Raw genomic sequence first — 144,179 nt, 5'->3', positions numbered from 1 at the left:
GACTTACCACTGCGCCACCTCGCTCGGTGCCCGTTGGGCATTTTGATCACAATAGCCATACATCAACACGATATCGACCTTTTCCGCAATTGGTAAATGGTCCATTTTAACACGGGTAATGATCTCGATGCAAATACCGTCTGCACTGACGGAATGTTACGTGATACCACGTACTTATAGGTTTGTGACTATTACAGCGCCATCTATCACAAAGCGAAAAAAGTGCTCCAACTAAAGTATTCATATTTATTTACGTACTACACGAACATGTAATAAAAAATGGGAGTTCCTATTTTAAAAAACGTAGTTCATATCTGTTTGACCTATGGCAGCGCCATCTAGCGGGCCAACCATAGCTCTATCTGATTTCCCCCTTCAAGCTAGACGAGTTTCGTTCTTTGTAGTTTTTTCGTTTGATGCTTATTTCGTGAGATATTTGGCCCGGTCACTATCAATGGACCACCATGTATATGGAAAACCAGAGGAGCAAATTAACGAAACGATGTGACTCACTTATTGGATTTGGTAATGCATAACATGTGGTTGGGCCAGTCAGTGCAAAGGGTTCCAAATCACTCTATCTAGGTGGAACGAGAAAAAGGTGAGGGCCTAACAAGCAAATGAACGTAAAAGTGTAACGTCATGACGATTTACTTGCTATGGTCGATGTTACCCATTATTTTTAATACTGTTTTTACTTTTTCTTATCCCTTGTCCATTCATTTTGCCTATGTACTATTGCCTTGTTGCTTAAAACGGCACATACTGTTACATGTTCGAGAGGTATTTAGCACAACGGCCTACCACAGTTCGTTTATATTCGATTATCCTTCTAACTGAAGTATTGTAAGCGTTCAGACCCGTCAGTCCAGATTTTCTATATCTTCGCTGATAATGACATCGGTTCATTTCCTTGTATACCGCAGGCGCCTAAGCCGCAAAGTGCCTCCAGAGCTCCGGGCCGCCCGTCACTCAACCGTCAGCATACAGGACGAGTCAGCTAACGTCGACGTGGCGCTGTGTGACTTTTGTGATGTCACTTCCTGCTATTTCACATTAAGGAGCCATTTCGTCAAGTGAAACATAAAATAAGTTTGCGGTATTTCGGCGACGTGTCACGTGAAGTAGAAGCAATTGGAATCAAGAATGCTCTCTACGACAGATACACGCCTGAGTGTGTGTCTGTCTGCGTCAGCAATGTAGAGTTCGCGGCCAACGACAAATACTTGTCAAAACCCTTTTGTCAGATCTTTGGCAGTGTAGTAGGGAAGCTTTTACCAAAGATTTCTGATAAAAGTTAGAGCGAGGGCCATTGTTTATGTGTCAATTCGCTTACCTTAGTGAATTAAAGCCATAAAACGATGCAGTATATTTGTTGCATCGCTACCACCATGGTGATCATTGCAAAGTATGAAGAATACGAAATTCTTCATAACACAAAGCACACTGACTACAAAAACCCTAATAAGCGGTCTGAATCTTACAAATAAACAGGTGTTTTCGAAATGGCTGCATTGTGGATGACGCTACTCTTACATATAAAAACAAAGGATGTGGAAGGAGATCGATCTGTGAAACGCAAAGTGTATTCAGAGCATACATAAGTGAAATAAATGCATTCATTTGTAACCTAAATAACCTAATTCAACCTTCATAAATTCCTCATTATGTGATCAATATATTGGTTCACGTTTGTGGAATAATACGTAAAATGCTACACTGTGTGATTCGAGTACTATGTTGAAAGTTGGAATAGCTTTCGCCTGGTGCTAAAAATCTTAACTTAGCCATGAGATGATCTTTAGTACAAGTAGCATTCATTATTTAAATAATGAAACGCTGCACCAATTACATATTTTTCACGATTTGCACACTGTTTTGCGAGAATTTATTCTCATCATCAAGCACAAATATTTGCATAGGTGTTTCATGTGATGTTACATAAAATCTGATAAAAGAACTCTGTCCGATTGCAGTAAACCATAAAAACACAACTGCAGCGCAAGAGAGACGGAACAACAGACATACAGACACCATATAAAATACTTACATGAATATTTCCTTTTGATAATGAGAATAAATTCTTGAAAAGCATCATATAAAGCATAGGAGAATACGTAACTAGTGCAATGTTTCATTATTTACAATATAAATGACACAGTTATAGGCTCTCCAAAAACGTCGATTATGATGATGGAATTGAGAGATGGCATTTCTTAAATGAGTAAGACAAATTGAAATGTTTGTTCGCCCATTCTCAAGTAATTTTCGTTGTTCTTTATGTCCTCACACTGTAACTCATGAAGGAAATTCTGATGAACATTTCGAACTTCTCCACAGTTTCACCCTCAATCCTTTCCATTTCTTTTTCTTTTCAAGCAATGCGCTCGCCACCAATGAATGTTGTTGTTAACCGTTTGGCATCCATTCCTGAACGACTATGACGAAAAATTTTGCAATCATGTAGTAGCTCCAGTGGTTTGGTCAAATAAGTTTGAGGATATCTCTGATAAAGCATGCATTTGTGTCTACACTACATTGCTGATGTCACACAGACTTGTGCTTAGGCCTGTATTTATCGTAGGCCATGCAGAAAGCTTGATGTTTGCAGAAAGCAAAATACCATATTGTACTTGTTCAGTGGAGGCTCATATTCGGTGGGTATTATGTCATACCTTGCACTACATGAATATATGCTGTTTCTAAGTCCCAGAACATTGAATGTTACGAGAACGAATTATTGGTTTGGTTTGTTGTGATAAAACTATGGAGAACGTCATAAGTAGTAGGGTAAAGCCGCTATGAGGTCTATTTGTTTTGTGGGCTGCATACATTCAGGGGCAAGTATCATTCATCGAAAAACCCATTTTTATGCTAATTGATTTATGACCCCTGGGAGTTGATTTATGACCCTCTGGGGATAATCCATCCTTCTGAGAAACCCCCCACCCCTCACACTTACCCTACTCCTCACCCACCCCTCTGGGAAATCCCCAACCCTTCCCCTCCCCTTGCCAATACAAGCACACTTTTAATGTCAAATTAATTGACTAATTAATTAAGTCGCCACACAGGGTAGCCACGTGGCCTCAGGTGCGTTGCCACCGTTTGTGTGGCTCCCCCCCATCAGAGGTTCGAGTCCTCCCTCAGGCATGGGTATGTGTGTTGTCCTTAGTGCAAGTTAGTTTCAGTTAGATTAAGTAATGTGTAAGCCTAGGGACTGATGACAGCAGCAATATGGTCGCATAGGAACTTACCGTAGATTTCCAAATTTCCAATTAAATTGATCAACTAATTACCCCCTGCCCTTCTTTGACTCCCCCCTCACCCACCTGGAAATTGGTGAGAAAAACACACAGTATGTGCTGAGCTACTGGAGAAGAGGAATATAGGGCAGTTTATTTTCTTTATTTTGTGCACTACTCTGTTGCCATGAAAAGTTCAGCCCCGCCCTTCCCACTCCCTCACCGCTGATATTAGCCACATTTTAAATTTCACGCGCTTTTGAATGGATTTCTGGTGCTTTTTCGTTGTCAACCCCCTTAACCTATTGTTCTGTTCAATGTCACTGCTTTTGATATCAAATTAATTGATTAATTAATTAAATTGGTCGAAAACTTGGCAGTCAGTACCCAATTGAGGTACTCCCACTCCCCTTAACTTACTGTATCACTTTTGGTATCCTGTCATTGAACACAAGCTGCTTCAGGTCTGGCCTGAGTTATTCAAGTAGCCTCATCCCACTCCATCAGTCTGATAGACTAATTAATTAAATCAATATCCTTTTTGTGTGGGACAGTCGTCCTTAGTGGATACAGGTCCCTTCTGGAGATATTGGTTGATTGGCAGGAAACTGATTACAGTGTGTGGAATATTGTTTATTTAAGCAATTTTTGGGGTACAGTGTGTGAAGTATTTAAACAACTATGACCTTTTTTTATTCTGATCATGAAAGGAATACCGTCGTGGAGTACTTGCTGCACATAATAACAGTCTCAGATAACACTAAATATATATGGTGATTGCCAGGCTGCACCATAAGCCAGTGTCCGAGTCAGCCGAGAGGCTGCACTATGCACTGGCTACTGGAAGCCGCAATGTGCCCAGCCCCATGACACCACACTGCACCCCTAGGGATGCCGGCCATCTGGTGTTTAGAGTATATTTCCTGGTATTAGCATGTTGACCGTACAGAGACCATTGATCAATATAGACACTCAGCATCCAGAGAGCTCCACTGCCTGCAACAGTGGATATGAGTTACATTTTTTGTGACTGTCTGGCAGCCAAGCCACCCACAGCTGTGGTGCCCTTTGTTCATGTGGCGCCCTTTGCTGAGAAATTCCCACTTTAAGTGGCTGCTTCCAGTTGCAGCACCTGCACAATCTGCTCCCAAACACACACCTTCCACACCAGGTCCAGGTCCATGGAAGCAGCTGCTCCATGTGCTCGCCCTGCTGCGCAAATACTGACTGAGTTAGTTTATAGTACCACTGGCATAATATTCTCGCTCCAATCCCCTCCTCCCCTCCCCTCGCCTCTCTGGTTACTTCCCGTCGAACAAGCATCAGGTGGCGACAACTCCTTGACATTGATATCTGGGAATTCCTGTTGAAACACAGTCTCTCTCCCTCTCTCTCAAGTAGTTAATTCCTGCCCAGAAAGCGTCCATTGTGTATCACACTAACACCACTTTTGTCCTGAACAACGTAGTCAATACCTGGCAAATTCCCAGCAGTGGATGTCTTGGAAATATTGCCTCACTCTGTCATATTGAGTGACTAATTAATTGAATTTATACCCTTTGTGTGTGGTCAGTTTTTCCTTGCATCCTGTTGGCGGATACTAGGACTGGTATGTTTGCCGGGATTCAATCCCGCAAAGTACCCCATTTCCAAACCCTACTGGTTGCAAATTCATTATGCTACAGGTAGCTGAAAATTTCTAATTTCAGCTCAGTTGCATGCAATGACCTTCAACAATTTGTGGGAGACAGGGCATGGGGTTGGACTGTTGTGTGTGCTCGCAATATCACTATCGGAAGCAATAAGTTGATCAGTCGGGAATTTTATGTTGCGCTTGGGTTTTTAAAGCATTATATAATCCCTAAGTTGGTTCTCTCAGCTACACCAGAACGAAGAATGAGGAGAAGGAGGAGGCAGAGAAAGAAGAGGATGAGTAGGAGGAAGGGTCTGCCACATGATTGCATACTAACAACAACAAATACCACTCCCACCTTTCCACTGCAAGACAAAATCCTTGAGCTGTATTGAGAAGCAGTAACCTCCACACACTTAAACCATGTCCCATTCCACAGTAGCAGTTTTTACAGTTTGAGATCACTGAAACACTTGTACATCACGTGCACTCATGTCTCATTGTCCACAGGCAGCGCCCTGGCCAGATAATCATGCAGCCCTAGTTGCTGCTGTAGATGCATCTCTCAATGGCTGTGACAGGTCTGCAACTGGACTTGGCCCGCCAGTGAGGAAGGAGCCCAGGATGACTGGAGAGATAGGAATCCGGATGTTATCAATACTTCCAGTGCCAACACTTGTCAGTGATCGATATTGAATGTTCTCATATATTCACATAAAAACTGGAGAATACTCGCAACCCGCATGTTTGCGAAGAATGCCCAACACATACTGAGTATTAGTTTGTTATTCACCCGTCCACAGGGCAACATGGTGAGCTCAGCTGCATAGCCATTACCTGCCTGACGAGTTTGGGAGGCTCATACCTTAAGCTGGAAATGCCCATTCTTTCTGGCTACTGGCTACCTCTGTCACACACCCGGACTCCAGGCGGAGTTGTCCCAGGGAACCAGCCACATATTTATCAGTGTAACTATAGTTAAATATTACGATTGTACCGCCAATCTGGTGACATTCGATGATGAGCGTGGTATCGGAAATAGCTCCTCTTGACGATTGTGGCTCTGGAAATATCAATCTCTTTATGACTGGACATAATTTTCCATGTAAAATCTTTCATCCTCCTCACGGCTACCGATACACTGATATCGCAGTTTTCGGTGTCAAATCTACACCTCCCTTACGACCAGAAATACTCACACCATCGCCATTTTCTTTCGGAACTCTGACGACAGCAACGTTACGTTCCAACAGCATAACATTTCCCACTATCGTTTATATGTGCATATAGCGTCCAAAGGAATTGTGGTTTATCCACACTCATATTAGTGTGGTATCGCTTCGCACTGCCAAGAAGCAAAACCGTCCAGCCACATCGCCATTATCGTATATTTGTCGAGGAATAAAGGGTGTGATAACAACTGAAAGACCCTCACGTCTTTTATTTATGTCACGTATGTTCTTGCACGATAGCTGGCGTTTGCTACAACGGGAAGAACTGATACTTCCAGCCAAGTCACAAACCCCTGCTAATTCTTTCGAGATCCCATCACAAACCCAACAGCTAGGTTCCATAGTTAGAATCCTGTCTAGCCCTCCGTTCGCCACTGACTAGGTAGAGAGCTATCACAACAACAAAAAATAGCACGCTAGCTTACAGGAGGAACTTCTTAACCATGTAGAGTACACATGGACTGCACAAAGAAATGGAACATAACACCTAAAATCCATTGACACTGAATGACAGTCTACAAATATCTTTTTGAGCATATCCTAATCTCCTTTATCGTACTCCTATGATTACAGCGCTACAAATACGACAGTGTAATGGTGTCAGAGTCTCTACTGACAGTGCACTGTTGCCCCTTCTCTTCGTTATTTCTGTAAAATCCAACGGAGTAAAACTACGAGTTATAAAAGCTTCAGTAATGTGACATGGTAGAGAACTCAATAAGATTTTTCTGCATCTCTCACTTCCGATATATCGGAAACAAATATCATCTCCGTGTTGACATCGACCATATGTGCCAATCACATTAATTATACACATATTTGCCTCCTGGAGCACGTGAACAATGATCGAAGTTGCTTCCACAGATCTTTGTAGAGTTTTGTCGCCTGTTCTGGAGGAATACAATATCCTACAGACCATCAGTCACACTAGAGGGTTCTTGTTGTTTCTTAAGCAGTTTGATACATAGTACTTTACTGTAACACATCGAAGCACTGTATGACTACAGCTGTGTGCACATACATAAATTTTGTTTTTCTACCGTTATATTGAGATCTGTGTCATGTAGTAAACCATCATTAACACGTTTCGATCCATCGACTCTCACAGAAAGCTGAACATCACATGGTGTAAACTAAGTTGCTCTCACAACACACAGAATGGAGGAAATAAAAGACAGAGGCGGTGTTTCTTATTGACAAAAATATGGAAGACATCGCAATATATAGAAACTGGCAGATTTTGTGGCATTGTGGAGCGTCTCAAACAGGTATCCGAAGATGATGACCTCTGCATTTAACCTCATCTTTCACAGTGACAGGGTAGTAGATGTCTCAGTATTCTGTTTTCGAAGAAATTCAGAGCATTGATTCCTCATACTGGTGATGCATGTTGCTTCCAGATATGTGATCACTGTGTTGGCGTCCTAGGTGGAAGTCACCCTGACACACAAATTTTTGAACACTCCATCTTTGATTTTTATGACTCATAATACATAACCACATGTGGAACAAGGGGGCATTTTGCAGGACTTAAACCCACAGAGCGCAGATAATGAGCATCATCAATTTTCAATCCCTCAGTGGAGAAATGGAATAATTTTCATACTCCCAGGCGAGTATGTAAGTACACTCACCCCTTCGTATTTTTGTTGTATTTTCATCAGTTTATCGTATTTTCCATGAAAGTTCGTGCTTTCACCAGGTTTTCCATAATTTCAACACATTTTGCTCAATTAATCGAGGCCAAAACCATCACTCTCAATGATTTGTCACGTCAACAAAACGCCTCATCGCGTCAATCTCGTGATGCTATCAGACAGTGACATGGCAGCATGTTCTCAGTTTCTGTACCATTGCTAAACAACCCCCACGATTACTTTGCAAGGTCCATATACATGTGGACATATTGTGAACGCTGTTACACTACCTATATAACTGTTTTGTAGTGAAGGAAATAGCCATCAGCAGAAAGGAGGTGCAAAAACTACATTCCCTACCCAAAACAATTTATTTGGTAAGATTTTATTATTATTTTACATCTCCCCCTTTGTGGATGGGAGTCACAAAGTATTCTCACATTCGAGGATAGTGTTGGAGAGTCAAAGATCTAGCACTCTGCCCTCCATTTAGAAATGAGCTACATCTTCGTTGAACCTATCGACTGAGGCCTCTGAGCAAAAATCTATATGGCCTGTCCACAGACACAAACTCCCTGGAGCCAGAGAGGGCCCAAGGCCCCTCAAAAATTCGTTTGGGGGCCATAACCCCCCAATAATTTAAGAAAATTATTAGTTATAGTATGCTTCGTAAAATCACAAAATTATGTTGGAATTTTTTATTTTCCTTGTTTCCTTGTTACCTTTTAAAATAGATTCAGTAATGAGTTAAAACAAGTAATTACTTGGGTAGTAAACAGGTTAACTGAAAACGAGTAGCGTGAATGATGATAGTATTATGGTGCTGCAGGCACACTTAGAAATTATACCAGTGCGCAAACCTTCGGGTAAAGGCTGGCGCCAGCAGGCCAGTGCTGCAGCCGTGGCGACATCAAAAGGACTGGAGCAGAAGCACCTGGAACCCTCTACCTTATGTTGCCTTGATGTTTTCAGACACTATGACGCCGCAGCTATATAAAGTCCACCCTGCTATCGCAGTCATTCAGTGTGGATAGTTTCGTTCAGTGCATGCTGCAGACATGTTTAGTGTTCCGACTTCAGTGTCGAGTGAACTATTTTATATGACTGTACTTTATTCGTTTATTTTAGTCTCTCAGTGTATTGTGAATTAATTCTGCAATGGATAAACTTGTTACCAAAAAGGCGCGCTTGGGAGCTGATGCTGCAAATCAACCTCCAACAATTATTGTGTTATCAATTGCTTCCTCATCTTCAGGCATAAACCGTTCACAGGTTAATCCGGCAAGGGAAGATCATCTCAGAAGTCTTGGTTGATCAAATACACATGGCTGGAATATGAAGCATCTACCGAAAAAGTTTTTTTCCAAAACCTTCAAAGAGGTCGATGCTAAAAATCTGTTACAATTTTCTTCAAAAAAAGAAGATGCATTTACGTCTGTAGGGTTTTCTAAGTGGAAAAAGGCTTTGGAGAAATTCCGTCTTCATGAAAATACGTTTACACATAAAGACGGTGTTCTGAAACTAAATTCTATTACTAACTGTAGTGTGGCCTCCCAATTGAATGAAAAGTTAGATAGTGATACGAAGAAAGGCCATTCAGGTCTTGAGACAATTTTTACTAACATGCAATTTCTATGCTGACAAAGACTAGCAATTAGAGGGCCGAAGATGTAAACTCAGATTTTTTTCAAATGTTGGAACTCCAAAAGAATGACATACCTGAGTTTAAAGATTGGTTAGGGCGTTTGGGATATAAGTGGACATCCCACGATATTCAAAACGAGATCATTGCTGTACTAGCAAAGTCTGTGTTGAGAAAGGTATTGGCTCCAATCAAGAAGACTGAACATTTTTCTATTATGATTGATAAGACAAGTGATTCTTCAATTCACTACCAATTGTAATTTCGTATTCATATTGTTGATGATTCCTTAATCATCAACAAAGATTTTATTGGCTTTTATGAGACGCCCAACACTGACTCACAGACTCTGTTTAGTATTTTAAAAGACATTTTGTTTGCTCGTCTTGATCTGTCAATGGATAACATAAGAGGACAGTGCTATGATGGTGCCTCGAATATGAGAGGTAAGTTCAGAGGACTAAAAAAGTTAGTTTTGGATATACAAACAAAACCACATTATGTGCACTATACTGCTCACAACTTAGACTTGGCAGTTGTAGACAGTCTCTGTCATCTTACGTCTTTGAGGGATATTATGGCTTTAGCCAAGGACTTAATAAACACCTTAAGGGAATCTAACAAAAGGATAGGACTTTTCAGAAGCATACACTGTGCGAGCACCAACTACCAAGCTGGTCTATGAACCCTTTGCCAAACTCGATGGACTATGTGAGCTTCTAATATCTTGATTTGTATATTGAATGGAAAGCGTGAGGCAGGTTACAAATGTGCAGGGTTTTTTGAGTCATTGTTACAATTCAAGACTTATTTCTTTTTACATCTTTATAGCCATGTAATGGATCAGTAGAGGATGTAACTGAAAAAATTCAATGCCCTCATCTAAGTGTTGCTGATCTGGGAAAAATATATGAGGGCTTGATTTGTATATTGAATGGAATGTGTGATAGTTTTGAACACTTTTGGCAATTGTGTTTAAAAGAAAATCTTTCACGAGTTGATGATCCTTCTCCTCCTCAGAATCGAAATTTACCAAAGAAATATGAAAACAACGAAGCCAGCTCACTGCACACTTTCAAAACCCTAAAGGAATACTACAAGGCTATTTATATTGAAGTTTGTGAAATGATGCAATCTTGCATTACTGAGCAGTTTGCTTCAACTGGACTCACACAGGTCATTCCAGTTGAAGAAGAGTTTTTAGTAAACAGAGGTAAAACAAATTTGGAAAAATTAACCGAGTTTTTCAAAAATGATCTAGACTTTGAGAGATTGCACTTATATTTGAATATGTTAGCCGATATCACTAATAAAAAACAAATGGTCTTAAAAAACATGCATGATGTAAAAAGTACATTACACAAGAGCCTGCAGTTGGAGAAATGTTATGTGAAGTAGTGAAGTACATTAAGCTTCTGCAAGTAGTTCCAAACACGCCAGCAACAGCAGAACCGTCATTTAGCACCCTTAGATGTCTGAAGTCATATCTCCAATATCTCCAATCAACACTGGGACAGAAGCGATTGAATTACTTGGCTGTTCTTCATGCCTAACGAGATATTTTGGATGAACTGGATATCCAACTAGTCATCAACGACTTCATATTCAGTATTCCAGTCAGACGGTTGACATTTGCACTTTTCTAAAGACACTTTAGCCCTAATGATGGCATTTAGAGCAATATTAAAAATCTTTATAAAATAGAGAATTAAATACACACATAATGTTAAATTTTCAGTTTCGAAATATTAGTAATAGTTTAGTACTGTACTACTATATTACTATAGTATTGTATTAGTTATTTTCAAATACTTAAATATTTTTAGGGTGTAAGACCCAGTTAAAACCCACTATTTACATACTTTTTCACAGTTTATTAACTGTATTAAAGCATTAACTTTGAGATATTGTTTTTATTTAATGAACTCTGAGCCTTATTCAAAGTAAGGATAAATTAGCTACTTCACTTATTAATAAAAGTGCTGTTACTGTGGGACAGCAATATTTTAATGATAGTTTAGGATTTATTTAAATATAATTTCAGTCTTTTCAGAGCTATAAATTCATTTCTCTGTAGTAGTCTATAAGCATGATTATTACTGTAAATTAAATTAGCTTTTTACGAAAATACTGTGCATCTTTATGTTTTGTTTCTTTTTTCAAAGCCAAAAAATGTGTCAGGCTTCTCGAGTTTCCCGGTGTGTCGAGTTATCGAAAGTCCAGTTTTTGGGGTTCTAATGTTGATCATATGATTCTAAAATGCTTAAAAAACTTTAAAACGCATTATTTTTCATCTAAAATTTAGAAAACTTCCCAGGCAACACCCCCAGTATGGGCCCCCCAAATAATTTTTTTATAATTTGGCGCCCCTGGGCCTGTCTCTATGCATCTTGTAACTCTTCCTTTGTCTTTAACCAACTCGCCCTGCAACAATGTCTCCAATTTAATTTGGAACTGACCAAAAGCAGGAGGGTACTACACCACTTATGTTCAGCGTCTCTTAAAGGAATAGAATGGCCTGAGTTCCGCATACTCAATATATGTTGATATTTTGCTTTCACAAAGTGTAGAATGGGTTTACCAAACTTGTACTGATCGACGCTAGTGATGTAGACCGATATTCTCATTCCAACACTGTAGCTCCCATTCTATACAGGTCCTACTCACGTCACCCATCCAATTGTACATGACCTCTTTGTGCTGAGGAGTTAAGTAGTCCTTGTTGGTGTATAATAGATACGAACCCGATACATTTGAGAGTACTGTGGTGACATAACAGCCGATTAAGAAGAAGAAGTAGAAGGAGAAGAAGAAGAAGAAGAGATGTATGATTTATACTTAATGGAGCTCCAGAAGCAAGGAGTTTGAAACATTCCCGTAATTTCTTGTGCTATCCATTCTGTAGAATTACTGTACTGTTTATATACCATATCAGGAAGGTACTGCGAAGCGAGAAATGATCATAGAACATAAAAACACACTCCTAAGACTACACAGTTCTGCACTTGATCATGCTATAATGTTGAAGCAGTATGGTTTCTGATATATTAGTTGCATCGAATGAAATGCTGTTAATACTCCAGTGCAGGAAACATGTATCCAACACATGACATATATTCACTCTGGAAGTGACAAAGAAGACCAAGTGAAAGTCCAAGTTCATGTAGGCAATGAACTGCTTGAACAAGTTGATAAATTTACTTATCTGGGCAGTAATATTACCAGGGATGGAAAGAGCAAGGCAGAAGTGAGAAGTAGAATAGCTCAAGCAAAGGCTGCTTTTAACAAGAAGAAAAACATATTAACATCTAAGAGCATCAGCCTTGAAACTAGGAAAAGATTTTTGAAATCATATGTGTGGAGTGTGGCATGCTATGGGTGTGAAACATGGACTCTCGGGACAGAGGAACAGCAGAAGCTAAATTCTTTTGAAATGTGGTGCTATAGACGCATGCTCAAAATAAAATGGATCGACAAGGTCACAAACGAAGTGGTTCTGGAAAGAGCAGGTGAGAAGAGAAGCTTCTGGAGTTTCATTGTTGAAAGAAGAGTGCAATTTACAGGCCATCTATTAAGACATAAAGGACTCCTGAAAACAATCATAGAGGGATATGTCGAGGGAAAAAGACCAAGAGGAAGACCACGACTGACGTACATGGATCAAATCGTGAAAGATGTGGGATGTAACACCTATGAAGAAATGAAGAGAAAAGCTGAAAGACGCACAGAATGGAGACAAGCTGCCATTGTAGCTGTTGCAAACCAATCCTTGGATTGACCACTACAGAAGAAGTAAGTTTTCTATCCCACTCACTGTGTTGAGACATGTTAAGATGATAAAACTACTACCTTCTACACCAAAGGAAAAGAATCATAGATTCTTTGTGATTCACACACCATATAGCTTTCTGGAGGTATATAGCACACCCTGTTCACATTTGATAATGGTTTGGAAATTGTGCGATGCTCTCATCACTTCTATAAAATGATCGTAAGCAACGCAAAATGCATGACATAAATGAGGAAATAAAGAAACGCATGGCAGTGGTGTTTGACATGTGAAATTGCTGCTGCTCTAACTCAGTGAACAGAACACAGTCCCTACTATGCACGCCATCTGTCAAGAAAATGTATACAAAGGGATTGCAGTACCTCACAAACCACTGTCACTAACTTAGAATCTTTGCAGTTATGAAAATGAAGACTAGAGTTATGTCCAAGACGTGGAAGGGGAATGGAGTACTTTGCATACATGTTCATTCACCTACAGACGGTTGCTGGAACAGGTTTTCCATCAGTTTGCTAGACATGATTCATAACATGTACATTGCAAGCCCCTGATGACTGTGTTATAGAGAGACTTGCTGTTAATGATCACAGGTGGATTGCTCTCTAAGTGAGGTGTTTCTTAGTTACTCTATATGACTGTATTTGCTAGAGAGTACAGAGAAGTACATTGCAAATACTGTTTGTTAGAGTCTGAAACATTTAAACAGTCTTGAGTCAGGTCAAACATGTGATAGACTCAGTAATTGTATATTGCAGCGCCAAAGCTGGTAATACAATGCTCTTCGGCTAAGGATACTTTGTAAAAATCTGTAAGGTGGTTGCTGATATATCATGCAATTGTACACGAGTCTCGTGCAGGTTATACCACTCAATTGATACACCCGAGGGAACAACAGGAAAAAATGGTTAAATGTGTGGTAAATCACCTGCCGCATCGTGTCTTCCCCTTAGAATGCATCTTCAGTCGACCATTAGATGATACCTCGTTAAACCCCTCTCAGCCAATTACTCCATTTACTTTCTATCTTCCTTTAACACGGAGTCATGTTGATTTAAAGGAAGATGGTTCACTTTTCCAGGAAATCGTCAAAGACTACAGTCAACTTGTATGTATCCATATTACCTTAATGGACATACAGCAGAATGTCGTTCAAACCCATACAGGAACTGTTCTGTGAGGTATTTGTTAGCTACACTATATGATTGTACTTGGTAGAGAGTACAGAGAAGCACATTGTAAACACTGTTTGTTAGAGTCTGAAACATGTAAACAGTCTTGCATAGGGTCAAACATGCAATACACTCTGTAGTTGTGTATTGCGGTCCCCAAACTGGTAATACAATGCTCTTAGGCTAAGTACACTTGGTAAAAATCTGTAAGGAGGTTGCTGATAAAAGCGGGTTGCACCTAAGCTTGTGATCTAACATATGTGAATTTATTACCCTACATTCGGTGATCATTCACATTAAACAATCTATTCCATTCTTCTTATCACTATCCATAAAAAATGACTGTTTCCCTGGTTCCCATGGCTTCTGTGTCAACTTTTTCCCACATTCCTCTTGTTGTTACACACTCATTCTCATGTACAAGAATTTTCGTGCAGCCAAGCAGACATGTACATACTCCCTCATTCTCTCTCAATTTCCCGGCATTTTGGCGTATTTTCCCTCAATGTATACATGTTTTTCGTAATTTTGTGTCTCTTCTGCTTGTGTAATCATGACATTACTTCTTGTCATGTACTCTAATATTGCTTGTAACTCTAATACAGTTGTCCACACCTCATATGACTGCGCCATTTTTCTGTATGTGTGTATGCCTGTATCAGTTGCAAGTGGGCGGCGGGGGAGGGGGGGGGGGGAAGGCGTCCCATGGTGCAGGATAGGACCAAGATATAGCTCTTAAGTGGATATGCCAAGTTCCTCTAGCTATATGTCTGGGTCAGTGTCTGAAGGTGGACTCACCACTGGTAGATTTGGAGCACGGTCCGAGGCACCATGTTACAGTGCAGAGATTAGGTCAGAATAGGTTTTGAGTCCTGCCGTATGTAATATTTTTTCTTTCACTTTCACATTTTCCAAAAGGTTGTGGGACTTTCTGATGAAATCAATAGAAATAATGTCTGTAATACTTCATGTTATGGAAGTATAAGTGCGTTTTCTGTCAGGAGTGAGTTTTTTCGATTTGGTGAACTTTTATAAGTTGATGTCCTCACTAACATGTATTTTCCGTCTTGTCGTATTACATATTCACGAATATTGAAGTTTTTATTTGTGTATATTGCAGATCAAATAACGTGACTAGCATGTAGACAGAGGAGGAAATGCGCGTTTAAATAGAGTTAACGTTGGAATCATATGTGTGTCGATTTTTATGAACAAACTATATTGATTGTGTGGCAAATAAAGCCGACAACGCCGCTGGAGAGTGCTGAGAGCGCAAAATTGAGTTAACTAGCTTGTTCCAGGTGCCAAAGGCGTTATCTCTCATGACACTGGACATTCCTCCTGCATACACATCCATTGTTAGCTGCCTCATCCCGTATGCTGACAGCTTTAAGGCATGGCCAGACAGAAAGTTGTCTGGCGATGGGGTTGACGCTGCAGCGATTGGTAGCAGCGTTGAGCAGCGAGGGGTTACCTGCAGGAAGCAGTTCCCACACGGCGGCTGATATCAGTGCATGAGAAAAAGGAGTTCCCGAATTTCTTGCTGTTAAAAATACTGTATGTAAATGGAGCAAAGCTACGTAATCTCCTGACTCCTGTACTCAGTTTTTCGGTGCAGATTAAGAAGCACTTCTTTCGGTTTTCTTAGCTACAAAATACTTCTCATTCAATTCTGAGGAAACTAATTGGCACAAAAAGTTGATTTTTGCTTGTCTTACAGTTTCACATCACAGCTTCATGACGAACTGCCTATTTTTTGTCGATACTGGTCACACTTTTTATGACAGTTATTTTCCTATTAGTATGCAGGGTGAGTCGCCAATTATTGCCAGCTAGAATAACTCCGAAAGTATGATAGTAGCTGAAATGTTTGTGGGACAAATGTTGCATGGGACAACGGGGGCCACAATATGACGTTGGTTTTTTGTTGTTAGGTGAGGTCGCGTCAGAGATATGAAGGTCAACTTTGTTTTTATAAATGGGATGCTATAGTTTGGTACTTATTTTCTGATAGCCGCTAACGAGACGAATGTGTAACAGTAAGCTCTTTGAAGGTCATCGAAGGTCTTTTGACCTAGCATGAACGTCCATTTACAGAAAGTGTTCGAAGAGATGACCATTGGTATCAATGCAGTGCTGCAATCTTCTTATCATGGATTGAGTGGTATTCCTTATCACTTCGCAACTTATCGAATCACATGCTCTGACAATTCTCTCTCGTATATCGTGCAAATAGTAAATATTCGCTGAATACGGCGTATTCATCTAATGTGCCATTGACATATAAACACCATTCGACAGTTTCGCAATACAACACTAATAGGAACGGTACGACTAGTGTCGACGAATCAAACAAATGTGAACGATGTATTCCTTCGAAGAACAAGTTTTTTTTTCCTTTATTGTATTTCAATTCCCCATCAGGGTGGGCTGGCAGCAGCATATGCGCTGCTCTTCAGTCAAGAGACATAGAACAAACAATAGAAGAGACATTTAAAAATAACAAAGGAGAAAACATGGTGTACATAGATATAAGAAAGAGGGAATATTACGGAAGACAATAGACAAAAAAGGGGCGACTGAAATGGAGATAAAAATCGTAACAAAGTAGTGCACACAGAAAACATACACTGGGACAATTAAAAGAGCACAAGGAGAAGTATGACCGGAGCATAAAAGTATCGACAGATGGCGTAGCACATAACAAACACTGACAGTAACACTAAGTACAAGGCCAGCACACAATTAAAATCGCACCTCTTGATGCTAAACACAACGCTAAAGTGGTACACTGACAATGATCAAAACGGAGGATCTGCCAGGCGCAAGGAGATGAGGGAGAAGTGAAGAAGGGAGGGAGGGGAAGAGAGTGGGGGAGATGGGTGGGGGGCGCGCCGAAGAGGGCCAGGTAGGGAGGGATGTAGGAAGAAAAGATGCAAGGATTGGATGCAGGGTCTCAGGGGGAAGGGGAAGGAGGAAAATCCTCTCTGGGAGAAGGAGGGGAGAGGAAAAAGGGGGCCCTGAGGAGGGGAGGAACAAGGCAAGATTATAGTTGGTAGGAAGGGTATATGTCACAGAGAAGTTCATCGTCCAGGAGGGGGAGGCACTGAAAATTGCCCTGATGAAGGAGAAGGAGGGTGTGGAGGTGGAGAGAGGGAACCAGGGGGTGGGGGGGAACAAGCTTGCAGACAATGTAAAGGAGGCGGAGATGTTCGAGGAACAGGAGGAGGTGGGGGAAAGAACAAGTCGATATGCTTCTCATTTATGGAGAATGCCAACGAAATTCAGTGAGAGCTAGAGACTTATATGCTGAAAGATATCCTCAGTGTACTCACCCTACACAATGTACATTTAAATATGTATATAATAAATTGAGAACAACTGTATCTTTAATGCATCGGAAACATATCCGGCGAGGGAAAGTTACTAATGAGGAAACGGAAATCGGTGCTCTTGCCACTGTGGTTCGAGATCCTTGTGTTAGTTTGCATCAAATGCAAGGGAATCTAGCATGAGCGAGAGTAGTGTTGTTCCTGTTCGTGTTCAAGAACAGACTTAGCTCCACATGTTGTCAGTGCAACTGAGCATTATTTGTGATAGATTATTAGAACGATGTCAACATTGACAATTCAGCACGTATTTAACAACATTTTATGATGTAATAAGTGTCGTACTCATCAGATCTTGTGGGACTCTCGCATTCAAAAGACTGCATGCTAAAGTATTTATTCCATCTTCTAATGTAAGCCTTTTGTCATCATCAGAACTTAAAACAATTTATTCTATAATCGATAAAAGTAATTTCATTTGGTATTACAGATTTTTAACTCCTTTAGATTTTTTATATTCTTTATCTTCTACTGTACAAGCATACATTTTCGACTGTAAAGTAACATGTTCTAAAATAATTTTTTCAGTATTTTCATCTTTCATTATTCCTACAACTTACCTGTTTTCTTGTGGAATGTCGTAAATATTATTATTTGGTAAACACTTGCGTCAAATTCATGTATCATCAGTTTCATGTCTTCATGAAAATCTTCAGCTATCATATCATAAATAATAGAATCTGTATCCATACCTTTTAAAAAATATTTGCTATCAAAAACAGTATTGATCACAATTTATTTATTCTGGTGAGCAGTTTCGACCACTAGTGATTTACCAGCAGAAGGAGGTTCTTATTCATTGGTCTGAATATTTATTTATTTATTATTTGCCCATGGACTCCAGCTGAAAGTGGTGTGTTGTACAATAGGCTATTAACATCAAACTTGATTTCATTATATATAAATGAAACAAATAATTAAACAGAAATAGTCCATAAGCATACAAAGGTATTACATGTTTCACATTATATATACACACAAATCCAAACAACATACAGAAATGATAATTTTTAAAGGTACATTTCCGTAATGATATGACATATTTAAACACCATCTTAGTATTCACTCAGACTGTATATATATTTCTCTGTGAGATATAGTTTCAAATGATTTTTAAAACATTTTAGGTCTGTTTCTTTTTTAATGATTTTGGGGAGTTTATTAAAAAACCTTTTGCCTACTTTTTCAGGGGCAGTCATAGACAGTTTAAGATTTCTGTTTATCACGTAGTAATTTTTATTTCCTCTTGTACCATGTTTGTGTACATCTTTATTTAGGAGGTGTTTATTGCTTGACCTTACTGCCATTATGCTTTGGTATATGTACAGTGAATATACTGTCATTATAGTGTACAGAAGCTTGCCTACAGGTCTGTCTTGGTGGTATTTTTGCGATGCATCTCACTGCCCTTTTCTGAATTGTGAATATTCTTTTTAAGTAGCCAGCTTGTGCACTTCCCCATATATGAACTGAATAAAACAAATGTGGGAAGACAAGTCCATAATACATTGATCTGAGGACTTTATCATCCACAGTCTTAGCTGTTTTATGCATGATGAAGATCTGTTTGTTTATCTTTTTACACACTGCATCTATGTGCTCCCCCTATGCCAAACGTTTGTCTATTATAGTTCCTAGAAAATTTGTGCTGGTTACTTCTTTAATAGTCTTTCCATTTATATTAACATTTATATTATAATTTTCACTATGCTTGGCCTGAAAAACTACGTTCATTGTTTTAGACTGATTCATAAACAGGTTGTTTTGTGTTGAATATTTATTTGCATTTTCGATATTCAGGAGTGCTTCCTTCTCAAGCACCTCCTTTGTGTCAGATAGCCACAGTAGTGGTCGAAACCGGTCACTGGAATAAATAAATTGTGATCAAGACTGTTTCTGATAGTAAATATTTGTAACAACATTGATCACAGTTCACTCCCACAATGTATTCAAAAGTAATTAATTTATTACCTTATCCCCTCCCTTACCAATATGTTATTCTGGGTTTGTTTGCCTCTCCCTGTTCCCGTTTTTGTAACATACCAGACTGCTTTGCTTTTATTCTCTGCATTATATATTATTTTGTCATTAAATGACTTTTTTGCAGCAGTCAGCACCTTCCTATAGATCTATTTGTATCTATGATAGAAATTTAAGAATTATGGATCATTGCGAATCTTTTTCATGGAACTGAGGTGTTTAAGTGTTTGGGAGGACTTCTTAATACCTGCTGTTATCCATCTGTTTTTGTGAAATATTGATAGAGACATACATACTTTTGGAAATGCCTTTTCAAAGTCAATTTAAACAATCTGGAGAATTTAGAGGATTTCATATTCACATTGATTTCATTATAAACTTCATCCCAGCTTTGTTTTTCAAGGTCTTTTGAAAAATCTTTTATTTTGATTTCTAGGCTTGTACATTAGGGAATGATTCGATGCCTCATTTTACTGTTGTTATTCGGCAGAGATAGTCTGATAGTCCGAGATATTTTATAACTACATCACATTTTTCCCTGTCCATATTTCTGGCCACATGATCAGTTACTGCCGTGTCACTGTAGGGACATGCAAAAACTTTGAAGGATGCTTATGAAGGTGCTGCTGGATTCATTTATGATATTACTGTGGCTGTTAATGTCCCCACACAGAATTATGTTGACCTTTGTACTTGAGACTTTGTCAAGAACTTCTGTTAATTTATTGAAAAAAATGTCCACACAACACTGGGAGATATATACACACACAAAATGATCAATTTCTTGGTGATATCAAGCCCTGTTCATTCAGTAGCTGATATTTCAAAGTGTGTGTCTTCACTTACTGTACTTTGGCCATGTCTTGATTTGAACTGTGTTCTATAAAGACAAATCAGTCAATCGATCCCAGCGGAAATCTCAAAACATCTAACATGGTTAAAATTTGACTTCAAGTTTATTGAAAGAGGAACAAACGTCCTTTGCAGCAGTTAATGTCAACAAAACACTTAGGTTCAATTTAAAGAATAACAATGTATCTGATACAATCAGCATAAAATATGTTGAATGTTATTACAGTTCCAAAATGAGACATTTCAAATCTGTGGGAAGAAAATGTATAGCAAGGCTTGACATCAAGGGTAATAGTTATGAGCACTATGCTTTGAGACTAGAGCAAGCGAATGTTTTTTGCTCCAAGTTGCGAAAATATTTTGTTAGCTGTTAGTGCTTTGTCAAAACATATGACATCATGGAATGATTGGTCCAACACTTTTATTACAACTAAATCTGATGACACCTTTGTTTGAACTGGATACAATTCAATTTTTAAAGCAGAATGCATTAAATCCACTGAAATACTGACGTTAGTTGAGGGAAAAAGGCATGTTCAAATTTTTGGAAAACACATTATATATTCCTAAGCTAAAGAAAAATTTGTTTTCAGTGGGAGTAGTCACATAAAGAGGAATAAATGCTACTTTTGAGGACGTGACAGTGGCAGTTTGCAGTTCGGGCCTAGTTACAGCAGGAATTGAGAATGCCAATCAGCATCATCAAATGTTTAAATGTCAGCTGTACTTCAGGCTATACTACTTCCTTGAATTCCGCAATGATCTGGCATGAGGCACTTTGACACATCCATTGCAAATATCTGAAGAACATGACTGATATGAAATTAATTCCTAATTACAACCAAAGAAGGATGGAGATATTTCTTGCAAGTCATATCAGTATGGCAAGATCAAGATAAAATCGATTAATTCAAATTTATTCAGCAGTCGAAGTTTCTTGTGAATTTATTCCAGCAGATTTGAGTGAATGGGTGAGAAAAACATCTCTTAAAGTTGCACATTTGTATATAATTTTCAAGGATGACTGTATTTTATACAGATTTGTGTATTGCCTTAAAAGCAAACATGATAATTTCTCCATGATATTTGAATTTCAGAGACTGATTAAAAGACAAACTGGAGACAAAATCACAGTTCTGAGAAGTGACAGTAGAACAAAATTCATAAATAAACAATTGGAAGATTATTTCAAGCAAAATAGAATAATACATAAGAAAACAACTCCCTATACCCCACTGCAGAATGACTGAACTAAGTGAGAAAACAGTTCTATTGTTGAGTGTTGACCATTATTTCGCTGACTACAGCCTTATGTCACGAATTCTGGGCATACACAGGAACATGTGCTGCATACATCTTAAAGTGACGATCACATAAAACAAACAATAATGTTATGCCACATGAAAAATGGTTTGGAAAACCTGTTTCTTCAGGACACATGAAGAAGTTGGATCAGCTGCATATGTACACATTACTAATCAGTTTATATCAAAATGGGATAATAAATTGAAGAAACTGCTCGTGGTTGGCTCTTATGAATGTAGTTCCAATTATCACCTCCACAATGTTGAAGAATAGAAAATTACAATTTCCTGCATGTCTCTTTCAGTGTGGGAGAAATTAGTGGCTTAAACCTCAAACAAAGGTATTCTGAATTTTATCTATTATAGCCCAGTACACAGACAGCACCACAGTAGTCTACATACAAATAATTTGAATTTGAAATAGAGCTGGCAATTGATAAGTTCTATCGGTGTTTGGCGAAGGCTTGTGGCATCACAAAGTTATAATTTTAGGTGGCAAAGCAGAAAGTGGCGCCACTCAATCTGGTAATTTTCACATGTTATCGAATAGCATCACTTTAGTACATGTATTCCTGCTTGATCGTTCCCAAGCTATAAATGTATGGTAAACTTCGACAGAATGCACAAGCCAATGTACTGTGAAAACGAAGCAGTGAGCTCGATACTAAATTGATACTGCGGTCACTGAAACCAAATTGTATTACGTTTGGGTCTCTGTGTAGGGCAGAGCAATGAGCTAACTGGAGCAGAACCACTGGGGAGTCTCTTCTCAATATATCCGCATAGCAACTCTTGGGAGGATACCACAGTCTAAAGTAACAGTCGCAACTGTAAAAGTTGTTACCGTTTACAGATGGAGCGACACTGAAGGAGAAATTCAGATGAGTCGTAACTATGATGGTTTACGAAATACTTGAATTATTTTTTTGCCTCCAATACTTTGTGTAATATCAGAAGACATAGATGTTTCTAAAATTGATTCTAAAACAAGTGCAAATAGGGATAAAAATCATGAAAACAGTGGCAAGTTACAACACATTCGTGAAGAAACACTTGTGACGTTGGATAGAACTGCAGCTTAGCAAGTTGATATCAATGGAATATAAACACATAGATTCGCACATGAGAAGCAGAGACATGTATCTCTACAGGCAAAAGAGATCGACGTGCATTTGTCGTTCCGTAGGTCTACTGTGTTTTAGTCAGTGTCGCCTGTTTCCACATGTACGATGCTCATCTTTATATTATTCTAAGTGGACAAGCAACTGACAAATAGTGGGAGAAACATACTGTACCGTAAATCTCAAGTCCTCAAACCAATAACGTTGTCATAGGTGCTGTCATATGTTAAATTTGCCATTAGAGACTTTTCATCCAATGACATATGCACTAGTTTATCAATATCGGAGAAATGGTATACCTTCTGCTTTGAAAGGTGGAACATATTGTCATTTATCCTCTATTTTATTTGTATACCTTCCACATACCTCTGTAATGTATGCAGGGATGGAAACATAAAACATTTTGACAAAACCTGTATGTCTGAGTGCTGTAATATAATAAAATTAGAGCAAACAGCTTATTTTTGTCTTTCCATCTTGCAGATGGCATGCTTATCTGGCTTAACAACAAGTCAAGGGCATGTTTTTTTAAATATAGGGATCCCATAGTCTTCAAAATTTGTCTATCCTTCTTCACTTGATACTTCTGATATTTTGCTTTGATGTCTGTACATAAAATTATAGCACTTTCCTCGTCCTGTAACAGTTTTGCATAAAGTCTAGCGATTTGCACATTCTGGCATTCCACACGCTTTTTCTAGACACGAATAATTGCACTTAATTTTACCACTTGATCGTCGAAGCAGGTCTGTGCTGACGATTCAGATGAATCTGGCACTGATATATGGAGAATTGAATAGGCTGCTTCAATGCCATAGAAGTGTTTTATAGCTTTAGACGGATTGTCGAAAATCTGTAGCATATTTCTTTTCAGCGTCAGTTGAGGTGGCTTATCTGGAATGTCAAACAATGTGGTTAACTGCATTCCACACGAGTTTATTATCGTCTGCATTCATGAACTGGTTTTGTTTGACGTGTAGTGGACAAAACTTAACATTATTATAAAGGTAAATAGGGTCTTTTTCACTATCCATTTTCTGCTCATAGAAGGAAACATTAATCACCAATATACATGTAGTTTGCAAGCGAATCCTAACGGCACAGTTTAGTAACATGCTGTTATGTTCCTCTCAGGGTCCCTAGGAAACCTAAAAAAAAGACAGATGTGGTATCTTCTTCTTGTTGTTGCTGCAATTTATTGCGCTACGCTACGTTTCAGTTTGTAAATACACAGTACAAACCAAAATAAACAACTACTATTCGCTTTCGCTTCCACGATCGCGCTGAACTCAACAGTTTAACTTACTGGCCGCTTGGCGCGCTGCTGCCGCAGAAGGCAACAAAATCGAGGCGAAGTGTCGTGACTGTTATGTTATACCTCAGTCTCGACACTCACTGCTGTAAAAGTTGTTACTGTTTGACAGATGGAGCGACACTAGCGCCCCAAGCGGTGAGTAAGGTGAACATCAGACGCGTCGTAAGCATAATGTTTGTTTTGCATCCATTTCCTACGTAATTTACAAAATATTTGAGTTATTTTCTTGCCTCCAATGGCTTGTGTAGTATCAGTATTCTAAAAATGATTTTAAAATAAGCGCAAATATGGACAAAAACCATGAATCGATCGCAAAGCTACAACACATTCGTGAAGAAACACTTGTGACGTTGGATAGAATTGCAGCTTACTTCGTTGATATCAAAAGAATATAAACACACAGATTCACACGTATGAAGCACAGACGTGGACCCCTACATGCAAAAGCGATCGACAGCTCATTTATCGTTCTGCAGGCCTACTGTGTTTGTCATTGTCGCCTGTGGCGCATTCTGTCGTCGTTGCCGTCACAGACGTAGCTGGGGCCGCAGTTGACCCACCACCACGCACCTCAAGACATGTCAATTTTCCAACACGCTATTTGGAATGACGCTCCGCTTCCACCATGGGGGCTGATGTCGCATATTCTGTCATCGTCCAGCGCTGTGACATGCTCGGGTGTTTGAAAGTACAGTGCTGCGAAACTTTCCCGCTGGACGCCAGAGACGCTATACACAAGCAACATTTGTACTGTGTTTTATTCTTTGATTGTTGATTTCTGTTCCATGTTCTACTCCTTGGCGATAGCGTGAATCGAAGTATGTTAGATACGGAATAATTTACCGTACTGAACTTTTCTCACGCCTTCGCACGAATTATCGGTTGCAGTGTATTATTTTCTGTTCCGACCGCAGGGTTTCGTTAATAAATTGCTCCATCAAGCTGAGACGAGCCTACTTCTCTTACTCAGCCTACAAGCACACGCAGATGTTAAACCGTCGATCGCGGTAATTCAAACCGGGTCTAGTGAAGCAGGGGATACAACCCGTCGGCTTTGAACAATGACGTCATTCCTTAGTCATAGATTGTAATGTCTTCAATTCGAGGCATAGATAATAAAGCAGTTCTGTGTTCTAATAAGCGCTATCATTAAAATAATTGAATGTGAATCTAAAAGCGATCGTTTATCTATATTTCACTATTTTACCATATTTCACTTTCTTATTCCACCAATATGCTTCAGTAGCTGATAAGTCTTTTTTGGCTTATTAAAAAAAAATCTCACGAGACAGAATAAACTGATTCTAAGATACAGATGCTTCAGTAGCTGATAAGTGTTCTTTGACTTTTTAAAAAAAAAATCTCACGAGATAGAATAAACTGATCCTACTTCATTAAGCAATCAATAAAAAAACTAAACTAAAACATAACAGCTTTTGCTGTTATGTTTTAGTTTAGTTTTTTATTGATTGCTTAATAAAGTGGGATCAGTTTATTCTATCTCGTGAGATTTTTTTTTAAAGCCAAAAAACACTTATCAGCTACTGAAGGGAGCTACAACACTAAGAAGAATCGCTTCTCGGCATTTGACAAGATCAATGTTTATCTCTCTCGCATTCCTTTGTTTCTCAACATTCTCCTCAGCTCTTTCATCTTTGTAATACATGCTCTCTGACGACTTGTGACTTCATTGTTCAAAGCCGACAGGTTGTATCCCCTGCTACACTAGACCCTTCAAACCGGTATCGACATCGCCTGTTGCCACAAGTACGACCATAATCTTTATATTATTCTACGTGGGACAAGCAACTGGCAAATAGGGGGGTGAAATATTTTGAAAATATTATAATGAACTGATTATATTTCACGCAGAACCATATATTTCAATAATTTTGAAAAAATCTGTCAGTGAACAAGGTGCTAACAAAATAATGTAATCACACGAAGGAAGCAAGGAAAATTAAGTGACTAACAACAGAAGTGAATGAAATACATACCAAACATTACTTTTTGTAAGATACGAATAACTGCACTTCATGTAACCACTTTTTCGTCAAAGCAGGTCCGTGTTGACGATTCACACGAATCTGGCACTTATACATGGAGAGCTGAAGACGCTGCTTCTGTGTCATAGGACCGTTTTACAGCTTTAGATGGATTGTCGAATCTTTGTGGCAGTTTCCTCTTCATCGTCAGTTAAGGTGGCTTATTTGGGATGCCAAACAGTGTGGGTACTGCATTCCACACGAGTTTATCATTGTCTGCGTTTATGAAATGGTTTTCTTCGAAATGTGGCGAAAAAAACCTAATATTATTATACAGGTAAACTGGGTCTTTTTTCGTAAGGTCTTCTCCCCTGCTATTTTCTGCTCCTAAAACGAAACATTAATACACAAGTAATTTGCATGTGAATACTGACGATACAGTTATATGTTGAAAATATTATAATGAACTGATTACATTACTTTTCACGCAAAACCATATATTTTAATAATTTTCAAACAATCTGTCAGTGAACAAGGTGCTAACAAAATAATGTAATCACACAAAGGAAGCAAGGAAAATTAATGGTATATTCCTCTCAGGATCCTTAGGAAGCCTAAAAAAGACAGCTGTGGCGTCTTCTTCCTGTGTTGCTGCAATTTATTGAGCTACAAACGCTCCCGCTTGTAAAAACCATTGTAGAAATCAAAATAAACAACCACTATTCGCTTTCACGATCGCGCAGAACTCACAGTTTAAGTTACTTACCGCTTGGGGCGCTGCTGGCGAAGTAGGCAACAAAATTGAGGCGAAGTGTCGCGAGTGTTATGTTAGACTGTGATGATCAACGAACTCGTTGGTGATGATACTTTGTTGTGTTTGTACATCTTTGGAGTGTTTAACAAACATGGCGTTAGAAGCGTGGAGGCCAATGCCCACGTGATTGTGTTGTTGTTGTTTGTGAGTAGTGTCCGTGTTGACAGTAAGTAATAACACAGTAGTAACTTACGTGTGCTGCCTATATTTAGCTAGAAGACTTTTCTTGCTGTAATTCGAAATGGATACTGAACAATCGGCGTTGGATAAGAAAAAAGTACATCGAGAACGACATGCAGGTGAGAAACAAAATTCAGTTACATACAATAACATAAAATTATATTATCATGAGATATCTCTTGGGGGTGGTTATTGCTCACACACGCGTGATTAACTATAGAAATGGCAGTGGGAGCACAGTTGTGGTTAATGGAAGAACTACAGCAAAACTGCCCAGATGAGATACAAGAGTAATGATGTTGGGTAATAGGTGTTTGTAATTATTCTAAAGACATGTATTTTTGTTTAGAGTAAAGTAACACATGGCAAATTTTATCGAATACTTAATTGCATCTCTAACAGGCATTGGATTGGAAAATTGATGACATCATTAAATAAAGCTGTAAATCCAAATAACACACCTGACGAAAATGGTTTGATATCGTTGCAGGCGTCTTATCTTTTTGCAGTAAGATGGTAGGGGAAAAAATCGAGATTTTGGGGGGGCCCTATTCGTTACTTTAACCAAAGCGAGTTCATCTACAGCAACTACCTGAGGAGATGAAAGATAATGGGCATAATGCATACTAGGAACTGAATATCTGATTGATGCTTCTGCTTGATGCTTCTGCATCTCCTGGTATATGGACTATCTTCCCAACTGTCAGAAAAGAGTCAGTGACACTGTGATGATAATACTCTTACCCACTGATGTAAAATGTTGGCCAGGTGGCGAAGTTTACCATACTCTACGATAACACCCCTTGATAATGCCATATATTTCCTAGATACATTTTCATTTATACTACATCTCATTTGTAGTGTACAAGGTTAGCAAATTACTGTACTACTGGCTTCAACTGAGCTAAGCTGCACAGTGGTTAGTACAATGGAGTCACACGGGAGGATGTCAGCATTTCAAATCCCTGTCCAGTCACCAGATTTAAGATTTCCGTGATTGCCCTGAAGTGCCCCAGGCAAATTCCAGGATGGTTCCTTTGAAAAGGGTACATTTATTTTCTTCCCCATCCTTTCATAATCCAAGCATGTTCACTGTCTCTAATGACCTCATTTTTGATTATATGTTAAACTCTAATCTTCCTTTCTTCCTGGCTGATTCCATGTCAACTAGTCCATGAGTTCTCACTGATCCATTTCAGATTTAGCGTAAGTCTACAAGTTTGCTAAACAATCTAAGGAAGATTTACTTTTTGTCAAATTTTAATACTTGATAAGTAGGAGCATCCTAAGTCAAGAGTGCTAAAATGTGGTGTTTTGCTGTGGCAAAATTTCTATGAAGCTGAAATTGCTTGTTCTCTTGTTGTAGGCCTATTGGGTTTGAGACCTTGTTGCCTAATAGCCTATGTAACTGTCAAATTTTATTGCTGTTGGGTTCATTGTTTTTTAGATAGATGGAAGTAATGCAAAGATACATAGATTTTGAACCCTTGTATGTTAAAAGAAATCTCTCCCTCTCTCTAAGTTTGTGTGTAGTATATCAGTATGTACGTGAGAAGCACCAAAATGTTCTGAATTTACCTTGTAGTTAAGTTTTTATAGCAAGAAGTGTGTTGAATATGGCATGAATGTATACAATCAGGCAACTCTGCAAATAAATGTGTTACCATACCTTTTATTTCACATTCACATTTGTTGCATTCACCAAATTACTACCAGCTTATGAAATACCACAACCAAGAATGCAAGGTAGGAGCACTATCAAACGCTACCTCATAATTGCATTAACTACTATTAGAAAAAATATTTGTTTCTTAGTCTGCAGAATATCAGTTTTCCATGCTTCCTTTCTTTTTCATCAAGAACTACAATTCTGTGTGTTAAAGAGAAATATTAAGCCTATCAGAACCAGCTGTCTGCTTTGACCCATGATGCCATAAAATTGGTCATGAACTACTCACCAAAGTTAAATGTTGATAAATTAAGTTTATGTGCCATAGGAAGAGTTATAGTTGTTCTCAACACATCGTTCCAAACTTTTTAATGGCCGAACATATCATGATGTTGTTATATTTACAACCAATGTAAATATTGTAGGTCAGTCATGGGTGGGTGGGTCAGTCGGCATGCACGCGTGTACACGTTCTTGCATGTGATTATATATGTCATTTAATTTGCGACATATCAAATATCAAAGTTGATTGTGTATGAAGGTGACTAGTCTCTGCATAACTATTGAAATCTTCATCCATGTGAGCCTCCTCACTGCATTCGAGCCATGTCTCCCACAACAGTTTTAATGCCTCACACTTTCCTCCATTACCAAATTGATGATTCCTGCATACATAAAGATGTGTCCTATCGGTCGATCCCTTCTGTTTAGTCAAGCTGTACCAAAAAAAAAAAAATAAATAAATTTCCCCTGATTCGATTCAGCGTCCCATCTTACCTATAGCTTTCTTCTGTAGCACTGTATTTCAGAATTTACTACATATTCTCATCTTGTCTAAGCTGGTTATTGTCCACATCTCACTTCTGTGCACTCCTAACAAATACCTCCAGAAAGGACTTCTCGACATCAGTTTAATGTTTAGTGTTAACAATTTTCTCATTTGCAAAGCCTCTTTTGTTTATATTGCTGCGGTGTATTTTTATGTCTTCTCTACTTCTGCCCTCATCACTTATTTTTCTTCCCAAGTAGCAAAACTCATCTCCTACTTTTAATTCAGGAAGTTATTCAGGCTCATGAAAGAAATCTACACGCCACTGATGATCTTTCGTGTAATAGGTTTTCAAGGAGAACTTTAGATGAGTAATTGTCATAAGCAGCCACATATCATCCATTGAGGTATGTGCATAAGGATAGCCAAACCAGTCCAGGAAGGGTTGCTTTAATGCTGTTGGTAAAGAATCATTTTCTGTCACCACTACAGACAATGCCAGGAAGCAGTCCACTATCCCCCCCCCCCCCCCCCCTCCTCCCCCCTCAGGAGGCTCACAGTTCTTTTGTGAGTTCGTGCATGGTGCACATGGGGCCATGGGCTATTGCAGCCAATTCTTTCTTCCCTGGCTCCTTCAACTTGCCCACCCTTACTATTCTCGACCCCCCCCCCCCCCCCCCTTCCCTGATGTCTCTCAGGCCGGAAGCCACCTACCACCACTCGGCTACAAGATGCACCATCTGTGCACCTCAAGATTGTCTGCTCTCTTTCATTTCCAGATCTTGCAGACGCCTGTACTCCCACTGTACCCTGCCCTCAACCACCTATGAAAGAGAAAAAGAAGGAACGTAAGTCCCAAGACAAGCCACCCTCCCCCCCCTCTCCCTGGTGCTCCCAGAGGTGCCATCTCCCCCCTGGCAACCTGAGTCTGACATCTTATTTATGCTTGTCATCCCATCCTTGTTGGTGACGACCACTGACTGAGTGACATGACCTCTTCCTTGGACTCTTAATGTCTAATCTGGACTCTCACCACATGACCATCCAGCGGATTGCAATGGATACTATCATCACTTAACAGACATACAATCTCTTGTCTCTTCCTATACTGTGTTCTGTCTTGTTTTTCAAGAAATGCACTTCCTTGATGTCCTCTCTCTCCAACATTTCTTGGTTATCAGATGTTCTGCAGGAACCGTGTCGGCCCAGGTGTAGCATGTGGTGGGGTCTGCATTTGGTTCACTCCGACGTCATTATTGACTGGATCCCCCTGTGTACCAACATGGAAGCAATAGTGGCTAGAGTGCAAATGACTCAGGCAATGTCTATCTCCCTCCAAGTAGGTCACTTCCATACATTGAACTGTCTACCTTAATCCAGCAACTCCCACCCATTTCTCCTCCGTGGGGACTTCAGTGCACACCATCCACAGTGTTGGAGTGCTACTTCAGTGGGTGGGGTCTCCCAATTGACCAACTTATTACGGACCTTGATTTATGTCTCCTCAATGATGGTTCCCCTACCTACTTCAGTGCCGCTGATGGCACCTTTACTGCTATCAATCTCACAATCTCCTCCCTTGCTCTCGTGGCTTCCCCACGTTGGTCATCCCATGATGACCTTTGTGACAGTGACCACTTTCTGATGATCCTATTGTTCCCCTGCTGCCGTCAGGCAGGCAGGCATTCTGCAGAGCCAATTGGCTTTTATATACGTCTGCTGTGCACTTCAACACCTGCCCCTCAATTCCATTGGGTGTGGTTGTGCAAGGCATCTCTGCCACCATTTTTCTTGCTGTTGGCACTGCTGTCCCCATATCCACAGGTCCCCCTCATCGTTGACCGGTATCACGGTGGACAAAGGATGTAGCAGTCGCTGTCCAGGACTGCCAACGGACTCTGCAACAATTTAAACAACATTCTCCACATACTAACCTCCTCTCTTTTAAGCGTCTCCACGTTAAGGCTCATTACTTTCCCAAGCAGAGTAAAAAGAAATGCTGGGAGCGCTGTTTCCTCCCTGGGGATCTATGCCTCTTCATCACAGGTTTGGTCTGTCAGTGACAGTCAACTGTCGAGGCTCTTAACCTTCGAGGTGCTCTGAGCACTGAGCCATTGGTCCTTGCAGAACAACTTGTGCTCCCTGCCGCTGTTGGATAAGCAGCTGCCAGCAGCAAGTTGTTTACTCTTAGCTCACTTATTTGTTGCATAGTTTAATTCTTAATTTCTTTGCATGTTTTTGGGTACTTGCATTGTTTAATTCATAAATTTTGGGCGTATTATAGTATTTGAGAGTTGTAGCATCGCGTTTTAGTACCTGAATAGTGTAAAATCACGTAGTCTCCTTCTGCTGCCGAGCAGTGTGTCAGCAGTGCGCAAGTAGCAGCATTACTGCATTTACTGGGCAATCTTGTATTTTAATAACTGTTTAAATTTTGTGTTGAATTGTTTGTGCTCTCTATAGATTAGTTCAGACGTTCTTAGCATGGATAGGGACTGCGACTGCTGTGTTCGGATGCGGGCTGAGTTGGTATCCCTTCGCTCCCAGCTTCAGGCAGTGTTGGCTTCGGTCACACAGCTTGAGGCTGTTGCCAATGGGCATCACTGTGGGGGTCCGGATGGGGGTTTGTCGGGGACGGCCAGCTCGTCCCATGCATCTCCTGATCGGACTACGGCTGTGGCTGCTTGGAATGCTGTCCACATGGAGGCTGAGCCCTCACCCATGGTAGAGTGGGAGGTCGTCTCGAGGTTGGCAGGGGGCGAAAGACATTCCGGAGGGCTGAACGGAAGGCCTCTCGAGTTTGTCTGACGAACCGGTTTCAGGCTCTGTCTCCGGCTGATACTGATCTTCGGCTGGACATGGCTGCTTGCCCTGTTTCAGAGGTTGCCCCTCAGTCTGCAAGATCCGTGCGGTCGCAGGGTGGACTTACTGGTAGTTGGGAGCTCCAACGTCAGGCGTGTAATGGGGCAGCAAGAGAGGGGAAGAAAACCAATGTGCACCCCGTGTGCATACTGGAGGGAGTCATTCCAGATGTGGAAAGGGTCCTTCCGGATGCCATGAAGGCTACAGGGTGCACACATCTGCAGGTGGTCGCTCATTATGTGCGTCGCTATGGATCAGAGGAAATCCTCTCTGGCTTCCGGCGGCTATCTGATTTGGTGAAGACTGCCAGTCTCGCTAGTGGGATGAAAGCAGAGCTCACCAAATGCAGCACTGTCGACAGGACTGACTGCGGACCTTTGGTACAGAGCCGAATGGAGGGTCCGAATCAGAGGCTGAGACGGTTCTGCGACTGTGTGGGCTGCATATTCCTCGACTTGCACCATAGGGTGATGGGGTTTCGGGTTCTGCTGGATAGGTCAGGAGTCCACTACACACAGCAGGCGGCTACACAGGTAGCAGGGGTTGTGTGGCGTGGACTGGGCGGTTTTTAGGTTAAATGGCCTCGGGCAAGTACAGAAAGGGCAACAGCCTCCAAGGATGTGGGGCAAAGTCAGGACATGCGGGGACCAAGCAGCAATCGTTATTGTAATTGGAAACTGTCGAAGCTGCGTTGATAAAGTACCGGAACTTCAAGCTCTGATAGAAAGCACCAAAGCTGAAATCGTTATAGGTATGGAAAGCTGGCTGAAGCCAGAAATAAATTCTGCCGAAATTTTTACAAAGGCACAGACGATGTTTAGAAAGGATAGATTGCATGCAACCGGTGGTGGCGTGTTAGTAGTAACTTATCCTGTAGTGAAGTAGAAGCAGATAGTTCCTGTGAATTATTATGGGTGGAGGTTACACTCAACAACCGAGCTAGGTTAATAATTGGCTCCTTTTACCGACCTCCTCACTCCACAGCATTAGTGGCAGAACAACTGAGAGAAAATCTGGAATACATTTCACATAAATTTTCTCAGCATGTTATAGTCTTAGGTGGAGATTTCAATTTACCAGATATAGACTGGGACACTCAGATGTTTAGGGCGGGTGGTAGAGACAGAGCATCGAGTGACATTATACTGAGTGCACTATCCGAAAATTACATGGAGCAATTAAACAGAGAACTGACGTGTGGAGATAACATCTTGGACCTACTGATAACAAACAGACCCGAACTTTTTGACTCTGTAAGCACAGAACAGGGAATCAGTGATCATAAGGCCGTTGCAGCATCCCTGAATATTCAAGTAAATAGGAATATAAAAAAAGGGAGGCAGGTTTATCTGTTTAGCAAGAGTAATAGAATGCAGATTTCAGACTACCTAACAGATCAAAACGAAAATTTCTGTTCTGACACTGACAATGTTGAGTGTTTATGGAAAAAGTTCAAGGCAATCATAAAATGCGTTTTAGACAGGTACGTGCCGAGTAAAACTGTGAGGGACGGGAAAAACCAACCATGATTCAACAACAAAGTTAGGAAACTACTGTGAAAGCAAAGAGGGCTTCACTGCAAGTTTAAATGCAGCCAAAACTTCCCAGACAAACAGAGGCTAAATGACGTCAAAGTTAACCTAAGGAGGGCTATGCATGAACATTCAGTGAATTCGAAAGTAAAATTCTATGTACTGACTTGACAGAAAATCCTAGGAAGTTCTGGTCTTACGTTAAATCAGTAAGTGGCTCGAAACAGCATATCCAGACACTCTGGTATGATGATGGCAATGCAACAGATGATGACACGCATAAAGCTGAAATACTAAACACCTTATTCCAAAGCTGTTTCACAGAGGAAGACCGCACTGCAGTTCCTTCTCTAAATCCTCGCACAAACAAAAAAATGGCTGACATCGAAATAAGTGTCCAAGGAATAGAAAAGCAACTGAAATCACTCAACAGAGGAAAGTCCACTGGACCTGACGGGATACAAATTCGATTCTACACAGAGTACGCGAAAGAACTTGCCCCCCTTCTAACAGCCATGTACCACAAGTCTCTAGAGGAATGGAAGGTTCCAAATGATTGGAAAAGAGCACAGGTAGTTCCAGTCTTCAAGAAGTGTCGTCGAGCAGATGCGCAAAGCTATATCTTTGACATCGATCTGTTGTAGAATTTTAGAACATGTTTTTTGCTCGTGTATCATGTCATTTCTGGAAACCCAGAATCTACTCTGTAGGAATCAACATGGATTCCGGAAACAGCGATCGTGTGAGGCCCAATTCGCTTTATTTGTTCATGAGACCCAGAAAATATTAGATACACGCTCCCAGGTAGATGCTATTTTCCTTGACTTCCGGAAGGCATTCGATACAGTTCCGCACTGTCATCTGATAAACAAAGTAAGAGCCTACGGAATATCAGACCAGCCGTGTGGCTGGATTGAAGAGTTTTTAGCAAACAGAACACAGCATGTTGTTCTCAATGGAGAGATGTCTACAGATGTTAAAGTAACCTCTGGCGTGCCACAGGGGGGTGTTATGGCACCATTGCTTTTCACAATATATATAAATGACCTAGTAGATAGTGTCGGAAGTTCCATGCGGCTTTTCGCGGATGATGCTGTAGTACACAGAGAAGTTGCAGCATTAGAAAATTGTAGCGAAATGCAGGAAGATCTGCAGCGGATAGGCACTTGGTGCAGGGAGTGTCAACTGACCCTTAACATAGACAAATGTAATGTATTGCGAATACATAGAAAGAAGGATCCTTTATTGTATGATTATATGATAGCGGAAGAAACACTGGTAGAAGTTACTTCTGTAAAATATCTGGGAGTATGCGTGCGGAATGATTTGAAGTGGAATGATCATACAAAATTAATTGTTGGTAAGGCGGGTGCCAGGTTGAGATTCATTGGGAGAGTCCTTAGAAAATGTAGTTCATCAACAAAGGAGGTGACTTACAAAACACTCGTTCAACCTATACTTGAGTATTGCTCATCAGTGTTGGATCCGTACCAGGTCGGGTTGACAGAGGAGATAGAGAAGATCCAAAGAAGAGCGTCGCGTTTCGTCACAGGGTTATTTGGTAAGCGTGATAGCATTATGGAGATGTTTAGCAAACTCAAGTGGCAGACTCTGCAAGAGAGCGCTCTGCATCGCGGTGTAGCTTGCTGTCCAGGTTTCGAGAGGGTGCGTTTCTGAATGAAGTATTGAATATATTGCTTCCCCCTACTTATACCTCCTGAGGAGATCACGAATGTAAAATTAGAGATATTTGAGTGCACACGGAGGCTTTCTGGCAGTCGTTCTTCCCGCAAACCATACGCCACTGGAACAGGAAAGGGAGGTAATGACAGTGGCACGTAAAGTGTCCTCCGCCACACACCGTTGGGTGGCTTGCGGAGTATAAATGTAGATGTAGATGTAGACACACTGTGCAACTGTGTCGCTGTCCTCTTCCTATCCTGCTACCTGTCTCCGGCAGAAATACCGTGTTGAACAGTCTCCTCTCTGTTTCAACCCCCACCAAGCTGAACCCTATAATGAACTCTTCGCTAAATGGGAATTCTTGCAGGCTTCTGCTTCTTCATGAGACATGGCCCCACGCCTAGATTCCATCCGCAACCAGATGGTCTAACACTTTGACGTTCCCCACAGTCAACATCTACTCATGGTCTTCAACTGCATTTGGCTCACAGGTGCTTTTCCATCACAATGGGAGACAGTATAGTTATCACCGCCCTTAAGCCCAGGAACAATCCAACATCTCTTAACAGCTACCATCCGATTAGCCTGATGAATGAATTTTGTAAACTACTTGAGGGGATGGTCAGCTTCAGATTATTTTGGGCACTAGAATCTCTGGGCCTCTTGTCCCTGTATCAATGTGGCTTCTGGGCAGGACGAGCTCCAACTGACCATTTACTGACATTGGAAGCCGCCATCCAACAGACTTTTACTAACCACTGGCACCTTGTCGTGGTCTTCTTTGACCTACATAATGCATATGACATTGCTTGGCGCTATCACATTTTAGTTACCCTCAATGTCTGGAGCTTCCGTGGCACCATTCTGATTTTTATCCGCGTGTTTTTAGCTTGCTGATTCTTCCAAGTTCAAGTTGGCACTTCACTCAACACCCCTCAGATTCAGGAGAATGGTATCCCACACGGTTCTGTACTAAGTGTCACACACTTCCTCATAGCCGTCAATGGGCTTGTAACCTCTGTTGGGCCTGTAGTTACCCCAGCATTGTATGTCAATGGTTTTTGCATCTGCTGCAGCTCCCACTCAGTAGCATCTGCTGAGTGCTGGCTCCAAGGTGCCATCGGATGGCCCTCTGTGTGAGCTACCTCCCATGGCTTCCAGTTTTCTCCCTCCAAAATGCAGTTTGTGCATTTTTGTAATCGACCCACAGTACACCTCGATCCAGAGCTTTATTTAGATGACCAGCTCCCTGGTGTTTGATGTTTGGTTTGTGGGGTGCTCAACTCTGCTGCCATCAGTGCCCATGCAGAGTCCCAATTTTTACACATTCCAATTTTTTTATCCAATACAATCTAGCCACTGTCACAGCTCCTTGCTGTTATAACACAATCACGTTTCTTGGGCCTTATTTTCGATAAAAAGCGGAAATGGCTGCCCCATATTCACCGCCTAAAGACTAGATGCATGCGGAAACTTATGCCTTCTGCCTCCTGGCCCACACATCTTTGGGTGCAGACTGTACCACTCTTCTCCATCTTTACCATGTTCTGGTCTTGTCCAGAATAGATTATGGTAGTCAGGTTTATGGCTCAGTGGCTTATTCCACTTTGCTGCTACTTGATCCTGCTCATCATTGTGGGTAGTGTTTGTCTATTGGTGTCTTTTGCACTAGACCCATTGACAATCTCCTCACAGAAGCAGGGATTCCTCCTCTACAAATACAACAGAGGCAACTCCTGGTTTCTTATGCAGTCGCCATTCGCCAAATCCCTGACACTCCTATATAGCCTGTCCTCTTTGCAAATGAGGGTTGTCTCCCTCCTGACAACCGCCCGTGGGTGGGATTGCCGGTTGGCATGTGCCTCACTTCTCCCAGTCGGGATCTCCATCTCCACTCACTGGCGTGCATCCCATGTATTTCCTCCCATGCCTCCCCCCCCCCCCCCCCTCCCTGCACCCTGCCCTCTTGGGTGGTGCTTAAACAAAGGATGTGGACTGACCTATTCCAGCATCCTAAGGTCTCTGTCGCCCGTATGGTTTTCCGGCGTCTTGTATGTGCCATCGTTGCAGAGTTCCAGGATGCCACCATCTTCTAACTGATGCTTCCATGTCTCCTACTGGCTTAGAACACCATTTATTGCTGGGATCATGAAGGGTGTTCACAGCAGAGCTTCTAGGCATTCACAGAGCCTTCAGTTTTATTTCTCAGGCCTCCCTCCACAGTGTTTTAATTTGTTCAGAGTTAATGAACAGCCTGAAGTCTATCTACTGATGCTACTCTCATCACTCTTTGGTCTCTGCTATCCCTGACCTTCTCTTTCCCCTTGGCTGTGTTGCTTGCTCAGTTGTCTTTCTCTGGGTCCCAAGTCATGTGGGCATCCCAGGGAATGAACTGGCTGACAGTTTGGCTAGAGGAGCATATACTTACCTCCCCATTCCCTTTCGTGATTCCAGCTGCGTGTATGCTGATCTACATCAAATCTCTCTTTACTCAAAAGTGGAATGACATCCGGTACACTACTGCTCATAGTAATAAACTCTGCACAATCAAGGAGTCTACTGCAGTTTGGCACTCTTGCTTCAGCTCTTCTTGGAAGAAGTCCACCGTATTATTCCGTCTATGCATTGGTCATACCAGGCTCACCCATTGTTTCCTCCTGCAGCAACTCACTCCCACAATGTGGTTGTGGAGCCAAACTGATGGTATCCCACATATTGTTGGAATGTCTCCTTCTTTTGGCCCTCCGTGCTAAGTATAATCTTCCCGATTCCTTAATTTTAATATTAGCAGACGATTCACAGATGGTTGAACTAGTCCTCAGTTTCCTCTGTGAAAGTGGTTTTTATTTCCAGGTATAAGGTTTTGCTTTACTCCTGGAGCAGGGGCGGTGTGGTTGTGGTTGAGACCTCTCTTCATGTCTTCTCGGTCAGGGACCCCATGTCGTCCTTCTACAAGAAGTGGCTAGCAATCACAGTTTCGTCAATAATCAGCCGCCTTTAGTGAATTAGCAGTCTAGTTAAAAGTTGATTAAGTCTCTTCAGTAAATTGATTCCTTAGGATGGATAGGATGTGTGACTGCTGTGTACGGACGCAGGAGGAGCTGGCCACTCTTGGCGAACAGCTGAGCGTGTTGATGGCCGCGGTCAGCCATCTTCAGGCTGCTGCCTCGGAGTGTAGCGGCAGTGGGGAGTCTGGTGCGTCGCAAGGTACACCCCAGGTGTTACACGCTTCACCCACTGTCCCTGCTGTCGAGACATCTTCGCGGGTACCGGGTGCGGTTGGGCCACCCCCTCCCCAAGGGGAGTGGTGGGTTCAGCGGCGTTCGCGGCGCACGAGACGGAGGGTAAATGTGGAGGCTGTCCGTGTGGCATCGCCCGCTCTGCCTGTGAGTGGACATGTGGCTGCTCCTTCAGCAAGGTCCGAGCAGGCACACGGGGGGAGGGGTTTATTAGTTATTGGGAGCTCCAACGTTAGGCAGGTGATGGAGCCCCTTAGGGAAATAGCGGAAAGGTCGGGGAAGAAGGCCAGTGTTCACTCTGTCTGCTTGCCATGGGGTCTCATCCGAGATGTGGAGGAGGCCCTACCGGCGGCGATAGAGAGCACTGGATGCACCCGACTGCAAATTGTTCTCATGTCGGCACCAATGACTCCTGCCGTCTGGGTTCAGGGGTCATCCTCAGTTCGTACAGGCGGTTGGCGGAATTGGTGAAGGCGGAAAGCCTCGCTCGCGGGGTGGAATCAGAGCTAACTATTTGTAGTATCGTTCCCAGAACTGATCGCAGTCCTCTGGTTTGGAGCCGAGTGGAAGGCTTAAACCAGAGGCTCAGACGATTCTGCGGAGATCTGGGGTGCAAATTTCTCGACCTCCACTATCGGGTGGAGAAATGTAGGGTCCCCTTGAATAGGTCAGGCGTGCACTACACGCCGGAAGCGGCTACAAGGGTAGCGGAGTACGTGTGGAGTGCACATGGGAGTTTTTTAGGTTAGAGAATTGCCTCCCTATGTCCGACAAGACGCCTCCTGAGACACGGCAAGGTAGGAGTAGGCAAAACGCAACAGGAAATAACAATATTAATGTGCTAATAGTAAACTGCAGGAGCGTCTAGGAAATAACAATATTAATGTGCTAATAGTAAACTGCAGGAGCATCTATAGAAAGGTCCCAGAACTGCTCTCATTAATAAAACGGTCACAACGCCCAGACAGAAAGTTGGCTGAAACCAGACGTAAACAGTAATGAAATCCTAAACTCAGATTGGAATGTATACCGCAGAGACAGGCTGGTCAGTGAAGGGGGAGGCGTGTTTATAGCGATAAGAAGTGCAATAGTATCGAAGGAAATTGACGGAGATCTGAAATGTGAAATGATTTGGGTGAAGGTCGTGGTTAAAGCAGGCTCAGACATGGTAATTGGATGTCTCTATAGGCCCCAGGGCTCAGCAGCTGTTGTGGCTGAGCACCTGAAGGATAATTTGGAAAATATTTCGAGTAGATTTCCCCACCATGTTATAGTTCTGGGTGGAGATTTTAATTTGCCAGATATAGACTGGGAGACTCAAACGTTCATAACGGGTGGCAGGGACAAATAATCCAGTGAAATTTTTTTAAGTGCTTTATCTGAAAACTACCTTGAGCAGTTAAACAGGGAACTGACTCGTGGCGATAACATATTAGACCTTCTGGTGACAAGCAGACCCAAACTATTTGAAACAGTTAATGCAGAACAGGGAATCAGTGACCATAAAGCGGTTAATGCATCGATGATTTCAGCCGTAAATAGAAATATTAAGAAAGGTAGGAAGATTTTTCTGTTTAGCAAAAGTGACAAAAAGCAGATTACAGAGTACCTGACGGCTCAACACAAAAGTTTTGTCTCAAGTACAGATAGTGTTGAGGATCAATGGACAAAGTTCAAAACCATCATACAATATGCGTTAGATGAGTATGTGCCAAGTAAGATCGTAAGAGATGGAAAAGAGCCACCGTGGTACAACGACTGAGTTAGGAAACTGCTGCGGAAGCAAAGGGAACTTCACAGCAAACATAAACATAGCCAAAGCCTTGCAGACAAACAAAAATTACGCGAAGCGAAATGTAGTGTGAGGAGGGCTATGCAAAAGGTGTTCAATGAATTCGAAAGTAAAGTTCTATGTACTGACTTGGCAGAAAATCCTAAGAAATTTTGGTCTTATGTCAAAGTGGTAGGTGGATCAAAACAAAATGTCCAGACACTCTGTGACCAAAATGGTACTGAAACAGAGGATGACAGACTAAAGGCCGAAATACTAAATGTCTTTTTCCAAAGCTGTTTCACAGAGGAAGACTGCACTGTAGTTCCTTCTCTAGATTATCGCACAGATGACAAAATGGTAGATATCGGAATAGACGACAGAGGGATAGAGAAACAATTAAAATCGCTCAAAAGAGGAAAGGCCGCTGGACCTGATGGGATACCAGTTCGATTTTACACAGAGTACGTGAAGGAACTTGCCCCCCTTCTTGCAGCGGTGTACCGTAGATCTCTAGAAGAGCGTAGCGTTCCAAAGGATTGGAAAAGGGCACAGGTCATCCCTGTTTTCAAGAAGGGACGTCAAACAGATGTGCAGAACCATGGACCTATATCTCTAATGTCAATCAGTTGTAGAATTTTGGAACACGTATTATGTTCGAGTATAATGACTTTTCTGGAGATCGTTACAGGATCATTTAGTAATCGCGAAAGCATTATGGAGATCATAGATAAACTCCAGTGGAAGACTCTGCAGGAGAGACGCTCAGTAGCTCGGTACGGGCTTTTGTTAAAGTTTCGAGAACATACCTTCACCGAAGAGTCAAGCAGTATATTGCTCCCTCCTACGTATATCTCGCGAAGAGACCATGAGGATAAAATCAGAGAGATTAGAGCCCACACAGAAGCATACCGACAATCCTTCTTTCCACGAACAATACGAGACTGGAATAGAAGGGAGAACCGATAGAGGTACTCAGGGTACCCTCCGCCACACACTGTCACGTGGCTTGCGGAGTGTGGATGTAGATGTAGATGTAGATGTAGAGACCACTCCCCCATGGAAAGACTGACCCTTTTTCCAGGTTTTAGATTTGGTCTCATGTTTTATGCCTTTTGCTGTGTGTGTTTTAACTTCATTACTTTATGATTTGACTCCCCTGACTCAATACTTTTACTGGACCCTTTTTCCTCTGCGAGTAACTTCGGAATCGTGGGACTGATGACCTCACCGCTTGGTCCCATAAATGCTCTCAATTAATCAACCAGTCTTACTATTAAACTGTGAATAGGATCTACCCCAACTGAAGAACCGCATGAGTGATTGTTAGCCATTCTATGCCAGTTTTTGGATGCTTTTAAATCTCAAATGGAGAAGAGACAGACAAAGTAGCTCCTAGTGAAACAGCATATCAACACTGGGGATCATCCACCAGTTAGCTAGTGCTCATGCAGGGGGTCGCCAGCTGAACAATAGTCAATCCAGAAGGAAGGGGAGAAGAGACTGCATCATTGAATCTTCAGAGAGTCTTTGGTCATTTCCTTTGGTTCTTCTGAAGAATACGGATGACACATTTTAAACTTGAGCCAGAGTTCCTCTACTTGCTCCTACCCTGTGCTGAAAGTTTCATGTTCCTTATGGAGATATGACAATACTGATATTTTATCTAGTTTACTGAACATGATGTATCTTTCTGCTTGTTTTAGTTGTCCTTTGTACTGTTGTAGTCATTGTTGTCACAATTGCCTCATGTTCACTGATACCAGGTTCGAACTGGCCATCCTCAAAGAGGTCAGGTCTATTTGTTGCCATTATATCCAAATATTTCCATCATGATAAGGTTCCTAACTATCTGTTCTAGGTAGTTTTCAGAGAAGACATTTAGTAAAGTTGCACAGGATGTCTTATCACGCCCACTGCCAACATAACTGTAATTTTCCCAATTAATTGTTCAATGATTAAGATCTCTACTGATGATTACAGTATGATTGGGGATCTTATGTATATATGAACTGAGGCTTTCTCTTAAGTTTTTGGTTATGTCAGCAGCAGATGAGTCTGGTGGGTGATAGAAGGATCCAGTTATCAATTTATGCCCACCGCTGATAAAGAGTCTTGCCCAAACAATCTCACATGCAGCTTCAATTTCTATCTCGGTGAATTTGAGTTTCTTGTACATTGTGACAAATACATCTCCTCCATTTTCCATTTGCCTATCCTTTTGATATACACTTTAATTTTACCCAAAAATCTCACTGCTATCAATTTGAGATTCCAATTACCTTTCTGTACCTAATGTGAGCTTCACTGCATTTCATGAGTGCTTCAAACTTGGGCACTTTGTTGCAAATACTTCATCAGTTTACCATTATAATTTTAATACTCTCAAGAGTGGAAGGCATATCTTTTTATCTTACACTCACACTTCTGGGCTTCCTACAGCTGTCATTATTTGGATTGGAAAGAGTATCACCTAATCTAAGAAGCCTTGTATGCAGCTTACACACAGTCAGCATTCAAAGTGCCCCCTGCGGGTTCGGGGGTTAGAATAGGCCCGCGGTATTCCTGCCTGTCGTAAGAGGCGACTAAAAGGAGTCTCCAACGTTTCGGCCTTATGTGATGGTCCCCTCTCGGGTTTGACCTCCATCTTTCTAAATTTATCCGAAGAGCGAGCCAATTGGGGAAGGGCGCCTTACATGGTGCACTGTATCCGTCGTGCAATTAGACCTTTCGCCGTCTTTCTCATCGTTGCAATGGTGTCCCGCTCGTTTTCGATCTCTTGGACGATTACCGCGCTGCACTCTGCAGTGTTTCTTTTAACTGCGACGACGACCTTGGCCATTTTTGCACCTAAGATCCAGCACGGTAGCCAGTCCGTTGTGGTGGGGCCGCCATGTACCCTCTTGGTTGTAGCCCCCTGACAACACAGGAATCGCTCTGCTGATGCCTGCGCCGTTAACTCCCCACGTATGCCAAGGAGTAGATGCCCATCTCCCTGGGGCATTGGGACTCCCGGCAATGGCCATCCTGCCAGGTGGCCTTTGCTGTGGCTGGGTGGCGCCCATGGGGAGGGCCCTTGGTCGGAGTAGGTGGCATCAGGGCGGATGACCCGCAATGAAGCGTGGTACATCATCTCTCGCTGGCGGCCAGCCGTCAGCAGTCTCTAAGCGTTCGAGAGCCCATTTTAAAGGTAACGTTTATGACCCCAAATCGTTCCCCTCCCTCGCTACACCATGGGAGGAACGACAGGCATTGCGTGACAGTGAGACGTTATCGCCCAGATATCTTGTCTGTACCAGAACTGATGGGGAATCTTTTATATCCGTGAAGCCTCAGTTCTTTGTAGAGCATTTAGAGGACAAGTTCGGGGAGGTGGAGGGCTTGTCCAAGATGCGCTCTGGTTCTGTGCTCATCAAAACGGCATCCTCTGCCCAGTCACGGAGGTTGCTCAATTGTGACAAGTTGGGGGATATTTCCGTTAGCATCACGCCACATAAGAGTCTCAACATGGTCCAGGGTCTTATATTCCACAGGGATCTTCTTCTGCAGTCCGACGATGAATTACGCGCCAACCTCGAACGACGAGGTGTTCACTTCGTCCGGCGCGTCCATCGGGGTCCGAGGGATAATCAGGTAGCCACCGGTGCCTTCATCTTGGCCTTCGAAGGCGATGTATTACCCGAAAAGGTCAAGGTGATGGTTTACCGTTGTGATGTGAAGCCATGTATCCCTCCTCCGATGCGGTGTTTTAAATGCTGGAAGTTCGGGCACATGTCATCTCGTTGTACTTCCAGCCTCATGTGTCGGGATTGTGGACGTCCTTCGCATCCCGATACTCCATGTGCCCCGCCTCCTATCTGTGTTAACTGCGGAGAACACCATTCCCCCTGCTCGCCGGACTGTAGGATATTGCAGAAAGAACGGAAGATAATGGAATATAAGACCTTGGATCGGCTGACCTACCCCGAGGCTAGACGGAAATATGAGAGGCTCCATCCTGTGGCACTGACTGTCAACCTACGCCGCTGCTGCAACAACGGTTCTCCCGTCATCACGATTCGGCTCTAAGATCGGTCAGCATCCACCAGCCCCCTTGCTTGTGGGGGGCACTTCACACCCTGTTGCTCCTGCTCCATCTTCTCCAGGAGCAACACCCTCCCAACCATCGGGGACATCAGCTCCCCCTTCCCAGCCGGAGAAGCGTAAGTCTTCTTCGGCTGCTCTCGCCAGGAAGGGATCCCTTGGGGACCTCCCTTCGCAAGTTCCGACCAGTGGAAAAGCGGACGCCCGCAAGTGGTTGAAACAACCGCCAGTCCCTGGTCGTCGGGCCTCGCGGTCGTCGTCTGTCCCTGAGACTGACCCAGTGAAGCCCATGCAGCCTGAACCGCCGAAGGCACAGCGTGACAAGCAGAAAAAGAAGAAAGTCCCCAAGACCACCGGTATTGCGGTGGCACCGATCCCACCGCTTCCTACAAGCTCTGCCTCTGAGGACGAGGTGGAGATTCTGGCGTCCGCTGAGGACCTCGCTCTTGCCGGTCCCTCGGACGCAATGGATGGCATTTGCACGGATGCTCCATCGGAGGCAGCAGGTGACCCAGTGGCGTAATCTGCCTTCCCAGTCCCGTCACGCCTTTCCCAGCCATGGACAACACCATCCTCCAGTGGAACTGCAGCGGTTTCTTCCACCATCTAGCTGAGCTCCGCCAACTTATCAGCCTTCACCCTTTCTTCTGCATTGCTCTTCAGGAAACTTGGTTTCCAGCAATGCGAACCCCCGCCCTCCGTGGCTATCGGGGTTATTATAAGAACCGGGCAGCATATGAAAGGGTGTCGGGTGGCGTCTGCCTCTATGTCCTTCACACTCTGCACAGCGAGTCTGTCCCTCTCCAAACACCTTTAGAGGCTGTCGCTGTTCAGGTGTGGACGCCACAGGCTGTTACCGTCTGCAGTCTTTACCTTCCACCGGATGGTGCTGTCGCGCAGCATGTCCTGGCTGCGCTGATAGCCCAATTGCCGCCGCCTTTCTTGCTCTTGGGCGACTTAAACGCCCATAACCCTCTGTGCGGTGGGTCAGTGGCAACAGGTTGAGGCACCACCGTCGAGCATTTATTGGCGCAGCTCGATCTCTCGCTGTTAAATGATGGTGCCTTCACACACTTCAGTGTGGCGCATGGCACCTACTCCGCCATTGACCTTTCAATCTGTAGCCATAGCCTCTTACCGTCTGTCCAATGGAGTGTGAATGACGACCTGTGTGGTTGTGACCACTTTCCGATCTTTTTGTCACTACCACAGCGCCACTCTTCTGGGCGCCCTAGCAGATGGGCTATGAATAAGGCTGACTGGGACTTGTTCTCCTCCACTGCCGCTTTTGAGCCTCTCTCTACCGATGACATTGATGCGGTGGTTCAATCGGTTACCACCGGCATCGTTACTGCCGCCGAATCTGCCATTCCCCATTCCTGTGGGTCCCCTCGGCGGAAGGCTGTGCCTTGGTGGTCGCCTGAGATCGCTGAAGCGATTAAAGATCGCCGGCGGGCGCTCCAGCGTCACAAGCGACATCCCTCCATCGACCACCTTATCGCCTTCAAACGGCTGCGTGCGCGGGCCCGCCTCCTTATCCGCCAAGGCAAGAAGGAGTGCTGGGAGCGGTATGTGTCCACAATTGGCCTCCATGTCACTCCATCGCAGGTCTGGGCCAAGATTCGACGCGTCTACGGCTATCGGCCACCTGTCAGCGTCCCTGCGCTCTCACTGAATGGAGCCGTTTGCACTGACTCCGACGTCATTGCCAATCGCTTAGCAGAGCATTTTGCTATGAGTTCCGCTTCTGCGAATTACCCCCAGGCCTTCCGCTCCATTAAAGAGCGGATGGAACGTCGGAGCCTTTCGTTTCGCACCAACCACCCAGAATCTTACAATGCTCCATTTAGTCAGTGGGAATTTCGCAGTGCCCTCGCTGCTTGCCCTGATACCGCTCCTGGGCCAGATGGCATCCACTGTCAGATGCTGAAACACCTTTCAGTGGACTGCCAGCGGCGGCTTCTCGATCTTTACAACCGTCTTTGGGTCGAGGGGGAGTTTCCGTCGCAATGGCGGGAAGGAATTGTCATCCCCGTTTTGAAACCTGGAAAGAACCCTCTGGAGGTGGACAGCTACCGTCCCATTAGCCTCACCAACGTTCTTTGCAAGTTGCTTGAACGGATGGTGAGCCGGCGCTTGAATTGGGTACTGGAGTCTCGGGGCCTTCTGGCTCCATCTCAGGGTGGGTTCCGTAAAGGCCGCTCCGCCGCCGACAATCTGGTGAGCCTGGAGTCGGCCATCCGTACTGCCTTTTCCCGCCGTCAGCACCTGGTCGCTGTCTTTTTCGATATGCGGAAGGCGTACGATACGACGTGGCGTCATCACATCCTTTCTACGCTTCATGGATGGGGTCTTCGGGGTCCTCTGCCGATTTTTATCCGCAATTTTCTGTCGTGTCGTACCTTCCGCGTGCAAGTCGCGGCCTCGTATAGTTCCTCCCACGTCCAGGAGACCGGTGTGCCACAGGGTTCCGTTTTAAGTGTCTGTCTGTTTTTAATAGCCATTAGCGGTCTTGCTGCGGCCGTGGGAAACTCTGTCTCCGCTTCCCTGTATGCTGACGACTTCTGCCTTTACTACAGCTCTACTGGCATTGCAGCTGTTGAACGTCAGCTACAGGGCGCTATCCGTAGGGCGCAGTCTTGGGCTGTAGCGCATGGGTTTCAGTTTTCGGCAGCCAAGACCTGCGTTATGCATTTCTGCCGGCGACGTACTGTCCACCCGGAGCTGCAGCTTTCTCTTAACGGCGAACTTCTTTCGGTGGTGGAATCACACAGGTTTTTGGGGGTGGTTTTCGATGCCCGGTTGACTTGGCTGCCTCATATCCGGCAGCTCAAACAGACGTGTTGGCGGCATCTCAATGCACTGCGATGTTTGAGCCACACCCGCTGGGGAGCCAACCGCTCTACCCTGTTACGACTCTACCAGGCGTTAATCCAGTCCCGTCTGGATTATGGGTGCCTGGCATATGGCTCAGCATCCCCGTCTGCGTTGCGGGTGCTGGACCCAATTCTCCACAGCGGGATACGCCTTGCCACTGGTGCTTTCCGCACCAGCCCTGTGGACAGCTTACTCGTGGAGGCAGGTGTCCCTCCACTGCGGTTCCGACGCCAACGTTTGCTGGCCGCTTATGCTGCCCATGTACTAAGCTCGCCCGGGCATCCTTACTATCGTCTCCTGTTCCCGCAGTCAGTCGTCCATCTGCCGGAACGTCGGCCCCGGTCGGGTTGTCCGATCGCCATACGCGTCAAGGAGCTTCTCTCCGGGCTTGGGCTTGTCCCTGTTCCACCTCCTTTCCGGGCACCTCTGCGTACACCCCCGTGGTGCGTTCCTCGCCCTTGCCTTCGGCTAGACTTGGCACAGGGCTCGAAGGACTCAGTCCCTCCAGAGGCCTTCCGCCGCCGCTTTTATTCCATCCTGGCCACGTATCAGGGCTCTGGCATTGTTTACACCGACGGCTCGATGGTTGCTGGTCGAGTCGGTTATGCGCTCACTCTAGGGGACCATTCCGAACAACGTTCCTTGCCGGCTGGCTGCAGCGTTTACACTGCTGAGCTGGTCGCCATCTTTCGAGCCCTAGAGTATATCCGCTCCTGCTCAGGTGAGTCCTTCGTTATCTGTAGCGATTCCCTGAGCAGTTTACGAGCACTCGTCCAGTGTTTTCCTCGTTCCCGTCTGGTGATGGCTATCCATGAGTCCCTGCATACTCTTGCGCGTTGCGGCCGCTCAGCGGTCTTCGTGTGGACCCCAGGCCATGTTGGGATCCCTGGCAACGAGAATGTTGACCGGCTGGCGAAAGAGGCGACTGGTGCACCATCTCTGGACGTTGGCCTCCCGGAGACAGATTTGCGAGCGTTCGTACGCCGCAAAATTCTGGACCTTTGGGACACTGAATGGCGCGCCCTGCCTTCACGCAACAAACTTCGGGCCATCAAGGGGGCTACCGGTGTGTGGCGCTCCTCCTTGCGGGTCTCTCGCAAGGAGTCTGTTGTCCTCTGCCGGCTGCGCATTGGGCACACTCGGCTTACGCATGGCCACTTATTGCGCTGTGAGGACACGCCTCTATGTCGCTGCGGCTCCGTTTTATCCGTGGTTCACGTTTTATTGGAGTGTCCGTTTTTAGCTGCACTCAGGCAGTCGTTCGCACTGCCTGACTCGCTCCCTGCCCTTTTAACAGATGACTCGGCTATGGCTGACTTAGTTTTACGTTTTATTCGGGCAGGGGGTTTTTATTCTTTAATCTGAGTGTTTCTGTTTTTATCTTATTGTTTTGTGTTGATTCTGGCCTTTGGCCTCCGGTTTTAAACTGATTTTTTAATGTTTCAAGTGGTTGGCTTTTCCTTTTTTATTTCTCTGGTCGGCCAACCACCGTCACACTCTGTGTGCTTTTAGTTCGTTTTGTCTGGTCTTTGTCTCAGTTTCTCTTGTTCATTGTCGTCTGTGGTCTATTCTGTTACTCGTTTTTTATTCTCTGTGGGTGTTTTTTCGTACTTGGACAAAGGGACCGATGACCGTAGCAGTCTGGTCCCTTTAATCCCCCCAAACCAACCAACCAAGCATTCAAAGTGGAGCAACATTTTGGCTGGTGCAGTGTATTACAAGGCAGTGAACAAATAACTATAAATGAAGCCCACCGATGAAAAGATAACCTGTTGAGCTAAAAAGTTGCTAAGTCCCTATAAAAATTGAAGCAGATACACAAAATGAGATTTATGTTAAGGTAACACAAAAACCTGTGGTAAAAGTTACTAATTTCCTGAAACATTTTGACGTTAATTCAAAGTTGATGTTAAGTTGAAAATAGAGTTAGTTTACAATGAATCCAGATAATATATATGCCTAATCCTCTTTAAGGGAAAACTAGATGTAACACAATATGTAAAGTTAGAAAATCTGCTACAGTAACTAAATTACAAACACTGATTTGCTACAAATTGCTCGTACATTATGCAAAGGTCGATGATGGGGGTTATGAAAATTCTCAGAAATGCAAGTTTATTTGTGTTGATATGCAACGAAATTCAGGGGTGATGTAGTCTTTGGCGGAACTGTGAACCACAAATACTGATTTCTGCATCTACATCTATGCTCTGCAAACTACCGTGAGGTGCATGACAGATGGTACGTCCCATTGTACCAGTTATTATGATTTCTTCCTGTTCCATTCACGCATGGAACATGGGAAGAATGATTGTTTGAATGCTTCTGTGTGTGCAGTAATTATTCCAATCTTATCCTCGCGATCCCTATGTGAGCAATACTTAGGGGATTACTGTACAGGGTGATTACAATTTAACTTTCAAACCACAGTAGAAATAACACTACTGATCAGAATGACATCAAATTGCAACAAAATATTATCAGAGGAGGAGGAAAACATATGGCAGAAGAAAAATAAATAGTTACAAAATGTAGCAATAGATGGCGCAGTACACATCATAATTTAATGGTAGTCGACTTCAAATGGCAAATGAATCATACAGCAATGCCTAAGGTGTACGTTCAATGTACTCAGTGTGCATGGGTGTACAGGTGTGATTCTGTTAGTTACGTAAGCCTGTCCACCACGGCAAGGTCATATCACAATGGATGGAAAAAATCGGTTTTTAATTGTCCTGAGGCCAAAAACTGCATAAAAAGTATCACTCGCATTGGTTTTTAATTGTCCTGAGGCCAAAAACCACATAAAAAGCATCAATCAAAATCAAATCAAATTATTAATTTCTGTGTGACTGTCACAAAACATGTTCAGTGTGCTGTCCACCATTTTCAGCAACAAGTTGAAATCGAGAAACAGCATGTTCCGCAACTGATCGAAGTGTTTTCTGGGTCATATTTAGAATGTATTGCGCAACGCGTGCCTTCAGTGCAAATAAGTTTGCAATCGGAACACTGAACACAACATCTGTCAGATAACACCACAGCCAGAAGTCACACGGATTAAGATCAGTTGATTGGGATGGCCTGGCTGTAGGCAAATGGCGGCTGATAATTCTAGCATTTCCGAAATAGCGCTTCACATCCTTTCTACGCCTCATGGATGGGGTCTTCGGGGCCTTCTGCCGATCTTTATCCGCAATTTTCTGTCGTATCGTACCTTCCGCGTGCAAGTCGCGGCCTCATATAGTTCCTCCCACGTCCAGGAGACCGGTGTGCCACAGGGTTCTGTTTTAAGTGTCTGCCTGTTTTTAATAGCCATTAACGGGCTCGCTGCGGCCGTGGGAAATTCTGTCTCCGCTTCCATGTATGCTGACGACTTCTGCCTTTACTACAGCTCTACTGGCATTGCAGCTGTTGAACGTCAGCTACAGAGCGCTATCCGCAAGGCGCAGTCTTGGGCTGTAGCTCATGGGTTCCAGTTTTCGGCAGCCAAGACCTGCGTTATGCATTTCTGCCGGCGACGTACTGTCCACCCGGAGCCGCGGCTTTATCTTGCCGGCGAACTTCTTTCAGTGGTGGAATCACACAGGTTTCTGGGGGTGGTATTCGATGCCCGGTTGACTTGGCTGCCTCATATCCGGCAGCTTAAACAGGTGTGTTGGCGGCATCTAAACGCTCTGAGATGCTTGAGCCACACCCGCTGGGGCGCCGACCGATCTACCCTGTTGCGGCTCTACCAGGCGTTAATCCAGTCCCTTCTGGATTACGGGAGCCTGGCTTATGGATCAGCATCCCCATCTGCGTTGCGGGTGCTGGACCCAATTCTCCACAGCGGGATACGCCTTGCCACTGGTGCTTTCCGCACCAGCCCTGTGGACAGCATACTAGTGGAGGCAGGTGTCCCTCCACTGCGGTTACGACGCCAACAATTACTGGCTGCTTATGCTGCCCATGTTTTTAGCTTGCCCAGGCATCCAAATTACCGTGTCCTGTTCCCGCAGTCAGTCGTCCATCTGCCAGACCGTCGGCCCCGGTCGGGTTGTCCGATCGCCGTACGCGTCAAGGAGCTTCTCTCCGGGCTTGGGTTTTTCCCTGTTCCACGTCCTTTCCGGGCACCTCTGCGTACACCCCCGTGGTGTGTTCCTCGTCCTTGCCTTCGGTTCGACTTGGCACAGGGCTCGAAGGACTCAGTCCCTCCAGAGGCCTCCCGCCGCCGCTTTTATTCCATCCTGGCCATGCATCAGGGCTCTGGAATTGTTTACACTGACGGTTCGATGGTTGCTGGTCGTGTCGGGTATGCGCTAACTCTAGGGGACCATTCCGAACAGTGTTCCTTGCCGTATGGCTGCAGCGTTTACACTGCTGAGCTGGTCGCCATCTTTCGTGCTCTAGAGTATATCCGCTCCTGCTCAGGTGAGTCCTTCGTTCTCTGTAGCGATTCCCTGAGCGGTTTATGAGCTCTCGACCAGTGTTTTCCTCGTTCTCGTCTGGTGATGGCTATCCATGAGTCCCTGCATACTCTTGCGCATTGCGGCCGCTCTGTGGTCTTTGTGTGGACCCCCAGTCACGTCGGTATCCCGGGCAATGAACGTGTTGACCGCCTGGCCAAACAGGCCACCTTTGAACCCACCCTGGACATTGACCTCCCGGAGACTGATTTGCGGGCAGTCTTCCGCCGTGAAGTTCTTTCGCTTTGGGACACTGAATGGCGCAATCTGCCCACGCCAAACAAACTCCGTTCTCTCAAGGCGACGACGCGTGTGTGGCAGTCATCCATGCGAGCCACTCGCAGAGATTCGGTTGTTCTTTGTCGGCTCCGCATTGGCCACACCCAACTGTCTCACAGTTATTTATTGCGTCGTGAGGACCTGCCTCTCTGTCGCTGTGGGGCAGTTTTGACGGTGGTGCACATTTTATTAACTTGTCCGCTTTTAACTGTGCTCAGGCAGACATTTGCGCTGCCTGATACGCTCCCTGCCCTTTTACTAGATGACTCTGCCATGGTGGACTTAGTTTTGCGTTTTATTCAGGCAGGGGGTTTTTATAGTTTAATCTGAGTGTTTGTTTTTTAGTGTTGATTCTAGCTTTTAGCCTCCGGTTTTAAACTGAGTTTTTAATGTTTTCTTGGTGGTTGGCTTTTCCTCTTTTTTTCTCTATGGTCGGCCAAACACCGTCACACTCTGTGTGTTTTAATTTGTTTTGTCTGATCTCTGTCGGAGTCTTTCTCGTCCTGTGTCGTCTGACGTCTTTCCTGCTGTTCGTTTTTTATTCTCTTTGGGCGGTTTTAATTTTTTGGAAAAAGGGACCGATGACCATCGCAGTCTGGTCCCTTTAATCCCACAACCCAACCCAACATTATTTTTTGTTCTTCTGCCAAACGTTTTTCTCCCTTCTCTGATATTCCAATGCAATTTGACGTCATTCTGACCAGTGGTGTTATTTGTACAGAATCTTGAAAGTTTAACTTTAATTGTAATCACCCTGTATATCCACAGAGTGATGATTTAAAGGTGGTTCTTGAAACTTTGTTAATAGATTTTCTTGGGATAGTTAACATCTGTTTTCAAGAGCCTGCCAGTTCAGATCCTTCAATATCTCTGTGACACTCTCCCATGGATTAAACAGACCTGTGACCATTCATGCTGCCCTTCTCTGTATACACTGAATATCTCTGTCAGTCCTATGTTGTGTAGATCCGACATACTTGAGCAATATTCGAGAACTGGTCACATGGGTGATTTGTAAGCAATCTCTTTTGAAGACTGAGATCTATGTGATCATTTCATTTCATATTCCTACAAAGTGTTACACCTAGGTATTTGTATAAGTTGACTGATTCCAGCAGTGACTCATTGATATTATTGTCTTAGAATACTAAATTTTTTTGTTTTGTAAAGTGCAAAATTTTACATTTCTGAACATTTAGAGTGAGTTGCCAATCTCTGCACCATGTTGAAATCTCATCATGATATGTCTGAATATTTATGCAGCTTCACTCAGATAGTACTTCATTGTAGGTAACTGCATCATCTGCAAAAAGCCTGATTTTACTATTAATATTGTCTGCAAGGTCATTAATATACAGCATGGCCAGCAAGGGTCCCATAACACTCCCCTGGGGTACACCTGAAGTTACTTCTACATCTGATGATGACTCTCCATCCAAGATAACATGCTGTGTCCTCCTTACCAGAAAGTCCTCGATCCAGTCACAAATTTCACTCGATATCCCATATGATCGTACTTTTGACAATAAGCGTATGTGTGGTATTAAGTCAAATGTGTTCCGGAAATTAAGGAACACTGCATTTACCTGGTTGCCTTGATCCACAGCTTTCAGAATGCCATGTGAGAAAAGTGTGATTATATATGAAGGTAGTATCTGTTCCTGAAAGAACAGATACCATTGATGACGGTGCAGCTTCTCTAGAATGAAATGATAATTTAATCGACATCTTAACTGCAAACAGGCCTGTTTGCACTTAGGGTGTCGATTTAATTATCATTTCAGAAAAGTATGAGTTGGGTTTCACATGATCGATGTTTTCAAAATCTGTGCTGGTTGGCACTGAGGAGGCCAATCTGTTCAAGATACTTCATTATGTTTGAGCTAATATGTTCTAAAATTCTATGACAGATCGATATCAAGGATAGTTTTGTGGATCACTTCTGCTACCCTTCTTGTAGATAGGTGATATGCTATGAAATAAAGTATATATCCAAAACACTCATACTACTAACTTATGAAAATATTGTTTTGTAAGTGTCCAAAAATTCTCAAACTAACCTGTTTCTCATGTAATTGTACAATGAAATTAGAGAATAGTGGTTTTGAAAGTTCTCAGAAATTTAAAAGAGCACAATTTACTTTAAGCCTACAGTTGATGTTAACAGTACAAGTTCATCGCGGCACTCACAAAGACTTGAAATTTCACAATATATCACAATACAAATGGGTATTGATACAATCAGTGAAAGATTATGCAGGAATGATGTGAACACTAAAATATGCGAATCTAGAACTTTGAATCGGTACACAATCTTAAACTCAAGTTCTCACTCAAGGGGAAATTCCTAAGCTGGCTTTTATACTTAAAGCACAGATTTTAGACTTAGCAGAGGGAAGATCCAGCATAAAACCATAGAAGACCTGATTCCAATCAATAAACAGAGCATTGTATAAGAAGAACTGTTGTCTGATAGTGTGAAAATGGTTGATCATCATTAACAGCACATCTATGACCATATATCCTGGAGGTTTTCTTTCATCCTGGAGGTTTTCTTTGACACTACAGTATCTGATCACCTGGGATTTGTGAAGGTTCCGGACAGCCACAGGCAGAGGTGTCACTAACCAAGTTTCTACACTGATCGATTAGGCACTAAATGAACCACTCTAAGAAATGCCAGACGGAAGTATGTGCAGGTGTACCAGTGGGGCATGTGGAACCAATCCCACCCATATTTTGTAGAAGTATTGACATTTCAGTTGTCATTTGTTAAAAATGTTAAGGGAAAGTCCTTCATGGAAGCTAAAAAGTGGAAGAAATGAAGGTAACACCTCAGTGATTAACTGAGGCATTGAGATGTTGACAGGCACAGAGACAAGACTGAAAATGTTGCTAAGCTTTCAGACAAATCATCCATCAGAACAAACAGAATACACACAATCACTGTTGTAAAAATAATATATTTTCTAGTGTCATTAATAGAATTCTTTCAAAGTTCGATAAACTATTGTCCAGGTCCTGTCATGTCAACTGTCACTGAGCATAGTGGCAGAGAAACTAAGACACTTGGTTCATATTCGTACTGGTCACAGTAGATTCCTTCCCCTGTACTTACCCACTGTGAGGCAGTGCTCTTGTTGAATGCTTTTGTGGGTGGTGAGCTGCACCACTGACGGTCATTTGTCTGTTATGTTGACTGATCAGCTTTCAGCACCACCGTGTGTTGAATGCTTCTGACAGTGCTAACTACATTGCTGGCCATTAAAATTGCAAGGTGAAATTCAACAAATGCCAAACTGACAGGAAGTGTATTACATGCCAGGATATGCAAATGATTAGCATTTCTGCGCAACTACATAAAGTAGAGAGGGGTAATGACATTTTCATTCCATATGTAAGGGAAGATTATGCAGCAATTTCTCATTTGGGAACTCTATTTCAGTGATGTTTGTTTGTGATAAGATAATGTTACATCTTGTGAAATAACGAGAACCATCTACTGGCAGGAGTTGGAATTCTAAAGCAACAGGCTTGTAGCGTGTCGAGACTATCATTTATCATTCAGTGTCGCTGACAATCCCACAGCTGTACCCAAATATGGAATTAATGGGTGCAGAAGGGCCATACTTGCTGCCTCCATCTGTGGAGGCTCAGAGGAGAATGAACATTGCCACATTGCATTTGTCGTCATTAATGGATCCAGCACTTGTCGTGATAGTATGCGGTTCCACAGGATAGAAAAAATGATGATCTCTGGTTTGCATAGCCAGTAATTTGAACAGCAGTCATTTTAAGTATCTGACACATGATAAGGACAGTTATGCCCTATCATTGAGGTCTAGTGACGTTATCTTTCAGGAAGATAACACTGCAGGTTACCTGTGCTGTTCCGACATGTCTCGATTCAGAGGTTGTGTGAATGTTACCCTGGCCAGCATATTCTCCAGATAACGTCTAGTCGGGGGTTGTCAAGAGACTGAAATGCCACCACTTGCGAGTCACTACATTTAAAGCAGCATGGAATGATGTTCGTCAGGGCTGGCCATGGAATGCCAAACTGCACATGAGCCCCATGTGTGGGCTGAGGCTTGTCCTGCCTTGGCTTCGATCAGTCCTTCTCCGAACTACCTGGCATGGCATGACATTTCTTTTAATATTGTGGTGCAGCGTTTTTCATTCGGCATGCCTCTCTTCAGTTCATGGTATGAAGATGTTTGTAGGTCCAGTTGGTGTTTGTGCAAAAAGAGGCATTCTAGCTATCAACTGTCACGAACCTTTAAAAATGAGTGACAGAAGACAGCAGCGAGAATTCTCAAATATCTGTTAAGCAGTAGTGTAATCAACGGGTACTGCCAATTCTCTGTGGAACAGTGTTACACTGCCACTTAGAAAGAATTTTGAGATATAGTTGACAATGAAAGAGCAAAAAATTACAATGATAATAGACACAGAATTCATTGTTCTATACATGAAGAAGCTCTTTGAGCTAAACTTGCAGGCATGGAGCACAGAAGGAATTGGTGATAAGAATAGTAAAATTTCTGAAGTCACATGCACTATTCCACTGTCAGTTGCAACAGTTTTCAGTGGAATTGAACAAAGAGTGTGGAGGCTTTATATATTACTGCAGAGTTTGTTAACTAAAGGGGCCTGTCTGGAATGAGTTTTCGATTTAAAACCTGCTATTGATGAATTTATGAAGAAAAAAGGAGTGCAGTAATGAAAATTAGAACATCTAGCGTTGATTACAGACCTCTCATTTTAAATCTCATTGTTATTAAAGAAAACACAAGGTTTGAATTCTGGCCTGAACTGTCATTTGTGTTTACTTCTGTTTCTTGTGTTTAACTTTGGACTCTTTATTAAAATTGCAAAGAAGGAGAATCTCTGCCAAGTGTTGATCTCCAGGAGACAGTTTGGAAGTACTGTCGATAGAAGCAAAGTAAGTAATAGTAATCTTAAGTTTTCCCACCCACCTTAGTCCCACCTTTGGCCTTAATGACCTGCACTTTCCTTTCTTGCTGAAGGATCATGTATTTCTGAAGGTAGGATTACTTAAAGTAGATGACGTCTTCTTCACTTTTAGCTGTAGCTGTTTTCTTACTGAAAGTGAACATATCATTTAAAAAAAAAAATAATAAGATTGTTGTAGTAGTATGATGTTAGTAAAATGTTTCTATTGGTAGTAATTGAAATTCCACTTCCTTAAGATAAATACTTGCCATGATGAACATCATGTAATTTCATGTTCAAGAAAATGTATGGAATCCAACCATTGTGATCTTGAAAGAGTATTGCCATCAATTTATCATTTCATGTGGTAGGTTGCTTCTTTTGATGTGGTGATCTTCATTGCCCCAGTGGTGTTGACTGCCTTTTTCTCAGGATGAAAATGAAACTGCCAGATTCTAGTACAGATGACTTCATTAAAGTGTTTCCCCAAACCCCAAAAGCTCTGTATAAGATTACCAAATTTGTTTTTCTTCTGATTTGCATTACCTTCTTGCCATGAGTCAGAAACCATTAAGCACACCGTTTTCTGTGTCCTAATTATTCAGTTATCATGAACACGGATCCTTTTACCACACCTGAGTACTCTGTGATCTGACCCATTTTCATCAGTTGTGACTGTTGATTTATCTGAATGTGCATGTCACTGGATACTGTAATCTCTATGCTGATACCTCTGAAGCCGAAGAAAGGGAGGAAAAAAATATTTTTAAGGCTGGTAATAGAAATTCTCCCCCCCCCCCCCCTCCCCCCATCTCCCCCCATGAACCATAGACCTTGCCATGGAGGCTTGCTTGCCTCAGCGATACAGATAGCCGTACCATAGATGCAACCACAACGGAGGGGTATCTGGTGAGAGGCCAGACAAACGTGTGGTTCCTGAAGAGGGGTAGCAGCCTTTTCAGTAGTTGCAGGGGCAACAGTCTGGATAATTGACTGATCCGGCCTTGTAACACTAACCAAAATGGTCTTGCTGTGCTGGTACTGTGAACAGCTGAAAGCAAAGGGAAACTACAGCCGTAATTTCTCCCCGAGGGCATGCAGCTTTACTGTATGGTTAAATGATGATAGCGTCCTCTTGGGTAAAATATTCCGGAGGTAAAATAGTCCCCCATTCGGATCTCCAGTCGGGGACTACTCAAGAGAACGTCATTACCAGGAGAAAGAGAACTGGCGTTCTACAGATCGGAGCGTGGAATGTCAGATCCGTTAATCGGGCAGGTAGGTTAGAAAATTTAAAAAGGGAAATGGATAGGTTTAAGTTAGATATAGTGGGAATTAGCGAAGTTCGGTGGCAGGAGGAACAAGACTTCTGGTCAGGTGAATACAGGGTTATAAACACCAAATCAAATAGGGGTAATGCAGGAGTAGGTTTAATAATGAATAAAAAAAATAGGAGTGCGGGTAAGCTACTACAAACAGCATAGTGAACGCCTTAATATGGCCAAGATAGACACGAAGCCCACGCCTACTACAGTAGTACAAGTTTATATGCCAACTAGCTCTGCAGATAATGAAGAAATTGAAGAAATGTATGATGAGATAAAAGAAATTATTCAGATAGTGAAGGGAGACGAAAATTTAATAGTCATGGGTGACTGGAATTCGATATTAGGAAAAGGAAGAGAAGGAAACGTAGTAGGTGAATATGGATTGGGGGTAAGAAATGGAAGAGGAAGCTGTCTGGTAGAATTTTGCACAGAGCATAACTTTCATAGCTAACACTTGGTTCAATAATCATAAAAAAAAAAACTGTATACATGGAAGAAGCCTGGGGATACTGACGGGTTTCAGATAGATTATATAATGGTAAGACAGAGATTTAGGAAACAGGTTTTAAATTGCAAGACATTTCCAGGGGCAGATGTGGATTCTGACCACAATCAATTGGTTATGAACTGTAGATTAAAACTGAAGAAGCTGCAAAAAGGTGGGAATTTAAGGAGATCGGACTTGGATAAACTGACTAAACCAGACGTTGTACAGAGTTTCAGGGAGAGCATAAGGGAACAATTGATAAGAATGGGGGAAAGAAATACAGTAGAAGAAGAATGGGTAGCTTTGAGGGATGAAGTTGTGAAGGTAGCAGAGGATCAAGTAGGTAAAAAGACAAGGGCTAGTAGAAATCCTTGGGTAACAGAAGAAGAATTGAATTTAATTGATGAAAGGAGAAAATATAAAAATGCAGTAAATGAAGCAGGCAAAAAGGAATACAAATGTCTCAAAAATAAGATTGACAGGAAGTGCAAAATGGCTAAGCAGGGATGGCTAGCGGACAAATGTAAGGATGTAGAGGCTTATCTCACTATGGGTAAGATAGATACTGCCTACAGAAAATTAAAGAGACCTTTGAAGAAAAGAGAGCCACTTGTATAAATATCAAGAGCTGAGATGGAAACCCAGTTCTGAGTAAAGAAGGGAAAGCAGAAAGATGGAAGGAGTATATAGAGGGTCTATACAAGGACGAGATACTTGAGGACAATATCATGGAAATGGAAGAGGATGTAGATGAAGATGAAATGGGAGATACTATACTGCATGAAGAGTTTGACAGAGCACTGAAAGACCTGAGTCGAAACAAGGCCCCAGGAGTAGACAACATTCCATTAGAACTACTGATGGCCTTGGGAGAGCCAGTCCTGACAAAACTCTACCATCTGGTGAGCAAAATGTATGAGACAGGCGAAATATCTTCAGACTTTAAGAAGAACATAATAATTCCAATCCCAAAGAAAGCAGGTATTAACAGATGTGAAAATTACCGAACTATCAGTCTAATAAGTCACAGCTGCAAAATACTAACGCGAATTCTTTACAGACAAATGGAAAAACTGGTAGAAGCCGACCTTGGAGAAGATCAGTTTGGATTCCATAGAATTGTTGGAACGCGTAAGGCAATATTGACCTTGTGACTTATCTTAGAGGAAAGATTAAGGAAAGGCAAACCTACGTTTCTAGCATTTGTAGACTTGGAGAAAGCTTTTGACAATGTTGACTGGAATACTCTCTTTCAAATTCTAAAGGTGACAGGAGTAAAATACAGGGAGCGAAAGGCTATTTACAATTTGTACAGAAACCAGATGGCAGTTATGAGAGTCAAGGGGCATGAAAGGGAAGCAGTGGTTGGGAAGGGAGTGAGACAGGGTTGTAGCCTCTCCCCGATGTTATTCAATCTATTTATTGAGCAAGCAGTAAAGGAAACAAAAGAAAAATTCGGAGTAGGTATTAAAATCCATAGAGAAGAAATAAAAACTTTGAGGTTCGCCGATGACATTGTAATTCTGTCACAGACATCAAAGGACTTGGAAGAGCAATTGAACGGAATGGACAGTGTCAAAACGAGGATAATGGAATGTAGTTGAGTTAACTTGGGTGATGCTGAGGGAATTAGATTGAGACACTTAAAGTAGCAAAGGAGTTTTGCTATTTGGGGAGCAAAATAACTGATAATGGTCGAAGTAGAGAGGATATAAAATGTAGACTGGCAATGGTAAGGAAAGTGTTTCTGAAGAAGAGAAATTTGTTAACATCGAGTATAGATTTAAGTGTCAGAAAGTCATTTCTGAAAGTATTTGTATGGAGTGTAGCCATGTATGGAAGTGAAACATGATCGATAAATAGTTTGGACAAGAAGAGAATAGAAGCTTTCAAAATGTGGTGCTATAGAAGAATGCTGAAGATTAGATGGGTAGATCACATAACTAATGAGGAGGTATTGAATAGAATTGAGGAGAAGAGGAGTTTGTGGCATAACTTGACAAGGAGAAGGGACCGGTTGGTAGGAAATGTTCTGAGGCATAGGGGATCTCAAATTTAGGATTGGAGGGCAGTGTGGAGGGTAAAAGTCGTAGAGGGAGACCAAGAGATGTTTACACTAAGCAGATTCAGAAGGATGTAGGTTGCAGTAAGTACTGGGAGATGAAGAAGCTTGCACAGGATAGGGTAGCATGGAGAGCTGCATCAAACCAGTCTCAGGACTGAAGACCACAACAACAACAACAACAACAACAATAGAAATTAAGGCTTCTACCAATAAAATTTCCTTTTCCTTATGCTTATTACTGTACTAAAGTGAACCGTGCATTACTCTTCGACCAGCCTTCACATTTTGAATCTTTTCGGATTTGTCTTTCTTTACTTTAGCAAAGATGCTGATAATGGCATCAGCATCCAAAAACAAATCCATTATCTTATTAACATGTATTTATCATTGTTCAGAACTATTGCTTAATGAATAAAATATTCAGAGATTTAAACGCTTACTCTTAGAGAGACATGATTTGTGGGCTACTTAATGACACTGTTCCTATTTTAGGTCGAAAAGCAGATAAGAAGAAAGCAAAAAATAAACATGTTCAGGAACTTACTGATAAACAGAAGAATCCTAAGGCATTCACCTTCAACTCTGCTGTGCGTGCAGAAAGAAGGTTCAGAAGGTAAGTTGTTGCTTTTATTGAATAATAATTATTGATAATGAATTGTCAGATTGTTAGATACGGTCCAGTTTGTAGGAACACTGCCCCTCCACCCTCTCTCAAATCATTCTGGTAGCGGCTTGCCCAGTAGTTTTGTATGCTCCCCTGTGTGTGTTTGTGTGTGTGTGTGTGTGTGTGTGTGTGTGTGTGTGTGTGTGTGTAAAAAAAGAAGTCAGTAGACTCAGTTGCTGCAAATGTCAAATGTTTAATGAATCAAACTGCGGGGAAGGCAGATTTCAGACTGAAGTTCATGAAAGGGTCCTAAGGAAATCTGTTTCATCTATGAAGCAAGTTGCTTATAAAATTTTCATCCACTCAGTTATTGTGTGTAGTCTTGGCCTATACCATTTTGAATAGAAGAGATTCAGAATACTTGAAGGAGAGTTTCATTATCCAGCAGAGGCTTGTTGAGTCACAAAAATATTCAACCAACTCCAGTAGGGGAGAGCTCAAAATGTAAGTGGTGCGTAACGTAAGGACTTACTTTGAATAATGTGTCAATTCATAAATAAAATGTGTGTAGGTTCCATGCTGAGTCAAGTAACGTATTTCTTCTTTGTACATCCCCAGGGTTAGATATATCACTCACTCTTAACTGCTTTAGCAAAATTGAAGAAAACGTAATGAGTAATCTGGGTGGCTGGGTGAGGACATGAATTGTCATTTTCCCAATTATAAGTCTGATGTTTTACCACACCACTGCCTCAAGTGAACAAAGCCTCAGGAGATACTAGACAAGCTACCAATGATTTAAAAAAAAAAGGGGGGGGGGCAGTATATCCAAGAGAATAAGAGTTACTCTACCACACTGTCTGATGAGTATGATATGCCAATAACAGATGTGCCAGTTCCCAGATTTCTAACCACACTAATACAGTATCACTTTTCAATCCTCCCTCATTTATTAAATTTTGTCATATAACTCTTGAATTTCGCTTTTTCAACACAACACTATGCCTACTGTCTGATACATATCAGTTTGTAGTAAAAACATTTCTAAAGCTTTACTCCATTATCTATGTGTAAAAATTAGTAGAACTATTGGTTGAGGTATTACAGGTCATGCATATTACTTGGTTGACTTCCCCACTTCAGGGATGAAAGTAGCAATTCTCTGCCACTAGAGGGCTCCAAATTGTAGTGTGTAACATAACACTATGTAACATAACTATGCATAATGTAACTTTGTGTGGGGAACTGAAAGCAGGAATTTGAAAAGTTCATCCAAGATAGAGCACCCTCTCCTTCAGCATGACAATGCCAGACCACACAGTGCTGCAACATCTGCAACAACCCAGTGCCTTGATTTCATTGTCATTGATCATTGTCCATGCAGCCCCAACTTGGCTCCATCCAATTTTCATATGTTTCCAACACTTAAAGAACACCTTCAAGGACTTCCTTTTAATAGTGATGAAGTGGTGTGAGAAGAATTGAGGTTGTAGCTCTGTCAACAAAGTCAAACTTTTTACAGTGATGGTATCAACAAACTGACCTCTAATTGGGAGAAATGTGTTCGTCATCAGAATGACTATGTTGAGATGTAAATTTCTAGTCACAAAGAATAAAGATGTAGAAAGTTAATAAAGTTTATATTGTTTAAAAAGCTGTCTGAGTTTTCACATAAAAATTTGGAGGCATTACTTTTCAGCACGCCCTCATATTACATCAGAACATATTATACTGGCTCTGCAAAAGGGGATCCAAGAACATCTGGATTGGTTGAGATAGGGAAGCCATGCAAGATTATGGATTCAACTTCAATTATTTTGAGATCTCACTTTCTTATATTTTCAGTTGAGCACTTGTAATGTGTTCACACATTTCTAAGTTAATGTTAGTGTCTAACACCTGAATGTGTTCACAGTTTTTCAGAATTACACCTGTGTTACCACTATTTCTCCAAACCATAGCAAATATTTTTTTAATCATTTATTGCTTGTTTTATATGAATGTGAAATGAATTCTTACAGAAAACAAGATATCCAGACAAAGAAACAACATATACCTCTGGTAGATCGAGCACCATTGGAACCTCCACCAGTAGTTGTGGCAATAGTGGGGCCACGTAAAGTTGGGAAGACCACACTTATGCATTGTCTTATCAAGCATTTTACCAAGCAGCCAATGACTGTTATCAAGGGACCAGTGACAATAGTTTCAGGTTTGTAGCTCTCTTTCTTTTATTTTTATCAGAACTGTACGTTTTACACATTTGCTACAAACGTATTGTGACTATAATTGCATTTATAAGGGGCATTCAAATGAAACTCAGTCACTAGTGTAAAGTAATGGTGACAATTTTATTAACTAAAAAATGTAGTTGTACACTTTACATATACTCAAAAATAGTCCCCAAAACTGTTGGTACATTTATCCCATTGCAACACTAGCCAGTTGATTCCATCTTTGAAGAAGCTAGTAGGCTGCTGTTGGATCCAGGCCTGGACCCAGTCACACACTTTGTCATCCATTGCGAATCAATGTCTGCGAATAGCTTGTTTTAAAGGTCCAAACACATGAAAGTTACGCAGTGAAAGGTCGGAACTGTACGGTGGATACTCCAGCATTTTCCACCGAGACTACTGCAATGTTGTCTTCACTGCATTGGCCATTTATGGGTGGGCATTATCATGCAGGGGGATAACGCCATTGGACAACATGCCTTGGCATTTCAACTTGACGGCTCTTCTAAGGTTCTGTGAAGTGGCGTGATAACGCTGGGCATTAATGGTGGTTCGCTGTTCCAGGAACTCTACAAGCAGTGGGCCCTTGTGGCTGAAAGAAAGGGCATCATGACCTTAACAGAACTGGTGTGCGTGGCCTTTGATTTTTTTGGAGGTGGTGAAGTTGCATGTTTCCATTGCTTACTCTGACGCTTGCTTTCCGGTTCAAAATGGTGACACCATGTTTTGTCACCTGTGACGACACCCCAGAGAAAGCCATATTCCTCCTCCTGATAACATTGCAGATGTCTCAAAGACAGCGCCATTAGAGTATTGCGCTGTTTGGCAGTCAGTTGGTGGGGAACCCACTGCGCACAGATTTTGGTGCATTATAGTGTGGGCAGTGCCCACGCTAATACCCATAACTAGTGGATCTCATCCATGGTTTTCTGCGGTTGTCCAAGACTAAAGCATTCACTTCCACAAGCATTTCCAGTGTGATGACACGATGAGCCTGTCCAGGACAAGCATCGTCGTCGAGTGACTCGCACCCCTCAAGGAATCATTTGCGCTATTTCACAGCACTTTAATAACCACACCGTACTCATCGTACACAGCTTTCATCCGTCAATACATTTCACGGCCTCCAATTCCCACTGCCACCAAAAATCAAACCACTCCTTGTTATTCCTGCTTACTGGCCTGCCCGTTTGGTAGTGGACGATAACTTGTGTGACCACCTTCTCTTCAGCGTGCTACATCAAACGCTGCACATGCGTCAGTCTCTCTACCATACGAGCTGTTACGTGGTGCCACCTTATGCGTAACGCAAAGATAGGTGCACTGACCAGGTTTCATTTGAATGAACCTCATAATAAACTAGGTTGTCCACATTGTGTGTGATACATTAATTTTTATTGTTACCTGGTGATTATATGCCAAGTCAAAGTATAATATGTTTTAAAATCAAACCTTCAGTTTGCTAACAAGATTAGTGACAAAAAGTTGAGAGACAGTGAGAAGGAAAATTAGTGAAAAGTAAAAACCAGCAAAGCAACAGGTGTGTGTGAAATAACAAGCGGGACAAAAACAAGGTGGTGAGTGGGTAATTTATGGGATGTTAGTGCACTAAATTTTTAAACAAGTACACACATTTTTGTTGTGGTAGTTGAAGAAATTGATGAATATGGACTCCACCAGTCCTGCTTACTAAGTTGAGTAACTTTATTGTTTTTCTCGTTATTTCTCTCCATCTTCATTATATGTCCACTTGATCACATCTTCTGTTGTTTCTGTTTCAGTTGTCATCTTCTTATTTCTTATTCCTGGCTCATCGACTGCATTCCTGCCATATTGTTGCCTGCTCAGAAATTGTATCATCTTCATTCATTATGTCTCTCTTGACCTTATATTTTGAGCAACCCATTTTTGTGCAGTATCGTGTCAACTTCTACATTCCTCTCTTCACCCTCTTCCCATGCAGTTCATAGAAAAGTGACTAACTTAACCAATATATTGACTGTTCATAATGTACATGTTTCTCTTGTACTACTAGTATGTTATCATGGTATCATTGTAGTAATACTGACTAGCCTATGCTTTTAGGTGATGTTTTAGTGTTTTATCTGATCCATCTTTATTTAGTTACGTGACACTGATAAATGTAAATTAATAACTTATAGTTGTTACATTTATGCATCTGGATTCATATACCTAATTTTGAACTGGGAACACTCATATCGTTACATTTCTGTTTATAACTGAGTAATTGACTTTTCATTGTGTTCTGGTGGAACTGTAAAAATTCCCATGCACTAGAAAGTAATAGCATTTATATGTGTCTGGTAAGGTTGTGTCTGATTGATTTGAGAGACTAATTAATTTACACTTTTTTTTTCAATAGGTAAAAGAAGAAGACTGACTTTGATTGAGTGTAATAATGACATAAACAGTATGATAGACGTAGCCAAAGTTGCTGACTTAGTCCTTCTGTTAGTTGATGCATCCTTTGGATTTGAAATGGAAATATTTGAGTTCTTGAACATTTGCCAGGTGAGTGAAAGGACTTATTTTTTGTTGAATTGTAGAGGAAAAAATAGTTATGTTTTGTTGTAGGCAGAAATATATTCTCTCCCTGATGAGCTGTAGATATAAGAACTGATGCATAGGTTGGAGTTAAGACTACACTTTACTGTTGTGGACATGTGACAGGGGTAGAGTAACAGCTGACTTGATGATGAGTCTGAAATTACAACATGCATAATCATTTCAAGGCACATAATAATGACAAGTTACCAAGAACAAAACAATCATGAACACCAAACTTAATTTCCTCAAAGAACATCATATTCACTGTAGATTGTGATCATTTGTTTCACGGTTGCAATTTCAGCCTCTTGGCCAGTTTCAAGTGATACTGCAAAAAAATTTTCTTCAGCACATGTATACGTGTCACAGGAGTTTAAAGTCTGACGTGCACCGAAGCAAACTGTTGTGAACCCCGACTATGAGACGTTAACCAAAATGAGTGTGCTGTGAAGGGCACATTCTTGAATCAAGGCACATACAGGTGATAGGCAAAATAATGTATTTACTTGGGAATGGTTTACGAATAATGGGTTGGACCCCTATTTGCCCTTAATACAGGTGTGATTCTTCTTGGAATGCTGGTATATAATGATTGTAGGGAACAATTGACAGGAATGGGGGAAAGAAATACAGTAGAAGAAGAATGGGTAGCTTTGAGGGATGAAGTAGTGAAGGCAGCAGAGGATCAAGTAGGTAAAAAGACGAGGGCAAGGAGAAATCCTTGGGTAACAGAAGAAATATTGAATTTAATTGATGAAAGGAGAAAATATAAAAAAAACAGGCAAAAAGGAATACAAATGTCTCAAAAATGAGATTGACAGGCAGTGCAAAATGGATAAGCAGGGATTGTTAGAGCACAAATGTAAGGATGTAGAGGCTTATCTCACTAGGGGCAAGATAGATACTGCCTACAGGAAAATTAAAGAGACCTTTGGAGAAAAGAGAGCCACTTGTATGAGTATCATGAGCTCAGATGGAAACCCAGTTCTAAGCAAAGAAGGGAAAGCAGAAAGGTGGAAGGAGTATGTAGGGGTCTATACAAGGGCGATGTACTTGAGGACAATATCATGGAAATGGAAGAGGATGTAGATGAAGATGAAATGGGAGATACTAAACTGCGTGAAGAGTTTGACAGAGCACTGAAAGACCTGAGTCGAAACAAGGCCCCAGGAGTAGACAACATTCCATTAGAACTACTGACGGCCTTGGGAGAGCCAGTCCTGACAAAACTCTACCATCTGGCGAGCAAGATGTATGAGACAGGCGAAATATCCTCAGACTTCAAGAAGAATATAGTAATTCCAATCCCAAAGAAAGCATGTGTTGACAGATGTGAAAATTACCGAACTATCAGTCTAATAAGTCACAGCTGCAAAATACTAACGCGAATTCTTTACAGACGAACGGAAAAACTGGTAAAAGCCGACCTTGGAGAAGATCAGTTTGGATTCCATAGAAATGTTGGAACGCATAAAGCAATATTGACTTATGACTTATCTTGGAGGAAAGATTAAGGAAAGGCAAACCTACGTTTCTAGCATTTGTAGTCTTGGAGAAAGCTTTTGACAATGTTGACTGGAATACTCTCTTTCAAATCTAAAGGTGGCAGGAGTAAAATACAGGGAGCAAAAGGCTATTTACAATTTGTACAGAAACCAGATGGCAGTTATGAGAGTCAAGGGGCATGAAAGGGAAGCAGTGGTTGGGAAGGGAGTGAAACAGGGTTGTAGCCTCTCCCCGATGTTATTCAATCTATATATTGAGCAAGCACTAAAGGAAACAAAAGAAAAATTCGGAGTAGGTATTAAAATCCATAGAGAAGAAATAAAAACTTTGAGGTTCGCCGATGACATTGTAATTCTGTCACAGACATCAAAGGACTTGGAAGAGCAATTGAATGGAATGGACAGTGTCTTGAAAGGAGGATATAAGATGAACATCAACAAAAGCAAAACGAGGATAATGGAATGTAGTTGAGTTAACTTGGATGATGCTGAGAGAATTAGATTGAGGCACTTAAAGTAGCAAAGGAGTTTTGCTATTTGGGGAGCAAAATAACTGATAATGGTCGAAGTAGAGAGGATATAAAATGTAGACTGGCAATGGTAAGGAAAGTGTTTCTGAAGAAGAGAAATTTGTTAACATCGAGTATAGATTTAAGTGTCAGGAAGTCGTTTCTGAAAGTATTTGTATGGAGTGTAGCCATGTATGGAAGTGAAACATGGTTGATAAATATTTTGGCCAAGAAGAGAATAGAAGCTTTCGAAATGTGGTGCTACAGAAGAATGCTGAAGATTAGATGGGTAGATCACATATCTAATGAGGAGGTATTGAATAGAATTGGGGAGAAGAGGAGTTTGTGGCATAACTTGACAAGGAGAAGGGACCGGTTGGTAGGAAATGTTCTGAGGCATCAGGGGATCTCAAATTTAGCATTGGAGGGCAGTGCGGAGGGTAAAAATCGTAGAGGGAGACCAAGAGATGTTTACACTAAGCAGATTCAGAAGGATGTAGGTTGCAGTAAGTACTAGGAGATGAAGAAGCTTGCACAGGATAGGGTAGCATGGAGAGCTGCATCAAACCAGTCTCAGGACTGAAGACCACAACAACAACAATAGTCTCCAGTGGAATGTTATGCCACTCTTCGATCAGAACCTGTTCTAACTCCTGTAGTGATGAGGGAGGCGGAAATCTGCTCCAGAGTCTGTGCTCCAATAACACCCAAAAGGGTTCGATAATGTTAAAGTCCGGGGACTGTGCTGTCCAGGGAAGATGCTGCAGTTTAGTTGCACGCTCCTCATACCATGATTGTACTGTCCTTGCTGTGCGAACGGATGCATTATCGTCCTGAACTATGGCATCATTCTTGGGGAAGAACATTTGAATCATGGGGTGCACCTAATCATCTAAAATGTTCACATAATTGTTGGCTGTAATAATGCTTTTGAGGGTAATGATGGGACCAGCAGAATACCATGATACGACTGCCCACATCATTACACTTCCACCTCCAGGCTTAACCGTTGGAATAAAGCAATCAGGATTTTAGGCTTCTTTTGGCATTCTCCAGATGTAAACCCGGCCCGATGTCGGAAATAACGAAAATGTTGACTTGTCTGACCGTATGATGTGTTTCGACTGGTCAGCCGTCCAGGATTTATGCTCCTGACACTATGTTTTACGCTTCTTTGCATTGGTTGTCTTCACTAGTGGTTTCGGTATAGCAGCTCATCCATGAATATTTGCTTTATGGAGTTCTTGGCAAACAGTGTCGATAGATATGGGGTCTTGAAGATGGCTGTTGATCTCTGCAATCACTTTAGCTGCCATAGTTTTGTGTTGTTTTTACACCATTTGTATTAGTGTTCAATGACCTCTGTCATTTAGTTTTTATTTGCACCCACTATTACGTTTACACAATGATGTATTTCCATGTTTTGTGTAGGTTTCATGACTGTTGAAAAGGTTGCTCTTGAAAGATTCAACAAATTGGCTGTCTTTGTTACTGATGCCCCAGATGATCAGGCCCCCACAATGTGCCCTCTTTGGGCCTCTGTTAGATCTTTCAGTGCACATCAACCTTGGCCTCCGAATGCAAATACAAAGTGTGCAATACTCGTAAACAACCTGGACTGATGCTTAGTTCATACTGAACATGCACAGTCCAGCGCGACACATGCCTTACCTGTGTTGTTTACCATCAGTCACAACCATCCCATTACTACCATTGTTCACATTATTTTGCCTATCCCGTGTATAACTAACTGGAGATAATGCTGTTTGTTGTCTGTCTTGATATGTCATTTATATTAAGGATATATCTTTCATTTTGGAAGAAGACAGCACCAGAAGTGCAGGAAGCAGATTGCAGTTACGCTGGAAACTCAAACTTTGAAAAATTACAGGCAGAACCATACTTGCTACCTGAAGTCACAAAGTCTGGAAGTATCCTCTTCTGCAATGACAGATGCCAGTGATCATTCCATTTTGTACTTACGTTGTTCTGTAGCACCCCAAGCTCTTTACACTTTTCACCTCATTCATCTGTTCCTCTTTAATTTCTGTACATGTTGTATCTAAAGAACATCTTTAACAGGGATAATTGGAATCTCATCCATTAGGACTTTCTGACTGTGCTTTAAACCAAATGTTGCATCTAGCGGCCGGTCTAGTCGCTCAGTGACTTTGGCTGCTGGAGAAGGTCCGTCCAGTCAGCTAACATGGAGATGGCTAACTGAAAGTTTGAAAGATTTATGGAACTCGATCGACTATACATGGTCACCGTCAGTGCAGTGTCGCACCTTGCGGCTCTCCACATGATACCTTGTGAGTCTATGTAACATTTCCAGCCAATGCCCAAACCAATGCCCTTCCCTTGGCATCTCCTTTGTACTTTCTAGAAAACTTATTCATTCTGGCTTCTGTCCTGTTGGCTTTCAGACATCGGGTTTTTTAAATATGTGACACAAATGTAAAACTTTGAAACCGCAGGAATGTGTAATGCACCTTTCTTGCTGTGAAACAATGATGTACTGAAATATTTAGTCTTACACAAAGCAAACATAATCTGCCTGTGTGAACCAGTTATATGTACCACTACATGGAACCAAACCTAAGCCAGACAAAGACACAAATAACTTTAGCAGTATCAAAAGGAGTCTGGTAAGAATCATTTGTGAAAGCATGAATAAACAGTTCTTTTAATGAAACTTGAATGACCATGTGGGGTCTTGCCCACTCGTTACTACTAGGGTGCCTACAGGATGTGGCGTTCATGGAATGCTATACAATAATTTCAAACATATAACATAAGTAGTTTTATTTCCAGAAACCAAACTGACAATACTTAACTTTCTTTACAGCAAATGTCACTAGCAAGAGGCGAGGTGAAAACAGTACAGTTCTTGCTATACAGTGAGTCCAAGGAAATACTTGATATGGATCTGACAGAGTAGCACTAATCATGTTGCAGGCTTGGGATGATCTGAGCGGTCGAGGCTAGCAGGAGCATTATTTATATGGACTTGATGCAGGGGGCGCGGTGCAGTCCAACTCTGTGCACCATTGGCCGCAGTTTCCTCACAGCCTTCTCTGCTCTTGCATTCCGCCTTTTCATTCTGGCATTTGTGGTGACACCAGAACAGACAAGACTTGAATAACTAGAATCATTAATTGCTTGTCTGCGCAAGAATTGGATAAAGATGTACGTGAATGTACACTACTCCTGATTGCGAAATCCTATGGAGTGGATATGTGGATAAGTTTGAGTGTGAACAAAGCCAGAGTGAATATTAAAAGTCCAGGCCCTTGGTCTGACCTAATTAGACATCGCTCCTGGACCATTATCTGTTCTGAACTCTCTCATAGGTTATGCTCTCGCGCCTTTTATTTGTGCAGCAGGCTGCATCGCCCCTTCCACTCTGGAGCGTCTGAGTACCACGCTGCAGCGCCTCATGTGACCATACACAGTCACTGTCAACGCACTGCCACACCTTGCGGTTCTCCGCATGAACTCACCTGATACCTTGTGAGTCTACGTAACATTTCCAGCCCATGCCCAAACCAATGTCCTTCCCTTGGCATATCCTTTGTACTTTCTAGAAAACTTATTCATTGTGGCTTCTGTTCTGTTGCCTTTCAGAAGTTGCATTTTTTAAATGTATGACACAAATGTAAAACTTTACAAACCCAGGAATGTATACTGCACCATTCCTGCTGTGAAACAATGATGTACTGAAATATTTAGTCTTACACGAAGCAAACATAATCTGCCTGTGTGAAACAGTTATATGCACCATTACATGGAACCAAACCTAAGCTGGACAAAGGCACATATAATTATAGCAGTTTCAAAAGGTTTTTGATAAGTCATTTGTGAATGGATGAATAAACAGTTCTCTTAATGAAATTGAACATCCAAAGACCACCAATGGTACCATGAAATCTTTAGATCAGTTGTGTGACTGTTCTGCTAACGTTACAATTAGATCTGCATTCATTGTCTCCTCTGTGGAATTAAGGGGGAGAATTAAAACAATAGAGTAATAATTATTTGTGCATGAAATAATAATATTTTATTGAAATATACCTGTTGTGTAGGAAAAGGGAGAGAAGGAAACATAGTAGGTGAATATGGATTGGGGGACAGAAATGAAAGAGGAAGCCGCCTTGTAGAATTTTGTACAGAGCACAACATAATCATAACTAACACTTGGTTTAAGAATCATGAAAGAAGGTTGTATACATGGAAGAACCCTGGAGACACTAAAAGGTATCAGACAGATTATATAATGGTAAGACAGAGATTTAGGAACCAGGTTTTAAATTGTAAGACATTTCCAGGGGCAGATGTGGACTCTGACCACAATCTATTGGTTATGACCTGTAGATTAAAACTGAAGAAACTGCAAAAAGGTGGGAATTTAAGGAGATGGGACCTGGATAAACTAAAAGAACCAGAGGTTGTACAGAGATTCAGGGAGAGCATAAGGGAGCAATTGACAGGAATGGGGGAAATAAATACAGTAGAAGAAGAATGGGTAGCTTTGAGGGATGAAGTAGTGAAGGCAGCAGAGGATCAAGTAGGTAAAAAGACGAGGGCTAGTAGAAATCCTTGGGTAACAGAAGAAATACTGAATTTAATTGATGAAAGGAGAAAATATAAAAATGCAGTAAGTGAAACAGGCAAAAAGGAATATAAACGTCTCAAAAATGAGATCAACAGGAAGTGCAAAATGGCTAAGCAGGGATGGCTAGCGGACAAATGTAAGGATGTAGAGGCCTATCTCACTAGGGGTAAGATAGATACCGCCTACAGGAAAATTAAAGAGACCTTTGGAGATAAGAGAACCACTTGTATGAATATCAAGAGCTCAGATGGAAACCCAGTTCTAAGCAAAGAAGGGAAAGCAGAAAGATGGAAGGAGTATATAGAGGGTCTATACAAGGGCGATGTACTTGAGGACGATATTATGGAAATGGAAGAGGATGTAGACGAAGATGAAATGGGAGATACGATACTGCGTGAAGAGTTTGACAGAGCACTGAAAGACCTGAGTCGAAACAAGGCCCCCGGAGTAGACAATATTCCATTGGAACTACTGACGGCCGTGGGAGAGCCAGTCATGACAAAACTCTACCATCTGGTGAGCAAGATGTATGAAACAGGCGAAATACCCTCAGACTTCAAGAAGAATATAATAATTCCAATCCCAAAGAAAGCAGGTGTTGACAGATGTGAAAATTACCGAACTATCAGCTTAATAAGTCACAGCTGCAAAATACTAACACGAATTCTTTACAGACGAATGGAAAAACTAGTAGAAGCCAACCTCGGGGAAGATCAGTTTGGATTCCGTAGAAACACTGGAACACGTGAGGCAATACTGACCTTACGACTTATCTTAGAAGAAAGATTAAGGAAAGGCAAACCTACGTTTCTAGCATTTGTAGACTTAGAGAAAGCTTTTGACAATGTTGACTGGAATACTCTCTTTCAAATTCTAAAGGTGGCAGGGGTAAAATACAGGGAGCGAAAGGCTATTTACAATTTGTACAGAAACCAGATGGCAGTTATAAGAGTCGAGGGACATGAAAGTGAAGCAGTGGTTGGGAAGGGAGTAAGACAGGGTTGTAGCCTCTCCCCGATGTTGTTCAATCTGTATATTGAGCAAGCAGTAAAGGAAACAAAAGAAAAATTCGGAGTAGGTATTAAAATTCATGGAGAAGAAATAAAAACTTTGAGGTTCGCCGATGACATTGTAATTCTGTCAGAGACAGCAAAGGACTTGGAAGAGCAGTTGAATGGAATGGACAGTGTCTTGAAAGGAGGATATAAGATGAACATCAACAAAAGCAAAACAAGGATAATGGAATGTAGTCTAATTAAGTCGGGTGATGCTGAGGGTATTAGATTAGGAAATGAGACACTTAAGGTAGTAAAGGAGTTTTGCTATTTGGGGAGCAAAATAACTGATGATGGTCGAAGTAGAGAGGATATAAAATGTAGGCTGGCAATGGCAAGGAAAGCGTTTCTGAAGAAGAGAAATTTGTTAACATCCAGTATTGATTTAAGTGTCAGGAAGTCATTTCTGAAAGTATTTGTATGGAGTGTAGCCATGTATGGAAGTGAAACATGGACGATAAATAGTTTGGACAAGAAGAGAATAGAAGCTTTTGAAATGTGGTGCTACAGAAGAATGCTGAAGATTAGATGGGTAGATCACATAACTAATGAGGAAGTATTGAATAGGATTGTGGAGAAGAGAAGTTTGTGGCACAACTTGACCAGAAGAAGGGATCGGTTGGTAGGACATGTTCTGAGGCATCAAGGGATCACCAATTTAGTATTGGAGGGCAGCGTGGAGGGTAAAAATCGTAGAGGGAGACCAAGAGATGAATACACTAAGCAGATTCAGAAGGATGTAGGTTGCAGTAGGTACTGGGAGATGAAAAAGCTTGCACAGGATAGAGTAGCATGGAGAGCTGCATCAAACCAGTCTCAGGACTGAAGACCACAACAACAACAACCTGTTGTTATGAAGTGAACAAATCAGCAAGACGCTTAGATGTTCTTCCATTTACCACAGGTTGATGCGGTGTTGAATAGAGTTTGTGACAATGCTAAATTTCCAATATGCATTATATGTAAAGAACAATGAGCCTATATTGTTAATGCCCAGTTAATTAAACATTAAGTGTAAAACTAAACACATGAACCCAAAACTGTATGCTCATGATTTTCACTTCCATATCAGTGTGTCTTTCTGTGTACTTTTAATGTGGTGCTGAAATATAGGCTGAAATTGTATTCTCTTTGTTGTAGGTCCATGGAATGCCTCGTGTGATGGGTGTGTTAACTCACCTGGACATGCTTAAGAATGCAAAGCAGCTGAAAAGAACTAAAAAAACACTGAAACATCGCTTCTGGACTGAAGTTTATGCTGGTGCAAAATTATTTTATCTTTCTGGCTTGCTACATGGAGAATATCTTAGGAATGAAATACGTAATCTGGGCCGTTTCATTTCTGTCATGAAGTTTCGTCCACTGACCTGGCGTACTTCTCACCCTTACGTTCTCGGTAAGGAAGCATTTTGATGCTGCAGTGATTTGTGATTTTTACATATAATTTGATTCCTGTTGCTTTGTGTCATGTTTTGTTATTGCAGTATCATTATTGTATTTGCCATCTAAATGCTATGAAAATGCTTGATGACAGTTGCAATCTTCATTCGTAAAAGTCCTCCGTATTATCACGGCCAAAATTTTTAAGTTTTACAAATAAAATGTTTTCTGTGTTGTCATGGAGAAAAAGTATGAGAATTTACAAACCTATTTGAGAAGTGAGGAATGAAATTTATATTGATAAAACAATAATTCTAATCGTAATTGTAATGCAAAAGTTCTTAAAGCTCACTTGTTTAAAATGTCCAAGAATATTTATTATCCCAAGGCCTGTATTCAGTCATATAGTTTCAAAAATTAAAGGTCATTTATATAAGTAACAGGCTTTTGCTTATACATTTCATCTTGTTTCCTCAAGATCAATTTTAGATCTGCCATTCATCATTCCACTCTACATTGGCTTTTCTGTTCACTTACTCCCATCAAACTAAGTGAGCACATCAGTTACAACATAAATATTTTAGGTTATTCAATTTATCTAACCAGTTGCATCATATTTTCAAAAGCCACTTGGTGAACAGATTTTATTTATCTATCCATATTTTCAAAAATTAATTATTTTCGTTGATACATTAGGTTATCCAGTGTAAGATTATTAACATTTACTGTGTCAGTGATGGGTGAAGTATTGTTACATTCACAGTAAATAGGTTGTTGTTGTTGTTGTTGTTGTTGTTGTTGTTGTTGTTGTCTAAAGTTCAGAGACTGGTTTGATGCAGCTCACCATGCTACTCTATCCTGTGCAAGCTTCTTCATCTCCAAGTAACTACTTCACACTAAATCCTTCTGAATCTGCTTAGTGTATTCATCTTTTGGTCTCTGTCTTCAATTTTTAGCCTCCACGCTCTCCCCTCTAATACTAAATTAGTGATCCCCAGATGCCTCAGAACATGTCCTACCAACCGATACCTTTAAGTTGTGCCACAAATTCCTCTTTTCCACAATTCTGTTCAGTACCTCCTCATTAGTTACATGATTTACTCATCTAATCTTCAGCATTCTTATGTAGCACCACATTTCAAAAGCTTCTATTCTCTTCTTGTCTAAACTGTTTATCGTCTATGTTTCACTTCCATACATGACTACACTCCCTACAAATACTTTTAGAAAAGACTTCCTGACACTTAAATCTATACTCCGTGCTAGCAGATTTCTCTTCTTCAGAAACGCTTTCTTTTCCATAGTCTGTCTACATTTAAATCCTCTCTGCTTTGACCATCATCAATTACTTTGCTTCCAAATAGCAAAACTCATCTACTACTTTAAGTGTCACAGATGGAATATCATCGGGGATAGGATACAACCCTGTCTCACTCCCTTCCCAACCACTGCTTCCCTTTCGTGCCCCTCGACTCTTACAATTGGTTTTTGTAGAAATTGTAAATAGCCTTTTGCTCCCTGTATTTCACCCCTGCCACCTTCATAATTTGAAAGAGAGTATTCCAGTCAACATTGTCAAAAGCTTTCTCTGAATCTACAAATGCTAGAAATGTAGATTTGTCTTTCCTTACTCTATCTTCTAAGATAAGTCGTAGGGTTAGTATTGCCTCATGTGTTCAAACATTTCGGCAGAATCCAAACTGATCTTCCCCAAGATCGGCTTCTACCAGTTTTTCCATTTGTCTGTAAAGAATTTGTGTCAGTGGTAGTAGATTTTATTTGTAATTATTGCTGGCTCTCACATGATGTATTATTTCAATGAAAAACATGTAACAAGAAACTGACGTGACCAAACATTGTTACTTATTGAAAGAATTTTGTGTTAGGCAGTGCAGTCAAAAATAAACTGTATGTATTTTCTGTCAAATTATATTAAAGTAGATTTTAATTTCCTCCTAAAAATTACACTTGTAAATACAATTAATGTTTACACACAGTACATTATTATTTTTTGCAATGTCTTCTTTAGTATTAAGTGTGCCAGAACGTTCATCATTTCAGTCATTTTGTCACTGAAATGAGCTTCTGGCTAGCTGCATGTACTTCTCGTTATGTTTGCATCTCTGTTGTAGCGGGAACAGGAAGTACAATGTTGATTTCATTGTTAAATTTTGTCATCCTCATCAACATGATATTTTGAGCTCTGAACGATATCTGAAATGTCTTTGTATGTCAAAATTTGCACTTTACTCACATCATTGCTGACTACAACAAATTCATCCAGTACGATTGTAGGTCAGTCTAATAAACTTAAACCTTTCCCTGTTTCTCTTCTATTACACTATAAAAGAAAATTTTTATTTAAAAACATGAAAGATTTTTACACACAATTCAGATGTTTGACATGTCTGCCACTGAATTTGAAAGCTGAGGTGATTGTTTCGGCCATAGCAGTACCCAGAGAGAAGTGCTAGCATAGGGACAGTAGCAACTACTATTGACTCTGTTTGGTCTAACAGAAAAAAGCCACTAAATCTTGCTGGGGCCACAACTACAGGAAGCAGGTATATTTGTTTGCCTGAGAAGCAAAATGTTTTCATTTCCGGGACTGTAGTATCATTTTGTGTTAACATATTTTTGTGGTAAATATCTTAGTGTTAAATTTTTTTCCTCGTATATGCTTCTTGATACTTTTTGATCGATTGTCTATCATGTGTAAAACACTTTTTCAGTCTCCAGTTGTTAAGTGCTTTCTCATTGTAAATTTTTACACAATTCTGTAGTCTGTAAGGAATTTCACTTGATAGTGAAATTGAATGCTGACTATTTGTAGTAGATGTGGTATATGTGGTACCTGTTTCTTGTTCATGATTTTCATATTTATTGAATCAGTATTTTATTAATCTTCAGCAACTGCAGTTGTATATATCAAAATTATCAGCAAGTAGTTGCCTAAAAGAAATTTAATTTTTTAACCGGTTTTAGGCACTTAGAGTTCTTCTTCAGAATGCTATACCTATTGCATTATTTGCAAGTCTCAACAGTAAGATGCTTGCAACATATTGCTGTGGTTACGTTATTTATAGTGTCTGTACTAAAACGGTATATAGAAGCCAAACAACAAATGTAGACATACGGTTGAGGTTGTCTGAACTTGTTGTTTGGCTTCTTTATACTATTTTTGTACATGCATTATGAACCACATAACCAGAGAATATGCTGCATGCATCTTATGTTGACACTCACAAATAATCCATTAGCTATAACCATATGAAGGAGGACACTAAGTGCCTGAAAGCAGTTAAGGAATCAAATTTCTTTTATGCAACTGGTTGCTGAATATTTTGACATATCATGGAATCGACATGTTTCTACACCAGTCCCAAATTAATTTTATGTATTTTCTTAGTGATACTGATTGTAAACATTTATTTGGCAGGAAAGAATTGTGAACATTGAAGAATTGTTGTATTTAGTTTTGTGCAATACAGTTTCACTCAAACTGTTCTGACTCAGAGGGTAAGCATCAGATTACAAATCCAAATGTTTGTGGTTTGAGCCTCAGACAGTCCAGATTTTTTTGTGTCATTTATCACTTCTTTCACCTCTGGCAGTGTTTTGTTGATGTGAAAAATGCCAATTTATACTGTAGTTTGGAGTCCACACTGAACCAAGTTCTCTATCAGAACCTGCTGATAGCATAGTATTGGAATTTCAGTCATAGTCTTTCTGACATCATCCAGTTTTCCAGAATTTAACATTGTTCACACATTCGAGGTGCATACATTAAATTATCTTTTTCCTTCTTTTTCTGGTCTCTACACTCCTTCGCTGTGAGGATTTTGTGGAATGACGACCTGAGAAGGCTTGCTTCTTCTTCTGCCAGACCTCGGGATCTGAAACCCATGATCAGTAAAGATACGTTTGTTATGAGATACAGCCACAGTCACTAAGAACAGGATATCGAAACCAATGTTTAATGTGGTAATTTCTCATCACTTTTCTCATCTCCATGTCATTGGCTTTGGTGGCTTATCAACCTTCAAGGATAGTTTCTCATCCTAAGGACAAGGGTGAGCCCTCCGAGGAGACCACCAGCACTTCATAGAGATTGCGTCCTTGTTCTGGGAGACATTCAGTTCCCACTTATGTTGAGTGCTTGAAGTGTTGCTCACTACCCACAGCCAGGGGCTGTAGGTCAGGTTTTTCCTTTAGTTGAGGATGAGGCAAGTAACACATTACTCGTACCTGTCTACTACTTCTGGGGTGCATAAATTAATTATTAAAAGAAAATTCAGTGAAGAAACCTAATAAACTAGAGCGCTGGGCAGTGCTTACTTTCAGGAGACAAAATGTTTATTACAGGTCACTCACACTCCAGGATGAGATAGACGCGGCTGTAGTGAGGAGGAGGAGGAGGAGGAGGAGAATAGACCATGTCCTAACTACATGTTTGTCTTTCTTGTTCTGGGATATGAGTGACCTGCCATTCCTTTTTAACCATTTCCTGCCCCAAGGAATGAACTATAAGTTTGGAAAGTTACGGAATGTCTCTCTTTTGTGTTTATATGTGTCTGTCGGCAGACCGAACATTTTTTCCTTGTGAAGGTAAGTACTGAGCAGCAATTTGGTCTCATAATTTAGTAATATATTTAAATTTTATGTGTTATTTTTGAAAGATTTATTTCATATGGTTATGTAACTATTGCAATATTCAACAACAGTATGGAAAGGATAGATTGCTACTCGTTGTCATGTACAGGAGGCATTGAGTCGCAGAGAGGCACGAGGAAAAAGACTTCTAGAAATACTTCCAGCTTTCGGACAAAGGTGTTCTTCAGAAGCAGAACACTCACACATTCATGTGACAACAACTCTCATGCAAATGACCACTGTCTTTGGCCACTCTTTGAGTGTGTGAGCATTCTACTTTGAAGGAAGACTTTGCCTGAAAGCTTAAAATATTTCTAGTTTCCTTTTTATTGTGCCTGTCTGCAACCCAACACCTTCTCTATGTGGTGAGTAGCAACCCATCTTTTCTATATTGTTGTTATTCCGTCCTGGATTTCCTATCATAGTATTCTCTATTTATATAGTGGACAGAATGGAAGATTTAACACCACCTGAAATGCTACGGCAGAATCCTAAAGTTGACAGGACAGTCTCTTTATATGGCTTTGTGCGAGGGATTCCTCTGAACAAGAAGAGTAGTGTCCATATACCAGGTAAACAGGTAGATTAAATATATTTGTGTAATATTGCTGGATTCCAAATTGTGTATTTTTTGTGTTACTAGCGAGATATTTCATATATAACTTGCAAAACCAATAGACTTTATCCAAATGTGAATTCATTTATTTCAGTTTTGTAAGTGTAATGTAAATGGAGAGATTAAAAATCTACTCACCAAGCAGCAGCAGGGGAGCACACACACACTAAAGGACTTAACATTTATGGGCTTTTGGAACTAGTGGCTTGTTCTTCTGGCAGAAGAACTGAAGGGGAAGGAAGAGGGTTGAACGAAAAGGACTGGAGAGGTTTAGGGAAAGAGGTACAGTTCAGAAAAGTCAGAACCCCAGGTCAGGGGAGACTTATCGGATGAGATGAGAAGGAAAGACTGATCATTGGCGACTGCACTGGATGAGATTTGAAAACCTGATAGCTTAAAGGTGGAAGACAGCTTAATATTATTATTATCCTGTCTTCCACCTTTAAACGCTCATCCGGTACAGTCCCCAACAGTCTTTAATTTTCGTCCCATCCGATAAGTCTCCCTGATACAGGGTTCTGGGTGGCTGAACTGTACCCCTTTCCCTAAACCTTTCTAGTCATTTCCCTTCACCCCTCTTCCCCTTCAACACTTCTGCCAGGAGCCACTGGCTCCAAAAGCTTGTAAACATTAAATCTTTTTATGTGTGTGTGTTTTCCCCTATTGCTGCGTGATGAGTAGACCTTTTATCTGTCCATTTACATCATATTATCAATAATCAATTAGTTTTGTAAGTCTTTTTCACTACACAGAATATTCTTCTTGTGAGATCTGTTTATAATTTCTTTTTTATGTGATTTATTTGAAGCCATGGGTTACACCACACATCTTAAACTTACTGGGGAACAGAATGGCTGCCCTGTACTTACCTTTATGCAACGAAGTTCCTAGTACAACCAATATAAATACTTAAAGTAGAAGATACTAATTGTAGCTTTTTGAGCATGTATGTTCCTTTTTCAAGAAGTGAAGAGAGATTGGGTGGGGAATGTTGGAAGAGAGGAATCTGTCTCTTCATGCCCTAGGACGAGAGGAACTCATCTGTTGTGAGGACGAGAGAGAGCTAGTATTCTTACTTTAAGTGTTTCTAATACAGTACTAGGAATAGCATCTCATGAACACAGTTACTGGCCAGCCCTTTTATCTCCCTACAATTGTAACAGTTTTCTCAGTTGAATTGTCCATTTGGTACAAATAGTAATGTTGGTATTGTACTGAATTTTGTTTTTGGAAAGGATCAAGTTCTCTTACTGATCATACCATAAAAAGTTGACTTTTTCAGTATGCATGTGACGACTGTAGTGATTTCCTCAATGGTGCTGCAGGCTATGTCTCCATTCTCCTTCCTTCTGCAACTTCTATATCCAGCTAGTCAGAGCAGTTTGTTTGTGACTCCAAACATGTGGAATGTGAAGCCGAAGAAAAGAAAAGTGTGTATAATTGGGCTGCTTAACAAACCTTGCTGTTAATGGTGCAGAATTATCTTGTAAAAGAAATTAGTAGTTTTCTTTTTGATGTAATTGACTTACTTAAGCCACTTGAAGTAATACTGTTCAGAAACATGGATTTTCAGACATTTTAAATTTGGAAGGTCAACTTATCGCATTTAAGTAGCATTTACAAATGTGATGTAGTATTGCTTCCAGTGTACCCTTTTTGTGGTCCAGTGCTATCTTGCAATATTTCTCAGCTCTATTGCTTTGATGCTCCTTGCCAAGTACCTGTTGAAATAAACTGCTCACAAATGTTTTACACTACTTGGATGGTTATATGTAAATGCATGTTAGCTTAGATTTGAGAAGAATAATTCTTATGAAACTTTTTTTAAGAGAGAGACAGAGAAAAGATTTTTTTTCTCATTCTTCTTGTGCTTTCGTCCCATGTCTGTGCAGAGTCATCATGGTTAATAATGGCTGTGGCAAGGTTGATTTACGGGTTAGCCAGATGCCATTCCTGTCGCCACCCTGTTATCCCTACCAAACAACCCCCTCCCCCGCCCAGGACAGAATATGTGTACCCCCAACTGCCAACTGTCTGCATGTAATATTACTCATGTGGAAATATATGAAAGGTTTCTAAATGTATCAAGTAGTATATCTGAGGCAGGACTGTAGTACCAGCCTGGTAATTAGATAGTGGGATGTGGGGAAACTGTCTAAAAATCACATCTAAGTTGGCCGGAACACCGAATCTTGTCTTTAATCCACTGGACAGATTCAATCCCGGGCTTGTACACCACCCAACCACATCTCCACCCTACTCCCCCTGTCCCAGAAGCAGTGCCTTAACATGCCGGCTAGCTGTGTAAAAACAGAGATAGATAGAACAATAACCAAATAAACACAATCTATTTGAAAGTAGTCTCCTTTGAAATCAATCTCTCCTGCTGGGTAACATTCAGGACAGAGCTGCTCCACCCCATGTAGTGTAAGTGTGGAGCCTCTTTGATATGCTGCGTGTAAGGTGGTCAATTTGTTACTCCGTGGGCTTGTCCCACTCTTTTATGGCAACCCTCCTGACCTCGTCCAGTGTGTGAGGAGGATTGTTGTGACTACACATTGAAAGTGCGTCAGTTGGATCTGTCAACAGATACCATAGGCCATTGCGTACGATTCATCACTGCCTGCTGGAGGAGGGGTGTTCATGAAGTGGGCGTCAACTACTCTGGTATTTCCATCTCAAAACATGTACCTGTTGCTGCGGTCTTGGCTTTAGAGTTGGACAATAGGACAGAGTATCTTGTCTTGTTCTGCACAGCCCTTAAATTACTTTCAATATTGGTAAAGCACTTCCGACATCTGTACTTCATACAGACCTATAACTTGACTGACCCACAAACTTGCAGGACTCTTGCGACTGTGTGCCTGAAATACGCATTATTACTTAGTTGTCTCTACACTCTTCTGCTCCTATCATTATTCGTCAAAGAAATTCTGCACTTGTCTGTGAAGAGAACATGACACCATTGATCCAGCTACCATTTTAAGTGTTCCCTTTTCCACTTTCTTAGTGCACTGATATCCTGTTGAGTTTTTTCCGTAGTTCATAATGAACACGTAGAGGTCAACTTGATTGTGTGGAGATGATGGCATACTATATGGGTCATCACAGCCCTCCCGATTACCTCCAAAATGGTGTAGCACAATTTCTTGTTTATTTTCCTTTTAGTACCTGTGAACCTTAATGTGTGAATTGTACCCAAAGCATGCTTTCACTATATATAATTCAGGGAAGGAGCTTAGATGTGTCAGTGATGATGGAGGAGCAATTCAGTATTGCAGTGTCTTTTTCTTTTTATTGAAAGGAAAGGGGCTACAATTGTCCAGTAAGGTTTTTGTCTGAGGTCATTGGCCAGTCAAGGGGGGGGGGGGGGGGGGAGGTTTCCGTGTTCATGCTTATCTTCATCAAATTCATCAAATTATGATCAGGATTAACAGCTCGTTATGTGTCTTTGCCTGGGAAGTTGTTAGGGACTTATATATGTATGATACGTTGGGTGTCTAAATCTCCTGTCGTGCAAGGCAGCCTACGTGTCTGGCAAGAAACAGTGTTCTGGGCCCGATATGTAGGCTGCTCTGCATGATAGGTGTGTCATGTTGGATGGTGTTGGCGTGCCTTATTCAGCTGTATTGCAGAGGCTACAAGTGTCAATGAACATGGCCGTGGACAGGTGGAGATCAGTGGGGGTGCGGGAGAGGGGGGGGGGGGGGGATGCCCAGAGTGAGGGGGAGGAGAAAATGTATGCAGAGAGGGGAGGAATGGGAGGTGCATGAGGCATGTGGGAAGTGTATAGGGATAGAAGACAGGTGGAAAACAGAAGGGAGAGGGGCAGAGACAGAAAGAGAGGGTGGGTGTAAAATATGTTCAGAATTAGGGGGAGGAAGGTCCTAATGGTAAGTATACTTTAACACAATGTAATTAATGAACTTAATTGTAGTACAAATATAACTCTGTGTCTTTTTTTGGACTGCCATATATTTTTGTAAAATTTTCTTGTTGTATACCAGGTTGTGGCGATCTCAAGATCAAGGACGTATCATTCTTGCCTGATCCATGCCCTTTGCCTGATAAATTGAAGAAACGTAGTCTTGTGGAGAAGGAGAGGATTATATATGCTCCATTTTGTGGGATTGGTGGCATTGTGTATGACAAAGATGCTGTATACGTTGAACTGGGTGGCAGCCATTCGTATATGGAAAAGGTAAACTGTAAATGTGTGTAGCACAGATATACAATTTAGAGGTAAATATATATGATAGAAAAGGAATAGTGGGCAGGTTGCACACAGGTCAGTTGAAGATGGAGGTATACAGAGGGAAGAGATGGACAAAAATTTGAAAATATAATTTGCCACATTTGCACGAACTAGTTTAATCATTGAATTCCCTATTTAAAATAAACAGTGACATGAGGATAGAAAATCAAATCATGGGGTGTAGGGGGCATCTTTGGTTGCACCCATATGTTGCGATAGGGTGCGCATGTGCACTTAAGTTGGGGAAGGAGCAGTCCTGGACAATAAGCGCCCTGTCACAAATCTGAATGCCAAGCTACAGTGTTCAGCAGCGTGTGGTTGTGCCAGTTAATTGCTTGCTGTTTTTCCTTTATGGGGGATATTTTTCTATCCTCATACCATTATTTTCTCAATAATTTTCACAATGTGATACCTGTTGGTCCCATAGTCTAATGAAGTATAATAGCAAGAACATAACCCGATTGTTTTGCCATTACTCAAATTACCAATGTCCAATTTGCAACTGTTTCATGGATATATTTAGTGAAGCATTGCATGACATTTGAATTTGAATATATTAAACCTATTTCATTCTGGCTCATTTTTGTTTACTGATTGGGTTATTTTGAGACACACTTGATATTGGCGTGTTATTACAACCTGTATAAGATTCAGACTTGTTTTTTTCTATGCTAGACTGTTATTTACATCAAAGTTAGGTTGACATAAAATACAAGCACAGATTGAAGGATATAAATGAGCAAACGACACTGCGTCATTTTCAATAAGGAAGTAAGTAGTTTTGCAGCACTACCCACGTCACATTCAGGAAGCAAGCACACAGTACTCGTAAACAGCCATTTTGCCTCCCCTAAGTTGCTTACTCTCATCTGGAGTTTATAGTCCATATATCCTTCCAGTCTCCTGAAGCATGATATAGATAAAACTAGCTACATACATCATAGAGCAAGAAGTAAATTACATATCTCTTTCCGTAGTCACTCCTCAAAATAAATGGATTTTCACTATAGCAAGCTTCTTCCTTTCATCACCACTTTGAAGTGTTCTACCAGAAAGCACCATTTTATTTTCCAGTAAATCAAGTTCAGTTACTCTAAAAAAAAATCTTGTATCTAATCAACTACTGAAGGAAGTAGGTAGTTAAACACTGTTTATGAAATCTCAATAAGCGACAGTTTTCGGGAATGAAAACAGAAAAAGGTTAATCACATAAAATAATGTACAATGTTTTGTAGACTGGAAGATAGTTGAAATTGTTCCTCCATATGAAACAAAAGAAGAAAAAAGAATAGCTTTATGCACATCCAACAAATCCGGAAGATAAACATGAAATTTAACACAAGTAAAAAATATATTTTGGCAGTAGTCAAGATGGAAGTAACGTGATTATCAGTTATTTGCCACAGCCACAGTGGACTAACTCATTCCGGTCGCTGTCTACAGAAATTTTTGGCGCATAGTAATTTCCCTAACACTCTGTGCTCAAGAAGAATCTTCAAGCACAGCTTTCCTGTTTGTTGCTTCATAGTGCATTATTTCCAAGCAGTGGTGGCTTGAAGTCAGTTGTTGCTCTTTTAGTACTGTGGAGAGCCACTAGATGGATGTTCCTGCTTCCACAAAGTGCTAAGCAACTTGAAAAAAATGCACTTATGGAAAAAGAAAGTCTGAACACCAAGAATGAGTTGTATGAGATAAACAAAAGTTGGTAGGCATGTTTCTGCATCTGAAACATGACATCTATTGAAATTTCATACCAGTCCCATCAGAGTGGTGCCACTAGGAGAATACAAATTAGGTGTACTTTAAATATTCTCTGTAATGGTCATGAGCATTTGTTACCTTCGAGACTGAATGTAGTGTGTAGATATTAGTCAGGAAGGCCTTTAAGTTGATGATAGTGCCATTATCAACAGCTCACTGAGTTTGAATGAGATTGTGTGATTGTGAAACCAGACGTTCCTTTTGTGATAATACTGAAAGACTTCACAGTAATGCAGCCACTGTACACGATTACTGGTGACCATGCTCACAGGAAAGTACAGTTGCAAGAAGGCTGGGTTCCGGACAGCCTCGTAGAATCACAGAGATTTAATGAACTGTTACAAATCAGTTACATCAAGGACAATGGGCTTGTTTATAAATATCTTTTCTGCTACAGTTGTGATTTTCTTTTATTCATATTTCACACTGTGCATTTCGGGAAATGATTCCTATTTTCAAGTGTGTTTTCTCTTTGCACAGTGTCATTTTTATGTAAAGTGTTTGATGTTTGAGAGTCTGCTTTAATTTTTAGTAAGTTATCAATTTTTATGTGTAATTAGTGGTGAAATTTGGAAGAACACCACATGCAACCTTTCGTGTACAGCATACATTGAGAATAACTTACATAAACAAACAGTTATGTTTTTAGATGTAGTTGACAGAGATAAGGTTACTGGTCATCCAAAAAGAATGACATGCTTTTGCACAGTACATATTTATCTTAACAATATGGATTATAATTTGCTTACATCTTTTTTACTATGTTGCCTATTTCTATGTGTTACTATTTTTATTTAAGTATATTGTCAAAACATCTGAAGAAATTCACCAATTCACTTTTAAGTTTTTTGTTTAACATTTTGTCTTCATATTTACTTTAATGTGAATATATCTCCAGTTCTTTTAACAAAGCCATTTTATGCCCTTTATCTAGTCAGTGGAGTGCTTTGACATTTTGCTCTACTTTCCCAGATGGGTGTTCTGTATTATACATTTGTGTGTGTGTGTGTGTGTGTGTGTGTGTGTGTAGGCTTTAATGTGCTCTGTGTACCTGGTGTTGAAATTTCGGCCTGTTTGTCTTAGGTAGAACATGGAGCATTCCTGGCGTAGAACTTGGAGTATTCCTCAAATGCTACTTTATCTTATGTATTACTTTTTATTATAGTTTATTTGATGTAGCTATGAGCCTGTCACTCTGTAGTTTGCATTCTACTGACTCCAAACCACCACCATTTGCAACTTCAGTGGTGTCAAGCGAGAGCTCATTGCAGGGCGGAGAGGTAGTCAGTTGTGTTCTTTAAAGAAAGCTAGTTTTGTCCCAGTGCCAATGATGGCCATGTGTTGGTTAGGAGGAGGCAAGGTGAGAGTCTGCAACCAAACTGTCTGCTTTGTGGACACAGTGGACCTACACCAGGGGGTGGGGTCTGGGGTGTGAGATTTTGTATGATAGCTGGAGAGCACTCTCTAAATGGTCAATTACCAAGACTCACCATTGCCAGGAGCACCTCCAAAGATGTCAAGAACTGAAAAGTTTCTTTGACCAGAAGACTCATCAGCAACATCTGGCTGGGAAAGCCTTCATTATGTATTCCAGTGTATATTTTTCAGCAGGATAATGCTCACACACATACCACTGTTGTAACCCAGCATGCTCTACAGTGTCTTGACATGTTATCTTCACCTGCTCGAACACCAGATATGTTTCCAATCAAACACACATGAGACATCATCAGACAGCAGCTTCAGTGTCATCCACAACCAACATTAACCACGCCTCTATTGACCGACAAGTGCAACAGGCATGGAACTCCATCCCACAAACTGACATCCATCACCTGTACACCATAATGCACACATATTTACATGCTTACATTCAAAATTCTGGTTGTTACACCAGTTATTAATATACCTGCATTTCACACATTTTCTTGTGCTTACATTAACTTGTGAGCTCACAATGTTAATCACTTAAATATGTAACCTAGACAAACGTATTCCTGAAACTTCATTACTCGACATTGATTATTTTTTTAGAGTTGGAATTTTTTTCTGTCAGTGTATTGCAGATATGATCACTTCCCACACTTTCATTGTTGCAGTGTGGCTCTGTACTATTAAAAATGAGTCAAAGGTGAGAACTAACTCAGAGTAAATAAAGGAGTTGTAGTGAAAGAGTACTGGCCTAAACACATAGTTAAAAGAGCTAGCTGCTGATTTGGGTGCTGTTTGATTCTAGGTTACCAGCTGAGAATTTTTTGTAAGGAAATGGTCTGAGATTGTGTCCACCCAGCCTAATTAAGAAGTTGCGTGAATAAATAAGCATAAATATTCAAATGCAAATTGTCAAAGCATCTTTAAGCCAAATACCTTACTTCCACCGTGCTATATGCCACATAACCATTTTTATCCTTTTTTATTTATTATTTAAAATAATGACAGGAGTAAGGATAATGACTCTGTGTAGTTGAGGCTTTGAGTGGTTGAGAGAGACATTAACATGACTGTAACTGTTACTAAGTGCTTAGATGATGTCCTTCCTAATAACTGACTAGTACACACACACACACACACACACACACACACACACACACACACACACACACACACACATTCTGTTATCTCCTACACATCCACTGCTCCACTATATGCCAGAGTCAATTCCCTCTGTACAGTAAGGCACTACTTCTTCCTCCAAGCTGTCAACTAGCTTTCCCTCTGACCTATCTTGTCTGTCCTTGGCAATATATTGCTCCTCCTCTCTTGATTTTAACCTGTTGAAGAAAATGAATCATTGCATTAAAGCACGTCTATAAGTGGGGTCAGTTTTCTGTCCCAGCAGATAAAGCACATATCTCAAAATGCTCATTAATTTGTTCGCCATTGTATCAGCTGATATACCTTTTTAAGGATTTACATGTTGTTCATTTTTCATTAAACATTATATGTTAACTATGTGGTAGGTGGAAGATGGTACCAAGAACCTAGTGAGCAGCTTATTGGACACACAGGAGACTCTGGATAGCAAGATAGCTCGTAGTGAAGTTCAGCTCTTTTCAGATGCTGCACCTCTTAAGTCATCGGATGTCCCAGAGTAAGTTTTCTGTTTGGTTCTTATTATTAATTTTTGTTTTAAAAATTAATTTAAGTTTTAATGAACATAACAGTTCATTTTTTTAAATGCCAAATTGGTTTTAATTTCTCTCTGTGTCAGTGTAGTGTGAAATGGAAAACAAATAGTATCAATAGTATCAAATGAAAACTTTGCTAGAATCCAGAGTGAGGCAGGTGAGGATTACATTCTGTGCAGAGCCGCATTCTGACAGCTGATTTATACTGGCATATATATTGTTCCGCTGAAGCATTCTCAGTAGCACACACACACACACACACACACACACACACACACACACACACACACACAGCGTTGTTTGTAATCATGTCGATGGTGTAACTCATTTCTTTTAAATACTTTCCAAGTTTAGTGTTTTGTCTTTGAACAACAACAACCCATTTTATTAATCAAACAACTTTTTGCATTGCGTGCATTATTTATCCATGTAGGTAGAATAAGTTTAAAGCATTATCGCTGTAAAAATGTTTGACCTTAAAGATGTCAGATGCAAATCATTTAATGAGCTACTGAAGGCTAATTTTGTTTTGTTGTTCCACCTGCTTGTGATGTATACTGTCTTGCAGTCAATGTATTTGCATTATGTATTTACATAGAATTAAGTGTCTTATGAAGAAAACTGCTATATTATATGCCCAAAGAGGAATAACTGGCTAGTAATAATTTATAATCCAGCTGCAGACATGATCACCAAGATAACTCCATAAGTAGATGTAAGAAATAGATGCTGTTGTTTTCACTGCCTGACACAGATGACTTACACCATGAAGATTTGTAGCAAAAGGTTCCATAATTGTGTCCCCACCAATTTATAGTAATCTCTGTCCTGCAGTTTTTCCATGGTCTTATGCATTTTGATGATGCAGTTGCTGGATGCTTCAGGTTTAACTCCCTCACCACCTTCACTTCTAGATGTATTGTCCTCCTCCACAATATAAGACTGCACCTAAGTCCATACCAACTATTTTTGTGTTATAGTGAGAATGCTATGGAGGTTGACTAACATGTCCATGCTGCATCACAATTGTATCCCTCTTGTAAATTCAGTACACAGACATATGATCATTGACAAGATCCAGCAACTCTGCTCTGGTGTGTGATGAACTATAAGGTACTCTAATAGGGGACAGCCATGCATTAATGTCCGCCACTTTGGTATCCATAGTTGGGGCTTTGATCAGTTCCACAGAGGGTATGCTCACATTGTCCATGACAGTCACTGAATACTCAGCTAGATATGGCTTCAATTGTTCTCTACACCATCTTTTAGAGTCACTGTGTATCATTTCAGGAAGATAATTCTCAGAATTCTTAACTCTTTTGACATTTTGAAAATCAGCCTAGCTCTGGGGAATAAACCCAATTTTTACCAATCTGATGCGGAACACTATAAGTCGACCACCTATGTCAATTGGAACTTTTAGTCCACCATACCCATTGCCCATTTTCCAGCATATATCCTGGCATGGCCTTTTTTTATATGAGTTGCATTTATGTAATAAATTTGAAATATGCTAGCTTGTTTGACCACTTACATTGTACTCAGAAATGCAGTCCTCAGATCAGTACAGTATTTTATGGACTAAAAGACACTACAAACTATAAGACTCACCTTAATTTTCAAGTAATTTTTTTGAAAAACAATATTTTTACCATTTTTATGATCAGGCTGCAAAGCCAGACTAAAAAAAATTCTTAGTTTATAAAACCAAACTGACCTTTAAAATCCCTGAAAATCATCATCTGAACTTCCTTCTTCTTCTTCTTCTTCTTCTTCCTCATTGTCTTCTTCGTACATAAGATGGTCTTCCCTGCCATCAGGAACATTACTTGTGCCACAATTCTTGAAAGATTTAACAATGATTTCTCTCACTCTAGAGCATGACTGTTTTATCCATTGACACACTTGTTTGTAGGTCATTTTAAAGCTCCCTCTGACGTGAATTCATGTTGGGTTTCATCAATCATCCATTTCTTAAATTCTTCTCTCATATACACATTAAATGGTTTATTTATTGAGACATCAATAGGTTGTAATCCTGATTTAGTCAACCTGGAATAATAGCAAGGTTTGCATTTCCCTGTCTTAGTTTCTCTTTCACAGAATTTTTCAAATCATTACCGAACTGATCTAGCACAAGAAGAGAAATCTTCTTCAATAAAGCTCCTTTCCTTCTCTCCCACACTCTGTTAATCTATAACTTCATATCGGCCTCGTCCGTCCAACCCTTGTCATGTTTGTGAATATCACCACCTGGTGGTATTTCAGAAAGTTTTGATATTGTTTTGTGCTTGAAAATGATCATTGGACTAAGTTGAGCACTGTCAACGAAACATGAAAGGACAACAGTGTAGTGCATTTTTTCATGTCCACTTGTTTTTATAGTTACAGTTTCAGCACCTTTCATGGCAACAGTTCTGTTACTTGGCACATCAGATGTCGTCCATATTTCCTATTTGGCTTAGTTCCACACTGGTTTTCTTTCGATATTGAATAATAAAGTGATTGAAAGATAATATTTTCTTGTCATACTCTTGTGGCATTTTTGAGCTATTTTGGTTTTGTATTGCGTGCTAAATTCATGGCGCTTTATGAACCTGTAGCACCAGCCAACTCCACCCTTAACATCTGTTAAGTTCTACTGTAAGGCTAGATTATGAGTGTGTATTTGAATCATTTTTGTATGAATGCCAGTGCCATTGTGATGGTGTTCTGGAATCCATTTCAGTACATCATCTTCTAGTTTTAGCCACTTTACATTCAGTCCTCTATGTGCACATTTCCTCAATGGCGGGGTGGGAGGGAGATTGTGTTAATAAGCTTTTGATTCCCTAAAACTCATTTTTGTTACTTTGGTGCACAGCTGGTGCCACTTGAATCCAGTGTTGCCAGATAGAGGTAGGTTTTGTGCGGCATTGGATATACTGCCATTTTTAAGACTGGCAGGAATTTGGAATGAAGCACTGGATATTTTTATATTAATTTAGAGTATAAGGAGCACCTGAATTTTGGAGGCAATTTTTCGAAGAAAAAAATGAGTCTTATAGTCTGTAAAATATGGAATCATTACATTCTATAAGTAGTTTCTTACCATTGTCCATTTTCTAATATCTGAAACATATATCATTCACTAACCTTAACATAGTCTGTTTGCTCTCAGTCCTGAATTGTATAATTGCTGAGTACTTTCACAAAATACTGTTTGCAAAATTCTGTAGGTCACCCAATACTTTCTTTCTTTTTTTTATATTTTTTAAATTTTTTTTTTGTGCATATATTTGATTATCTGGTTACTCGAAAACAGCTGTGCAATAGACTTGAACAGACACTTTAGCTTCACTGCATTTTCTGCGAACAGTCTTTAAACAGAACCCACAGGATTCTACCGCCTGCTCCCTCCATTTGACAATGGTTCGACAAGTGCCGTGGGCCAACTGGGGTTTGGCACAAGATTGTCTTTTAAAGTTCTCACACATGACACACTAGCCTTGCTTGTTTGTACAACTCTTGACATAACTGCTTTCTGTCATTCATGAACACTGTGAGGGAAATGTAGTCACTCAGTCCTGGATTCTATAATTGAAAGAAACAGTAAGTGTTAATATTACAGCACAATCCGCATGTAACGAAGACAAGAAAGTTGACTAGTTTGGCAGTGGCTATAAATCACACGGTATACTTCAGTTTTCTGCTGTTCAGCTGACCTCGACCTCCCATCGTTCATGTTCTGAACTCTTATCAGTGTGATAGGGTACACAGGAAAGGGGTAAAAGATGGTCGACATTTGTACAATTACATATGGAGTGACCGCAGAGACAGTGCTGATATATCACAGCAGTTCTTTCTCTTTAAATGTCATGCAGTGTTCAGTGAGCGGTGTAGCTACTGCCAACGCTGACTCCAGTTATCTGTTTCCTTTAAGATGTAACTTAGCTAGCGTTGTGTGGGAGGAAATGAAATTCCATGTGCCAAGGAAATCCTCATGCTTCTACCTACACGAGTCAGGAATTTTCTCGCTCACCTGTGCCATAATGACACAGCATTCACAGTAACGATGATCTCAGTGGGACTGGCAGAACGCAAATCAAACAATGAGTACAACCGCACTCCTGTCCTGTTCATGACAAATATTCAAGCAGTTGTAGTAGAAGTTCATATTGTGTTCAGCATAACACTGTGCAATATTTATTTGCCATCCTCATTAAGCTGGTAACACATAGATTTTCCCTGTTCTTATGTCACAGCCACTCCCACTTGTATAGAAGATTTTTAGTGCAAACTGTGTGCTGTAATGTTGATGTCTGTCTGCCCCATGGTTTGATGAGCACAGTATTATGAAAGGAGTCGTGCGTTCCCAGTAAGAGAATGGGCGTATTCACCTTCCACTGAGTTCCCCTTCCTCACAAACTCTGCTCAGTGGCAAGTGATTGATATTTGCACTCCAGGACCCACTTCTCTATCTGAATCCAATCAGACACAACAGTTTCCGTAACCAAGCCACAGAGATGTGATCTCAGCAGAGCAGGCGCATGTTGTTCAACCAATTAGCAGGTTGTTTTAACACTGTAAAGTGTCCAACATTGAATTAATTACATCATAAGCATATTTACCAGGTCACCAAATTTCTACAAACAACATGCAACACCTCTATGAGCATAAACACATTTCTCTTAAATCATGTCACTGAAAGTGAGGATTCAGTGCTGCTTCACCAGCGAGAATTTATAGAGGGAAGAAGTCAGCATTTCCAGTCAGTTATCACCAAGGAGAACAACACTTCCATCTCCATATTGGTTTTGCCTTCTGTACTGTTGAAGACCCAAGAGATTGCATCTACAACACCCAAACCAGAATAGCTTTATGACATAAAAAAAAGGAAATTCTGTTACATGTCTTTATGTAAAAGTGACTGATGGACTGTACATTTCTCAGAAGTCGTCATACTGGTGTCTTCACTTGCTGTATAAGACCTACCTATTATTGTCTGACAAGATTCCTAGAATCCAAAAAAACTACTTAGTTATATCCAGTCAGTCCTGCTAGAGGAGACAGCATGAAAGGCATTTGTCAGGATTCATCTTGTTCTGTTAAGTTTGGAAGGTAGGACACGAAGTACTGGCAGAAGTAAAGCTGTGAGGATGGGGCGTGAGTTGTGCTTGGGTAGCTCAGTTGGTAGAGCACTTGCCAGCAAAAGGCAATCCTTGGACAGTTCTGCAGATCAGACTTCCGTGGCTACCTTTATGTCTTCATGCACTAATGTGTAAAACATTCTCGGACTTCTTGCCATGTCATTTCAGGTTTTCCCCTACTTATTGCTTGTAGTTGATAATAAAATGATTTAAGAAGTGGACAGGAAGCACAGGCTTTAAATTTTAATGAATTCACAATAAGTTATCCAAAATTGTATACTAAGCTCACTGAAGCAAATCAGATACTGATGTTCCAATTCCTTGAGTACTCTTCGAGCTATTCAACCTATGTACCCAGCACAGAAGGAGATGCAAACCATACAGTACATAACATTCTTTATCTTTGTAGTCAGGGATAAGAGATGTCTTTCTGCTGACTGCCAGGGCACATGTAAAACTAATGTTATAAGCTTAATTACAAAATGGTTAAGGGAAATAAAGAACAAAGCTGCATTACATTGTCCATTGGGAAATCCCGTGTGGTAAGCCAGCTGCATGATCAGAAAGTATTTTCTTCCTTTAACCACAATGGCCTTTTTCCTTTGTAGTGTAAGTTTGGGTGACTCTAATGAGTATGCTTACTATGTTGTGTTATGTTTGTGTTGTTGTTGAAATAGTGCAAAGTCTAATTATCAGGAGTGTGATGGGATCATCCCTCCTCCCCTTGCCAGCTAAATAGTGATGGTGAAAATTTCTTCCATCACCAGCATTTGAACTGAATACTCTTGAGTCGAGCATCACTGCATGAGCGTGTGTTAGCAAACTTTGATACTAGGAAGGTGTCATTAGGAAAGTGTTTGTGGGATAGACTGTGGTATAATATGTTGTCCTCCTGTATACTGTTTTGTTAAAGTGGAGCTAAAGCTTCATTTGTCAGTACAAGAAAGAACTGCCATTGTTGCTGGGTAATGTTCTGTGATCAGTGAAGCTACAGCGTGGCAAGTTGTATTCCTTCTCCTAGTCATGTAGTCACTGACACTGGACAAAATAATATTAGAGGTACCATGTGTTGCAACTTTAGCAAAAGAATGCACCAGTGCACATTGTGTGCATTGGACAAATTTTAGTATGTTATATTTTAACAGAATGTATCATGAAAAGACAGCAGCACCTAGTGTACCGGTAGCAGCAATATGAAGGTCTCTTTACAGCTTTCTAGTTCTCTAGGATTGTTTTGGATTTTGGACTCTTCCTGAACAGTATGTTCTGAAACTTCCTGGTAGATTAAAATTGTGTGCCAGACCGAGATTTGAATTCGGGACCTTTGCCTTTCACGGGCAAGTGTTCTACCAACTGAGCTACCCACACCCCGTCCTCACAGCTTTATTTCTACCAGTACCTTGTCTCCTACCTTCCAAACTTAACAGAAGCTCTCCTGCAAAACTTGCAGAACTAGCACTCCTCAAGAAAGGATATTGCGGAGACATGGCTTATCCACAGCCTGGGGGGATGTTTCCAGAATGATATTTTCACTCTGCAGCGGACTGTGCACTGATATGAAACTTCCTGGCAGATTAAAACTGTGTGCCGGACCGAGACGGGACCTTTGCCTTTCGCGGGCAAGTGCTCTACCAACTCCGCAATATCCTTTCTTTCAGGAGTGCTAGTTCTGCAAGTTTCACAGGAGAGCTTCTGTTAAGTTTGGAAGGTAGGAGATGAGGTACTGGCAGAAGTAAAGCTGTGAGGATGGGGCATGAGTCGTGCTTGGGTAGCTCAGTTGGTAGAGCACTTGCCCGCAAAAGGCAAAGGTCCCGAGTTCGAGTCTCGGTTCGGCACACAGTTTTAATCTGCCAGGAAGTTTCATATCAGCGCACACTCCGCTGCAGAGTGAAAATATCATTCAGTATGTTCTGTTACACACAGGTGCCTTTGTTGGTTGTGTTCAACACTACTTTATGTTATTTGCATATGCTTCTCTTCCCATAGCTTTAAAATTAAACTGGGAAATTTACTTCTGTGTGTGCTTGGTCAGAAGTTGAGTTCTGTGAAGTGTCATTAATGCCAGCTAATGTACATTTAATTGATGAATGAATTTCTAACACAGCTACACAATACAGCAGCCACAATTGTAATTTTTGTGCCAAATGTCAGCTTTTTACTAATAAACAAGATTTTTTGCAGAATTCGCTGTTTTTCCATTTAGCAATGAAACCACTTCACATGTACTATAGATGACAGTTCCATAAAAATGAGAATATCATAATTATCTTATAGCACAGTGAGTAATTGCATGTAGGTGTATTCTTCTTGCAAGAACAAAATGTTATGAAAGTAATTTATATTTGATACGCAACCACTTAACTGAAGGTGGCTTTGCAATTCACTGTCAGAGGACACAAGAGCACATGGGAAGTTAAAATGATATTTAATCCCAGCCAGAAGTGACTGAAAAACATTTTCCCTTAGTCACCTTTTATTTACATCAGTTATTAATACTACAACGTAAAAAAACGTTTTGCATCACCTCGGTTCCAAGAGTTCTGGAACCTGTACAGAAAATTGGAATAGAGACCAACATAAACATCATTTCCGCCCTTTTTATTGTTCATGAAAACCGCACATTGCATGTTGTACCACCATACAGCGAGACCTTCAGAGGTGGTGGTCCACATTGCTGTACACCGGTACCTCTAATACCCAGCAACACGTCCTCTTGCATGCCTCTATTTGTGATGCATGCTTGTATTCATCATGGCATACTATCCACAAGTTCATCAAGGCACTGTTGGTCCAGATTGCCCGACTCTTCAATGGCAATTTGGTGTAGATCCCTCAGAGTGGTTGGAGGGTCACGTTGTCCATAAACAGCCCTTTTCAATCTATCCCAGTCATGTTCAATAGGGTTCACGTCTGGAGAACATGCTGGCCACTCTAGTCGAGCAATGTCGTTATCCTGAAGGAAGTCATTCATAAGATGTGCACAATGGTGGCGTGAATTGTCGTCCAGGAAGACGAATGCCTCGCCAGCATGCTGCTTATTTGGTTACACTATTGGTCAGAGGATTGCATTACGTATCGTACAGCTGTTACGGCGCCTTCCATGACCACTAGCGGCGTATTTCGGCCCCACATAATGCCACTCCAAAACAGAAGGGAACCTCCACCTTGCTGCACTCACTGGACTGTGTGTCTAAGGCATTCAGCCTGACCAGATTGCCTCCAAATGTGTCTCTGACAGTTGTCCGGTTGAAGGCATATGCAACACTCATAGCTGAAGAGAGCGTGATGCCAATCCCAAATGGTCCATTTGGCATGTTGTTGGGGCCCATCTGTACTGTTCTTCCATGACCACCAGCGGCGTATGTCGGCCCCACATAATGCCACCCCAAAACAGAAGGGAACCTCCACCTTGCTGCACTCACTGGACTGTATGTCTAAGGCATTCAGCCTGACCAGATTGCCTCCAAATATGTCTCTGACAGTTGTCCGGTTGAAGGCATATGCGACACTCATAGCTGAAGAGAGCGTGATGTCAATCCCAAATGGTCCATTTGGCATGTTGTTGGGGCCCATCTGTACTGTTCTGCATGGTGTCATGGTTGCAAAGATGGACCTTGCCATGGACGTTGGGAGTGAAGTTGCACATCATGCAGCCTATTGAGCACAGTTTTAGTCGTAACATGATGTCCTGTGGCTGCACAAAAAGCATTATTCAACATGATGGCATTGCTATCAGGGTTCCTCCGAGCCATAATCCATAGGTAGCGGTCATCCACTGCAGTATTGGCCCCTTGAGTGGCCTGAGCGAGGTATGTCATCGACAGTTCCTGTCTCTCTGTATCTCCTCCATGTCCGAACAACATTGCTTTGGTTCCCTCCAAGACACCTGGACACTTCCCTTGTTGAGAGCCCTTGCTGGCACAAAGTAACTATGTGGACATAATCAAACTGCAGTATTGACTGTCTAGGACTGGTTGGACTACAGACAACACTAGACATGTACCTCCTTTCTGGTGGAATGACTGGAACTGATTGGCTGTTAGACCCCCCTCAGTCTAATAGGTGCTGCTCATGCATTGTTGTTTATGTCTTTGGACAGGTTTAGTGACAGCTCTGAATAGTCAAAGGGACTGTGTCTGTGATGCAATATCCACACTCAATGTCTGTCTTCCCAAGTTCTGGGAACCGGGCTGATGCAAAACTTTTTTTGATGTGTTTATTTTGGGTGCCTAATGTTGTTATAATACTGACACAGATAAAAGCAGACTTTGAATCTCCAATTTTTGGACCGAGTGAGCTGGCACAGTGGTTAGCACATGGGACTTGCTTTCGGGAGGATGACAGTTAAAATTCCTAACCGGCCGTCCAGATTTTGGTTTTCAGTAATTTCCTTAAATTGTTCCAGGCATATGCCAGGAAGCTAAAGGATACATCTGACCCCGTATCCCATCCTCTTGTAACCCAAAGTTGTGCTCCATCTCTAAAGACGATGTTGTCGATTGGCATTGAACTCAAATTTTCTTTCTTTTTTCCAATTTTTGGAACAGTTCTTTCTTTATGAAGGAGAGCATGTAGGAAACTGCAAAAATAAAAGGGAAGAACTGCAGCTGTTAGGCAGATGGTAACAGTACAGACACTGGACAAAGATAGAGGAGATAACAATCTGTCTGCCAACCATGCTCATTTTTCTTAGTTTTCTGTTATGTGTTGTGTTGTAAGATATTTCTTGTGTTTATAATATTAATTTGTTCAGTTTATGTCTGTTTTAAATCACATCTTAAGAAATATACCTTCTATTAAAAAATTTCATTAATTTTACTTATTTTTCCTTGTAACTATTATCTTCAGAAAATCAAAAGGAAATAAGAACAACGGCAAAGATGACACTTCAGGCAAGTGTGTCACCAATGGTGTTAATGTTGATGAAGAAGAAGAAAAAGAGGAAGAGGAGGAAGAAGATGAAGAAGAAGAAGAAGAAGAGGAGGAGGAGGAGGAACGTGCTATTGATGGTGACAGTGATGTAGATAGTCGTAACAGAATGTCATCTGATGATGATTATGATGAACTAGTAATTAATCAAAAGAAAAAACGTAGAAAGGTAACTGGTAAGAGTATACCCAAGAAGAAACTGAGGATAGAAGACAGACACAAGTGTGGTAAAACTGTTGTAGAGGCTGGTTGTAATAATTTGGACTTGAGCTCAAACTCGGTGGCTAGAGTGAAGAAGAAGTTATTGGCAACCATGGGTGACTCCACGTCAGATAGTGACACTGAAGAGAGTGATATTGAAAATAATACAGTGATTGATGACACAAAGGAAGGTTTTAACACAAGGCTTGAAAGGACAAAAAATAATGATGTGAGGTATGCAATATACACTATGGATTTATTTGGTTTTGTAATATATTTATGTACAATCTTTTAATTTACTTTATATGTTTGTATCATTTTCTTCATTGCAGCTATCATGAAACAAGTACAGTAAAAGATAAGGAAATTAAAAGTAGAATATCTGAGGCACTGTTAAAATTAGAAAAATCCCAGAAAAAGAAAGCCTGGGATGAAGATGTGGAAAGTTCTGTTTCAGAGTATGATAGTTCAGATTTATCAGATTCAGAGGATGAATGCAGTGATTCAAAGAAAGATTCAGGTGTTACATCTGATGGACAGAGTACAGAGGAGAACAGTGATAATGATAGTGGGTCTGATGAAGAAGCTGGGGAAAGTACTGCCGAGCTGTCAGCCGCACGCTGGAAAGAGAACCTTGTTCAGAAGGCTGCAGATGCCTTTCTGGAAAGACAGGCTAATACTCGGAGTCTTTGGAAGCTCGTTTATGGTATGAAACTAGATAAACAACAGATGCATTAGCAGTATAATTCTTAGTGCCATTTGTATCCTTTGTTGCAGTTACTTGCCTATCCACACTGTCTTTTAAGAATTAATACTAAAATATGTTTGTAAGCTTTTGTAGTAATAGCCCTTGTTTACAACTTTGCTCATTCACGTGAAGCTCTCTGTGTCCTTGACCAAAAACATTCAGGCAAAGGAAAATTCAGGATGGAATGATGACTATATGATATTGACTGGAGCAACTGCATTACATTCTCTGCCAGGGTTTCGATTACCTCTCGTCGTGCCCTGAAATGAGAAATGTCCTGCCCACTATCCTTCCCACCCCTCCTACCGTGGTATTCTGCCGTCCACCGAACCTACACAATATACTCGTCCACCCTTACACAACCCCTGCTCCCAATCCCTTACCTCATGGCTCATACCCCTGTAAGAGACCTAGATGCAAGACCTGTCCCATACATCCTCCTACCACCACCTACTCCAGTCCAGTCACTAACATTGCCTATCCCATCAAAGGCAGGGCTACCTGTGAAACCAGTCATGTGATTTACAAGCTAAGCTGCAACCACTGTGCTGCATTCTATGTAGGCATGACAATCAATAAGCTGTCTGTCCACATGAATGGCCACCGACTAACTGTGGTCAAAAAACAAGTGGACCACCCTGTTGCTGAACACGCTGCCAAACATGATATCCCTCATCTCAATGACTGCTTCACAGCCTGTACCATACGGGTCCTTCCCACCAACACCAGCTTTTCTGAATTGCGCAGGTGGGAAATTTCCCTGCAATACATCCTGTTCCCATAACCCTCCTGGCCTCAACCTTCGTTAGTCGCTGTCCTCACCCATCCAACCCCCCACCCCTCTGTTCCCATTCCAGCACTACACAGCTGTCATTTCACCGCCTCACCCAGTCTTTGAATTTATTTTTATTTCTCTCCTTTCCGCTACCTACCCCATCCCCCCTCCGCACCTTCTCTCCTGCCCTCCATCTAAGCTGCAGCACTTCACTGTACGCCACTCCCACCATACTATCCCTAACTGTTCCCGCCCCAGCCTCCTCCTTACCCCCACCCAATTGCCACTCCCATCATGCACTGGTGCTGCTGCTCGCAGTGTGATTTCAGCTCCCTGAGACTGCAGACGTGTGTGCAAGTTGCGTTTGCACGCGCGCACGTGTGTGTGTGTGTGTGTGTGTGTGTGTGTGTGTGTGTGTGTGTGTGTGTGTGTGTGTGCGCGCGCGCGCATGATTGTATGTGTGTCTACTGCTGACAGAGGCCTTAATGGCCAAAAAATTTAACTGTTTCAATCTTTTTGTTGCGCCTATTGTGACTCAGCATCTCCGCTATAAGGTGAGTAGCGATTTTCCTTCTCTGGTTTTGTTACATTCCATCCTGGATTTTCCATTGTTTAATATATTATAAAAAGGATAGATTGCTACTCACCATGTAGCGGAGATGTTGAGTCGCAGACACTCACAGCAAAAAGACTACTAAACACGTAACCTTTTGGGCAGAAGGCCATCTTCTCAGAAGCCAGAGACAGTGGTTGTGTGTGAGGGATGTGTTTGTGTGAATGAGTGTGTATTGCCTATTTCAGGAGGAGGCCTTATGCCCAAAAGGTTGTATGTTTAGTAGTCTTTTTGTTGTGCCTGTCTGTGACTCAACATCTCTGGCAGTCTATCCTTTTCATAACATTAACCAAACACATTTCTTCAATCCTAGCTGTTGTGTAATGTAATAAATTTCAGTATTTAATGATGTGCTTAACTGTGAAATATTTGTCAGAATAGTGAAAATTAATCTTCTAAAACTGAAACATAATGCTACTGCTAATAATAATATTTTTCTGACACAGGTATTCTGGTACTGAAAATTAAGCCTGTGAAACCAAATTGTTCACTTTCAGATGAGGTATCAGTCATGAGAATGAAGAGAATATTGTCAGAATATTGCAGATTAGCACTGATTGTGCATAAATTTTACTAGCTTTTATTGTGACTTGTGAAACAGTATTGTTTATACAAGAAGTGTAGGCAGAACAATTAGGAGAATTTTCAGTGTATACCTTAATTGCAAGTGCACACTTCTTATCATTATATTGATAACAGTTGTTCATTTCATAACTGACCAATATTTGCATATATTAAATAAACCAAGTGTGACAACATACATTATACAAAACCATGCCTCCATCCTTGCTACCCTCCCTGTTTTCCTTTCCCTGTTGCTTCATAACCTGGGTTGTGAGTAACTGAATCTACTTTCCCTTCTTCCCTTTCTTTCCCCTCTCTCCTCCCTGATAAAGGAACATTTGTTCCGAAAGATAGGAACGTAAATTTTCGGTTCTGTTTTTTGTGTATCTATCGGCTGTACTGAGCTGAGGTAAGCACTGGCCAGCCCCTCTATCTCTTTGTTAGTATCTGTTTCACATCTTTATATGAGATTTTCCATTAATCATTATAGCAATTTGGACAGTTTCAGTAAAAAAGGATATTTCAATCACTTTTGTTAAAAAAGACCATATGTTTAAAATTATGGTTTTATAAATAGGTACCAGTAAACTCAGAAAATTCTTTTGTATTAAAACTGAGATTAGGAAATCCTATAAATCCAAAGAGAAAATAAATGTGTGAACTGCATTTTACGATGGAGTGTTTTTGTGTTACTAGAACAGCAGTACGTAAATATGAGTGTGATTAATGGTTTTATTAAAAGTGGACAGCTACAGGTGAGTTGGTGTTAGAATCAAGGAATTGTTAAAAAAACATAAATACAGCGCATAAAATATACCATTATAGACCTATTTTTAAGAAAAAGGGGTGTGCTATAAGTGCAAGAAATTAGGCATTGTGAGGGCATTCACGGGAACTTGTGAATCATTAATTATTTGAGTTGATAAAATAGGGCTGCCAGTTATTCATTTGGAAAACTATAAAGTTCTATCTTGTCTATATCCCCTCCACTTCCATAGCAGCTAGATATTTGCCTGTTGTGCCATATAATAAATGTAAGTCTCTGAGTCATTTACATTGTCGTCTTACATTTTAGGGAATTACAACAAGGAAAATGAGCAGAATATGGAAACAAATGCTGAGGAAGGTGTGGAGGAGGTTGGAGGCTTGTTCAGAGTTGTGAGGCAGCGACAACAGCAGCAGCAGGAAGCTAAAGAACTCTGTGATGCTGAGGACTGTGCCAGGTTCCCCATCACACAACTGCATGACTGGTCTCAGTCGGAGGTACATTAGTCAACAAAAATAAGTCACGCTGTAGCATAGAATTACAGTATGAAAGAGGAGGAGGGGGAAAACTTTTAGTTGTAGGGAATGTTGGCCAAATCATTTCAGTTTCAATAAGAAGCAATTTTTTCATGATACAAGATTTCATGTAGAATAGTGAGGAAATAGCAATGTGTGAAAAATAGCAGTGAGTCCTAAATTTCTGAAGACAGGGCTTTTTCTTCAGAAGAAAGAAAGATTCTTTTTCCCCAACTCATACCTGAATAATTCTGGCAATTTTATCTTTTCTTTGTAATATCTGCTGCATTTTAGCATGTTTTTTCTGCCTTTGTTTACTTACACTGTGTGATCAAAAGTATCCGGACACCACCAAAAACATACGTTTGGAAATGTGTAGGGACATGTACAGCACAAAAGCTTACAGGCCGACCTCGTCTGTTGATTGACGGAGACCGCCGACAGTTGAAGAAGGTCATAATGTGTAATAGGCAGACATCTATCCAGACCATTACGCAGAAATTCCAAACTGCAACAGGATCCATTACAGTTACTATGAAAGTTAGATGGGAGCTGAGAAAACTTGGATATCATGGTTGAACGGCTGCTCATAAGCCACACATCATGCCAGTAAATGCTAAATGATGCCTTGCTTTGTTTAAGGAGCCTAAACATTGGTCGATTGAACAGTGGAAAAAATGTTGTGTAGAGTAATGAATCATGGTACATGATGTGGTGATCCGATGGCAGGGTGTGGGTGTGGTGAATGCCCAGTGAACGTCATGTGCCAGCATGTGTAGTGCAAACTGCAAAATTCGGAGGCGGTGATGTTATGGTGTGGTTGTGTTTCTCATGGAGGGGGCTTGCACCCCTTGTTGTTTTGCATGGCACTATCACAAACAGGCCTACATTGATGTTTTAAGCACCTTCTTGCTTCCCACTGTTGAAGAGCAATGCAGGGTTGACGATTGCATCTTTCAACAAGATCGAGCACCTGGTCATAATGCACGGCCTGTGGTGGAGTAGTTACACAACAATAACATCCCTGTAATAGACTGGCCTGCACGGAGTCCTGACCTGAATCCTATAGAGCACCTGTGGGATGTTTTGGAACGCCGACTTCGTGCTAGGCCTCACTGACCAACATTGATACCTCTCCTCAGTGCAGCACTCTGTGAAGAAGGGGCTGCCATTCCCTAAGAAACCTCCAGCACCTGATTGAATGTATGCCTGCGAGAGTGGAAGCTTCACCAAGGCTAAGGATGGGGCAACATCCTATTGAATTCCAGCATTACCGATGGAGGGTGCCACGAATTTGTAAGTCATTTTCAGCCAGATGTCTGGATAGTTTTGATCACATAGTGTAGCTGTGTAAAGGAGAAGCACTACTTTCCATTTCTTAATATTCACTGTGAGGTTTAGTTTGTTATTGTTGTCGAAGCAAAATATTCCAAATTTACTTAGACACACATTAATTTGCACATTGAATGTAGTTGCTGATTTTATTTATTGTTCTTCTTATGCATTTAGGTGTGGATATTTAATATTTCAATCCGTCTTCTAGGTACAGGAGCTTATAAGAGATTGCTTTGTCACTGGGAAGTGGAAACAGTCGGAAGATGCTGAAGAACTTTTAAAACTGGATGATGTGTTAAGTGATGATGAAATGTTTGGTGATTTTGAAGACTTGGAAACTGGTGAAAAGCATGGAAGCAGTGATGTAGGTGAACATGACAAGAAGTCTGATCAAACAAGTGAGTTAAGAAATAAGACAATTCTGTATTAGGAAATTAACCTGTCAAATCTCAGAATATGAATAAATGAAATTTTTTCACAGAAAACTGTGTATAGTTTCTAAATTAGGCACTTCTTTAGGTTCAGCTATATATTTTAAGCATTTTGTATTCAATTTGTACTAATTTACTTGCAGGTGGTGCATTAGACTAATTATAGAAGTTAGTATGTAGACTAATTATATAAGTTAGTATGAAAGAAATGTCATTTCTCTTTTTTCATCTCGAGTAAAAGTTGTAAAGTTTAAGGAGGGTCATGGGGTGGTTACCTCAAAATGTCCTTGAACCCTGTTCTCAAGGTCAAACCAAGGCCAAGTTCATTTTTTCAAATGACAACACCTATTTTTTATTCCATATTCGCATTCTTCGTGAAAAAATACGCATTGTTTGTAGGGTACATTTTTTTTTGAAAAACCAATGGTTTGTTGCCTGGGGGTACTTCATTGTAACTTTCCCAGGTTACCAGTATCTCGAGAACAAGGCGAATCGGGAAAATTTTCAGTGAAAATCTTATATAGTTTCTGAACTCTGTCCACTGGTGAAATTTTCATGAACTTGAAATGGCCTAGAAATTCTTCAGTGGGGATTAACCTGAAAGCAAATATTGTCTGCATTAGCGGAACCCAGCGTGCACCACATGGAGGTTGCCCAGCAGACTTTGCACATTGTTAGCCCTGAAAAGTGCTAATTAACATGGTTCTCACTGGAAATTTAGGGTCTCAGCTGCTTGATCAACTGTCCATCTTGCCTAATGTACATTTGCACTCTCTGTCGGAAACTGGTCTCAACGTCATTCAATGTCTGATGGGTGATTGCCTGGAAAGCTGCCACAGTCCTTTCTCTCATATCCTCTGGCATTATCGGGGGGGAGTACACCTTCTGCTTCGCAGCTCCCCATAAGTCCAGTGGTGTTAAGTATGGCAATGTTGGCGGGAATTCATGAATTGCACTATTGATATGAATCCATCGATGCGTGTACGTTGCATCAAGGCACCTTCTGACAGGTAAGGCCTGATGTGTAGGGCCACCATCATATTGAAACCACATACATCCCCGTATGTCTAGGGGGATATTTTCTTGTAATGGAAGCACCAGATTCTAGAGAATACGAAGACAGTGCAAGCCTTTCAACGTTTTGCCATAAAAAGCAGGAGCTGTTACATAATCTCCAGCTAAGCCCGTCCAGACATTGGTTGACCACCATCTCTGTGTTTGGTGATCTTGTTGCCAGCGAGGATTTGCTTCCGCCCAGTAGTGTGTGTTATGGAGATTAACTCCTCATGTTGTCGAAGTTTGCCTTGTCCGTAAAGAGAGTACATGCGAAGAAAAAGAGATCACGATGTATTTGCGTATCGGCCTGTCGACAAATTGCCAGGTGTATCTCAGGATCCTCAGGCTCAATTGCTTGGGTGATATGTAAGTAATAGGGTAGAATTTAAAGACCTAATTGTAACTTTTGTGTAATGACGAGCATCAGGATGCCTTTCAGCATACAATCTGTCCACGGCTGTATAGTTATCGCGACACTCGCCAACAGTTTTTATCATTCTCAATATTTCTAATGACATGTAATCAGCCATTTTGGACAGATTAGAGTCAAAAAATAAATTGTACTGATCACTTTTACTATTATTTGTTTTCTTAGGTTTTTCCTTCAACAAAACATCTGTAAGCATGTTTGCAGGACAACTGACTTATTTCAGTGTACATGACCTGTTTGTTTACATATGCTCACTGTTTTTTATGCCACCACATAAAGCCAAAACATACAGTATTCAAGTGCGCTCTTGCAGAAAATTACTTAGGTGTCTAACAGATGTGTATGTTTCAAGAGGGCACCTTTACATATCTCGATATTGACGTAACTATGTAATAAAGTAGTGAAATATGCCATGGGAACCTGCCCTTTACAAATATGGAGAGAAGGCAGAAATGAAAGATGGGCCCGAGAAAGTCAATTGTGAGAACAGGTGACTCGGATAAATTGTTCTCTTATGGGTTCCAAACATTCATGTTGAGAATAATTTTGCTTGTATGGTTGTGGAAAAATTTCACTTCACAGGAACTCATTAGAGTCTCGCGAGACGAGATTGTTCTGAATCCCACGAGGCAAAATTCGTCAGAGTTCGACGAGGTGGAATTTTTCCAAATCCCTTAACCTACATTTTTTCTAAGTCCAGTCAAGAATCATTCTAAGTGAGCACAGCCAAGAAATTTTCAGAATCTCCAAAGATAAGATTTCTCTGAACCCCCAGTCATGATTTCAAATTTCCCGACGATGACCCTTATTAGTTAGTCTCAAAGATCCACCTTTCTCTTCTCTGATTGTGCTGGCACAAGGACAGTGCTGGTCTCTGATTCGGCACCCTCCAAGTGGTGCACATTGGATGTCACTAATGCTGACAGTATTTGCTTTCAGTTTAATCCCTACTGAAAAATTTCAAGGCCATTTCAAGTTCATGAAAATTACACCAGTGGACAGAGTTCAGAAACAGTACAAGATTTTCATTGAAAATTTTTCCTGATCTCGCTTTCTCTCAAGATACTGGTAACCTGGGAAAGTCACGATGAAGTGTCCGCTGGTGACAAACCATTGGCTTTTACTAAAAAATGTTCTCTACGAACAATGCGTCCCCCCCCACCCCCCCCCACCCCTCCCTCTGCGAATACAAATATGGAATTAAAAAAATAGGGGTTACCATTTGCAGAAATTCGGCTGGTATAGATTAAAATAGGGTGCCGTGTGTGTGTGTGTGTGTGTGTGTGTGTGTGAGAGAGAGAGAGAGAGAGAGAGAGAGAGAGAGAGAGAGAGAGAGAGAGAGAGAGATATGGAATTGCACATGACCCTCAACAACTATAAAATAAGAATGCTTTGCAGGTGGGTTGTTTAGCTTAATGGTTAAGGTACAGTCCTCACATGAATTGGGTTGTGTGTTCAGATCTTGCCAGGTACTTTGAAATTTTTTATTTTTAAGTCTTAATTGAAATGACTTTGCTCATTATTTTTATTCAATTAATTGGTTTAAAAGTATTTTTTATTTGTATTCCTTTGTCACATCATTTTAATAATCTATTAACTGTTTCATTTGCTCTCATATTTTATGTCTAATCATTCTTTTTCCACTTGGAATCTTTGTTCGTGTGAATTTATGTATTTTTATTTGATTATCATAATATTGAATAATGCCATTGCAGTGGTTAAAAATCAAAAGAGGAAATAATCTATTTATATTGACTGTGCAGTTGTGTCAAGAATGTATTTTTCGTTACAGGATCAGATAAAATAGATGAAGATTTAAATGAAAGAAGGGGTTTTAAGTAAAATGAAATTCAAGTAAACTGAGGAACAGACAAAAATATAGGATGATAAAATAGAAGAAATTAAATCAAACCGAATACACAGAAATAATTAAAATTACTTGAGCAAGGATTCCAAGTGGGAAATGAGTGTAGGAAGAAAAATGAGAGCAAATGAAAAAGTTAATACAGTGCTTAAAATGATGTGACCAAGGAACAGAAATAAAAAAAGATACATTTAAGCCAATTAATTGAATAAAAATAACGATCAAAGTTATTTTGGTAAAGATTTTAAAATAAAAAAATCAAAACATCTGATGAAATTCAAACTCACAACTTCTTGTTTGTGGGAGCTGTACTTGAACTATTACACTATTCATCCAGTCTGTGTAGCATTCATTTTTTAAAGCTGTAGAGCGTCATGTGAAATTCTGAATAATTTCTTCATCAATCATTAACAAGTGAGGGTCCACTAAGATGAATGGCTGAAGGATATGATACCTTGGGCCTTAACCTACATCACCATATAGATGGTTTAAAAAAGTCAATCCCATATTAAGTACTTTTTCTGGGTGTTGTGCTGTACTGAGACAGGAACAATGTTACTGAATAGACTGTATTGCAAATGTGCATGCAGGTCACCTGCATTGTAAGCCACTGTTTGCTGCTTTTGGCCTAAGATTTAGTTGATACTTGCTTTTCTGTTCTAAGAAACAAACGGTAAGATCCTGGAACATAAAATGTGCTTGCATAATTTTGTTCTGTGCTGTTCTTATTTCATAACTTCCTTGTATAGAGTAGGTGCATAAGTTCATGCCATTTGTCCATTAGTTTAATAAACACTACAGTCTGCCAATGCTGTGGTAACCTTTTGATTCTGCGACTGTAGAAATCGTGTAGTTTTGAAGCGATGAACTTGTCGAGGCATGTTCGAAGTGCATTTTCATCTGGAAAGGAAATTTGTTCTGTAGTGAGCGGAAAACGAGAAAATCTGAGGACACAAGATCAGGTGAATGATGTGGGTGCAGGATGGCTTCCCAACCCAGCTCCTGTATAGTATTCTTTGTCAGTGTAGTAGAATGCAGGTGGGCATTATTGTGGAGTAGAATCACTTCACGCAGTCTTCCTGGTCATTGTTCTTGGATTGCATCTGCAAGATGTCTCAGTTGCTGACAGTAAATGTCAGCAGTGATGGTTGCATCTTGGGAAAGCAATTTGTGGTACACCACACTGTGTCTGTTCCACCAGATGCATAACATTATCTTTTGTAGATGTGAGAGGTTTTCGTATGGGGAGTTACTGCTTTGTTTGGACTCAAACGTTTATTTCTTTTCCTTATGTCAGCATAAACACACCATTTCTCTCCACCAGTAATGATACAGGGAAGGAATGGCTGGTGTTGTTAATGAGCCAATTGATGATGAGCAAGCAGAGATGCACACTGATTTTTGCGATTTTGGCTTAGAGCATGGGTTACTCATGTACCTGATTTTTGAACTTTCCCCATTGCATGCAAATCTCGCATGATGGTGGAATATCACAGTTCATCAAATTTGCCAGTTCTTGAGTACACTGACATGGATCATAGTGGATTAATGTGTTTCAATGGTCTTCATCAAACCCCAAAGGTCTTTCTGAACGCGGAGAGTCACTGATGTCAAAACAGTCCTCCTTAAAACGAGAAAAGTATTTTCTTGCTGTGCTCTGTTCAGTAGCATTATCCCCATATACTGCACAAATGTTTCTGGCTGCCTCCACTTCTGTCACCCATCTATTGAACTCAAACAGAAGAATATGTTGAAAATGTTCCAATTTCTCTGTTTCCCACTCCATTTTTTAGTGTCCACAGCTCCACTTGCTACCGCCAAATGACAAAATGACACTATGTAAACTCAAATAGCAACAGTGAATTACAAATAAAAATGACAACCCAAGTAACTGGAATACCAAAATGCAAAACAAAACTCTACACAAACTTATGCACCAACCTAATACTATAACATTTTTATATCTTCATTATGTGCAGGCAGAAAAATATATTAACTGCAGTGTATAAAAAGAAACTCATGTATTGAATTTTTAGTTTATTTGTTGTTGAAATGATTACAGCATCACATGAACAAGATGACGAAACAAGTAGAGAAAAATTGTTGGAAAAGAAGCGCAAGTTGAAAGAAAAATTTGACAATGAATATGATGAGCAAGAAGGTGGGAAGACTTACTATGATGAGCTGAAGCAGGAAGCAGACATGCAGGCTCAGGTATTCAATCTCTCATTAAATAATTTGATTTGCTGGATGCTGATTAACAAAATAACTTTGTTTAGTTTATCCAGTAGTAAAGATATAATTTCAATGCCTTGGTATATACTCAATGTTTGAACAATAAATTACTGTTTGTGAAAATTACAACGCCCAGAAGGAATGTTCTGAATCACTCCAAAATGGAAGATGTGTAGAATAGTGGGACAACTAAGTGATTAAAATTGCAGAGATATGTCATGCTCGCAGGCCCAGAAACACCTTTTTTTGTGCGACTGGACAGGTCACTGTTCTTTTTCATTGCAGAGCTGTCAAACGGAGTAGATATTTGTGACAAGTGCAAGTTTGCTGCATCAATGTCGTATCAGCATTTTATGAGAGAATTTTAATGGGGCATAATGATCAGTCTGTGGAAAACAGGTAGACTCGCACAGGGCATGCTGCTATCACAGTGATGTGTGGAGGGAAGCATTGGATAGAAGAGAGCTGTAGACAGCTATGAAAATGTTCTAGACCACAAAGTGTGACCACTACATTGGATGGCCACCATCTGGTCTGCACAGCCGTAACTATCAGAACAGCTTCATCAACAGTGTTGGCTTGACGTCAGAACACTGCAATGGTTGCCAATATTTCTGCATTGATAGCTCATGCAGTCCACTGAGCATTGAACTGGTGGCATACGTGTCATTGCTTTGGCTTCATCAACCAGGAACCACTAAAGCCTCAGACTGCGGTGGGCACACGAACGACGTCACTAGTGTCCCGTGTGGCAAAATGTGCTGATTTGAGACAAGTCCTGCTTCAATTTGCCCCACATTGATGGCTGCATATGTGTTAGGTGCTACAGTGGTGAACAAAGTTAAGCAGATTGCTTTGTTGAGCAGTACAGCTGACACATGCCAAGTGTAACAGATTGGGATACCATTGGATATCATGTGCGATCTCACCTCGTACATGCTGGGGGTGATCTGAACAGCAGCCAGGACATCACAGAGGTTTCAGAGCCTGACGCATTGTCCATCTTGCAGGCAGCTCCACACGTGGTACTTGTGCAGTAAATGTCATGTGACTAGTGCCTCCCGTCGGGGGCAACTCTTTTGATTTGACGCCACTTAGGTGATTTGCGCATCGAAGGGGATGGAATGATGATGACTTGGACACCACAACACCCAGTCCCTGAGTGGAGAAAGTCTCCGACCCAGCCGGGAATCGAACCCGGGCTCTTAGGATTGACATTCTGTCGCGCTGACCACTCAGCTACCAGGGGCGGACACTTGTGCAGTACAACCCCTGGCCATACACGGTGAGGAATGTTCGAGCCTTCTTCGAAGTATGAGTAGTACCCCTACTTCGCCAGCCAAATCATTCACCTAACATGTTGGCATTGGATGTGTCCAAAATATGGTCGGTCAGTGACTTGTTCATTCAGAGCCTCTTGCAACCACTGTCTGTGCTTTATCGATGTGCCTCAAACTACGTGGAAATCTATTCCCCGCTGCATATCCAAGTTCTCTTTGGTTTCTTGCCACATCATCTAGAGGCTCTGATTGTGTCCCCTTGGTGTTGCAGTTTTTACAAACAGTAGGAAGGGGGGGGGGGGTGGAAAGTAAGAGTGAAAGAGAGAGTGAGAGAGAGAGAGCGGGGGGGGGGGGGGGGGGGGATTTTATGTATAAAACAAGGGATGGAGTGACTGGCCAGGACCTACTTTCAGGTGGCAAAATTCCAAGTACTGCTGACACACACCTTTAGAAGTAGAAGCAAACTATATGTAGTTTTTGGAATTTTTATTTTCTTCCACAAAGAGGAAAGGAGGGTCAGGTAACTCAGACCTCTGGTTAATAAGTCCCATCTGTTGGGAGAATGAGGAAGACAAAGAGTTTATTAAACTGAATGAAAGAGTGTTTTATCGAACTCTTGAGACTTACATCTCTTGTTTGAAGGGGGAAAACATTGGGAAGAGGCTCATTGGATGTCAGTGGGTAGTTTATCAATAGTTGTGGAGCATCTCTAAGTGTCAGATTTGGAGAAAAAGGTGCTTAGAATCTACTGTATTCAGTAAAATGTGTTCCTATTGAAATGTGGTCAGTATGTTTGTTGTATGGGCCACATGCACTGAAGTCTTGCTTTTCATTAGAACACTTCAACTCTATCCATCCAAAGACAAAATTTATTATGGAACATGGAGAACAGGGCCAGCACACCTCTCTTGGTGCTCTAGTTAAGAGAGACCAGATGAATATTTGGAACATAGTGTATAGAAAATTTACACATCAGTCTGTGTCTACACATTTCAAGCCATCACCATCCTTAACAAAGATAAGCATTTTTGAAGATGCACGGTTGTAGAGCCCACATGCAGATACCTTATCTGCTGTGTTTGGCCAAATCTGTATTAAAAAGATAAAAAAAAATGATAGAGATCCATGAAAATGTAGTGTGTGTTGTTATTATTTCCTACTAACAAAGATTGAAAAACTATTTCATAATGTTAAAGACTATACACACTTGCAGAAATCAAGTTTATGTCTCATTTTGTGACAGTGTAGCATATTGTGTGTGAAATGATAGCTACCAGTGGCATTCTGCTTGTGATAAGAGTAAAATGCCTTCTCTTTCTGCCACACCTACAGTGTCCTTGATTGTATGGTGTTCAGTTCGAATCTTTCCATTTTTGGAGGAGATTCTGGATGATGCAGATATTCATAAAATAGAAACTGTTAAGTTAATGTCCAGCAATCAATTTTATGCAGAGATGAACATACAAAACATGTTTATCACTTGAAAAGAATTGGTTTGTTAGTGGTATTGTGCAGATTATTGTAGTAAAAAGTGCCCACTTTAATCATACTAATAGGGAGCAATACAAATAACTTAAGATATCATTGTAAGCCTTGTCTTTGTATCCACTTCTTCTTTTTGTATTATCATGTCAAAGTAATTGGAAGTGATAATACACATATCCATGTTTTTTTGATATATTTGCTACTGTTTTTCTTTCACAGCTGAATAAAAGTCAATTTGAAGGGCTCGATGATGACATAAGAGTTGAACTAGAAGGTTATAGACCTGGAATGTATGTGAGAGTAGAGCTTGCTTCTGTACCTTGTGAACTCGTTACTCATTTTGATCCTGAGTATCCTCTAATAATGGGAGGTCTCCAACCTGGTGAGGAGAATGTTGGGTATGTCCAGGTATGTATCCAGCTCAGCTTACATTTTCTTTTTCTCCAAGCAGTTTGTTTCCGTAGATAGATGTTCGAGATTGCAGACACATGGCTGGTGACATGTGGAAGTTTGAGTTTGGCCATGAGGCATGTTTGAATAGGGTAATGATAAGGCAATCGCTCATGATAAACAGGAAATCTCTGTTCGAGTCCTGGTCTGTCACAAATTTTCATTGTCATCAGTCCATTATACAGCTGATGTTTGTCCATATTTACAACTGTGAATAGCTTTCATGCATTCCAGTCTCTGCTGTACTTTTGCCCCATAGCTACACCTTCATTACAGTTTCGTCAATTCATTTATTTATATCTCAGCTATGTATTATTTATCGTTCATTCTTTCATGTGTGTATGGTCCCAGTTAATTTTCCTGACAGCTTCCCCCCTCTTCACCACTGCCTTGCTGCATATCCTTCATTTGTGTCTTTTGTGTCCTTTAATTTGCATTGTTGTATTTTTTTTAATTAGTCAAGTTATTCATTTGTTAATTGAGTCTTCCTCTTACTTGTTAAGTATTGTAATCTGTTTAGAGAAAGGATAATAATAAGTAGCTCATGAACTTTGGTCTGCAAAATACGTCCTAAAAATGCTTTTGTGGTATTGATTTGTTATAATATTTCACAAGATTGAAGCACAGTAAGTGCATCATTTATGTAAAATATCATCTTTGTGTTTGCATTGCTCAATGCAGAGTTCCAATTATATCAAATTCAACAACAACAACAGCAATGTACAGCAAGTTATGCATCCTGCAAAAGGAATGAAAGGGATGATTCTGTAATTTGACACTATAGTTCCAATTTTTTCCAGTGCACTTGTCTACTTAGTTGTGTTAGCTTTCTCTCCAGTTGTGAATATTAGACTCAGTTGTTTGCTTGTGTTTACAATCATCCAGACAATTCTTTGATATCATTTTACTGATTAGGTTGTTCATAAGGCTAAAATTCCTAGATCTGGCTCTCATCAAAGTTCTCTAGTGCTTCATCACTCCTCCTTAGCAGGGACCTAAATTTGAGACAGTAACTGCCTATAGTAATAGCCAGCTTAGAAATAATCTCAAAGATAGTGTCTCCTAGTCACACTTGTGAGCACTCACAATGGTGAAAAGTGTGCATGTTGCGCCATATATGTGTAACTGCCTCCTGTCTTGATAAAGCAGTTTTGGCACTGTGTGAACAGTAATTACATTCATTAGTAGTGCAGTGCTTCAGTGCCAAGTTTCTTGCCAGAAAATGTTATAAGCATAAAAAGTTAGGAGTTTTCTGAGAACAATTACTGGAGCAAACACTTTAAAAGATCTTGTGCTTGTTTGTGATAAATGTGCACAATAGAATCCTTTTATAACAATTTAATACCACCATTAGCATCCACAGGTATATATCACAGGATGATGTATTTGTGCTAGTCTCCCCCCGCCCCCCTCCCCCAAGAGAATTCTCAATCCAGAGGAAAATAGTTTTCTGACCGGGTTTTCCTTCCTTTGGCTGAAAGGCACCAAACGCTTGCCCTTCACCTTAGATTGTCTACCACAACCCTGAAGACTATGAGTATGTGAAAGCAATATTGACAGGTAAAGTTATTACAGAAGACTGCACATATTCGTGAAGGTTTATATGTGCAGATTATTAACTAAGTAGTATAGTTTAGACACCTCAGGTGCTACCTTATACACACTTATCATTAGGTTTCTGAGGAAAACCTAGCAAACTTTCAAAGGGTGTACAGAACAGTTAGAACAACTCTACAAAAGATAAGTGAAATTTGTGTCTGTTACTAGAACTTTCCCTAAAAAAAGGTAAGTCAGAACTAGAATTTAGGCAACTGAAATTGCCGGACTTGACTCAGACTCAGATGAGACTCGATTGAAAAAGAAGTGAAAATATTTACAAGATTGATGAAATTGAAGAGTGGGAAGAAAGGGTGTTTGGATGAGATGCCACTATTTGTCAAATCTTATTCTTGTACATCAACCAAATGGGAGAAACAGCATGGGGAGACAAGCAAAATGATGTCTGATTGAGCAAAACAGGCAACAGTACCTAATCTGTGGGAGACATGGTGAGCACCATTTTCTTAAGTGTGTCAAATATTTGCTTGTTTGCTATAAAATGTGTTTTGGCAATATTTTGTAACCAGAAACCATTTTTGTGTTCAATTTGTTCGTTTGTTTGTTTGCTTGTGTGTGTGTGTGTGTGTGTGTGTGTGTGTGTGTGTGTGTGTGTGTGTGAGAGAGAGAGAGAGAGAGAGAGAGAGAGGGAGAGAGAAGACACCAATGGAGGTGTTTATATAGCATTGTGCCATTGACATAGGTGTCCAATTGAATAAAAGATAAATTAATACAAAAAATCCTGGGGTTCCTTTGGTAAGCCAAGGCCAATTTCTTCTTTCTCTCCAACCAGTCCTAGTTTTAACATGTTTCAAATAAACTCATAATTGTTAACTCAGATCTTCCTTCCTCCTTTAAACAAACAAATCCAAGACATTGTATGAAGTTGGGGGTAGGAGAATGACATGGATTCTAACTGCCATTCAAAATGTCTTATCTGACGAATGATTATCTATGCTTGTACCATTTTTCAGACTCCTTCTAAGATTGTTCTTTGTTGTAATGATCTTCAGTGCTGTCATGTTTAAGTAAAGGGAAGGGGCTAAACTGGAGAATACATGTGAAAGTTCTGTCTAAGAGCAATGTTACTGAGTTGTTTGCAATAACAGAGTTCACATTTTTATAAGACTTAGGAAAGCTTTAACCAATTGTCTGCTTTAACCAGTTGTCCAAACAATTCCATGACTATTTTATGCAAGCATCATTTTTCAGGTCCGTGGCAAGAAACACAGATGGTTTCCAAAAATATTAAAAACGAAGGATCCCCTCATTGTTTCTCTTGGATGGAGGCGTTTCCAAACATTGCCCATATATGCAAAACTGGAGGATAATTTGCGACATAGGTAAGAACATTGTGGAAAGCTGCACAAATATAATTTCACGGTAATTAATTTACACTTGGGTGTTATGTAGTTCAGTGAATTTGCGATTTGAGTAAGCTGCCCTCCAGTGTAGAAGACAGATTCTATGATGACATTACACCTAAATGTATTAGCTCACACAGACTGTATAGATTTTACTCAAACTGTCTGTATTTTTAAGTTATATCTGTGATCTGTATACATGAACAATTAATAATGTGCTTCTAAGTACCACTGTATGCTTGCCACTTCGATCGTCTGCCACAGACAAGATTTTATAACTGTTTGTTCATTTCAGGTATCTCAAATACACTCCACAGCATGTTGCCTGCATGGTGCATTTCTGGGGTCCAATTACACCCCAAGGTACCGGTTTCCTAGCAGTCCAGAATGCCGACAACACGGTAAGTTGAGATATAAAGTTCTTTGCTGCATTAATATCTTTATTGTCTTAAAGAAGTTGGTGATTATTTAAATCCTTTTGCTACTTATTATGCTCAGGTGCTACAAAAAGTTGTTTTGGTCATTCATTTGCGTTGCTGTGCCATATTTATTTATTTAATTTTTTTATGTATTTTCTCTCCTATTGATATAGCAACAGACATTTCGAATTGCACTAACAGGCTCTGTGGTGGAACTGGACAAGTCCGCTCAGATTCTCAAGAAATTGAAGTTGACTGGCACCCCACTAAAAATTTATAAGAAGACTGCTTTTATTAAAGGCATGTTCTCTTCAGCTCTTGAAGTTGCGAAGTTTGAAGGCGCGAAAATCAAGACTGTGTCAGGAATAAGAGGCCAGATAAAGAAAGCTGCTTCAAAACCGGAAGGTGCTTTCAGGGCAACATTTGAAGACAAGGTACAACTTAGTGGTAAGTGACAGTTTTTATGGAATGAGTTTTATACTAATATAACTTCTTGAAAATAGACACTGGCAACTTGTTTTAAATTGAACATAAACTAATTTGCTTCATATGATGAACACAGTCAGTCAAAATTCTATCAGAAAACATTTGGGAGTTTATGCTTTTGGCCAGAGCCTTCTTCAGAACAGCACCTACACACACACACACACACGCACACACACACACACACACATTCACATAAGCAAGGACACCTCATGCTTACATGACTGCAATTTCTGGCAGCTCGACCGGAATGCAACTGTCACGTGGAACGAAAGCAGCAACCTGGAGAGGGCAGGGAAGGGGAAAAGATAGTAGGGTAATGGTGAGCAGATTGCGGGGACAAGAACACTGTCTGGCAGAGTGAGCAGAGACTAGATGGAGGCATAAAAAGACAGCCACCAGGTGCAGTTTCAGGAGCGGAGGGGGGAGGGGGGAAGGAGTGGAGAAGAGGAGGAGCATGTGAGGTATATTTTTCCTTCTTTTCCTACTGTTGTTTATTTTGTAAGATTTGTGGTGGGTCTTACACCAGCACTAGCAGGAAGTTGCATCCCTGGCCAATATAACAGGGCAATTTTAACCGACCCAAATACACTACCAGATGAAGGAAGTATTACCTTTATCCTCTTGGTTGTCCAGATCCTTCCGTGCCACCTCCCTGTCGATCCACCTGCTATGAAGATCCCTGGAATGCGTCCCCAGGTTCTCTCTGTTGCGCTACTTCTCACTCACATGGGTATATTTTGCCCAACATTTTCATTATTACTTTTCACAACACAACTAACAATTGCTACGGTAATACCGCTCTCTTGAGTACATTCAAAGTTCCATACATGAATACTGTAGGGCCTGAGAGAAAAAACCAGAAAAACAACTACCACTCTTCAGTTGTTCATTATGCTCTTGTTGGTGTGTCATTTACTCCATAGCTCTCAGATTCAGGCAGTTGCTGCACCATTGCACAAATGACTCCCAGACAACCAGTGGTTGTAATACCATTTTTACTGGTCCCCTTCTCCCTGGCTCCACCACTGTTCCACATTCACCATGTACAAGAAAGAAAAATAGTTTCCCTTTCCCACTACATTTATACTGATTCAGTTTACTAATGAGCATCTCTTGTCGACGGCTTTTCAATGGTGTGTTAGGATGTTTACAAATATCCCGAAAACACTACATATCCCGCCACTCAGACAAGAGATTTCATGCTTAAGTTTCTAGTTACATACACATTTTTACTAACGATTCTATTATGATTATCCTACTCTTACATCTTTAAGCTGCCTTTACATAATCTCTCCAACATAACTTTTAATAATTGTTAATGATCGCTCGTGACTTCGCTCACTTAGTAACTTAACTACTTTGTTCCTGTTTGGCAGGGTTCATTCCTTTTCTTCATACTTGTTATATTATTTCTCATATCTTGTTACTTTCTTTAATAGTATGGCTATCTTTTCTAGATCAGCCGAAGTATCTGAGGAACATGCATGGCAATACAAACATATTACTTATCATTAATGTTATTCTTAAGTTCCTTTTATTTGTGATCCTCTTGACCTCATAACCAATTAACCATTTTCGATTTTGCTTTAAGACAATTTTACTATCTATCTACTGGATACTTGTGAGACATTTATTCTGATATACTTAGACATCATAATATTATTCGTCTTTAAATAGGTAACGCAATATTAACCTTCTTTACATAGGTAGCTCATCTTTTGTTGTTATACTGATTATAAACTTTCTGAGTTTCCATTATATTGACATCTAGTTCTTCTCTTTGTAGAGAACTTAACTTCCTTAATATCCCAACTTCCAAGAGTACAGGCTTGTATACAAAAGCTTGTTAATTGTAACCAATTTTAAGAATAATCAATGGATTACTCATTTAAAAAAACTTATCCACACTTCCACGAAAGACCGCTTCTATGGCTCAGTACTGTAAAATATTTCTATTTCATTCAGTGAGGCAGTGCCCCATATTAATTCCTATTCTAGTATGGTACAAGTCAATTCCTTTCTTGGTACCCCACCCGCACAGTATAGGTCAGCCATTCTTAGGTCTGCCTATCTGCCTTTTATTCATCATTCCTAATTAGGTAGTACACTCCACATTTCAGATATATTTATATCTTCCATCACTTTTCCTTCTACTTTCTCCCATGTTACTTTGAGGTTCCCTTTTGACTTCCATGTCTGTACTCTTTCAAGTGTTGAATCTTTTGTTACTACCTTCTTCATATTTCGACTCATCTACCCATGGCACTACATGTCTAAGTATTTTTAATTGCACTCTATTCTTTCTTTTGTTCTCTCTTTTCTTAAAACCCAAGCTCCAGCTAGATTATCGATTCATAACATTACTGTTTTTACTGCCCTCTTCTGTTAATCCATTTTATGTACCTGTACCCTGTCTTTCTATTTGTCTTCCTATGATTATAGTCATATTGTCATGTAGAAGAAGGTGTAATTAGATGAATGACAAACACTAACTTCATTTAACGAAGGTTTATTCAGCACTTGCACATACAAGAGCACGGAGCAAACTGCCTCCGGCCAGAATACATGCAGTGCATATACAGCTACAGAATACAGCCAATGATTCTTCACATTTGTGGATACTTCTAAAATTTAGTCGAACCGAATATAGAAATTAAAATTGTGCAGTCCAGGTGAGTTTTGACCTCGCGACACTCCATGCAACAGTTCAGTATTATAATCACAAACACCACGGTGCTACTCAGCTTCTTCTGCAACATTGCTCCTTCCTTAAGAGAACAACATCTCGGTGTTACGTTCTCCTAGTCTGGGAACGAGTCATCGGTCCCACATACTCCGGCTGATGATGACTGATTCTCGCCCTGGCGGTGATCTTCTTAGAACTTCTTTTGCCGCTATGCTCTTCGTCATCTTTCCTCTTGTTACGTGTCACTGGAGCTTATTACCCTGGGTTGGAGGATCCTTATAGGGCTTCATTTAAAGGACGTGGACCCAGTCTCTGATCTTTCTTCGTCTTGTGTCGGGGTTGAAATCTTCAACTTCATAAGTAACATCAGACAATTGTCTTACAACTTTATAAGGTCCAAAGTGGCACCTGAGGAGCTTCTCAGAGAGACCAACCTTCCGAACAGGAGTGAAGATCCAGACGAGGTCACCAGGCTGGTAGACAACAGGGTGGTGGCTCGCGTCATACCTTTTGTGATCATTTTCTTGGGCTTGCAGCGTGTGGAGTTGAGCTGGTTAATACGTGGCCGATGTAGTCGTCGTCCACGTCATCAGGATGTAATGGGAACGCAGTGTCCATCGTCGTCATCTCCTCATGCCCATGCACCAGGAAAAATGGTGTATATCATGTGGTGTCTTGTTTGGCGGTGTTATAGGCAAATGTCATGAAAAGTAGCACCTCATCCCAGTTGCTCTCCTCGACATCTCGATCAAGGTCTTATTAAGGTGTTCAGTAAGTCCATTAGTTTGCAGATGGTGGCAGTCGTCGTGTGATGAGTAATGTTGCACCAACGGTTTATCTCTATAACAATATTAGATTGAAAGACTTTCCCTCGATCCGTAATTAACAACCTTGGGGCACCGTTTTTTAATACAATGTCTTCCACGATGAATTTGGCTATCTCGGATGCTTTGGCTGTTTTCACGGCTTTTGTAATGGTATAGCATGTCAGATAATCAGTGCAAACAATAATCCATCTATTGCCACTAGCAGATGTTGGAAATCGTCCGAGGAGGTCAATCCCAACACGCTGGAAAGGCGTTTCGGCTGGTGGAATTGGTATGAGTCGGGCAGGTGGGTTCTGAGGAACTGCCTTTCTCCTCTGGCACTCTCAACAGTGTAACACTTAGTGATGGACACTCCTAAATAAACCTGACCAGAAAAATCTCTTGCTGATTCTATCGTATGTCTTAATAAATCTTAAAGGTCTGGCAACAGGCATGTCATGGAATTTCTGTAGAACATCTTAGCGCTGGTAGACACCTCTTTTCAAATGGATCAAAGTTTTCCTTGCAAAGTAATCCTTTAACTACATTAAATTGTCCTTTCACATCCTCTGACTGATTTAAGGCAAGCATAATTTGAGATATCTTGGCATCCTGCTCAGCAGAGAGATCCTGGAGTGCAGTGGAGCAGAGATACCCTGGAGTGCAGTGAGATAGTCACTATTTTCATCAAATTCTTGATGGTCTTGCACTGGGTTTCTTGAGAGACAATTGGCATCTTGGTGTTATCTTCCACTTTTGTACACTATGATAATGTCATACTCTTGAAGACGTAGTGCCCACCTGGCGAGTCGTCCTGTTGGATCCTTAATACCTGTCAACCAGCAAAGTGAATGATGGTCTTTAACAACTGTGAATGGCCTTCCATAGAGATACTGTCTAAATTTGCACACGGCCCAGATCACAGCAAGACATTCTCTTTCTGTAGTTGAGTAGTTTCTCTTGGCTTTTGTAAGTGTCCTGGAAGCATAGGCTATAACCTTCTCTTTTCCATCCGAAATATGCACCAGAACAGCACCGATCCCATACCTGCTGGCATCTGAGTGTAGTTCTGTAGGTGCTCTCTCACCCTACAGATCAAGTACAGGGTCAGTCATCAGAGCTTTTCGAAGCACATCGAAAGAATCTCGTTGAGCACCACCCCGCATAAATTTAGCATCAGCTTTTAACAACTCTTGGAGTGGCCTGGCTTTGATACAAAAGTCTTTGATAAAACAACAGCAATAAGAACATAATTCAAGGAAGCTTCTCACATCTCTAATACTTTTACGAATAGGAAATTCTGTTATAAATCTCACCTTTTCTGGGTCTGGCCGCACACCTTCGTTTGACCAAGGTCTCCAAGTATTTTGATTTCTTTTGCTCCAAAGAGACACTTTCTTGGATTAAGTTTCAGTCCGCCTTGTTGGAGACACTTAAGAATGGCCCTCAGTCTTTTTATATGTTCATCAAATGTCTCTGAGAACACTATAATGTCATCTAAATAACAAAGATACATCGTCCACTTCAGGTGACGTAGAAGATTATCCATCATCCTTTCAAAAATTGCTGTTGCATTACACAAACCAAAAGGCATTACCTTAAACTCATAAAGGCCCTCAGGGGTGATAAATGGAGTTTTCTCACGATCAGCCTCATCTACTTCGATTTGCCAGTATCCCGAGTACATGTCCGTGGTTTAGAAAAGCTTAGCCCCCTTCAGATACTCTAGTGTACCGTTAATTTGTGGAGGAGGGTAAACAACCTTTTTAGTTATCTTATTAAGCTTCCTGTTATCAACAAATAAGCGCCTCCTGCCATCCTTCTTCCTGATGAGGACCACTGGTGACGACCATGGGCTCTGTGAAGGCTGAATGGTGTTATTCTTCATCATTTTCTGTACCTCGTCATGAATTATTCGACGTTCCGTTGCTGACACACTGTTTGCTGTTTCTATTCGCCGTATTTCAGTCATTCACTGAATAATTTTTATTTCTTTCAGTATTCCGTGTGTCTAAACCTTCAATAAACGTTAATAACTCGTTCACGGTTTTCCACCCTCTATACAATATTCCGTGTTGAGCATGGTATGGTAAACTTTTACTAACTGCATTTCATCTATTGGATCATCTAAGTACATTGATTTTGTCAAATGCCATTCTTTGTACTTTTTATGTGTGCCCCGTCAATTATTGTATGGAGTCGAGTCTAATAACTTTAGGATTAATTTTTCCTCTTAAAGCTTTCCTCAGAATCTTTCCAAGACACAAATTCTTCTGCATGAGCATTTCCCTATTCCACAGTGTCTCATATTAAATATACAAATGTGAAATCTATTTTCTGTAAGTCATCCCACTTTTTAGGTAAAGATGTGGCACACACTTGTAAAAAATAAATTGCGTGTACATCACTGTCTGGTTTATACTTTGGAAATTGGTTTGCTAAATTAAACGAAGTTCCTATTTATAAATCCTCTATTACATCTTTAGTTACTCCTGTCATAGTTTCAGTGTTACTATTTTCTAATTTCTTTTTATTATCATCTATTGCTTCCCATATACTATCAAGTTCTTGTTTATTGTACCTTTGTCATTATTTATTTATGTTTTGTCTTTTACTTCTTATTCTGCAAATAACTGTAAACATTTTTCTAAATGTTTTATAGCATCAGGTGCCTCTGTTACAGCATTTTTCTGTATGGGTGTGATACGCTTATTTGCATCTGAAATACTAGCTCGTACCACTTGGAACCGGGAATTCACGTTATCTACATAGTCTGTCCACTGTTGGGTTGTTATTCTGTGTACACTTTCTTGTAAATCATCTGTTAACACTTGTTGTACCTCTACTGGCACTGATTCTTGTAATTCATTTACTTTAGAGTTTATTTCCATTGTTGCAATGTTTTGATTATTAATTTGTGCATTAAAGTTAGATTCTAAGTTAGCTTTAACCTGTTGTATTTTATGGCTTAGTATGTCATCTATGATTCAGTAATTTGCTCCTTAATGGACTTAATTAATTCTACTCGTTCCGCTTTCTGTCCTTCCTTATCCTTTTCTGGGTGTTCTGTAATTGTACCTTCTAGTATGATCTTAACTCCTCATTTTGCATTGCCATCTTCTTTGTGATCGGCATGGACTGTTTATTACCAATCGATAATATTAACATTAAACCCTTTACTCACAGAACTGTTTCTACTTTTAAAATGTTCACTGCTCACCCTTCTGCGGAACTGTGAACTGCGTGCTAGTTGTAGAACAGCCGAAGCTGAGGCAGGCGCTGAAGCTGAAGCTGTCATCTGCTCTGATGCTGCGCGCTGCCGCTGACTGGACAACACAGCACCCCGTACTTGTGTAACTGCTCACTGCTATGCATTGATAACTCCTGCTGGAGCGACATCCACCATATGCCTCATCCAGTCGAAACGATTTTGTTAAGTTTTGAACTAATTCTGTGCACTCATTGCTTTTAATATGGGTGCACACTCTGCTGCCACTGTCTTCTTCTTTCTTTCTGTTTCAGATTTACGACAGTGAATTATATTTTCCATTCATTATGTGTTTACTATTCTTTTTTTAACAATGTGTTCAAAAGAAGCTCTGAATTATTTTTGATTTCTTGTTACACACATTATAAGGCAACTTCTCTGTCTTCTATTCTTTGTAGTCGTAATTTTGACTCAAATCAATTTTCTGCACTTGCTGATGTGCTATCCATTTGCATTTATCAGGGTCACCATATGGGGTGTATTCTTCCTTCTTTTCCTGCTGTTGTTTATTTTGTAAAGATTTGTGGTGGGTCTTATACCAGCACTAGCGGGAAGTTGTGTCCCTGGCCGATATAACAGGACAATATTTTGCTGACTCCAATACACTGCCAGATGAAAGCATTATTACCTTTATCCTCTTGGTGGTCCGTATCCTTCTGTGCCACCTCCCTGTCAATCCAACTGTGGTGAAGAGCCCTGGAATGCTTCCGCAAGTTCTCTCTATTGCGCTACTAAATAAATATCCACACCTTCTCACACACAGGTGTATATTTTGCCCAACATTTTCATTATTACTTTTGACAACACAACTAACAATTGTTACATTAATACCACTCTCTTGAGTACATTCAAACATCCGTACATGCATTCTGTGGAACTGAGGGAAAAAAAAGAAAAACAACTACCACTCTTCAGTTGTTCATTACGCCCTTGTCGGTGTGTCATTTACTCCGTGGGTGTCGGATTCAGGCATTTGCTGCACCGTGACATAAATAACACCCAGATGATCAGTCGTTGTAATACTACTTTTCTTGGTCACCTTCTCACTGGCTCCACCACTGTTCCACATTATTCACTGCATACGCGAAAGGAAAACACAGTTTCCCTTTCCCACTACATTTATCCTTGTACAACTTACTCACGAGCATCTCTTATTGATGGCTTTCCAATAGTTTGTTGTGAAGTTTACAAATATCCCGAAACACTACATAGGAAAAGGGGAAAGACACGTGGGTGCGTTGGCAGAGGGCGGCAAGTAATGAGGGAGGAGGGATGAGAATGGGGAGGAGGTGATAGATCACAGGGGGTGGAAACTTTTGGGTGGTCTGGGGAAGGTAGGTTTCCATAGATTGAAGCTGTGATAATTTCAGAAGTGGAGAATGTATTGTACGGATAACTTCAATCTGCATAGTTCAGAAAAGGTATTGGTGGGGTGGATCCAGATAGCTCAGGTAGTGAAGCAGCCATTGAAATACAGCGTGTTATGTTCAGCTGCATGTTGTGCCACGAGGTGGTCCAGTTTGCGATAACCAAGTGACGGGAGCGGAATAGAAAGTGCTGGATGGGTGGATTGGACAGGTCTTGCCCCTGGGTCTTTCACAGGGATATGACCAGAGGTTTTGGAAATGCCTTAGGGATGGACTAGGATGATGTGAAGGCTGGTTGGGCAACAGAACATCACTTCAGGAGTGATGGGAAGGGCCTTTGGTTGGATAGGTAATCAAAGACCTGATGGAGGATATGGTTCAGTTGTTCTGGTCTAGGGTGGTACTATGTGATGAAGGGGGCACTCCTCTGTGGGTGGTGGGAGTATTAGGACTGTGTGTGGAAATGATGGGAGATGTGTTTGTGGGCTAGATCTGGGGGACAGTGCCTGCTGTGAAGACTTTGGTGAGACCCTCAGTATGCTGGGTATGGGCAGGGGAGTTCTTGTCACTGTAGATATACCATCCTCGGGTGGCGAGGCTGTACGGTGTGGAAAGGATGTCAGCTGTCGAAATACCGCTGCTATTAGTGGCCAATGAACAATACAAGTCTGTCGTCGTGTTGTTGTTGTTGTTGTTGTTGTTGTTGTTGTGGTCTTCAGTCCAGAGACTGGTTTGCTGCAGCTCTCCATGCTACCCTATCCTGTGCAAGCTTCTTCATCTCCCAGTACTTACTGCAACCTACATCCTTCTGAATCTGCTTAGTGTATTCATCTCTTGGTCTCCTTCTACGATTTTTACCCTCCATGCTGCCCTCCAATGCTAAATTGGTGATCCCTTGATGCCTCAGAACCTGTCCTACTAACTGGTCCCTTCTTTCTGTCAATTTCTGCCACAAACTCCTCTTCTCCCAATTCTATTCAACACTTCATCATTAGTTATGTGATCTACCCATCTAATCTTCAGCACTCTTCTGTAGCACCACATTTCGAAAGCTTCTATTCTCTTCTTGTCCAAACTATTTATCATCCATGTTTCGCTTCCATACATGGCTACACTCCATACAAATACTTTCAGAAACGACTTCCTGACACTTAAATCTATACTCGATGTTAACAAATTTCTCTTCTTCAGAAACGCTTTCCTTGCCATTGCCAGTCTACATTTTATATCTTCTCTGCTTCGACCATCATCACCCGACTTAATTCGACTACATTCCGTCATATAGTACAATAAATAACAATACAGAGTTTATCCTGTGAAGAAATTGTTTAAAATGTTGATCTCCTCTTGTATGACAGAGTTTACAGTGAAGAGGTACATCTCATTCAGCCATCAAACTATGCTTACATATGACTTGGCACTTCTCTGATAATGGAGGGATTGGTGGAAGTGTGGATGACTTTGGTCAGATATGGAATGTTTCCGCCCTTATACTTACCTGAGAGCAGCAACTGCCTAATATACAGTTGCAAATCTAATAGAAATACAAGTGTTTGTTACTGAAACTCATCTCTCCTGCAGGTAATAAAGAGATTAAGAAGGATGAGAGCTGATGCAAGTGTATAAGGAATAGGCAGGAAGCCTCGAATTGGAGATAGAGGAAAACAAAACAAGTAGGAGATCAACAGTAGAATTGCAGGCACAGATGATATATGAAAACCTGATTGGGTTATAAAGTGAACAATACCAGTATCCATAGTTCCAGTTATAATGTAATAGTCAAACACAATGGCAAAGGGCTTGAAATCTGGCACTGAAAGAAATTTTCATCATTAGCATGTGGCTGACAAGGAGCAGGCGAGGTAGTGATGTAAGGTTGTGGAACACTAAACTATGAGCCGAAGTTGACTTTTGATCTCTGGAGCTTTCTATAGTACGGTGTGACAGCGTATGATGCTGCATTTGATCCATATTAAAGATGGAGATGTTTAACTCTGCAGCCCTCATGCTGATTATGTTTTAGAGGAATAGACTATGTTCCAACATTTGGTTTCTCTTCCTCATTTCATTTCATTTCATTCTGTACTCACTTGTAACTTCAAAAAAGTAAATCTGTATTGTGCAAACACTCACCACACCAGGCTGTTCTGGCTTAACTCCCCACCTGCGGGCATACAGGTACTCATGGACAGAGGCAGGGAAATAGTTAACATGTGGATACTTAGGCAGCCAGGCACTGGGGAGGTGGAGGGGGCCAGGGGTACCCCCAGTGGAGGGGGCCAGAGGTGAGCAGACAGCAAGTGTGCAGCCAATCAGTACTGTGCATACAGCAGTATCAGCTAATGAGACACGATGGTGAGCAAATAAAATTGCAATACAAAGTACTTAACAGATAAAACATTAGCATTTTTTATTTTAATGGAAATCATTAGTTCTGTGAAATGTGGTATTTTTCTTTTTATTCATAAGTGATGAAATATGTTGCCAGACTCGTTTTGCCACAAGATGCGGAACACTCATTAATGTTGAATCTAGAAGCTGGGACCTATTCATATAGTTTGTATTGATCCTTTCTTGAGCTTCGGACTGACTTGTCTGTTTTGGACTAAACAAAGGTTTTCATTCTTTTTTTTTAATTGCTTACAATCTTTGATTTAAGCATTTATTTGGTTAATTCCACACGCAAGTCTCCATCATTATTTTTTTGTGTTCATACTATATTACTAAGTGGTGCCTTTCATATCTTTTGCCATCATCTAACAAACTCTGTGTAATGGTATACTGCAGTTATATTTGACACCGGGATAATTGTTGACTAAGTGAACTTCCCACTTCCGAGCTGCATGAAAGAGATCATGGCTCTGGTTACAGTTTATTTTCATACTTCCAGCCATCTTTGGGTAAGGTAACTACTACTACTACTACTACTACTACTGTAAAAGTAAACACAGAGAATGAGTTAACTATGCTAGATTTTGTATTTTATCACTAGCCTGACACTTCACAAGCGTCTAAGAATGCATGATGTATTGGTGGATAATTCATGACTATGCCAGTGGTGTGGCATTTTGTAGCAGGCAGATGGGTCATTGTAAATAGTTTTTAAGTGCTCATTAATGTCTTTTTGGCACTGTTCCCAGTGTGTTGAGAACTACTGGGCAGTCACTGTAGCTCAGTTTTCAAGCACTCATGTCTGGTAGCATTTTCAAGTCCTTACTTGTCGACTCTGCTGCCCATTTGGCTGGGGTCATCAATGACCCACACTTTCTTTTTCTCCACAGCTATGATGCCTGGTGTATTGTGTTCCAGAATTCAGTTTGTCTGAACTCGCGTAAGTCCAGCAGTGATTTGGCTTGCTCGTTTTCAACTACTTTTTTCTGGCTAGTAGTGACAACAGCTCCTTGCCACTGGCAGATGATAATTTTGGTGTAAGTTCCACTAGGCAGTCCATGCCACATCATTGTGCTTTTGCTTGTAATTAGTCTTAGTGATCCTTTTGCAACAGTTGAAGATTGGTCAATTGTTTCATCAGCTTCTTTGCAGATTCTGCACTTTGTGTCTGTTACTACTTCGTCACTTCTGGCTTTGATGGTGGTACTTCTAATGGTTTGTTCCTGTGCGGTAAAAATCAGTCCTTCAGTTTCCTTTTTTAGCTAAAACCAGATCTTTTCTTCTTCTATTTTGTGTTGAGTCTTGTCTGAAAATTGCACATGCGAGGCTTTCAGGTCAGGCATTGGAATACACCTTTCTGGTATTGATTCTTAAGTTGCTGTACCTTGAGAAGTTTTCTTTTGTTGACTTTAGTCAGAGCTGATTCTCCATGTCGTGTGCCAGTGCATGCTCCTCTTCCTCCACTGTCTGGCTACTTTGCAAGTGTCCTCTACTGACTGTTTTTCTAGATAAGTACAGCCTGTCAACATCACTGTGAGGGTGGAGTGCACAGTGAATTGTCATAAGTTTCCTTGCTTTCATGTCCAGATTGTCCAGCTCTAACTTGGGTCCAGTTCACAGTGACTGCTTTATATGTGATGACTGGTATAGCCAAGGTATTGAATGCCTTGATGCTATTGCTGTTATTCAGTTTGATTTTTAAACATTTTCTGTTATGTTATGTCTATGCTTGCTGACTTTATTTTTTACATGCCCATACTTTATGTTGCTAAGCTGCAAAATACAGGCTTCTGGCTACTGGTACTAGATGGTTTGTCCATTTGGCAGTTCAGTCCATCACTGCTGAAGATTCTTCTTTCTTTAGTGCCCTTGTCTAAACCAAATTCTGTCTTGCTCATTGATAACTGAAGTTTGTTTTCAGTAAGGTGGCTGATATTAAGTCCCCTGTGGCAAAATCCTCTCTTGATATCGACTATTCCTTTACTTTATTTTCCAGTGAATTACCATCAGTGTTAAGAGGCAAAGTTAATACGTTTAGCTCAGAATGTGCTTTATTGAATAGACATAACATTTAGGGATCACAGTCTTGGTACAAGGGCAGTATATGATCAAAAGCATTTATGATTAAAAGTTTTATTGTGATTGAGAAAGCATTGGAATATGTTGTTTTACAGCAAATGACAGTACCAACTAAAAATCGATCAGCCACACATAGACGATATGCCCGTGATGACAGCCATATTGGTCAGTTAGATATAACATTGAATTATTGGAGCATGGCGCATCTTATGTTGTCATCCCTATCTTGTCTTATTTCTTGTGCTATGAGCCATGGTATAAGAAATGTGACGTGGCAGAGATGATGATGATGATGATGATCCAGGTTTGATGTCCTGTTGTATTAAGATTACAGTAGTTTTCCATGTAGAGGTCACTGTTATGATGGATATCCCTGTTCCAAGAAGTATTCCTCAATTGTATTGGGTATCCAGTCTTCCATTGATTTTAGGGATTCTCTCTGACTTTCTCTTTCAGTTGGAAATCCTTTATGGCATCCTTCCTTGTAGTGCGTGAACTGGAGGGAATGGTTGTCAATTTACCAATATTTAAATAATCTGTTGATTTTAGTACTATGTCAGCCTCCCTGTCTCAGATAATAGGTCTCAAATTTGTAGCAGCTTTTGTTCGTACAAGAAAGTCTTAATGCTTTCTCTGTTTGGACATGACCACATAACTTTCAAGAGCAACCCTTTGTGGAATCTATCATACACTCCCTTCTCACAAAAATGAAATGCCCATATGAATTATTATGAACAGTACTGTTTTACTTTAGTTTGTTAAGTTGTCTGGAAATATCTGACAATTCTGCACTTTCTGAATGAAAGGTAGTTTCAGGTATCAAAAGAAATGGTAAGTGGACAGCTTTTGTGTGCTGGCAAACACTGCTTGATTGTCAAGAACATCTCAGTGTGCAAGTGTGAAATGAATTTGAGTTGAATTGCTCATGTTGTGGCACATGTTAATAGAATCATATATGATCATTTGATTAAAATGCTGATTTCACTTTATATTAGTCCTGCAGAGTCAGAACCTGTAGCTCCGAATGGTCACATGTGATGACCTTTGTCGGGTGATAGTGGCAATTATGAATTATCTTCCATGTCAGACACAAATGGAGGACTTCGCTGGTGTGAATGGTTGGTTTTGAACACACTGAATTCAATAAGTTTTTGTAGTTCCAAGATGACCCTACTACTATTCTGTTGTTTTGGAAATGACTGACTTATTACATGTCAGCACGAGTTGAATTTTGTAATTTCAAGTAAGTGTTTGGAGGTGCTTATCAGCATTACACTTGTTTTTGTTTTAGATTCTGGCATTGTTGTACATGGGATGCAGAATTTCAAAGGTCAGAATTGTTCATCTTATCTACAGCTTAGGACTTAGTTAAAAATTTAATCTCACTCTACAGTGGAGAAAGTGCTGTTTTCCTCTGAAATATCATTTCTTTTGGTAGTGCTAGTGAAGAAAGTTATGCAGGAGAACTTCTGTGAGGTTTGGAGGGCAGGAATGAGGTAATGGCAGAGCTGAAGCTTTGAGAGTGGGTCGTGAGATGCATGGAAAGCTCAGTCAGTTAGAGGGTTGCCAAGTTCAAGTCCTTGTTCAACACACAATTTTAATCTGTTTGGAAGTTGTGAAATAGCATACGACCTTTGCAAAATGAAAGATTCAGCTGGATGGTTTATTTTTATAACATTAAGCAAACAACTTGCTTATATTTGATAATGTGATAAATGTATAAATGATAAATAGAGAATTCTTTTTTATTCTTCCACTAGATATTGTATTCTGTCGGATGTGGTACAAAGTTGATGTACCCAAGTTCTACAATCCGGTCACATCGCTTTTGCTGCCACCAGACCAAAAGAACCTGTGGAGAGGAATGCGCACTGTTGGTGAACTGAAACGAGCTAAGGGTATACGACGGGAACCTGATTTTGATAGTTTGTACAAGGTGAGTGAGATCCAAAAGTTTTTGTGACTAATAGTGCTGATTCATGATGTCACCAGCATTGGGAATTACCAACAGATACTCTAAAATGGGTGATGTCAATGATTTTGAAACTGGTAGTCTAATTTATCCTGACTGCGACATATAATTAATCACAAGGTTCTAACTGTTAATACAGTTAAGTTACTGATTAGATTTTTCAAATGAAGGAGTAAAAGAAGAAAGATAACCATTTAATACATTGCGATACATTGAGCTGGAGCCACACACGTAAGTAAGTTTTGGAGTTCGTACCATAACTTTCTTTCATTGTCCTTATTCAGAGATAGCAAACACACACATATGTATACAAAACTACAGTGTTCCATTACTGCATTTCAATTAGGTTGAGGGACTGGGTAGGGTAGAATGGGAGATAGGACCAAAGAAAAAGGGAAGGGTGAAGGGGAGGGAGGGGCAGCAGGCAATGAGGAGGATAGGAAAAGGGCACCTGCAAGCTCACCCTGGTGCAGACATGGGAAATCATGTGTAGTACATGATGAACTAGTAAGGGGAGAGGGGGATGTGTGTACAGCAGCAGATGTGTGGACAATCAGGCAGCCAGACCATAGCATTTGCGATCGTATTACCCCATCCGACTGTCCACAGGCAAGACAACAATGTGACTTGCACATACTATACATCTGAGAGAAGCTGGTGTTGGTGGAGAAGACTTGAATGGCATGTGATGTGAACCAAGGCCTTTCCCCCCCTGGATATCCATATTTCTAAGAACAACCACATTGAAATGTGAACTTTTCATTTTAAGAATAAACTAAAATTCTCTTTATAATTAAAATATGTGTTTTACAGCCAATAGAGCGCACACCCAAAGTATTTCCAGAGCTGGTCATTCCACGTAGTTTGCAGAAACAATTGCCGTACAAGGACAAACCAAAATTAGGACCTGTGCATGGCAAGGACAGTCTGGAGTCGAAACGTGTTGCAGTTGTGCGAGAGCCTCATGAACAGCAGGTAATGTGTAGAGCCTTACTCTGCTCAATTGTATCATTTCATTAATTACAATAATGTGGTGCATGGTATTACAAAATGTTTTATCCTCTGACAGTACTTTTCTGATGTTTTATCGTGAGAAAAAATGTTTAGTATGGGCAGATTTTTGATTTTATCGCAAGTGTCTGTGATGTATAATGTGTTATTGCATTGCACTAGAATATGTTGGGCAAAACAATATGATCATCTTGATGTTAACACCTCATTTCTGCAGTTATTAAGATTGATCTATAATGTGCCAACATCTTCTCTTGCTTTGCCTTTGTACCATAATACCTCTGGAAATGTTCTCAGTTGCCATTACAGAGGATATCATTATGGTGGTGTGTTGCTGCACTTCAGTAGTCAGTCCTTAAAAACAAGGAGGAATCGTTGGTGTCAACCTAGCTGGTTTATGCTTGACAGCAGTTGTAAAACCATCTAGAGCTGCTTAACTAGTGTCATGACAGCTGTAGAGTGTGTGCAAAAATGTCAGGCTGCTCAGCATAATATTGAAGGAAGAGTAAACATTGGTAAATGTGAAGGCTTTAAAGGGGATTGTTGTAGACAACATACACAAAAGTGATTGCTAATATTAATAATATACATGTAGAAAAATCAGTGTAGTGAAAACTGCATATAAATGGAACATTCCTTGTAGAGCTGCTATTGACAACTCGATTGTAAATCTGGTGAAGGCGTGGAGGATCTTCAGTAGTGCAAAGAGTAAAAAATCTCATTGCCGACCAATGGAAATATGTAATATAGTCTGAAAAATCTGCTGTTACACTGTTTAGTTCCTGTTCCCAAGCCTTAACCATCTTCTTTCAACTGTAAAGCACGATGCAGGTACTGTATTGATTTAGTGATCATTTGATGGGTTGCAATAATGGAAATTCGTGGCTGGAGCAGTATGTAAAATAAGGGAAAGTCAACACTCACCTATCATGGATTGATACAAGGAGCACAGTAACACATAACAGAAAACAGCATTTACATTAGCTTAGAGCACAGGATGTGTGTACTACTGTCGGAAAAAGAGCGAATGCTTGAAAGCTAGTGTGAATGCTGGTTTCTGTTACGTGCTCCACGCATCAATCCGCTATAGGTGAGCTGATTGCCCTCCATCTTATTTTAAATACGGTGGGTTTCAGTGAACACGTGGTGAACCTGAAAACAACATAACTCAGAAAGTCTTATTCAGTAATGCAGGTATTGGTGCAGTTGGGTATTGTATTTTAATTCCTTCACTATAAACATGGAAGAATGTTTTGATGAACGAACAGATGAAATGGCATGTCTTCAGTGGCACCCACAATTGTCTGATATGTTAGTTATTTAAAATATTTGTGTTATGTATTGAAATAACAATTGATGATCTGTTGCCATCTTCCAGGCATTATCGTTGTTGAAATTAAACATACAACATATTAAATGGATGTTCATATTATCATGTCCGATGCTTGTACAAACTTTCATTTTTCAAATGCAGCCATGTCACATTGACATACAAGAGTTAACATTGAAATGAGGAATATAATATTATAAGAATACCATGTATGTAACAACCATTGAAACTTAGTCAACTATGACAAGATTGGTATAAATTCAGTATCAAGAACATTTCAAAGGTAGAACTGTAGAAGCAGTTTCCTCTGGGAACAAAGATCAGATAAAGGCAAAAAATTAATGGGAGAAAAAATTAGGTGTAATAGAAACTAGTTTTGCCACAAATTTTGCCAATGTTTTCCCATTTCAGCTTCTCTCTGGGACTAATAACATGACCTATTCCTCACATATGGTATTGTCTTGATAGTTGCCAGCTCTAATAACACTGATATGTGAACAGGTTGCTGCCATGATGAAGATGCTGAAGGCTTCCTACAGAATCAAGCAGGAGAAGCTGAAACAAGCCATTAAAGAGAAAAGAAAAGAGCATAAGAAAGAACTGGAAAAAGAACAAGAGAAATTGCTACGTAAGCAGAGAGAGCTGAAGAAACAATTTTGTCGGACAGTCAGCAAAAAGAAAGGAGAATATAAACCAAAGAAAAGGACAAGTTAACTATCAAAGAAGCTAATTGGAAGTCCTTTTATGTGTACAGTGTATGTCCTTATATGTGTACAGTGTATGTCCTTATATGTGTACAGTGTATCATAAAATAAAAATGATTGTTTTCCACTTTGTAATTATCACTCTTTTATTGCCTAGCTCTGTTATTCTTGTCTTTTTAATTTTACTGAAGAAGTCCTGAAACAAGCACTCTTCATTGTGAAATATATATTTCAAAATGCGAGGAGGGATATATAGTGAAAGAAGTACAGTGACATGTAAGTCAGCATATAATTCCCAGGTTCAGTATTTAAGCAAACCAAATATTTAATTTCTAGAGACAGCTGATGTATGTTTGGTGATTTGGAATGAATTAGCTAACAACCAGTTTAAATTTCATGGAACTTCCAGTAATATATGGTAAGTAATTGACAGATCAAAAATAAAAACTAAATTAAAGAAAAAAAGTTACAGGCTGGATACAAAATAGTGATTAAGGGAGGCCAATGGTTACAGAAAAAATGATGATCTGAAACATAAATAGAAAAGCTGGAGGAGGAAATCTGTGGAAATTACTGGAGGAAACAAGTCACCAGTCTTGTGGCTGCTTTGTCACAGTCCTCAGTCTCTTCTTATCTTGTATTAATTTTTTATCTGTACTTAATTATCTCACCAATCATTCCACATAATTTGTTTTATATACGCTAGTCCAGGGCTTAACAACACTGATTTTGAGTATGAGGACTTGTGCATGCTCATGCTCTTACAAGAAGAGCTGTTGCGGTATAGTGAGGAGTGAATAAAATGCTTACGTGCCATGTTATTATGACAGCAATCATAAAGGAAAGCCTCAGTTCTGACAGCAGTGCCATCTTAACAAAAGCAGTGACATGTCAGCACTGTGTGTGACAGGCAGTGTCTTTGCATTTCAAACTACAATGCAAGGAATCTCATCTTCTCAAACAATGGAAACTGCAGATTGGAATATCAACATTATATGGGAAGACAGATTGCTACTCACTGTAAATATGACACATGTAGCTTTCGGCCAAAGCCTTCTTCAGAAAAGGAAACAAGCGCGCGCGCGCGCGCGCCCACACACACACACACACACACACACACACACACACGACTGCCACCTCTAGCGGCTTAGAGCAGAATGCAACTGTCATGTAGAACACAGCAATCTGGAGAGGGTGGGGAAGAGGAAAGGATAGCATGGTACGACTGGGGAGAGAAGGGCACTGTCTGGAGGAGTGTACAGGGACTAGATTGCCAACAGGCACAGTGTTGGCAGGTTGGGAGGCAGGGAGATATGGTGCGAGAGGAGTGAAAAGGTAGCAGAGCAGGGAAGGGGAAAAAGAGGTAGCTGCTTTGTCAGAGGGTGGCAACAAATTGTTGGCTGGAGGATGTGGAGACAGTAGGTTACTGTAGGTTGAGGCCGGGATAATTTCGGGAGAAGAGAATGAGTAGTAAAGTTAACTCCCATCTGTGCAGTCCAGAGAAACTAGTAGAGGAGGGGAGGATCCAGATGGCCTTAGGGACTGGAAAAATCTACCAGATAAAAATGATAATGATATTTTAGTTACGGGTATTTTTCGGTGTTCGTTTGGTCTCAATTATAACATTTATTTTATTTTTGTACTAATAACTGAGTAAAAACAAATAAAAATATTAATTACTCATAGCAGAGGTGCTAAAATATTTCATGTTCAAATAAACATTTTCGAAAAAAAAAAGAGTAATTTTTATTCATAAAATTTGTATTGGTTTGAAATATTGCATTGTTATGAAAAATGGGAAAAGTGATCAGTGCTACATTTTTAACAAATGTCGACAAACAGTAAACAGGTGGTCTAAAAATTGGTACAGCATTCTGGAGACATAATAACAGTGTGTCATGTGTTGTGGCTTAAAGTACGTATGTACTTGAAGTGTGCAAGACTTGCCTTCGCCTGGTCTATACTGTAGTTTATTTCTGTCGTTGCCAGACCTCTATTGTACTGCAGAATGGCACCAACTCAAACCAGGAAATATTTTTATGAAGTGATGTAGCAATGAGGTACAATGCTTCATTTGTTAAGATTTTTTCCATTCCTATGAAGTAATAAAAGAATAAGGAATCTATAGTTACACTAATAAACACTGTGGGTGACAGCTATAGGACACTGTGTCACATTTACTAAATTTTTGAAGGTGTTTTACTGTGTTCTCCCTCAAATATCTTTCCTATTAATGGCATCATCGTAATGAAATTTGGTCAGTTTACACTTTTAACATTAAGTATCGTGTTGCTTCACATGTAATAGCCTTTTTTCGTTTTGTAGATATATAATGGACATGGTGTTGTATACCTCTCATAAACATGTTGCATTGTGTGGCATAGTGCTCTTGGTATTTAATTAATAATATTACTCATTCACATTAATTTCATTGTAAGAATATTTTACATGAACAGTATATTACTCACATTGTGGTACAACTTGCTGTATGAACATAAATGTCACATTTGGTTCTAAATCTCATGTGTGTTTTCTTCTGGATAGTCTGTTATGTTTGTATTCCATGTATGTTCTAGGTTCTTATAAAATGCATGTCAAACTGAAGGGATGTATAACAACAGTGCCATTAAATCATTATATTTCTGTAGTGAAATAGGTCTTGGGACATCTGAGAGTTGGTTCAAATCTGCTGGAAATGTAAGTCCATGTCTGCATAACCTAACGAAGTCGGGCTGTTTGTTGTCACCATCAAAAGATGTACAGAATTCCCATGTTTTCCTGTTACTTGTAATTGCACACACTTTGCTAACAAAAATGACCGTTTCTCCATATCCATTTTCCTCTGAACAAGGGGAGGCCTTCCAGAGTGGCCATAACTTTTGAAATCTTGAAGCTGCATATTATGAACAATGTATTTGCTGGAAGTGTGTCTTACCAATTGTTGCCAGTCCCAAGGTGTTAAAATGCTCGTATTATTCAATTTCTTCCGCTTCATCTCTATCAGTGTATGAACACTGTCAGCCTCCATGTGGGTATGGCCTTTTAGTAGAAATTTCTGAGTTATGGTCTTAATTTGTGGATACTTATGCAGTAACCAGAAAAACACATAATAATATTCACATTCTTATTTTGTCCATAGCAGTTGTCTGTATAAAGTGTGATTTCTTCCACCTCATTGTGAGGTATGACATTATCTGCCCACTTCAAAATTGCTGATGCAATTTCGTTTCCGTCTGCCCTCCTTTTGACTCTTCCCACATCACACAGTGGACTGAGGAATCCGATGCATCATACAAGGTAAAATTTGTGGCCCAAAGTTTCCTTTTATAGAAATTAATACTATTTGATATGAGTGAGGATGGCAATCATTTCTGAAGGTCTCCGGTTGTGTGGTGTTATTCCTCTTGCCTTGTTAATGTCATTACTTTTTAGAAGATACCTGTTTTTCGATTCATTCAGATGAGCAGTATGCTCAGCTTCAGAGATTCTTTTTCTTCTGGAGTCAGATTACTTTTCAGCTTTGCCTGAAACATATCGCAGATGATATTTTCAGGTGGTTTGAATGACAAATTGAACTGTTTATTAAACATGTCTGCGTAAAACCATTTTTCACCCCTTATCTTTGGGTCAATATTGTTTTGAATACAGTCATCTGTGTATAGGTCATACATTTTCTATATATTCAGTTCTGGTCCTAAATATTTCCTGACACACACATTTTCTCTACTGTAGTTACTTTCATAATGTGGGAAAGAAGAAATATGTCTTTTGATATGTTCAACAGTTTTATCAGGTGTTTTTCTGCTTGGAGTATGCCTACCCCTTTGATCTTTTCTTACTGCTCCACCTGGCTCCAAGTTTTTTTAAAATGTTTACTACAACTGTATTTGAGATAGAAAGTGTGTTCAAAAACATAATCTTGCACACCTTTACTCATCCACCATTTACAGTAAGTTAGTAGCTTAGAGTGTTTTCGTTACACTTATTTAAGGTTAAGTTTCTTATTCTTGAACGAGTTGTGCTACGTTGCTCAACACACGCGCCAACAAATTGCCTTTTCATATCTGTAGACATTTCCTCATGCCAATATGAATGAAAAATCTTTTGTCTTTCAGTTTCAGGCAGTGTTTCTGAGCATTTCATCCTACAGATGCACAGATACTTTAGCAGGAACAGTCCTACCTCTTTTATTGACATATTCCTTCCCACTTTGCGTTTATGGACGTTACATTTCCATTCATCACCATGAACTACATGCTTTTTACCATGCTGTGGAATATTAGTTTTATTGTTTACTTTTCTTCCCACACGTTCGTTGGTTTCTAAAGCTGCACAAATTTTTACAGCAATTTCACTATTACTGCTTAAGTATAAATCTTCCTGTAGTGTATTCGGTATTTGTTGTGACTGTTTGAACATTACTGTTGTTTTTTAACCTATTCTTTGATTGATTCTGTGTACTGTTGTTATCTTCCAAATCAGAACTTGCCCCACTTAAAGGTTCATAGGTTTTGTCACAACTGGAGTCATCCTATTCATCATTACTCGAATGCTCCCCTACATTTTCTTTGCTGCCAATAGTATGGTAGTTAGTTGGAGTAGTATTCGATTCTGAAACAAAACAGATCACATAATGGTTCCTCATCTGGTGAAATACAAATGCCTCATAAGTTAGGTTATGTTTACAATCACATTATTCATTAATATAACAATTGTAGAAAACATTATAGCTTACCTATTGAGGCAGCACTATTACTGCCTTTATGTCATAATTTTGTACCCATGAGAGTATAGATTCAATATTATTTGACTTGCACGAAACACAAACCGGAGATAACGCTGTCAAATCCCATGTAAAACTGACTGGACTGACCTTAGTCCATGCTAGTGCCACCAGAGTGTGCAGAAGTATGCAGCACTATCTCCAGATGGTTTTGTATAACTCTAGGGTAAAGTGGACTTGGTGTTATTTCATTGCACCGTAACTCCACCAATATTCAATGTAGGACATAGTGTGGTGTACCTTTGGGTAGAGGATGAGAAACTCATATGATTGTGCCAATCATTTCATTTTGGCCAAAAATGGACAGTGTGTCCCGTACCTCCAACCCACAGAACTAAAAAATAACAATTCATTCATAGTCTACAGTAAAAACAGAAGTAGCTGATCTGCTGCCTGCATCTATGTAATATACATTATCTGCTTGTAGCCACTAAAAACAGATAAATTAATATGAAAAACTGTGTCCTTGGACCTCAGTTTTCACCCTTTAGGACTGACCTTTCATAATCCCCACATAGTGGTGTGATCCCTGATTACAACATGCTTTTTGAGCAGTTTCAAAAATTTAGAGTTAATAGGAGAATACTGGTGTTTTTTTTTCTGGTATTCAACCACTTACCGTTTTTAGAGAAAGGCAGTAAATGGTAGGTGGACTAAGTTTTCTTTTATTTGCCTATTTAATATAACATTTTGATTCACTCAAAGGGTCAAAATTTTTCAGTCTTCCTTCAATTTTTATATTTGTTACAGGAAGTAATAGGAATAAAAAAGCAAAAAGCGGGTATTTCAGAAACAGTTTCTTGAACAGTTTTAACAGTCAGGTTAAACTGGCGCAGAACAAACCAATATAACTGAAAACTGGGTGTCTCAGTGATAACCACCGTCCCCAGGTGGCTCAGGTTTCGAAGCAGCCCTTGACCTCAAGTACGTTATGTTCAGCTGCATGTTGTTCCAGAGGGTGGTCTATTTTGCTTTTGGTCACTATTTTGTGGGACCATTCATCCTGGTGGACTGCTTGCATAAAGGTCAAAACTGAGAGCAACTACCATGATGCAAATGGAGATTAAATATAAAAAAAGGGTCAGAGAACAAGTGACAAATGGTTGTTGTGGGGTGTGAAGTTGATTTTGTACTATGTAAATATAGTTGACCTACTATTGCCTATACTGTTTCAGCACTTCTGAATTTAACAAAACTTGCAGACTCTCACTGTGTTTTCAAAGGACTGTGGGCTGAATTCTTGTTTCTTATTTTGCTGCTATGATCTCGTTCTATTGTATGACGTCGAAGTTTTTCACTGTGGCATGCTTGTATAAAATTTTAACAGTGTTCAGACCACATACTAATTGTGTTTAGGTTAAAGATTGTAACACTTACTTGGAATATCACAGCAATCAGTTAATTTATTCTTTAGGTAACAGATTTCTTTCCATTAATCCTATTCAGTCTCAGAAATTTTGCCTTCATATTGACTGTGAGGTATTCTAGGAAAAAATTAAAAAAGGTATGGATAAGAAGAGCTTCTCTATGCTAGTGGACAGTGATTGAAATTTTTTACAATTTTAAAGCTGTTAAAGATATCATTGTAATCGAATATAAAGCTGCATTATTTATCATTCTCTTTGTTGTTTGGAGAGTACATCTAATCACAAATGGTTTCTGTACTGAAACCACATCAAGTCTTATACCTAGAGATAGGAAAAAATCGTTTTATTATACGGCCAAATTCAGTGTTATTTCTTGCCATGTTTGGTGTTATTTATCTTTGCATTCAGGTTATTTTTTCCAATCTTGTATTTTTTGCAAACTTCACTGTCATTTTTGTCAAATCTGATGTTCTTTTTGCCAATTTCGGTGCTGTTTTCGATATCACATCAAACTACGTTGACGGGAAATGAACTGTCATTCTTAAGATTACACATTAAATTCAGCCTTGAGGAGATAAGTCAAAATGCAATTGTAATATTCAGTAACTATCAGTTTATGAATGTTAGTTAACTATTGTCCTCAGATTTATAACATTTTTGTATAACGAAATTACGAATCTCACGATTACTCATAAAAATTCTTGATTTTTCATTATTTCACTAAAAAACTTTTTTTTTTGCATTATCATTTTTGTGTGCCTCAGCCATACAGATAACCATACAGTAGGCGCAACCACAGCAGGGGAGGGTGAATATCTCTTCAGAGGCCAGACAAGCAAACGTGTGGTTCCTGAAGAGGGGCAGCAGCCTTTTCAGTAGTTGCAGGGGCAACAGTCTGGATGATTGACTGACTTGTCACATTAACCAAAATGGCATTTCTGTGCTGGTACTATGAACAGTTGAAAGCAACGGAAACTACAGCCACAATTTTTCCTGAGGGCATGAAGCTTTATTACGAGGGCAGTTCAATAAGTAATGCAACACATTTTTTTTCTCGGCCAATTTTGGTTGAAAAAACCGGAAATTTCTTTTGGAATATTTGCAAACATTCCCGCTTCGTCTCGTATAGTTTTATTGACTTCCGACAAGTGGCAGCGCTGTACGGAGCTGTTAAAATGGCGTCTGTAACGGATGTGCGTTGCAAACAACGGGCAGTGATCGAGTTTCTTTTGACGGTAAACCAGGGCATCTCAGATATTCATAGGCGCTTGCAGAATGTCTACGGTGATCTGGCAGTGGACAAAAGCACGGTGAGTCGTTGGGCAAAGCGTGTGTCATCATCGCCGCAAGGTCAAGCAAGACTGTCTGATCTCCCGCGTGCGGGCCGGCCGTGCACAGCTGTGACTCCTGCAATGGCGGAGCGTGCGAACACACTCGTTCAAGATGATCGACGGATCACCATCAAACAACTCAGTGCTCAACTTGACATCTCTGTTGGTAGTGCTGTCACAATTGTTCACCA

At 40.7% G+C, this 144,179-nt stretch overlaps 1 protein-coding gene across 2 annotated transcripts; it reads left to right on the top strand.

Annotated features, from left to right (window-relative positions):
• The first annotated feature begins 27,200 nt into the window (after window positions 1-27,200).
• LOC126418861 (ribosome biogenesis protein BMS1 homolog) lies at window positions 27,201-136,585 on the top strand. 2 transcript variants are annotated; one of them, XM_050085853.1, is made up of 20 exons: window positions 27,201-27,407; window positions 61,829-61,949; window positions 63,962-64,152; window positions 66,558-66,706; window positions 75,567-75,822; window positions 80,903-81,031; window positions 85,083-85,276; window positions 90,052-90,182; window positions 100,200-100,715; window positions 100,814-101,187; window positions 104,257-104,444; window positions 106,006-106,195; window positions 111,641-111,792; window positions 114,798-114,986; window positions 117,837-117,967; window positions 118,284-118,389; window positions 118,581-118,854; window positions 133,251-133,426; window positions 134,276-134,437; window positions 136,305-136,585. In XM_050085853.1, exons 1-20 carry the CDS (start codon window positions 27,350-27,352, stop codon window positions 136,515-136,517), a joined length of 3,900 nt encoding a protein of 1,299 aa, XP_049941810.1. In that variant the 5' UTR covers window positions 27,201-27,349; the 3' UTR covers window positions 136,518-136,585. The 2 variants fall into 2 exon arrangements, with proteins under 2 accessions (XP_049941810.1, XP_049941811.1); XM_050085854.1 differs by lacking the exons at window positions 133,251-133,426; window positions 134,276-134,437; window positions 136,305-136,585 and having other exon boundaries at window positions 118,609-118,799.
• The last annotated feature ends 7,594 nt before the right edge of the window (window positions 136,586-144,179 follow it).

This window comes from Schistocerca serialis, chromosome 9, assembly GCF_023864345.2.
Source record: "Schistocerca serialis cubense isolate TAMUIC-IGC-003099 chromosome 9, iqSchSeri2.2, whole genome shotgun sequence".
NCBI lineage: Eukaryota > Metazoa > Arthropoda > Insecta > Orthoptera > Acrididae > Schistocerca > Schistocerca serialis.
The sequence above is the reverse complement of the archived record's forward strand: the minus strand, read 5'-3'. Positions and strand labels throughout refer to the sequence as shown.

Coding starts and splice junctions, on each gene's coding strand:
- LOC126418861 (XM_050085853.1), top strand. CDS start 27,350: ATGGATACTGAACAATCGGCGTTGGATAAGAAAAAAGTACATCGAGAA. Junction 75,823..80,902: donor TTCTCACCCTTACGTTCTCG/GTAAGGAAGCAT, acceptor CTATTTATATAG/TGGACAGAATGGAAGATTTA. Junction 90,183..100,199: donor AAGTCATCGGATGTCCCAGA/GTAAGTTTTCTG, acceptor TATTATCTTCAG/AAAATCAAAAGGAAATAAGA.